The sequence below is a fragment of the Agelaius phoeniceus genome, chromosome 15, assembly GCF_051311805.1.
Source record: "Agelaius phoeniceus isolate bAgePho1 chromosome 15, bAgePho1.hap1, whole genome shotgun sequence".
Lineage (NCBI taxonomy): Eukaryota > Metazoa > Chordata > Aves > Passeriformes > Icteridae > Agelaius > Agelaius phoeniceus.
Window position 1 is genome coordinate 631,927 of NC_135279.1, and position 140,092 is coordinate 772,018.

Sequence of the window (140,092 nt, forward strand, 5' to 3'; positions counted from 1 at the left end):
CCTGAGGCTGTGATGGGCACCCTGGGGCTGTGATGGGCACCCTGAGGCTGTGATGGGCATTCTGGGGCTGTGATGGGCACCCTGAGGCTGCTCACAAACACCCTGGGGCTGTGATGGGCATTCTGGGGCTGTGATGGGCACCCTGGGGCTGCTCACAAACACCCTGAGGCTGTGATGGGCACCCTGGGGCTGTAATGGGCACCTTGGGGCTGTGATGGGCACCCTGGGGCTGTGATGGGCACCCTGGGCTGCTCACAAACACCCTGGGGCTGTGACCGGGCATTCTGGGGCTGTGATGGGCACCCTGAGGCTGTGATGGGCACCCTGGGGCTGTGATGGGCACCCTGAGGCTGTGATGGGCACCCTGGGGCTGTGATGGGCATTCTGGGGCTGTGATGGGCACTCTGGGGCTGTGATGGGCACCTTGGGGCTGTGACTAGGCACCTTGTCCCCAAGTGCCAGCCCTGCTCTGTTTGGGGAGGTGGCTCTGTCCCCTGGTCCCTGAGTGCCAGCCCTGCCCTGTTTGGGGAGGTGGCTCTGTCCCCTGGTCCCTGAGTGCCAGCCCTGCTCTGTTTGGGGAGGTGGCTCTGTCCCCTTGTCCCCAGAGTGCCAGCCCTGCCCTGTTTGCTGTTTGTCACTGTGCCAGCAGCCCCCTGCCCTCTGCTGTCCCTGTGCAGGACAGACCCCCTGGCCCAGAGCCCTGCCCGTGGCTGCTCTGCTGAAAGGGTTAATTTATTTAACCCAGCTCTGTTCTCCTGGCTCCTGGCAGCAGGGAGAGAATGCTCTGATTCCCCAGGCTGAGCGTGGCAGATGTGTGAGTGGGAGGGCTGTGAGGGAAGGGGGCTGTTGTTGTTTGTAAGGTGACCAAAATCTGCTCCACCAGATTGAATCTAACCCAGTTCCAGCCTGGGGGTGGTGACAGCTGACATGGCCCTGCTGCCACTGGGGTGACAGAGCATGGGGTCCCCTGGCCATGGGGGGGCTGGGGGCAGGGGCTGGGGGCAGAGGGGCAGGGATGGAATGGGAGCAGCTCCAGGGCAGGGATGGAGTGGGAGCAGCTCCAGGGCAGGTTTGGTGTGGAACAGCTCTAGGGTAGGGATGGAGTGGGAGCAGCTCCAGGGCAGGGATGGAGTGGGAGCAGCTCCAGGGTAGGGATGGAGTGGGAGCAGCTCCAGGGCAGGGATGGTGTGGAACAGCCCCAGGGCAGGGATGGTGTGGAACAGCTCCAGGGCAGGTTTGGTGTGGAACAGCTCCAGGGCAGGTTTGGTGTGGAACAGCCCCTGGGCAGGTTTGGTGTGGAACAGCCCCTGGGCAGGTTTGGTGTGGAACAGCTCCAGGGCAGGTTTGGTGTGGAACAGCCCCTGGGGCAGGGATGCTGTGGAACAGCTCCAGGGCAGGGATGGTGTGGAACAGCTCCAGGGCAGGGATGGTGTGGAACAGCCCCAGGGCAGGGATGGTGTGGAACAGCCCCAGGGGCAGGTTTGGTGTGGAACAGCTCCAGGGCAGGTTTGGTGTGGAACAGCCCCTGGGGCAGGTTTGGTGTGGAACAGCTCCAGGGCAGGTTTGGTGTGGAACAGCCCCTGGAGCAGGTTTGGTGTGGAACAGCCCCTGACAGGTTTGGTGTGGAACAGCCCCTGGGGCAGGTTTGGTGTGGAACAGCTCCAGGGCAGGTTTGGTGTGGAACAGCCCTTTACACCATCCCTAGATCAGGTCAGATGGATCAGCTCTGATCCCCAGCCCAGAGCTGCCTCGTGCCCTCCCTGGCACAGACTCTCCCTGTGCCTCCTGCTTGTGCTCCCCTGGGCTGGGGGGATTTGCAGGGATTTGCCTGGAAATGTGTTCTCACTTTAAGGTTCAGTCACATGCAGTGAAGGCCAGAGCCCTGCCTTGGGCTGGGCCTAACAGGTAAAAAGCTGTGCTAAAATACCCAGGTTTAAAAAGCTTTTCCACTTCCCTCTGTCAGTGCAGGGGACACTTGGCTGGTGCCTGGGCAGGAGCTGGAGGAAAGCTGGATTTTCTCCCTCATCCTTTTCCTTCTGTTCTCCTTTTAGAATAATATGTTATTAATAGATAATTTAACAGACAATAGTGATAGATAATAATCCTATTAGAAGAATTAGAATTATTCTGCACAAACCAATCTTTACAAACATCATCTTCCTTTACTCTCCACAATGAGTCTCTGCCTTGGAGTTGCTGGTGAGGGAACATGGAGCAGTGTTTGTGACTGACAGGGTTTTTCTGCCATGAACAAATGCAAGTTCCTCACCTTTGGGAGTCCCCTCTCAGCTCTCTGTGGGCTCGGGAGGTGGCTCTGGGTCTGTTTGCTGTTCTTTAAACCAGCACAGGAGCTGCTCTTGTACCACGGCTGTGTCCAAAACTGCCAGTCAGGGGTGTCAGGACCTTGTTTTTAGAGGTTGGTTTTGTTCTGTCCCTTTTAACCTTCTCTGGTTTTGCAAATTAAAAGAATCTTTCCCATCAGATTCAATTTCTACTTTAAATAAGTAGTGTTTAGGCTGGGAAAAAACTCTACAACTGCTCAGGAACTGAGCAGTGAATCAATGGCAGAACCAGTCAGTGATGCTGAGAGAATCAGGGGTTTATTGGAAGGGTTTTGGGAAGATGCACAAGAGCAGCTGATCCTTCCTGGATCCTTCTGGATCCTTCCAGACAATGGTGGGGTCTCCCCAAGAAGGCAGCAGGACCTCGTGCCTCAGACTCCCCGGTTCTTTAAGGTTCTTTGAGGTTCTTTAAGGTTATTTAAGGATCTTTAAGGTTCTTTTAGGTTCTTTAGGGTTCTTTAATGTTCTTTAAGGCCACTGCAGATCTTCAGCACCAGATAAACCCCTGGCCAGCTGGTCCCCACAGGAAACACCCATTACCAGGCAGGGTTGGGGACCTGCCTGGCTCAGGGGGTGCAAAGCCCTCCTGGTGCCTTTTCACGGGTAGTGGATGTCCCCAGCATTTGGTTTCTCGTTCATTGCCTCTGCTCATCCCCTGCTCCCCCTGCAGCTCCTCTGAGGGCTCACAGCCTCTGTAGGGCAGAGCAGGGGGAGATGTTCCCATCCATGGCCTGCAGCTCCTTGCAGACCCCAGGCACAGAGCACAGAGCTCAGAGCTGGGTTTTATGTGCTCAACGGTCTCAGGGCTGTCACATCCCGACCCTGCTGTACCTGTGGCTCGTGCTCAGCTCTGCTCTGTTCCCAGTCCCTCCCTCAGTTCATCCTCCTTCCCTCAGAGCCCTCAAATGTCATCTCCTGTGCTGGCTCAACGTGTCTGCTCTGTGATTAATCTGTCTCATGCCTGAGCTCTGAACCCATTTGAACAGCCTCAGCAGCCTGGGACTTCCTACAAGGTTTTCCATTTTCTTTTCTTATTTACTGTAGAAAATTGCTGATGGAAGAAAAAAAGAAGTTCCCCTTTGGCTCAGTGCCCACAGCTTGGAGGGATGAGGAGCTGAGGTCCATCTGGCTGAGATGGGGAGGCAGGAACAGAAAGGGAAAGATGAGAGTGAGAACATCTGGATTTTGGTCCCAAAGTGTCCCTGAAACAGCTTGAAGCCCTGAAATACCAAACCCATCTCATTAAGTTGTCCTGGTCCGTGTGGGCCCTGCTGAAAGCAAGGATGGAGAGAGGGGAAGGAGGACAGGCAGGGAGTCCATAGAACATTAACCAGTGCCAGGCTGGCACTCAGCAACTGGGTCCAGCAAGTTTGGGTCTCCTCTGCAGTCAGGGAATGTTTGCACCCTGTCCTGGTGACCTTGGCAAGGCTCCTGATGTGACCCTGCCCATGTCCTGAGCTCCTTAGGGTTGGAGAAGACCTCTAAGGTCACGGAGCCCAACGTCCCACGAGAGCCTGGCTGGTGCTCGGGAGGGCAGGAGCTCCCACAGCTCAGTGCAATGACCTTATCAAAAAGTTTCCAGCACTGGAATACTTGGAGGTGACTTAGAAAGCAAATCCATAAGGTTTTTATGGCTGGAAGTGTTTATCACCGTGTCTCAGCAGTATCTCATGATGTGAGTAACAGTTAGAAAAGCACTTTGAGCTTATTTGACAGTAAATGTTTTGTGGCCATTCTCTATTTCTTCCCCTTGTATTTTAGGCTGCTGAGCTGTGCCATCAGCGTTTATGGGCCCCCGAGCCCAGTGTGCAGGGCTGTGCTGAGGAGGAGCAGCAGGGGGGTGTGACAGTGCCTGAGCTTTGGTGTCTCTGAGACCTTTGCTGTTTCTCATTTGTGCAGCAGGGTGTGGGTGGCACGCAGGCCTGGCTGCAGTTCACCCCATGCCATGCTGCCAGGTGCCAGCACACACAGGGACAAGAACAGAGCCTGCAGAACAGTGCTTTGTTTGCAGAGGGTTGCTCAGGCATCTGAATAATGAGGTGTAGGAATTACAGCAGGGAACGACGTGCCAAGGATACTCAGAAGAGCTGGGCACAACATTTGTTATGAAAACAGGAACAATCTGCTGGTCTTGAGGAGGGAGGCCTCCCACAGCAGCCTCCTGCTTAAAGGCTTCCCTCAGAGCAGGAGGAGCTGCTGCTGCTGCTGGGGAGAGCTCAGGGCTGGGCTGCCCAGGAAAGGAGCCCTTTGGGCAAAGGGACAAACCTTGGAAAGCCAAGAGAAGGGAGAGCAAGTGAATGAAGGCAGCATTGAGCTAAACTGGCACTAAACCCTATTTCGACTCTCCTACATTGGACCAAGGCCCCTTTGGTTCAGGAATAATTTTAGATTTAATGATTCAGGTAGTTGTTTGGCCTGATTGATAATGCACAATTTATTGGGAATTCAGACTCCATGGAGATCAGGTATTTTTTTATGTGACTTTTCTTTCAGTTCTTTGTATGTTAGGAATGGATGCAGGATGTTGAGAGCCAGAGGGGAATCATCCTGCTGGGGTGAAAAGATTTCCAATCCATCTTGATTCAGTATTTTTTATTTTTTATTGCTCTGAGCAATGGGGAATTCCAGGGCTGGGCTGCAGGGGGGTCCCCCAGCCCTTTGGGGTGTCTGTGTCACCAAGCTTGGTGCCAGCCTGGCTTTGGGCCCTCTCTGGCCCTGTTGGGGTGTCTGTGTCACTGGGCTTGGTGCCAGCCTGGCTTTGGCCCCTCTGTGGCTCTGTTGGGGTGTCTGTGTCACTGAGCTCAGGGCCAGCCTGGCTTTGGCCCCTCTGTGGCTCTCTTGGTGTGTCTGTGTCACTGGGTTTGGTGTCAGCCTGGCTTTGGGCCCCTCTGTGGCTCTCTTGGGGTGTCTGTGTCACTGGGCTCAGGGCCAGCCTGGCTTTGGGCCCCTCTGTGGCCCTGTTGGGGTGTCTGTGTCACTGGGTTTGGTGTCAGCCTGGCTTTGGGCCCCTCTCTGGCTCTCTTGGTGTGTCTGTGTCACTGGCCTTGGTGCCAGCCTGGCTTTGGGCCCCTCTGTGGCCCTGTTGGGGTGTCTGTGTCACTGGGCTTGGTGCCAGCCTGGCTTTGGGCCCCTCTGTGGCCCTGTTGGGGTGTCTGTGTCACTGGGCTTGGTGCCAGCCTGGCTTTGGGCCCCTCTGTGGCTCTGGTGGGGTGTCTGTGTCACTGAGCTCAGGGCCAGCCTGGCTTTGGGCCCTCTCTGGCCCTGTTGGGGTGTCTGTGTCACTGAGCTCAGGGCCAGCCTGGCTTTGGGCCCTCTGTGGCTCTCTTGGTGTGTCTGTGTCACTGGGTTTGGTGTCAGCCTGGCTTTGGGCCCTCTGTGGCCCTGTTGGGGTGTCTGTGTCACTGAGCCTGGGGCCAGCCTGGCTTTGGGCCCTCTGTGGCCCTGTTGGGGTGTCTGTGTCACTGAGCCTGGGGCCAGCCTGGCTTTGGCCCCTCTGTGGCTCTGTTGGGGTGTCTGTGTCACTGGGCTCAGGGCCAGCCTGGCTTTGGGTCCCTCTATGGAGAGGCACTGGCTTCTCCTTGGGGGGTTGTGCTGAAGGGAGCAGGGGCTCTGTACATGGTTTGCTCTTCTTTCACCCCATCCTCGTCCTGCTGATGCTGCAGCAGCTCAGATCACCCATTCCAGAACGTTCCAGAACATTCCAGAACATTCCAGAACGTTCCAGAAGGTTCTCTGGGTGCAGTTCTCCTTTCTCCCCAGCTGCCCAGTCCAGCAGCAGGCAGGGTCTGTCCTTGGGGGGATTTGCTGGGGGGATCCCAGGGCAGCCCCAGCTCCACCCAGCCCTGCCCCAGCTCTCAGAGCAGCAATTAAATCATGGAGTGATTCAATCATCAAGGAGAAGCATCTGGAGAAAGGGAAGAAGGTCTGAGTACAGGGAATATATTTTTTTTCCCTTGTCTTTTTTAGTAAACTTTGTGAAAATCAAGGGAAGGTTTAGATGGCAGGCACTTAACCACTAAAGATTTTTGCAAGAGTCATTTCCACAAATGTCTTACAGCCCTTGTATGGATCGAGAGCCTGTGCTTTTAATGGACTGACAAATGCAGACCAGCCCCAGCTGAGTGCTGCTCCTTGCTTGGCTATCCAGATAAGAGGAATGCTTTCCTTTGATTGAGATCTTAAATCAATTGTTCCTTTACCCCGTGGCTGGTGGTTATTATCCAAGGAGAAGATAAAGTTCAGATGGTAAATTGTTAATATTGTAAGAAAAATGTCTGTTGTGTCCTGCTTAAAGTTCCCTGTCTGGATGAAATACGCTCTGCTGTAATATTTCCCATTGTGTGCCATCCATCAGAGCCTGGTGCAGCTCTGCAGGGCAGCTCTGGGCTCTGCCCGCTGCAGGGCACAGCAGGGGCTCCCTGCCAGGCCTGGGGCTCTCCTGGCACAGGGCAGGGGGGCAAGGGCAGAGTGTGCCCGGCCCCTGCCCCAGGGCACAGCAGGGCTGGGGAACCCCTGGCACCACCGAGCTGCTCCAGGTGGGAGCACAGCCCTGGCACCTGGGTACAGCCCTGGTACCCTGGGCACTGCCCTGGAACCTGGGTACAGCCCTGGCACCATGGGTACAGCCCTGGAACCTGGGCACTGCCCTGGCACCCTGGGTACAGCCCTGGTACCATGGGTACAGCCCTGGCACCTGGGTACAGCCCTGGAACCTGGGCACTGCCCTGGTACCATGGGTACAGCCCTGGTACCATGGGTACAGCCCTGGCACCCTGGGCACTGCCCTGGTACCATGGGTACAGCCCTGGTACCATGGGTACAGCCCTGGCACCTGGGTATAGCCCTGGTACCCTGGGCACTGCCCTGGCACCATGGGTACAGCCCTGGCACCTGGGTACAGCCCTGGCACCCTGGGCACTGCCCTGGTACCATGGGTACAGCCCTGGAACCCTGAGTACAGCCCTGGAACCTGGGTACAGCCCTGGCACCCTGGGCACTGCCCTGGAACCTGGGTACAGCCCTGGCACCTGGGTACAGCCCTGGCACCCTGGGCACTGCCCTGGTACCATGGGTACAGCCCTGGCACCTGGGCACTGCCCTGGCACCTGGGCACTGCCCTGGAACCTGGGTACAGCCCTGGCACCTGGGTACAGTCCTGGAATCCTGAGTACAGCCCTGGAACCTGGGTACAGCCCTGGTACCCTGGGCACTGCCCTGGTACCTGGGTACAGCCCTGGCACCTGGGTACAGCCCTGGAATCCTGAGTACAGCCCTGGAACCCTGAGTACAGTCCTGACACCCTGGGCACTGCCATCCCCTCCTGCAGCTCCTCTGCACTGCCAGACTCTTCCATGTGGTGCTGTCCCCATGTCCTGCTGTCCCGTGTCCTGCTGTCCCCATGTCCTGCTATCCCTGTGTCCTGCTGTTCCCATGTCCTGCTGTCCCCATGTCCTGCTGTCCCTGTGTCCTGCTGCCATGGGTTTTGCTGTCCCATATCTTGCTGTCCGTGGGTTTTGCTGTCCCCGTGTCCTGCTCTCCCATGTCCTGCTGTCCCGTGTCCTGCTGTCCCCGTGTCCTGCTGTCCCTGTGTCCTGCTGTCCCCATGTCCTGCTGTCCCATGTCCTGCTGTCCCCATGTCCTGCTGTCCCCATGTCCTGCTGTCCCTGTGTCCTGCTGTCCCGTGTCCTGCTGTCCCCATGATCTGCTGTCCCCATGTCCTGCTGTCCCCATGTCCTGCTGTCCATGGGTTCTGCTTTCCCATGTCCTGCTGTCCCCATGTCCTGCTGTCCCATGTCCTGCTGTCCCCATGTCCTGCTGTCCCCATGTCCTGCTGTCCCTGTGTCCTGCTGTCCCGTGTCCTGCTGTCCCCATGATCTGCTGTCCCCATGTCCTGCTGTCCCCATGTCCTGCTGTCCATGGGTTCTGCTTTCCCATGTCCTGCTGTCCCCATGTCCTGCTGTCCCCGTGTCCTGCTGTCCCCATGTCCTGCTGTCCCATGTCCTGCTGTCCTCATGTCCTGCTGTCCCCGTGTCCTGCTGTCCCCATGTCCTGCTGTCCCCATGTCCTGCTGTCCATGGGTTCTGCTTTCCCATGTCCTGCTGTCCTCATGTCCTGCTGTCCCCATGTCCTGCTGTCCCATGTCCTGCTGCCGAGGGCTCTGCTGGCCCCTGAGCCAGCAGCACGTGGAATGTGAGTCCTTAGATGCTTCCTGGGATTACTCATTCATTATTCATTGCCTTTTGGAGTTCCATGACTACAGTAAGAAACAAGAACTATTTGGAGGCTCTTCCTTTCTCGCTGTGTTACCAAAGATACCAAATTTTCTCTCAAGCACTCCAAACACATCGTCTCACATTTGCTTCCCAAATGAGCACCGACTGTAATCCCTCATCTACTCATCCCTGATTTACTTGGGGTCCTAATATTTCACCTCCCTCTGCTATTGAATTCTCACCCCTTGTCAATGAGAGGAATAGTTCTGTTATTTGCTAATGGTGACTCATGTTGTACCTTATGAACTTTAACTGCTCTCAGGGTCATTCTCCTGACAAATTGCTCCAGGCTGTTGCAGTAATTATTTGTCCTTGGGAAGATGCATGTCCTGTATCGAAGGTGACCTAAGAATAAAACAATCTTCAGTATTAAAATGTCTGCTCTGCCACTGGAAGATTAAATGCTCATCCTTTTGACCAGTTTGTGGCAGTCCTTGAGAAGCAGAGACCCAGCACTAAAGCTGACTCCGTGAAGGGCTGGGAGAGAAGGTGTATAATTAACATGAATGCATATAATTAGTTCTGATAGGTTCCTATTTTCATTGCAGTTTTGTGGTTCAGATCTGACAGTGATCACCAAGGAAACTGAGATCTGTTCACAGCCCAGCAAAGCAGAGGCTCCTGCCTGGGGAGCTGCTCCCAGCCTGGCACTGGCGTCTGCCTTCTCTCCTGGCTTTGCACCCCCCTGTGCTCTCTGCTGCCAAAAGGCTCCTGCCAGCACCTCCAGGCTGGCACTGAGGGACCCAGGGCAGGGGTTCCAGGTCCTTTCCTGGCCCAGCCTGGCACTGGTGTCTGCCTTCTCTCCTGCCTTGCAGCCCCCCCGTGCTCTCTGCTGCCAAAAGGCTCCTGCCAGCACCTCCAGGCTGGCACTGAGGGACCCAGGGCAGGGGTTCAGGTCCTTTCCTGGCCCAGTGACCTGCCCAGGGGCTGAGGGTGTCCAGCACAGGGACCAGCTCTGGCTGCTGCCTTTGGGGGCTGCACAAGGGCTCAGGGGGGAAGCAAACCCCACTTCCATCCAAAGCAAAGTCACAGCCTGGGATGTGGCCAAAGCTGGGCAAGGGAGCAGCAGAGGGAAGGAGCTGTGCCCTGGCAGATCCCAGCTCCTGCAGCCCCCCAGGGAAGGAGGCAGAGCCTTCCCCTCCCTCTGCTGGCTCAGGGCCTGGCCCCAGACAGCCCCAGTTCCCACAGTGACCCCAAACCCCTCTGCTTTCCCATCTCTTTAACCCACATTGGTGCCACTGCTGCTGCTGCTGCTCTGACAGATGCTGAGGGAGGCTGGCAGTATTTCTGTGTGAAAAGCAGGACTTCTCTGCTGACAAGCTGCTAAAGGAAAGATTTACTGTTATGAGGCTGGCTCCCCTCTGGGCCATTTTTGAGAGGGAATAACTGGCTCTGTTGGCTGGGGAGGCTCAGGGCTGTGTCCCTGCTCTGGGCACAGAGGGGATGGGGCAGGCTGGCACCAGTGCCCCCCATGGGAGCCAGGGTGGTGCCCTGGCCGTCCCCCCCATGCAGGCTGGTGGTTTGCTGCAGTGCCTGCCCTCAGGGTCTGTGCTTTTCCTGCTGTGGCACTAACAGGACAGCAGCTGTCAGTCCAGGCCACCTCCCCAGCGCTGGGTGAGAGGCTTTTTGTTCTTCACAGGCACTTTGGGGATTGAATGATCCTTTTGACTGTTAACAGAATTTACAGAGCTGTGCAGAGCCAGTTTCCAATACTCACCTCCAGTGTGGCTCCCTCCTGTACCACATTGCTGATGTTCTCCATTGGCAGGGATCAATAGAGCCTGTATGAGGAGACAGATAAATAAATGTATATCTGGATAACGAGGGGTAAATGCCTCTTCAGAGCAAGTTGGCCTCATAAATTTCTACTTGTCTCTGCATTTTTTTCATGTTTTGGCTGAATCTTTAGCTGTGCACATTGTCCCCCCACCCTGGCAGTATCTGGACTCTCCAAGCTGTCCTCCATGTGCTCTCAGCGTTTTGCAGCGTCAGATGTTGCTCACAGCTGTAGGAGCAATTACCTTTTATCCCTCTTTCAAGGCAGAGCCATGGAGAGCACTTCCCTCTGCAGGGGGAGGCTGTGCTGGGGGAGCTGCTCCTGGCCCTGGGGGTGCTGCAGGCCGGGAGCTGATGAGCCCCTCTCGGGCAGCCTCACATCCCCTGCAGCCGCGCTATTCACACCAATCTGCCTTTCACATCATCTTCCAGAGACACTCCAGATTAAATTCTCGTCATTATCATGATAGAACTGGATGAATAAGTGGCACATCTGTTCATGAAGTGCTTTATTATCTGTTCTGATGAGGTTTTGGATGAATAGCAGGATGACTTAAACACGGAGCAGAGAAACGCGCACAGGTTTATGCATCATCTTAAATTCATGGCCACCAGTGCCAACTCAAGGCATCTGATTTTATACAGGAGAGGTAATTATTAATTAGTGATTTGGGCCAATATATCATGAGGGCCAGCTTAATGAAGTGACAAGAGGAGACAGAGCAAACCTGCCTGTGGAACAGCACTAATGAAGCCCCACACATTGTTAAACTGGTTCTTGTTCCATCACTGCAAGGAAAACTCCATAAATATTTTATAAACACTCCATGCTGGCCATGTAAAACCAAATTGCACCGATAAATCTATTTATCCAGAAGTCATCTCCTAATCTCTTCCAGCTGCATCCCCTACAAAGGAGGACACTGATCATGGGTCTGTCAGAGACAGAGGGGCTGAGTGTTCCCCACCCCATGCTGGAGGGTGGTTCCAGGGGCACTCCTGAGCTCCAGAGCTCCACTCTGGGTGCTGCTCCAGGCTGGTCTCACAGGCAGGCAGAGCCTCAGCAGCCGAGGCTTCCCAGCTGCAGGTCAGGCTCCTTTGTGGAGGGGGATTTTTCTCTTCCACACAATAAATTTTGCTGGAAGTCCTGAGGAAATGCCCCAGTCCCAGTAAAGGAAGCCTGCTGCACAGCTTGATACCAAAATGCCAGAATCCCAGGCTGGTTGGGGCTGGAAGGACCTCAAAGTGCCACCACCCAGTGCCACCCTGCCATGGCAGGGACACCTCCCATGTCCCAGGGTGTGCCAGCCCCAGTGTCCAGCCTGGCCTGGGGCACTGCCAGGGATTCAGGGGCAGCCCCAGCTGTGCCAGGGCCTGCCCACTCTCCCAGGGAACAATTCCCAATTCCCAATGTCCCATCCAGCCCTGCCCCTGGCAGTGGAGCCATTCCCTGGGTCCTACATGCAGGAGTTAATAACCAGTGACTACAGAAATTGGCCCCTGCAGATGAAGCCAAACAAAGCCTCAGATTCCTGTACGATCTTCAAACCCTCATTTTGGGGATGTGAACTCTGAGCCCTGCTCCAAGTGAGAATTCCCTGGAGCTGTCAGGGCAGGGGCTGCAGGGACAGCCAGGGCAGCTGCAGCCCCAGGGCTCTGCAGCCACTCATGGAAATGAAGAACCAGCAGAGCTGCAGGGTTACAGGACCCCAAATCAGAGCTGCAGGGTTACAGGATCCCAAATCAAAGCTGCAGGGTTACAGGATCCCAAATCAGAGCTGCAGGGTCACAGGATCCCAAATCAAAGCTGCAGGGTCACAGGATCCCAAATCAGGGCTGCAGGGTTACAGGATCCCAAATCAGAGCTGCAGGGTCACAGGATCCCAAATCAGGGCTGCAGGGTCACAGGATCTCAAATCAGAACTGCAGGGTCACAGGATCCCAAATCAAAGCTGCAGGGTTACAGGATCCCAAATCAGAGCTGCAGGGTCACAGGATGCCCAGTCTGGGGATGTGACAGCAACTCTCAGTTGTGGCATTTTGACGGGTTCTGTTACAGAAATAAAAATCTCCAATGCCTCCTGTTGTTGCCTGGATAACAGCAGAAAAATAAAGGGTTTTTGTCAGCTTTTATGGAAGAACAAATCTGTGACCCTGCCCTCAGAAAGCTGAAATCTCCAGGGCAGCTAGAGAAGAGAAGAGAAGAGAAGAGAAGAGAAGAGAAGAGAAGAGAAGAGAAGAGAAGAGAAGAGAAGAGAAGAGAAGAGAAGAGAAGAGAAGAGAAGAGAAGAGAAGAGAAGAGAAGAGAAGAGAAGAGAAGAGAAGAGAAGAGAAGAGAGCGGGTGTGGGGTGGGCTCTGCTGCACAGATTTCTCATTTAATAGAGAATAAAATCTCATCTAATCCCTATTGATGGTCTTTTGCAGTCTAAAACTATGTGAAAATATTTAACTTCCATCTGAAAATACATAAGGAAAGTTAATTTAATATATCACTTAAGGAACAGGTCATTGTACACTCAACTCTCTGCCTTATTAAGGCATTAAGAGTTTAATTTTGGGCTTGAGCTGGGATCTGGGAGAGCAGAGCCATTCCCTGCCTCCAGGCTCAGCCCTGCAGAATCTCTCCATTAAAACATGTTAATATTTTATTTAAAAATATCAATTGAATATTGGCACTTCCAAAAACGGTGCAGAAAGTGCAGCTTGCCCTAGACTCTACTCAGGCTATGCTGTTGCCTACAGATTTTGAGTTGTCTTTCTTTCCTTATTATTTTCCCAGATTTAGAAAAGGTCTTTCCTGTGGCTTTCTGAAGGAGGAAGGATTCAAAACCGAACTGCTGTTGTGGGAATTTTGAATATTTTGGAAGTGCTCTGCACCGCTCGGTTCAGCCCATTGTTTTTGAGATCTGCCACAGTGGCAGATCCTGCACAGAAAGTTTTTGTCTCCTTCTGAAGATAGCATCAATCACGTCTGCTCCTGACAAGCCCTGAGGAGAGGAACATTTATCAGTATCTATTAGAGCAGTCTAAAAAAATTCTAGAAATGACATTTCATAGCGAGGCTACGATCTGGTTGGAAAATAGCAGAAGCTTGATGCTTTCCCTCAAGAATTCTGTGCTGCCTCCTTATATAGCTGCTGTCATCACACCCTCCCCACACCTCACTCCTCTTGCCTCAGCAGCTCCTTTTTATTTATCCCTTCCCACGTCAGTGCAGGAAGGCTCCAAATGGGATCCAGAGCCCCCAGCCCCGGGGCTGAGCCTGTGCCCAGGGGGCTGAGCAGGGCTGGGGGAGGATTTAGGGCTGGAGGAGGATTTGGGGCTGTGCCTGTGCCCAGCCCTGAGCGGGGCTGGAGGAGGATTTGGGGCTGGAGGAGGATTTGGGGCTGTGCCTGTGCCCAGTCCTGAGCGGGGCTGGAGGAGGATTTGGGGCTGGAGGAGGATTTGGGGCTGAGCCTGGCTGGGAAGGTGCAGGGCCCTTGTCGCAGACAACTTTTATGAGAAATCCTTTCCTTAGGATTTTTCCTCCTGAGAAGCTGAGAGGCCTCAGGAACAAAGTGTAACCAATGGTTATCTGCTGCTGTGGAATGCAACAGGTGCAGCTGGGATTGGGCTCATGTGGTTGTTTCTAATTAATGGCCAATCACAGCCCAGCTGGCTCAGACTCTCTGTCCAAGCCACAAACCTTTGTTATCATTCTTTGCTATTCTATTCTTAGCCAGCCTTCTGATGAAATCCTTTCTTCTATTCTTTTAGTATAGTTTTAATGTAATATATATCATAAAATAATAAATCAGCCTTGTGAAACCTGGCGTGAGATCCTGGTCTCTTCCCCAATCCAAGAACCCCTGTGAGCACGGTCACAGGCCCTGGCACAGGTGCCCAGAGCAGCTGGGGCTGTCCCTGGGTCCCTGGCAGTGCCCAGGCCAGGCTGGGCAGAATGGGAGCCCCTGGGACATGGGAGATGTCCCTGCCATGGCAGGGTGGCACTGGGTGGGATTTGGGGTCCATCCCCCAGAGCAGCTGGGGTTTGATGTTCTGAGCACAGTGAGGGACAGCAGTCCCTGCGTCCCTCTGGCTGCCCCAGGGCATTTTGCTGTCCCACAGCAGGGGAATTGTCCCCAGGAGCCAGCACAGCCATGGGCGCTGCTCTCCAGCACAGCCAGCGCTCCCCAGCACTGCCCAGGCCTGCATCTGCTCGAGTTTGACACCACATGTATTTATCTGTAACAGTAAAATCAGCGGGGCCATTAAAGCACATTATGTGCTAATAATTATGCAAATATTCCTTCAGTGAAACTATAAAAAATCTCATGAAGATTTAGCACATGGCTATTAGGGGAGAGGAATATGTGGCAAATGAAAATGAAGACTGTCGTGAACTTTAAGGAGTTCGGGGAATTTTTGGCTATAATTTAAATCCATGACTTGGGACATCTTTGGGTTTAACCTGGAGGAGATGATTACTCATGGCAGTGCTGAAATACAGCTGCAGGATGGAAACCTGCCCTTCCTGGAAGGGAGAGCTCACCAGCTTTGTCCTCTTAGGGCACGCGTTAGGGCATTTGTAAAAGCAGAATAACGTTTGTGTTCCCACCGGGCAGCCCTGCAGGGAATGCTCTCACTCCTGGCCCAGGGCAGGGCTGGGGCATCCCCAGGTGTGGCTGCTCCAGGGCCCTGGGCTGAGCTGGGGCTGCAGGTGCAGCGAGGAGCTGCCCAGGGGCCAGAGCATCCCTCTGGGGATGGAGGGGTGAGATGTGGGTGAGGAGCCCCCAAAGGAGAAAACCCTGCTTTGTTTATTGAACAAAGGGCTCCCCATCCCCAGAATGCTTTGTCCTTTATTAACTATGAACCCCCAGGGGCTCTGGAGGTGCAGCTGCCACGGAGACAGGAGGGGCTTCAGAGCTGATGGATCTATCCCAACAGAAAGTTTAAAAAGTCATTTTTTCATTCTGCTTGGCACAGTGATGGCAGAAACACAAAGAGCAACCCCAGCAAAGCCCCAGGGCTGCTGCCAGGGCTCACAGAGAAGCAGAGGGTGTCTCATGGTCAGCAGGAGGGGCCAGGTGTAATGGCTCTAATGAATGATTATCCATATTTTATATGATTAAACTTTATGTTGTTCAACTTCATATTAATAATGATACAGACCTAGATAGATATACAGATATAGATATAGATAGATATAGATATAGACTTGTTCTCTTGGCCTAATGATGAAAATAAAAGCTCACAGCTCCACGAGCAGAGCCCTTGGTTTTAGCACTGGTAATAGCACTGCACTACCATTCCCAACACATTATGTTAAAATTGCACATATCAGATGCCTTTATTGGATTTCAAAAATAATTGGGGCAGCTTAATGGCAACTTCAACAGCAGAGGCAGGCCCACAGAGAAAGCAGAACTCCCATTTTGGCTTCCAGGTGCCCAGCTGGGCCAGAGCAGGATGGAGCCCAGGGCGGGTGCCTGGAGAGGGAGCTGTGGGCTCCTGCTGGGCTCCAAGGGCACGGCTGCTGCCCCAGCCACGGGCAGCCCTGCCCTGGCACCGCCCTGGCAGCTGCTGCAAACCCTTCCCAGGCAGCTCAAGGGTTAAATCCCGAGCAGAGTCTGCCCAAATTCTCTCTGGCCACAGAGAGCAGCAGGCCCAGCTTTCCCAGGCCCTGGCCTGAGAAAAGAATGAAAAACAATTCTTACCTTCACCTGCTGCACCTGTTTTTGTGAGCTTGTGGAATGTGTTAGGGAGATTTGTTTACCCAAGGGTGATTTCTTGATTGGCCACTGGTGATGGTGTTTGGATCCAAGGACCAATTGGGTGCCCCTGTATTGGACTGTCTGTAAGGGTGATGGGTTTCTCATTGAGTACAGTATAATAAAGTGATTGATCAGCCCTCTGGAATCATGGAGTCAGTGCTAATTGCTGCTCCTTTGGGGATGCCTGCTTACAGCACCCACAGCTCCGTTCCACGGGCAGGTGGCCACTCACAGAGTCACAGGCATCACTCCCCCTTCAGTCAGCACCAGGTCCCCAAATCAGGAACCTTTTGCTCTGGTAACAACCAAATAGAGTTTGCTAAAGGGTTTGGATGTGGCAGCCTGGTGTGGCACGGGCACACCCGCCCAAGGATTTGGTAACAGGAGGTTTTTGTACCTCCTGGCATCCCCGGGACAAAACAACCCAAAGAGCTGTGCCTTGTTTTCTCCTCCCATAAACTGGGCATAATAATAAAAACACATCTGGAAAGATGCAAAATTTATGCCAGGGAGAGGATGTTTATAGTATTAATGGTTTTGGTGATTTTTTTTAATGAGTCTCTGATGAACCCATTTTTCTCAAGCTTTTCTTTGGGAGGCAGCTCATTAAGATGCAGTTTAATTGCTGCAAGTTTTGCTTTTCTTGCTGTGCTTTAAAAATCCTGAGCGTTTTGGGATTATTTTGGGGCCATTGGTGATGTTTGTGCCATCCCAGCCCTGCTGGGTGATTCAGTGTCACTCCCAGAGCTGGGGCAGTGCAGGGCACACCCAGGGCGGTGACAAGCTCAGGGCTCCTCTTGCCATGGAGCTCAGGGCAGCATTTCCTCCCATTTCCATGTCCATGCCCATTTCCATTTCCAATTCCATTTCCATTTCCATTTCCATTTCCATTTCCAATTCCATTTCCATTTCCAATTCCATTACAGTCTCTGGGAGGGGATTCCCAGAGTGGCAGGGACAGGCTGGGAGCCCGCAGCCCCTGTGCCAGGCCAGTCTCTATAAATGCCCACCCAGACCACGCCAAATGCCGGTTTTGTCTTTGGTTGATTTTTATTTATCAATAAAACAATACTACAAAACATGGGAAACATCTGCATTAAGTACAGACTCGCTGATACCGCGCCAGTTTTTAACCTGCTGTATTTACAGAGCTCTCCCTGCAGGGCACGGGCAGGGACAGGGGCAGGGACAGGGGCAGGGCAGCCCTGGGGGAGACCCGGGGTGAACAGGGGGGTCCTGTGCTGTCCTGTGCCCCCAGGAACCCAGGGGTGAGCAGGGTGCTCTGTGCTGCCCTGTGCCCCCAGGAACCCAGGGTGAGCAGGGAGTGCCCTGTGCTGCCCTGTGCCCCCAGGAACCCAGGGGTGAGCAGGGGGGTCCTGTGCTGCCCTGTGCCCCAGGAACCCGGGGATGAACAGGGGTGCTCTGTGCTGCCCTGTGCCCCCAGGAACCCATGGTGAGCAGGGGTGCCCTGTGCTGTCCTGTGCCCCCAGGAACCCAGGGGTGATCAGGGTGCCCTGTGCTGTTCTGTGCCCCAGGAACCCAGGGGTGAACAGGGGGGTCCTGTGCTGTCCTGTGCCCCCAGGAACCCAGGGGTGAGCAGGGAGTGCCCTGTGCTGTCCTGTGCCCCCAGGAACCCAGGGGTGAGCAGGGTGCCCTGTGCTGTCCTGTGCCCCCAGGAACCCAGGGGTGAGCAGGGGGGTCCTGTGCTGTTCTGTGCCCCCAGGAACCCAGGGGTGAACAGGGGGGTCCTGTGCTGCCCTGTGCCCCCAGGAACCCGGGGTGAACAGGGGGGTCCTGTGCTGCCCTGTGCCCCCGAGCCCAGCCCCAGCCCCAGCCCCAGCCCCTCTCCCTGCAGCAGGTTTGCTTTGGCCCTGGCACAGCACAGAGGGGCAGCTGGAGGAGGCTCTGCAGCCCAGCCTCGCCCTCCCGCCCCTCCTGCCCGAGGGAGCCACTGAGCTCCTCCTGTGCTTGGGTTTGGGGCATGGCAAGAGTTCAGTCCCACCCTGGCAAGCCCATTGTGACCTGCAGGGTCACCCCTCACCTGTCACCCCTGACTGTGACCTGCAGGGTCACCCCTCACCCCTCACCTGTCACTGAGATCTGCAGGGTCACCCCTCACCTGTCACTGTGACCTGCAGGGTCACCCCTCACCCCTCACCTGTCACTGTGACCTGCAGGGTCACCCCTCACCCCTGACTGTGACCTGCAGGGTCACCCCTCACCTGTCACCCCTGACTGTGACCTGCAGGGTCACCCCTCACCCCTCATTGTGACCTGCACGGTCACCCCTCACCTGTCACCCCTCTCCTGTCACCGTGACCTGCAGGGTCTCCCCTCCCTGCCTGCTCAGGAGCAGAAGGGGTGGCACAGAGTGGGCACAGCCTCCCCAGCCCCACCAGGTCCAGCTGCTGGCACAGTTCAGCATTTGGGGCTGGGGGCTGTCCCTGGGAGGGGCCCCCTCCCTCTGAAGAGGCTTTGGCCAAGCTTTGGGTTTGTCTCTTGTGGCAGCAGCGGGCAGAGAGCAGGGCCAGCCCAGGCCTAGTGCTGCCCACCCTGCTCCCAGCCAGAAATAAATACACTTGTGGGGAGATAGATGGATAAATAGATAGATGGATAAATAGATAGATATTTCTATATATAAGCTCTCTTAATTATATAGTTGTAAGGCAGATTAAAATCATTTTCTGGTATCACCTGGTATCAAAGGGAATCTCTCCTCCTTCCCATGCACATCACCCCGTGCTGCGTGGGGGAGGTAATTACATCCTCAGTAATTACTGTGCAGGTGTTCTACCTCAGCACCCCCTGCTCCTTCACATCTGCCCTGACACCAAAAGCAGCCAGCGCTCAGAATAACCAAAATCACTTTCCTGCCAGTGGGCAGCCAGGGAGGTGAGCCCTGCTCAGGACCGAGGGCTGTCCTGGCTGCAGCAGAGCTGTCAGCAGCCAGGGCCACAGCAGCCAGGGCTGTGCTCCTGCCCTGGGAGCTGGGATGGAGCCTGGCAGCCAGCCCGGCCAGGGGAGCAGGGAGGGAGCCCCACTGTGCCCAGGAACGGCAGCAGCAGCAGCAGGGAGGGAGCCCCACCCTGCCCAGGAACGGCAGCAGCAGCAGCAGCAGGGTCCTCAGCCCCTCTCTCTGCCCAGCAGCAGCAGCAGCAGCAGCAGCAGGGTCCCCTCAGCTCCCCCTGCACCGTCCCCAGCCCTGGGCTCCAGCCAGGGCTGCTTCATGGGGAGAAGCTCATCCCAGAGCTGGGGGGCACTCCAGGGACACAGGGCCCCCCTGCAGGTGCTGGCACAGGGCACAGGGCACAGGGCACAGGGCAGGGGCTGTGCAGGATGGGAATCCTGGCACCCCCTGGCTTGTGGCACTGCCAGCACCAGGCTGGGGAGCCCAGTGAGCATCCCCTCAGCACTGAGGGACACAGCTCCCAAAACCTGGGGAAGCAGCACACTGGGAAAATGCTGCATTCACCTCCTGCCAGGAAGGGGCCATTAGAAAGGGCTTCCTCCAGACCCCAGCCAAGTACTGCAGATTAAAAACAACAACAACCACCCAGAAATAAACTGGAGAAAACCCCACTGCTTTGCAGGGAGGACAATGCCCAGCCAGCAGGGAGGGAAGTGGTCACAGGAGCCAGTGCTAAACCCCTGTGGGCACAAAGGCCTGGATGTATCCATGGATGCACTTCTGTGAGTGTGTGTGTGTGACTGCTGAGGGGCACCAACACCTTTATTCTGGTCTGTGCCCTCCCTGTGTGCTCTTACTGTGAACTGGGATGGCAAAGAGCAGCTCCCAGTACAGAGCACCCACTGTGAACTGGGATGGCAAAGAGCAGCTCCCAGTACAGCACAATCACTGTGAACTGGGATGGCAAAGAGCAGCTCCCAGTACAGCCCATTCTCTGTGAACTGCAGTGGCAAAGAGCAGCTCCCAGTACAGCCCATTCTCTGTGAACTGGAATGGCAAAGAGCAGCTCCCAGCACAGCACAATCACTGGAACTGGGATGGCAAAGAGCAGCTCCCAGTACAGCCCATTCTCTGTGAACTGGGATGGCAAAGAGCAGCTCCCAGTACAGAGCACCCACTGTGAACTGGGATGGCAAAGAGCAGCTCCCAGTACAGCACAATCACTGGAACTGCAGTGGCAAAGAGCAGCTCCCAGCACAGCACAATCACTGTGAACTGGAATGGCAAAGAGCAGCTCCCAGTACAGCCCATTCTCTGTGAACTGGGATGGCAAAGAGCAGCTCCCAGCACAGCACAATCACTGGAACTGGGATGGCAAAGAGCAGCTCCCAGCACAGCACAATCACTGGAACTGGGATGGCAAAGAGCAGCTCCCAGTACAGCACAATCACTCTGAACTGCAGTGGCAGCACCAGCTTCTCCTCCAATGATCCAGGGCTGCCCTGGAGTGCCAAACTGGCTGCAGCTGTGAGCCCCAGCACCCCCAGAGCCCGGCTGAGCTCCCCCATGCAGGCTCCCAGAGCCCCTGCCCCAGGCTCTGCCTTCCCCAGCCCCAGCCCCTTCCCTTCAGCTGCCAGCCTCTGAAAATGGCATTTTTAGCACTTGTAGCTCAGCAGGGGCTGTCGCCACCCTGCTCAGGACACAGCTGTGACTTCACTTCTCCCAGACCTCTCTCTTTCCTGGCGCTCCTTGCACCAGGCAAATACAGCAGGCTAAAAGCTACAGATTTGTTTCACACACCACAGTAGAAACAGTTACCGAGTTATATTTGTCAGAGTCACAGTAGTTGATGCATATTTGCTATTCACAGACTGCAGAATATTGCCAATAACCTCACTGGTGGGACTGACGACACGGATACATGCATTCAGGTGAGACCATTAGCAAGGATGTCTATACTGTATTAAGCACATTCATTTTTTTAAACACCTTCCAGTAAAATCGATTCCTTTAAATTTGCAGTTAAAACTTTTTTTTTTTTCCACAATTACGCACAAAAGAACCTGTAAACAGTTTGACATTACACTTATGTACAAGTGAACCACGTTGGAAAGTCGAGAGGTAATTCAGTGGGTGCCACTTAACCTACATCAATGTGCAACAGACTGACTCAGCCTCAGCAAAGTCATTTAGTGCCGAATGAGGTCCGAAAATGTAACGTGAGCAAGGCCCCGAGAGCCCCCGTGCGTCCCTTCTGGGCCGGGAATATTGCACTGGCAGCACCTCGGGGCAGCCCCGGGGCTGGGGCAGCCGGGGACCCTGGGGGACAGCCCCGTGTCCCCATCCAGCAGCACCCGCGGGCCCTGGCCCTGCCTCAGCTCTCAGGGCGTCTGCTCTGCGGAACTCTGGATCCGTGTTTGCTCGAGCATTGCTATAGTTTAAAATCTGCAATATCCTATTTAGAAACGGATTTTTAGCTAAGTGACATCAATGCCAAGAAAAATAAAGAATGTCTTTTTAGAATATAAATAATTTAAAAGTGCTTTTTCTTTTTTTTTTTTTTTTTTTTTTGTTCTTTTACTATTAATCTACAAAACCCCGCTGGGGCATAAACTATCCATAAGACTGGACAATTATTTTGTACCATGGTACACATGGGGCCTTGTGCATAAAGTACTCTGAAAGTCGAGCCCGCACTCGCAGGGCTGGGAGAGCAGGGGGGACACACCTGAGGGGCTCGGGATGGCCATGGCCAGGAAAAGCCAACCCTGTCTTCTCCTTCAGCCCACAGCCTGCAAATTAAATCCAGAATGGACTCACCAAGTGAAGCCAGAGCATTCTCACTGTGCAGCTCTGTGCTGTGAGTGCAGATGGTTCAGGGGGAAAGCAAAGCGCTTGTTCCCCATGGGTCTGTGGAGATGACGCGTCCTCCGTGTGTCCCCAGTGCTCTGAGTGCTGCTCGGGGGGCCAAGGCCCTGGAAATGGGGAACTCTGCCCCTGGGAGCCGAGCAGGGGTGCCCGTGCAGCTGTGGGTGCATGGCACTAATGCTGGGAGGGGACTCAGGGTCATGGGGAGCTCCCCCTCCTGCCAAAACCATCCTGTTTGGGTGCCCCTTCCTGAGCCACCACTCCAGCCATGGCCACGGGGCCACCAGGAGTAGCCTTGGCACGTGTCCTGCCCTGTGCCAGCCTCGCAGGGCTCCTGTGCCCTGCCAGTGCCCCCAGCCCTGCCAGCAGGGCACAGGGAGGTGCCCAGGGGTGCCAGGGGTGCTGTGGGGCTCCTGTGCCCTGCCGGTGCCCCCAGCCCTGCCAGCAGGGCACAGGGAGGTGCCCAGGGGTGCTGTGGGGCCCTGGTGGAGCAGACAGAGCAGTGGGGGAGGAGGGAGAGAAGGGCAGCTCTGGGCAGAGCTGCTGACCCCTCCAGGGGTGTGAGAGCCCCAGCCCTGTCCAGGGCCCTGTGTTCCACCTGCAGCCCCCCAGGCCCTCTGAGCAGCACAGAACTGCCAGCACAGCCCCAGCTCTGCACAGAGCACTCCCAAAACTGCTGCTATGGGCTCACACCACAGGCAGGGCCTGCAGAGAGGCAGCAGAACCCACAAACACACACACACACACACACAGACACACACACAGACACACACACAAACACACACACACATACTAACACACACACACACACACACACACACACAGACAAACACACACACACACATACAAAAACACACACACACACACACACACACACACAGACACACACACAAACACACACACAAACACACACAGACACACACACACACACAAACAAACACACACACATACACATACAAAAACACACACACACACACAAACACACACACAAACACACACAGACACACACACACACACAAACAAACACACACACATACACATACAAAAACACACACACACACACAAACACACACACAAACACACACACACACACACACACAAACACACACACACAAACACACACACAGACACACACACACAAACACACACACACACACACACACACACACAGACACACACAGACACACACAAAAACACACACACACACACAGACACACACACACACACACACACACACATACAAAAACACACACACACACACAAACACACACAGACACACAGACACACACACACACACACACACACACATACAAAAACACACACACACACACACAAAAACACACACAAACACACACACAGACACACACACAGACACACACACACACACACACAAACACACACACACACACAGACACACACACAAACACACACACACACACACACACACACACACACACACACATACAAAAACACACACACAGACACACATGGGCAGAGCACCATGCCTGGCACTGCCCTGGCCCAGGCCAGGCTCCCCTGCAGGCTGGGCCTGCCTGTGATTACTGAGGTTTAAGACCTTTATTTCTGTAGCACTGGAGAGCAATAACCATTCCATCCCCAACTGCAGACGTGAAGGCCACATCAATCAAAGCCACTGGGGCGCTTTTCATTTGGTCTAATTTTCCCCCAGTGATTAATCATGGAGCAGGCCCGTGTCCCTGGGAACACACACACTCACTCACACACACTCACACACTCACACACTCACAGACACACTCACACACACAGAGACACAGACACTCACACAGAGACACAGACACTCACACACACTCACACAGAGACACAGACACTCACACACACACACAAACACACACACAGACACTCACACACACACACACACACACAGACACAGACACTCACACAGAGAGACACAGACACACACACTCACAGACACACATTCACACACAGACACTCACACACACACAGACACTCACACACACTCACACACACTCACACACTCTCACACTTTCACACTCACACTCACAAACTCACACTCACACCCCCAACACCTGCTTCTCCCCCCTGAAAAGAGCCAGGGGAAGGTCTGGGGTGCCAGCAGGAGTTTTAGCTGCAGTCTCCTGCAAGGAACAGAGCTGACCTGTCCTGAACCCCGTGCCCTGCTGAAATCCAGGGGACAGCTCTATCTGTTCCTGTTCCTGCTTGGTGCCAGAGCAAGAGGGCAGGGGTCCCAGGGGGACAAGGTGCAGGAAATGTTCAGTGGGGAGAGAAAAATGCTATAAACTAACCATGAAATAACTAGGCAGGGCCAAATCCGTGGAGCTTGTACAGACCAGTGATTTCCGTGGGAAGATGTGAGGGCCTGTGACTAGAGGGTGGCACCAGAGCCTTGATTCCAGAGGCAGGGAATGTCCTGAGCCCCGAGCTGGCTCTGCAGCACAGGCCCAGGGGGGCTGAGTCTGTTCGGGGAGCATCTGCCAGGAGGGGCCTCTGCTGCAGCACCCACAGAGGGGACAGCCCGGTCTGGGACAGCTCTGCCAGGGACAGCTCTGCCAGAGGGGACAGCCTGGTCTGGGACAGCTCTGCCAGAGGGGACAGCCCGGCCAGGGACAGCTCTGCCAGAGGGGACAGCTCTGCCAGGGACAGCTCTGCCAGAGGGGACAGCCCGGTCAGGGACAGCTCTGCCAGAGGGGACAGCCTGGTCTGGGACAGCTCTGCCAGAGGGGACAGCCCGGCCAGGGACAGCTCTGCCAGAGGGGACAGCCTGGTCTGGGACAGCTCTGCCAGAGGGGACAGCCCGGCCAGGGACAGCTCTGCCAGAGGGGACAGCTCTGCTAGAGGGGACAGCCTGGTCTGGGACAGCTTTGCCAGGGACAGCTCTGCTAGAGGGGACAGCCTGGTCTGGGACAGCTCTGCCAGAGGGGACAGCTCCGTCAGGGACAGCTCTGCCAGAGGGGACAGCCTGGTCTGGGACAGCTCTGCCAGAGGGGACAGCTCCGTCAGGGACAGCTCTGGTCAGGGACAGCTCTGGTCAGGGACAGCTCTGCCAGAGGGGACAGCTCTGCCAGAGGGGACAGCTCTGGTCAGGGACAGCTCTGCCAGAGGGGACAGCTCTGCCAGGGACAGCTCTGCCAGAGGGGACAGCTCTGGTCAGGGACAGCTCTGCCAGAGGGGACAGCTCTGCCAGGGACAGCTCTGCCAGAGGGGACAGCCCGGTCAGGGACAGCTCCTCCTGCACCCACAGCATCCCAGAGGTGGCCCCAGCTGCCCAAGGTGCCCTGCTCTGCAGCCCCCTGCAGGTGCATTGCTGTGAGGGTCCCCAGCTGCAGGTGCATTGCTGTGAGGGTTCCAGGGTCCCCAGCTGCAGGTGCATTGCTGTGAGGGTTCCAGGGTCCCCAGCTGCAGGTGCATTGCTGTGAGGGTTCCAGGGTCCCCAGCTGCAGGTGCATTGCTGTGAGGGTTCCCCAGCTGCAGGTGCATTGCTGTGAGGGTCCCCCAGCTGCAGCCAGCTCCTGTCTGCCCACCCCTCTGGACATGCATTGCTTCCTTTTTGAGCTGCTCTAAGGTGCACCCAACCCCAAACACGGCTGGGGGCCCCTGGACACCCCATGGTTCCCTGGAAGCCCTGCCCAGCCCCGCAGGCACCGAGGCTGCTCCTGGCTGGAGCTGCAGCAGGAGCACAGAAAGGACAGTGCAGGCAGGACTGCAGCTCCACAGCAGCGCCTGGGGTGTGGGAGGGGACCCTGGGACCTGCAGGACACTTACTGAGTCAGAACTGAGTGATCTGCGCTACCAGCACTGCCCACACCTTTATATTCATAGATATATATATATATATATAAAATCTTCTTCCTGTGCCTTTAGAAAAGAAATGATTGATCCCAAATCCCCCAGCTGGTTTGTTCCCAGCTGTGGCCTCCCCAGCTGGAGCACTGGAGTGTTCTGTCCCTCTCCATGGCTGCCCCAGCAGCCCAAGCCCCCTGCCCAGCCCTGGCAGTCCCTGTTCCTGTACCAGCCCAGCCCTGCCTGTGCCCTGCCAGTGCCAGCCCCAATCCTGGCTGTCCCTGTTCCAGTGCCAGCCCAGCCCTGGCTGTGCCCTGCCAGTGCCAGCCCAGCCCTGGCTGTGCCCTGCCAGTGCCAGCCCCAATCCTGGCTGTGCCTGTTCCTGTGCCAGCCCAGCCCTGGCTATCCCCTGTCAGTGCCAGCCCCAGCCCTGCCTGTGCCAGCCCCTCTCTGCCAGCCCGTGCCCCCTCCCTGGCCCTTCCCTGGGCTCGGGGCAGTGCAGGAGCACCCAGCCCTTCCCACAGCTCCGGGGCACATGGGCACAGGCCCTGCCTTACTGCAGGGGCACACGGGCACAGGCCCTGCCTTGCTGCAGGGGCACACGGGCACAGGGCCTGCCTTGCTGCAGGGGCACACGGGCCCAGGCCCTGCCTTGCTGCAGGGGCACACGGGCACAGGCCCTGCCTTGCTGCAGAGGCACACGGGCACAGGCCCTGCCTTGCTGCAGGGGCACACGGGCACAGGCCCTGCCTTGCTGCAGGGGCACACGGGCACAGGCCCTGCCTTGCTGCAGGGGCACACGGGCACAGGGCCTGCCTTGCTGCAGGGGCACACGGGCACAGGGCCTGCCTTGCTGCAGGGGCACACAGGCACAGGCCCTGCCTTGCTGCAGGGGCACACGGGCACAGGGCCTGCCTTGCTGCAGGGGCACACGGGCACAGGGCCTGCCTTGCTGCAGGGGCACACGGGCACAGGCCCTGCCTTGCTGCAGGGGCACACGGGCACAGGCCCTGCCTTGCTGCAGGGGCACACGGGCACAGGCCCTGCCTTGCTGCAGGGGCACACGGGCACAGGCCCTGCCTTGCTGCAGGGGCACACGGGCACAGGCCCTGCCTTGCTGCAGGGGCACACGGGCACAGGGCCTGCCTTGCTGCAGGGGCACACGGGCACAGGCCCTGCCTTGATGCAGGGGCACACGGGCACAGGGTCTGCCTTGCTGCAGGGGCACACGGGCCCAGGGCCTGCCTTGCTGCAGGGGCACACGGGCACAGGCCCTGCCTTGCTGCAGTGCCACCAGGGCCCGGGCAGGGCTGGCACCCGCAGGAGGGGCTGCGGTGCCCACTGTCCCTGCCAGCTGGGACAGCCCCTCCTGGCACACAGCCCTGGCACCTGCAGGACCCAGCATCCCCACAGCATCCCCACAGCATCCCCACACAGCCCAGAGCCATCCCTGCAGCTTTCCAGGGGGGTCAGCACTCCAGTAACAGCCGAGAGCCTCGGGGAACACAGGAGGGACACAGCATCCCAACAAATGGAGTATTTCACTGATGGTGACACAAACCCAGAGACTGCACCTGCTCTCCACTGGGACACATTTACAGTGCCCCAGGGAGGGGGAAGGACTGGCAGGGGGACAGGAGAGAGACAGGGAGATGGTTTTCTACTGTTCAGCCCTCAAAGGCCTGGAGAAGAAACAGGACATCCACAGACTAAAAAAATGCTCTTTTCTGAGCAAGTGCAGTTATAAGGAGAGAGCCAGAAAATCTTTAAGCAATATATATTGATATATATATACATATATATATATACAGAGAGATATATATACACACATATATATATGCACATATATAAATACACATGCTTAAACTGCGGGGCCGAGCCGGGGCTCCGTGCTGTGCTCCTCCCTGCAGGCACACGGCTCCGAGCGGGCTGCAGAGGGACCGAGCCCTCCCCAGCCCGCCCTGCCCGCTCCGGGCCGCCCCAGCGCCCCCCGGGGCCGGCCTGGCTGTGCCCTTAAGGTTCTCAATTGTGTAAGACTCGAGTTTACAAACAAAAGCGTTTGTCATTGTGCTTCCAGGACTGCAAAAGGATCGCTCCCCTACGACTAGAAATGTTAAGGTGAAATAGGCAAATTAGGCAGTACTAGAGATGGATTTTGGTTTTGGCGACCTAACAAACAGTTATTATTGGGAGCTGCTGTTGTGTCCCTCGGGACGTGGCTCTCAGGTGCCCAGGCCGTGCGCCCTGCCCGCCCTACAGGTGGTACTTCCGCAGCAGTTCCGATTGCCAGGGGTGCTTCCTCTCGGGAAACCTGTCTGGGATTTTGATCTTGAGGAAATCCTGGATACATTTCTCCAGCTCCTCCTCAATGGAGAGCTTCTCCTTCACGGCTTTCTTCTTGCTGGCGTTGGACTCGCGGGAGCCGGAGGTGAGAGTCCGCAGCAGGTCGCTCTTCCTGCGGCTCTCGGCCTGCTGCAGCAGCTGCACCGGGCCCTTCTTGGCCCTGTCCAGAGTCTGGATGTTGGGCTGGCGCGTCACGGGCCCGCAGATGACGGTCTCCTGGGGGGAGCTGGCCTCGGACTGGCTGTCGCAGCTGGACGTGGACAGCTCGTTGCAGGACGTGCCGCTCTCGCCCTCCTTGTCGCCCTTGCCGTTCTTGCAGCAGCAGTCGCAGTGGGACGAGGACCAGCGGGAGGGCTCGCCTGCAGGGCACAGAGAGAGAGAGAGAGGGTGAGGGCAGCTCCACAGCCCACACAGCCCAGCACAGGCTGCTGGGCCCCCCTGGGCCGGCAGGGCAGCCAGGGCACAGGGACCCTTGCAGGGACCTTCCCTGGGCACAGCACACAGTGCGGGCACAGCTCCCCCAGCAGCAGCAGCAGCAGCAGCAGATCCCCTTAGCCTGGAGCTGCCAGCACCAGCAGATCCCTGTTACCCTGAGCTCCCAGCACCAGCAGATCCCTGTTACCCTGGGGCTCCCAGAGCAGCAGATCCCTGTTACCCTGGGGCTCCCAGCTGCAGCAGCAGCAGATCCCTGTTACCCTGGGGCTGCCAGGACCTGCAGCAGATCCCTGTTACCCTGAGCTCCCAGGACCAGTAGATCCTTGTTACCCTGGGGCTCCCAGCACCAGCAGATCCCTGTTACCCTGGGGCTCCCAGCAGCAGCAGCAGATCCCTGTTACCCTGAGCTCCCAGGACCAGTAGATCCCCTTACCCTGAGCTCCCAGGACCAGTAGATCCCTGTTACCCTGAGCTCCCAGGACCAGTACATCCCCTTACCCTGGGGCTCCCAGCAGCAGCAGATCCCTGTTACCCTGGGGCTCCCAGCAGCAGCAGATCCCTGTTACCCTGAGCTCCCAGCACCAGCAGATCCCTGTTACCCTGGGGCTCCCAGGATCAGCAGATCCCTGTTACCCTGGGGCTGCCAGGACCAGCAGCAGATCCCTGTTACCCTGGAGTTCCAGGACCAGCAGATCCCTGTTACCCTGGGGCTCCCAGAGCAGCAGATCCCTGTTCCAGCAGGTCCTTCAGTGGCAGAGCCAGGAGGGAAGCCCAGGACAGTGACAATTCCCATCCTGCAGAGCAGGGCTGAGGCTGTTCTCCGGCTGGAGCCCTGCCCAGCTGCAGCAGTCTGTGACCAGGGCAGAGCTGGCAGCAGGCTCAGCTGTGGGACTCAGGTGATGTTTTTGCTGCCCCAGAGCCCCATCGAAAAATGGGGAAAAGGAGAGAAAAGTTGAAATAGATGTTGGCAGCAATTGAAAGCCCCTGGGGCTGGGAGCAGAGCCTGGGGAAGGGGCTGTGGGCACTGGGAGCCCCACTGGCACTGCCCTGCTCTCCTGTGCCTCCATCCTCACCCAGCCAGGAACACAGAGCACACAATTTACAGGAACAGCCAGAAAACCAGAAGCCAGGAAGCCTCCTCACCTCCTCCCTCGTCTCCCCTGTCAATGATGAAGGAGTCTCTCAGTCTGGGAGCTGCAGGGCTACTCTCATTTACAGACTCACTTCAAAGCTGCCCTGTGTCTCGTCTGAAAACAGTCAATAATGGCTAAACTGAACGTTTTTATCCATTTCTAGGCTTGGACAAAGGCATTATGAGCTGAGCCCCTGTAAAACCCTGACCCACGAGCTCTGAGAGCACTTCCAGGAGCTCCTCATTGCAGCTGGTACCCACACCCCACAGCAGTGGGACAGCTCTGAGACCAGAGGGCTTTGTCCCAGCCAAGGAACAGAGCTCAAACCGTGCCTTGAGCCCCCAAAGCAACCCCAGATCCCCCTGCAGGGGCCCAGAGCACTGCTGGGATCATCAGTGAGCTCTGCAAGCCTGCACACAGTGCCCAGGCCATGGACAGCCTTGTCCCAGCTGGGACTCACAGGCTGCCACTCGGTCCCACCATGGTGTGGCTGAAGGGATGTTTGTGTCATGGCACTGCCCCAGGCTCAGTGTGGGCAGGGACAGCTCCACGGGCAGGGGGACACCCCAGGAGAAGGGGGACATCCCCCACGGGCACGGACAGCCCCACAGACCAGGTTTGTCCAGGCTGGCTTTGAACACCCCCTGGGATGGGACAGGCACAGCTCCAGGGATGGGACAGGAACAGCTCCAGGGATGGGGCAGGGATGGGACAGGAATGGGACAGGAACAGCTCCCAGGGATGGGGCAGGGATGGGACAGGAACAGCTCCAGGGATGGGACAGGAACAGCTCCAGGGATGGGACAGGCACAGCTCCAGGGACTGTGGGGAAGCAGAAGGGATGGAGCCGAGGTGGCAGCCAGGGCGCAGGGACCCAGCAGCTGCCGTCAGGCACAGCTACAGTGCAGACTTCATTAGCACAAAACAAGGCTTTTATAAGTCAATTAAGCCCTATTAGATGCTAATTCCTCTTAATGAATATTCACCAACAGTGGGCACCCCACGGGTGTGGCAGGAGACAGGAAGGATTTGCCCCAGTGACCCGCTCTGTGGGTGCCCAGGTGCCATGGCACAGGTGCCCCAATAGCCAGGGTGTTGGTGCTGTGGCACAGGTGCCCCATAGCCAGGGTGTTGGTGCCAGGGCACAGGTGCCCCATAGCCAGGGTGTTGGTGCCAGGGCACAGGTGCCCCATAGCCAGCACGGTGGTGCCATGGCACAGGTGCCCCCATAGCCAGGGTGTTGGTGCCAGGGCACAGGTGCCCCATAGCCAGCACGGTGGTGCCAGGGCACGGGTGGGCGGGTGGGGGCTCCAGGGCTGGGCCGGGCCAGCAGCAGCCCCTGGGAACCGGGGGTGCCCAGAGTGCCAGGGCAGTGCCCGGCTGCAGCCGCACACACGCACCCGCCCTCGGGGCTCTCGGGGCTCTCGCTGGCAGCCAGGGCCGAGGGTGTTGAGGAGCGGTCCCGGAGCGCTCCCGGTGCCCGCAGGGCTGGGCAGGGAGGGGCTGAGCCCGAGGCAGCGAAGGAGCATCGGCTGCCTCAACCACAGCTCCCGTTAATTAATGTCTAAATGCTTTGAGATTCTTAGATAAAAGTGGCTAATTAATTCTGGCCTGGCTTTCCTGCTTTCCTCCCTGATCTCAGCACATTTCTCTCCCAGTGCCCTAATTATAATAATTATTATTAGAAGCTTCTGAAGCGGCAGCAGAGCCTCTGATGTATAATTGACACACAAGCCAGCAGCCACCCAGCTTTCCCCTTCTCCTCTCCCCCCTTCCCAGCCAGGCTGCAAGGAGGAAATGGGAAATCCCTGTGCAGGAGGATGGATGCTGTGAGAGAGCTGGGCAGGAGCTGGGGGCGAACCAGAGCGACAAAAGCCAGGGAAGGGTGTTCATGGTGAGGGATGGGCCAGGGAAGGGTGTTCATGGTGAGAGGTGGGCCAGGGAAGAGTGTTCATGGTGAGAGATGGGCCAGGGAAGGGTGTTCATGGTGAGAGATGGGCCAGGGAAGAGTGTTCATGGTGAGAGATGGGCCAGGGAAGAGTGTTCATGGTGAGGGATGGGCCAGGGAAGGGTGTTCATGGTGAGGGATGGGCCAGGGAAGGGTGTTCATGGTGAGAGATGGGCCAGGGAAGGGTGTTCATGGTGAGAGATGGGCCAGGGAAGAGTGTTCATGGTGAGAGATGGGCCAGGAAAGTGTTCATGGTGAGAGGTGGGGCAGGGAAGTGTTCATGGTGAGAGATGGGCCAGGGAAGGGTGTTCATGGTGAGGGATGGGCCAGGGAAGGGTGTTCATGGTGAGAGATGGGCCAGGGAGTGCCCCAGATGGGCCAGGGAGTGCCCCAGCCCACCCAGCTCTGATCAGGGCTGGGAGATGCTGAGCCTGGCATGAAGAGCCCAGGGCAGCCAGTGCTGGGGCACAGGGCAGGGCTGGGGCTGGTGTCACGGCTGGGAAGGGACAATGTCCCCAGGCAGCAGCTCAGGCACAGCTGGTGCCTGGGTTCGAGGCACACAGGGATATTTTCTGTTTCCAGATGCTCATTTACCTCTATGTGTGTGGCTGTACCAACCTCCCAGCCTGTGATCATCCCTTGAGACATTTCCCTACTGTTCTCAATCCACTCTGGTCCATTTATGTTGTCCTCTTACCTTTTATTCCTTCCCCTGCTCCTTCTGCTCCAGGGCTTTGTTGTTGGTTTGATTTATTTCTGTTTCTCGCTCCTTTTCTCCCTCCTGTCCCATGACTTTCACCTCTGCTCTGGGTTGTGCTGCCTCCTCCTCCTCCCTGTCTGTGCTCTGCAGGGGCTGATGGCAGCAGCTGATCCCCATGGAGCAGTGAATGCCCAGGTGGGCAGGGCTGGCAGGGGGAGCAGCCCCCTGGGACCCCCATGGCACAGGAGCCCTGTCACTGCTGTGCCTGCAGCCTGGCACCCCCTGTGCCCTCTCACAGCCAGGAGTGCAGCCCTGGCACCCTCTGTGCCCCCTCTGTGCCCTCTCACAGCCAGGAGTGCAGCCCTGGCACCCTCTGTGCCCCCTTTGTGCCCCTCTCACAGCCAGGAGTGCAGTGCTGGGCTCTCAGACCCATCCCTGCAGCCCTGGCACCCCCTGTGCCCCCTCTGTGCCCTCTCAGACCCATCCCTGCAGCCCTGGCACCCCCTGTGCCCTCTCAGACCCATCCCTGCAGCCCTGGCACCCCCTGTGCCCCCTCTGTGCCCTCTCACAGCCAGGGATGCAGGCTGGGGCTCTCAGACCCATCCCCATTGTCCAGGGGCTCGGTCCAAGCTGGGTTTGCCCCGGGGCTGAGCACAGGGTGGCACTGGTGCGGTGCCAGTTTGGTGTGGGGCTGGCACTGGGGCGTGCCCAGCGCCTCTGGGGCTGCATCCAGGCGGGAATTGAGGGGTTGGGATTGGTGAGAGACCAAGCTCTAACTGGGGTTGCAATAAATACAATCTGACTTGTAACAGGGCCGGGTTTCTCAGCAGAAAATGCCCCTGTCTAAATAAAACTGCCCAGGAAAAGTGAGGAACACTGACAAACTGCAGGCACTGGCGGTTCCAGGAGCTGTCCTGACTCCAGGAGCTGTCCTGGCAGCAGGACAGACGCCCTGGGATTTATTTTGCTTTTATTTGCTTTTAGGATCAAGCATCTGCAGTAAAATCTCAGTGGGAGACAATGCTGGGAAGGACTTGGCAGTGGCACCACTGGTCTGAGCCCTCCCAGATGCTCAAAGGCAGCAGGGAAGGGGAGAGGGATGGGGGAGAGGAGGGAGCTGGGGAGGGAGGAACCAAGGAGGGAAGGGAACGGGCAGAGCCTGTGGCTGTCCCAGCCCCCTTAGGAAGCTCACACACATTTTACCCTTCTGGGGGCAGCTGGGGACACCTGGATGCTGCCATCTGCTTTGAATTCAACTGAAACTGAGATTAAAATTTAAAATTTCTAGTTCAAAGTGTTTTCCATTTAAATATTCTGAACTTGCCAACCCAATATAAGGGCCAGAATTGCTCCCTGGTCTGCCTTGCCCATGCACAGGGATTTCCAGCCAGTGCCCAGCAGCACACACACTTCCATCAGGAGTCCCCCAGCACATTGCCAGCTCACCAGCACTCCTGCAATCTTCCCTAAAACACTTGGTTCTGGAAGTGAACTGCTGTGAGAGTATCAGATTTGTTTGAAAATAAAAATAATTTCCCCAAATGGTGAAGAAAAAAGAGACCTGGTGTTAAAATACCAGAAGGCATATCAAATGAGCCAAAATATTTATGTAGGGATCTTCTCAAAGTACCATGTGATGGAGCTCAGATTTGGAGAGGAGGAGCAGCCTGGAGTGTGAGCAGCAGGACGGGAGGGGAGCAGCTGCTGCTCATCCCTGGGAGCTGGGGGCAGCCCAGGCCTCCCTGACAGCTCCTCCATGGCCCCTCACGCCCTGGGCTGTGCAGGGAACATTCTGGACTCTGCTGCTGCCCCGAGCCGGCCGCGCCTGCACAGCCAAGCCCTGCCTGTGAGCAAGGAACACCCCAGTGCTGCTGGCTGCCCTGCCTGGGGCTCCCCTTTCCCAGCACGTGACCAGAAACAGTATTTGGCCATCAGGACTGAGGCATTTCAGTGTATTTTCCTCTGGGAAAATGCTGTTATATGAAAACCTGGCACTCCAGCTTCCTTCTGCCCACAGCCTGTGCTCTTTCTGTTCTGCCAAGCAGCTCCAGCCTGGGTGGGTTTGGAGCACAGAGAACTCACAGCTGCCACTATTTGCATCTTTCATCTTCCAGTTCTGCCTTGCCTCCTCAGATTTAAGACTTTTCTGGGTATTTCTTGATTCATCAATGCCATATTAACCCAGCACCTCAGCACAGCCTTTCCTTTTGCTCTCCGTTTCTTTCAATTTATGCTCCAGACCTTGAAAGTGAAGTTTGATGGAAAGACAGCAGTCAGGGCTAAGGAGCAGGGGTTTTCCTTGTCCTCCCTGGAGTGACCCTGGGGCTACAGGGGCACACACAGAGCCACAGCCCAGGGAGGGATCACAGCCCTGGGGCTGCAGGGGCACTCACAGAGCCACAGCCCAGGGAGGGATCACAGCCCTGGGCCTGCAGGGGCACTCACAGAGCCACAGCCCAGGGAGGGATCACAGCCCTGGAGTGACCCTGGGGCTGCAGGGGCACTCACAGAGCCACAGCCCAGGGAGGGATCACAGCCCTGGGTGAGCCCTGGGCCTGCAGGGGCACTCACAGAGCCACAGCCCAGGGAGGGATCACAGCCCTGGCCCTGCAGGGGCACACACAGAGCCACAGCCCAGGGAGGGATCACAGCCCTGGCCCTGCAGGGGCACACACAGAGCCACAGCCCAGGGAGGGATCACAGCCCTGGGCCTGCAGGGGCACACACAGAGCCCCTGCTCAGCCAGCAGAGCAGCAGACACAGCCCAGGGCATGATCAGGATCATGGGTTGAAGCTCTTATTAAGGGAGATACTCCACCCATGCATTAATTCAAGCACAGGTAGGAGCACATTGCTCTGGATGATCACAAAACAGGTCCCCTGAGGCTGCCCCAGCTCTGGAGCTGCTGCAGGAGCTTTGCAGCAATGCAGGGTGAGGGCACTTCCAGGGCTGGGAGCCCACAGCCTCCCTGGCAATGCAGGGATATTTCCATACCTGGATGGACCCCCCAGCTCACATTAAATGAGCCCCACTTTGGACCCCTGCTTTAATTAGCAAAGCCAGCGAGTTTATTGCTCCTGCTTCTCAAAGACCTGTGTGAGAAACTGCTGACAGATGGCTGTGGTGATGTGGGAGCCAGAATTCTTGAATTTTTGGAAATTAGAGCTCATGAACTCAAAAATGCTCTGGAGATCCGAAGCTATCATGTCAGCCTATGTTGTTCCAATTAATTGCAATCAATCGCTAATTGAGAGCTATTTTAAGACTTGTCATTACTCTGAACATAATGGAGAATAAATTGCATGTTCCCCTTTACCCCACCACAAATGACAGCAGTGCAAGGAAAGCTCAGCAAACAGAGGGAGAAGAGGAGCAGGAGCCCTGCTTTCCTCCTGTCCCCTGGCAGGAGCAGTGGCACAGCAGCTCTGGGCTCACAGGGAGGGGATCAGGGCTGGGACAAGGGGCACAGGCACTGCCTGGGGCTCCCCCAGCACTCACTGAGATGGCAGCTCTGATCTCTGACACTGCTCTGTTTAATGAGCTGCAGCTCAGTTTTCTCTGAGATCCCTCCCAAGCCAAGCTGTGATTCCACGCCAGCCCTGGGGATGGGTTTGCTGGGGGCTGCACTTTGGTTGGGCTTTCCAGGGCCCCAAATCCTGGCAGAGCTGTGGTGGTGTGAGAGTGCGATGGCCCCAGGAGGTGCTCAGCAGCAGGCTGGGGTGTGCTGCAGAGCTGGGCAGGCAGCCCTGCAGGGACAGGGCTCAGGGACAGCCAGGCTGTCACTCACTGTCACCCTGGCATGGCCACCAGCCTGACAGGCCCGTCCCTGATGGCACGGAGGGAAACCCTCAGCCTGAGAGACAACCAGCTCTTAAATGAGGAGTCTCTGCCAGCAGCCAGCCAGTAAGGTGGTTTTTAATCCAGCTACAGTTCTGCTGTCTTTTCATGACATTTTATTCTGGATACAGCTGGAACAAACCCAGCTCCCCTTTTAAAAGGCTCAAGTTTCACTCTTCCCCCCCGATGATTTAATGCCATACTCTCTTCCCTTTCATCTCCCACCTGGTCCTCATCCCCTCTACAGCTAAATCTGTGGCTCCTTGGCTCCTGGTCCTCATCTCCACTACAGATAAATCTGTGTCCCCTTGGCTCCTGGTCCTCATCCCCTCTACAGATAAATCTGTGCCTCCTTGGTCCTGCTGGTGGCCTCTGTGTGCCACCATCACATGGAGAAATTCACCCCGTTCACCTCTCGTCTGTTCTGTTCTTGCAGTCGCTCCAGTTTCTCCTCTCTCATCTCTTACTCTCAGTATCAAGTGATCTGCTATTCTTGGAGCATCCTCCCGTTGTCCCTTTGTCTCTGCTCCCAAAAGTCACCCTTGCCAGGAGCTGCTCTCAGGGCTCCTGGCCAGCCCTCCTGGGCTCTGCAGTCCCCTTCTCCTCAGGGCTGCACCTTCCCTTCCCTTCCCTTCCCTTCCCTTCCCTTCCCTTCCCTTCCCTTCCCTTCCCTTCCCTTCCCTTCCCTTCCCTTCCCTTCCCTTCCCTTCCCTTCCCTTCCCTTCCCTTCCCTTCCCTTCCCTTCCCTTCCCTTCCCTTCCCTTCCCTTCCCTTCCCTTCCCTTCCCTCAGCAGGGCTCACCATGCTATCAATCAATAATTGAGCTGTACAACAGGGCTAGCAATCAATAATTAAGCTTTATAGCAGGCAGCAAGCTGTTAAACACACAACTGAAGTGACTCTGCTGAAAAAGGCTGCTGGTGGGAGGAGTTTGGTTGAATTTGAAGCAAATATTGCTAAAGGTGAGTGAATGCAGCCCTGCTGCTCCCCCTGGCACTCAGGGGTGGCTGGGCAGCACCTGGGAGGAGGGGATCCAGTGCCAGGCTGGGCTGAACCCCCATGAGGGGTCTGGGGTCTGCAGGGCGAGGAGCCCCAGAGGGGTCTGGGGTCTGCAGGGACAGGAGCCCCCCATGAGGGGTCTGGGGTCTGCAGGGACAGGAGCCCCCCATGAGGGGTCTGGGGTCTGTGTGAAGCATGGGGAGCACGGGGCACAGAGCAGCTCCAGCCCACCATGAGCTGCTGTTCCTGCCCTGCCCCGTTCAGCCCCGTGCTGGCACTGCCCCGGGGCTGGCAGGGCAGCAGGAGCAGCTGCTCCTGCCTGGGCACAGGGACATGATGGATGTCCCTATTACAGAGGGACACGGACCGTGGCTGCTGCACCTGGGCACAGGGACGGGGGCAAGGGCGGCAGAGCAGCCAGAAGGGCTCTGCTGAGACACCCAGCTGAAAAAGATGCTCATGGAAACAATTACTTTGGAAATTACTTCCCTCTTCCCTGCTCAAAGCCATTACTGATCTCCTAATTGGAGGTTGCTGTGAGGGGAGCATCAGCTCCTCCCCAGACAATGAGGGATGGGACAAGGGAAAATGGCCCCAGGGTGCCCCAGGGGAGGCTCAGATTGCATTGCTGGGAGAATTTCCTTACTGAAAGCCTGGCTAAGCATTGGAGCAGGCTGTCCGGGGAAGTGGTGGGGTGCCCATCCCTGGAAGTGTCCCAGGCCAGGTGGGATGGGGCTTGGAGCAACCTGGAATAGTGGAAGGTGTCCCTGCCCACAGCAGGAGTGGGAACAAATCGATATTCAGGACCCTTCCAACCCAAACCGGGCTGGGTCCTGTGGTTCCACAGGCAGGGCTGGCCCAGCAGTGCCCAGCAGTGCCCCAGGGCAGTTTGTCCCCTGGGATGACAGTGGCATTTCCCCTGGCCACGGCACTGACAGACACCTGGGGCCTGGCTGCCCTTCCCTCAGCCTAAAGCAGCTGTGTTTGCTGAGCAGCCCCTGGGGATGAGGCTGTGCCCTGGCAGGGGCAGCAGAGGCTCCTGCAGTGGGGCAGCGGTGCCAGCTTGGGCAGCAGGGACATGGGGACAGTGCCTGGTGCCCCTGCCCGGGCGGCCTGTGCCCAGCTGCCCCTGCCCCTGTCCCTGCCCCTGTCCCTGTCCCTTCCCCTGCCCCTGTCCCTGCCCCTGCCCCTGTCCCTTCCCCTGCCCGGGCTGCCTGTGCCCAGCTGCCCCTGCCCCTGTCCCTGCCCCTGCCCCTGTCCCTGCCCCTGTCCCTGCCCCTATCCCTGTCCCTGCCCCTGCTCCTGCCATAGAACCAGAGAGGCTGAGGGCCAGAGGAGCTGCTGGTGATGGATTCCCTGGAGCACGATGCCAGGCAGAGCTGCTGCTGCTGGCAGAGGAAGGGAGGGACGCTCTGAGCCCTTGGAGCTCCACAGGTGGAGCTGAACTCTGTGTTGGGAAGGGACGGATGCTCCTGGAAGAGGAAGGGGGGGATGCTCCGAGCCTTGGAGCTCTGCAGATGGGGCTGAACTCTGTGTTGGGAAGGGAGGGATGCTCTGAGCCCCCTGTGAGCACAGGTGGAGCTGGGCTCTGCCTCGGGAAGGGAGGGATGCTCCGAGCCTTCTCTGTGAGCACAGGTGGAGCTGAGCTCTCTGTTGGGAAGGGAGGGATGCTCTGAGCCCTTGGAGCTCCACAGGTGGAGCTGACTTCTGTGTTGGGAAGGGAGGGATGCTCTGAGCCCCCTGTGAGCACAAGTGGAGCTGGGCTCTGTGCAGGCTGGCACTTTTCTGGGACTATCAGATATCCCTTTCCATAGGGGCACAGGCTCCATTTTTATGAGCTATTTAAGACACCCTCTCTGGAAGTTTTCTTATTTTTTCCCTGTCTGAAGCTCATAAACTGGGCTTCTGCTCTACAGAGATAAATTTGATTTATGTGAGAAACATTCCCAGGCACAGTGGGCTTTGCCTTAAACCCTGTATCTCGCTGTTCAGTGGTGCTGTGGCTTAGCTTGGTTTATTTTCTATCCTCTAAGTGGCGAATTGAACTTTCAGAAATGAATGGTTTGGTTTATCTGATTTAGCATCTTGAGCAAAGCACTTTTGCATCAAATAAACGCAGGCAGTGGGAGACCCTCCAGACACTACTTCATTCCAAACATTTTCAGCACCGCTTTCAAGACCAATTAAGTTTCCCATGCCTGGGCAATCCCAAATGCTCTGGGATCAGAAGCTTTTCCCTCCTGTGGGGGGTTTGAGGGGATGAAGTGGGGCAGGGGCAGCACCAGGGTGCTGGGCAGGGACCTGAGAGCCCAAAACCTCCCAGCTCCATCTGAGAGCCCAACACCACCCAGCTCCATCTGAGAGCCCAAAACACCCAGCTCCATCTGAGAGCCCAAAACCACCCAGCTCCATCTGAGAGCCCAAAACACCACCCAGCTCCATCTGAGAGCTCAAAACACCCAGCTCCATCTGAGAGCCCAAAACACCACCCAGCTCCATCTGAGAGCTCAAAACACCCAGCTCCGAGAGCCCAGCACCACCCAGCTCCATCTGAGAGCTCAAAACACCCAGCTCCATCTGAGAGCTCAACACCACCCAGCTCCATCTGAGAGCCCAAAACACCCAGCTCCATCTGAGAGCCCAAAACACCCAGCTCCATCTGAGAGCCCAGCACCACCCAGCTCCATCTGAGAGCCCAAAACACCCAGCTCCATCTGAGAGCCCAAAACACCCAGCTCCATCTGAGAGCCCAACACCACCCAGCTCCATCTGAGAGCCCAAAACACCCAGCTCCATCTGAGAGCCCAAAACACCCAGCTCCATCTGAGAGCCCAAAACACCCAGCTCCATCTGAGAGCCCAAAACACCACCCAGCTCCATCTGAGAGCCCAGCACCACCCAGCTCCATCTGAGAGCCCAAAACACCACCCAGCTCCATCTGAGAGCCCAGCACCACCCAGCTCCATCTGAGAGCTCAAAACCTCCCAGCTCCATCTGAGAGCTCAAAACACCCAGCTCCATCTGAGAGCTCAAAACACCACCCAGCTCCATCTGAGAGCCCAAAACACCCAGCTCCATCTGAGAGCTCAAAGCACCCAGCTCCATCTGAGAGCTCAAAACACCCAGCTCCATCTGAGAGCCCAAAACACCCAGCTCCATCTGAGAGCCCAGCAGCACCCAGCTCCATCTGAGAGCTCAAAACACCACCCAGCTCCATCTGAGAGCACAAAACACCACCCAGCTCCATCTGAGAGCACAAAACACCACCCAGCTCCATCTGAGAGCCCAACACCACCCAGCTCCATCTGAGAGCCCAAAACACCCAGCTCCATCTGAGAGCCCAAAACACCCAGCTCCATCTGAGAGCCCAAAACACCCAGCTCCATCTGCCTGTGCAAGCTCTGGAAAGGATGAAAGAAGAGGGCAGGTTAGGCTGAGGGGCCCCTTTGCTCTGAATAAAAGCAGAGGCAGGTTAGGCTGAGGTGCCCCTTTGCTCTGAATAAAAGCAGAGGCAGGTTAGGCTGAGGTGCCCCTTTGCTCTGAATTCACCCAGGGATGCAGGGAGGGGATGGGCAATTCCTGAACGTGGAACAGGGCTGGACATTTCCAAGCTCAGGGATTCTGGGATTTGACTGGAAAATGAAGGTAATTACAGCAGGTGGATCCACGGGTGGCATCCAGCAGCACCCCAGAAATGAGCTGAGCTTAGCAAGGCCTGGCAGGGCAGTGCTGGGCCCCATCCCTCACCCAGACAGGTCCATGGGAGCTGTGCTGCTTTAGGGAAGCAGAGCATTCAGCTGCTCTAATCACACCAATTGCTCCAGACATTTCCTTCCCCCCTTCCCTCCCGCACCCTCCTGGGCCCGTTTGCCATCACATCAGCCACAGAAACGAAGTCATTTGGCCAGGGAAGGAGCTTGTTAAGGAGAGAGGCAGCTCAAGAAGGCACAGAGCCCAGGCAGGTCCTGCCAGCCCAGTCCTGACACACAGACTGAGCCCAGCAGGGCAGAGGGGCTTCACTGCTGGGGCAGGGTGCAAACCCCAGCAGCCCATGGTTCAAAAGCCCTCCCTGAAGCCAGCCCCAGCCAGAAGGAGATGGTCCAGAGCTCGTTTGTGGGAGGCATCTCTGGATGCTGACACGGGGAGCAGCTGCTCAGGTCTCACCCATTGCTTTATTTCAGCTTTATCTGGTGAACACCAAATGCTGCAGCCTAGTTCCTTTGCTGGGGAAAGATAAATTGCACTGTAAATGCATGTGTGACCTGCTGGTCAAGAGGCTCATTGTGGTGTTTTATGGTCATTATTTATTGACCAGCTGTGAGGTCTGAGTCTGGTGCTTGGAGCTCTCAGAACCAGGCTGGAGCTTCAGGGGGTGCAGGGTCTGGGCCCCAAGGGCTGCACCAGCCCCATCCCAGCCTCCCTGCTTGGCCAAAACCACATCCAGCCAGCAGAGAGCCCACGTGTGAGCACAGAGCTGGGGAGACTGGCTTTTGGCAAATGTTCAAATGAATATTCTATGTGTTGGGTTAGAAAATTGTATATCTAGATATACAATTGTACTAATTTTCTTAAGTAGTGTGTTAAATGTAGTTTTAGGTTATAGCAAAATGTTAAAATAGAAACTGTGCTATGTAAGATACTTTTTTAAAGAAAGGACTTGCAGTGAGATAGCAGCCACAGGACACCTGAATGTTTCAGAGAAAGGGAATTCATTGCTCCATTATCAGGACAAATGAACTTCTGCCTGCCTTGTTCAGCCCTGAAGAGCTGCCAGGATTCAGAGGAAGAAGCTGACACTGCCCAGCCAGAATCCTGTGTTTGAATGGAATTTATGCATCATGGATGAGGTGTGTGAATATGCAACAGGCTGTTGCTTTTAAGGGTTAATCCTCTGTTAACGTGGGTCCTTTTTCGGGTTTATGCTGCCCAGAAAAAGGTACCCAGACTGTCTGTAACTCTTTGTTTCTGTTGTCTCATATTGTCCTAATTCAAATTGTCCAAATTTTTATTACTCTAATTATATTGCTATTTTTATAACCATTTTATTACTAATAAACTTTTAAAATGTTAAAAACGGGTGATTGGTGTTTTTCACAGGGCAGCTGAGCAGCTTTGTGCCAGGAGGAAGCACCTTTAGTACCAGGTTAGGGTCTGGGGTGCTCCTGGAGGTGCTGGGTTCATCTGCTCTCTGGGGCTTGGTATTGTATTCCTCTCTCAAATTTAACCTATTGCCTTCAAAAAATGGAACAAACTCTTACTCGACGTGGGAGATTAATCTGTAACACAAAATATTTAATTAATGGAGTGAAATTTCATTTCATGGGTACTTGCATTTGTGCTGTGATAAGCAGTGCCCAGAGGTCGGGGATTCACCAGCGACAAAGGAATCGTTCGTCTGCATCGCAGTCAGGCACAGCAAATACCCAAGGAGCATTTTGGCATGGGCTGTAGTGTTTGCTGTATTAGTCCTGTACATGAATAATTTACAGCTAAAGGTCTGTCTCGTTGCCATCACCAAATCAAAAGCCATTTGCTCCAGTTATGATATCACAGTGACAGCTTGGCTCCGGCGGTTCCCATCCTGCCAGCTGATGGATTTCACTGAGTTTAGGAGATTTCTCTTACATATTAAGCAGCAATGAAATTAAAAGCAGCATTAGCAGTATCTGGGGCAGAGGCTCCTGTTTGGCTGGGATCAGTCACACTTTGGTGAGCAGGAGCTGAGCTGGGCTGGCACCTGGGCACTGCCAGAGCAGCTCTGGGCTGCCCCGTGCCCCCAGCACAGCACTGGGCTCAGCCCGAGGTGGCCAGGGGTGCCAGGGGCTGGGACAGGGCAGGGCTGGGACAGGGCAGGGCAGGGCAGGGCAGGGGTGCCAGGGGCTGGGACAAGGCAGGGCAGGGCAGGGGTGCCAGGGGCTGGGACAGAGCAGGGCAGGGGTGCCAGGGGGCTGGGACAGAGCAGGGGGTGCCAGGGGGCTGGGACAGGGGTGCCAGGGGCTGGGACAGGGCAGGGCAGGGGAGGGCAGGGGTGCCAGGGGCTGGGACAAGGCAGGGCAGGGGTGCCAGGGGCTGGGACAGGGCAGGGGTGCCAGGGGCTGGGACAGGGCAGGGCTGGGACAGGGCAGGGGTGCCAGGGGCTGGGACAGGGCAGGGGGCTGGGACAGGGCAGGGCAGGGCAGGGCAGGGCAGGGCAGGGCAGGGGTGCCAGGGGCTGGGACAGGACAGAACAGGGCCCCAGGACCCTGCCAGCCCATGGGACAGGCCAGGGAGCTGCTCCACCTCAGCGTGTGCTGCCTCTGGCCACGCTCCCCCTTCCCGCAGGGAGTTTGGTGTTGGGAAAGCATCACAGGTCCCAAAGCAGCAGAATCAGAGCCTCATTTACACATTAAGCCTTTTTATATCTCTCTTGCTGCACACAAGGGCCATAAACCAAGCAGCAAAGTGATTTACTTGTGTTTCAAGGCCCCTTTACAGAGACAAAATGATTTATGGGGCCCCCATGCACATGACCAAGAGGCCCTTAATATTTAACAGCTGTAAAAATCCTGCACAACGCTGTGCATTACCCAGGCCTCCAAACAGATTAAGGTAACTTTGCATACACTGTGCCTGGTCAAATATTAATCACTGAATAATTTATCCTGTGAATTTATTTTGTTTTAAATCATTCCACAGATAAATTTGCCCGCTCCAGTGCAAATACATATTTATGATATGGTTATTGGTCTAATGTATGTTTTCTGGTATCCTCCTTTCAGGGCATCCATAACAACAGTCAAATGCATCCCTGGGAAAGGAAGGCTGGGGAGCCCAGCAGAAGTTCCCTACACAGGGCTGCACTTGGCTGGAGCTGCTGCCTGCAGCAGGGAGCTCTGGAAATGAGCACTTGGAGCCTCCTTAAATATTGATGGCATGGCTGGAACGGTTATGAAAGCACTGGGGGAGCACAGGCAGGGATGGAAAAGCCCCAACACGTGGAGAGGAGTGCACAGGAATCCCAGCAGGGCTGGCTGGGACTTGATGCCACTGGCACCCACTGCCCACCCTGAATGGGCCCCGTGCCCTGAACAAGCCCCAGAGGAGCCCCCAGGCTAAAGGAGCCTCCAGGACAAAGGAGCCCCCAGGCCACAGGAGCCCCCCAGGCCAAAGGAGCCCCCAGGCCACAGGAGCCCCCAGGCCAAAGGAGCCCCCAGGCTAAAGGAGCCCCCAGGCTAAAGGAGCCCCCAGGCCACAGGAGCCCCCAGGCCAAAGGAGCCCCCAGGCTAAAGGAGCCCCCAGGCCAAAGGAGCCTCCAGGCCACAGGAGCCCCCTGACCACAGGAGCCCCCCAGGCCACAGGAGCCCCCAGGCCACAGGAGCCCCCCAGGCTAAAGGAGCCCCCCAGGCCACAGGAGCCCCCAGGCCACAGCAGCCCCCAGGCCACAGGAGCCCTGGCCCCCTTCAGCTGCACCCCGGGGCGAGGGGAATGTGCCGTGGCACTCAGGACAGGCACACCAGGGGTAGCAGAAGCCATTTGTGTGCAGCACCCTGCAGCTGTGCACAGGGACAGGTCCCAGCAGCACAAGGCACAGCCAGCCCTGGCCTGGGCAGCCCCTCAGGCTGGGCTCAAGGCTGGCTGGGGCCAGGTGTCACCCAGAGATCCAGCAGCAGCTCTCACCACACAGGCTCATGGCACCGGCTGCTCAGGGGAGCAGGGCTCACACCAAGGGCAGGGCTTTGGGAGCAGGGCTTACACCCAAAGGGCACCCCTGCCTTCCCAGCCCTCATCGGGGAGCCCCTGCTTGAAACCTTGGGGTATGAGATGAAGGGAAAGCTGTGAGAGTCCAGAGCTCACTGACATCCTGGGGTCTGATTTATCCTGGGTCTGATGAAACTGCAATTTGTGTCAAGGCCCAAACCTGCATTAGAGGCAGCCTGGTGAGCTCAGCAGTCCAGCAGCTGACACTGGGAGCCATTGTGAGAGCAAGAAGGGTCAGTCTCCAGTTGGGCCAGTGTGGGGATGGCCACGCTCAGGAGGCCACAAACAGCTCCAAAGGCAAGGCCAGGTGAGCAGGACAAGAACATTCTGCTCGTTTGCTGTGCTGGGTTTCCTGGGCTTGAAAAAGGGATGGATGGAGGAGGCAAGGAAGAGGAAATGCTGTGGTGGATGGGGTTTATTTATCTTCTGAAAGGAAACAGAGACTTCCCAGGACTGAGAGCTCAATTAGGCGCTCGCTGGAGTGACAGATTTACTGCTTGCCCAGCAAATGCATCTCAAACCAGAGGCACAAATGGGATGAGAGGATGAGCAGAGGGATCAGGGGAGCCTCAGATAAGGCAGGAGAGGACCCCCACCCTGCCCAGGCAGCAGGGCTCCTGCAGAGTCTGATCAGAGGGATTGTTCTGCTGCTCTGCCCAGGAAAGGCTGCCCAGGGTGCCCAGCTGGGCAGTGCCCGCTGAGCTGCCCAGCCCCACTGTGGGATTCCAGCTGAGGTCTGCCCTGCCAGGCTCCTCCCCAGCTGCTCTGCTGGACATGGGTTTTGTCCTGAAAGGATTTACAGAGAGGTCCTTACAGCTTTCCCTTTCCTTGGTGCCTGCTCAGCCCGGCATGGGGCTGCCCTTAACACTGGGGCTGGTGCCATGCTCATGCCACAGACGATGGGACCTCGTCCCATGGCACCCAGGGCAGTGCCAGCCCTGGCAGCCTCTGTGGCTGCAGCTCCCTGGGCTCTCAGGCCGTGTGTGACCCTGTTAAACAGAGGAGCAATGGCAGTTCCACAGCAGCCCTGCATGCCCAGGGAGCAGTGCAGCTCCAGCCCTGCATGCCCAGTGCCTGCAGTGAACAGTGCAGCTCCAGCCCTGCATGCCCAGTGATAAATGCAGCTCCCAGCCCTGCATGCCCAGTGCCTGCAGTGAACAATGCAGCTCCAGCCCTGCATGCCCAGTGCCTGCAGTGAACAGTGCAGCTCCAGCCCTGCATGCCCAGTGATAAATGCAGCTCCCAGCCCTGCATGCCCAGTGCCTGCAGTGAACAATGCAGCTCCAGCCCTGCATGCCCAGTGCCTGCAGTGAACAGTGCAGCTCCAGCCCTGCATGCCCAGGGAACAGGGAACAGTGCAGCTCCAGCCCTGCATGCCCAGGGAACAGGGAACAGTGCAGCTCCAGCCCTGCATGCCCAGGGAACAGGGAACAATGCAGCTCCAGCCCTGCATGCCCAGGGAACAGGGAACAGTGCAGCTCCAGCCCTGCATGCCCAGTGCCTGCAGTGAACAGTGCAGCTCCAGCCCTGCATGCCCAGTGAACAATGCAGCTCCAGCCCTGCATGCCCAGTGCCTGCAGTGATAAATGCAGCTCCAGCCCTGCATGCCCAGTGCCTGCAGTGAACAATGCAGCTCCCAGCCCTGCATGCCCAGTGCCTGCAGTGATAAATGCAGCTCCAGCCCTGCATGCCCAGTGCCTGCAGTGATAAATGCAGCTCCAGCCCCGCATGCCCAGTGATAAATGCAGCTCCAGCCCTGCATGCCCAGTGCCTGCAGTGATAAATGCAGCTCCAGCCCTACATGCCCAGTGCCTGCAGTGAACAATGCAGCTCCAGCCCTGCATGCCCAGTGCCTGCAGTGATAAATGCAGCTCCAGCCCTGCATGCCCAGTGAACAATGCAGCTCCAGCCCTGCATGCCCAGTGAACAATGCAGCTCCAGCCCCGCATGCCCAGTGAACAATGCAGCTCCAGCCCTGCATGCCCAGTGCCCGCAGTGAACAATGCAGCTCCAGCCCTGCATGCCCAGTGCCTGCAGTGAGCAGGGAGGGCAGTTCCAGCCCAGGGGCTCCCCTGGGCAGTGCCAGCTGCCCCGGGCAGGGCTGTGGTGGGCCCAGCCCCAGCCTCCCTGCACTGAGGCTGCTCCCAGCCAGGCTCTGGCAGCCAGGTTTGCTCCAGCAATCCGGGGCAGTGGCAGGCATCCAAGATCTGCAGGTGCCCAGGTGGAAGCTCAGCCCCTGCGGGTTCCCAGCTCCTCCAATCCCCAGCCCTCCTCAGGGCCCACCCCAGGAGGAGCTGGGGGTTTCTGTTCCAGGCAGACTCTGGAAGGCACAAAAGGCCGTGGTGTGTGAAACTCCTGGGATAATCAATGGCAGTTGGGTCCTTACCAATCATTATGTGGTTAGAAATCTTCACTTTTGTGATTAATGCATTGTTTCTTTGGCTCTCTTCTTGATTAACAGGAATCACAGAGAAACACTCACACATCCTATCATTACTGGCTCAGGAGCTCTGCAATTACAGATTTTAATTAATATCCTGGTTCATTTCAGGGGAACTCTGGCTTTGAGTCTACTTTTTTGGAGACCCAATAGCAGCCCTGGCATAGATGGAGAGTTTTCCTCTGGCAGCCTGGGGAAAGGCAAATGAGAAAGGGCATTGCTCAGGGTGACTTTGTTCTTTTCCCCTGAAAAGTTCTTTTCCAAACAAAGCCTCTGGATGTGACCCAAGCCCAGTGGTGATCTATTTCCTGTCCCCTCATGCAAAGGCTCCTTTCTGCGGTGTCACAAATGTCCCTGTGCAGTTTTTGGGAGGTCACCATGACAGCTCTCTGAGCCACCCTTCCAAGGCACCTTGGGGAGATGCCAGCCCTGCACTGAGGGCACTGAGGGTGTTCTCAGCTGCTTTCCAGTTATGGGGCATGTGGGGCACAGAATCCCAGCACCCCTGGGGCTGGAAATGCCCTCCCAGCCAGGGAGTCCCAGCTGTGCCCAGTGCCCACCCTGTCCCCAGCCCAGAGCCCCAAGTGCCACCTCCAGCCCTTCCTGGGACACTCAGGGATGGGCACCCCACCAAACCCTGGACCAAAGTGAATCCCTGTGGCTCTGGGACCCGGCCTGGGCTGGCCTAGCGTGCTGTGGCATTGCCCTGGCCACAGGAGAGTCTCTCTGAGCAGGAATTCAAGCAGAGCCTGGCTGGGAGCTGGGTGAGGCTGCAGCTCCCACTCCTGCAGGGGACTCCGTCATTTCCCACCTGGATCATTCCCTGTTTTCCTCATCCCTTCTCTTCCCGTCTCCTCTCCAGAGCTGCCTTTTCCCCTGGGGCTGTTCCCTTCCCTGTGGGGAGGCAGGAGCTGGGAATGTTCCCTGCAGTTCCAATCCAGTGCTGGAAGGTGCCCTGGAGGAGGCTGTGCAGGCACAAGGGGGGCAAGGGGGGAACTGTTGTGTTTTTAAAATAGGGGAACATTTCTGTGGGGAAATAGAAATTGCTTTCAGTCTTGCAATGTCTTTTTTTTTGGCCAAGCCTGCCCGTGTTAAAAATGATGGATAGTCCTATCTGTGCACAATCTGCTGGCTGTGCTGGGGAAAATGAGCCAGTGCCCATTGCTGAGCTCCAGAGTGAGAGCTGTCAGGGCTGGGGATCCAATTTGTCCTGCTGCAAAGGGGCACTCAGGGGAGCTGCATTTTAGGCATTCCTGAGCTTCGGAGAGGGATTTTTATCCTCAATGAGAATGAGCCGAGCAGACACTGAAGCTGCAAGTGCCTTGAGACCAGCACCCACTTTGCCCCCAGCCCTTGCCTGGCACACGGGGGCTGAGGGCAGCCCCCACCCCTCCCTGGGGCTGTGCTGCTCCTCCTGCCCTCCCCAAGGGCACAGGGGTGCCCATTGCCCTGAGCCCTCCCTGGTGCCAGGGCTGCTCCCTGCAGTGCCAGCCACAGCCACTGGCACCCTACAAACCCTGCATGTGCCCCCCGAGCCACAGGAAAACAGCCAAGAGCAGTTACTCACTTAATGGCTTTGATCTGTGCTCTGGTGAGAGCCATGGAGCATAATTATATTCTTGCTTTAAAAAGAGGGAAGAGAAAAAAAGGCTTTATTTTGATGTTTTAGTGTTTGCTTCCCAGCAATATGTGCTTAAAGGGAACTATGGTAATTTATCTTTCCAATTCCTGCTTTATACAGCTGAAAAAAGCAGGAATAGCTCCTGTACATTTGCATTTCATTTTTAGCTCAAGCGCCTCGACGAGGATTCAGCCAAACAAATCAGTGCAGTTTGCAGGAGAGCAGCTCAAGGAAATAAAACCTCCAGGGATGCTGACAGAACCAGGCATCAAAATCGGGACCTGCTCCTCCATGGGGAAAGGAAGCAGCACTTGGAGCAGGCTCCAGAGTTTACCGAGCTCCTCCCATCAGCCCTGCAGGTTCTGCAGGGCCCCGAAGGTTTGGGTGGAAGGGAGTCCAGAGCTCATCCAGTGCCACCCCTGCCACGGGCAGGGACATGGGCAGGGACACCTTCCCCTGCCCCGGGGTGCTCCAGGCCAGCCCAGCCCTGTCCCAGTCTGAGTGTGAAGCTTGCCCTGCTTCCCTGCAAACCCTGGCACTCAGAGAACCTCCTCCATCCGAGGCTGTTGTACAGCATCACACCCGGAGCACATTCCAGAGGTGTTTGGGAGGCTCACGGCATCCCCAGGTAACCACGCAGGAGCTGAGTGTCAGCAGCACCCCCAGTTCACCCTCCTGCAGCTGGAATTGTGCCATTTCCTAAACAGAAAGGTAAAGCAACCCGAGCGTTTCATTTTACTAAAAAAAGCTTCGTAGAAAAAATAAATCAGCCTTGCTTGGAAGCAGGGTGTTGTTTCTCCGGAGCAGCATGAGGTAGGTGACACAAATAGCTGTGAATGGTTCTTTTCCGAGAGCACCTGCGTGGCCGTTTTTATCCCAGCCAGGAGGCAGCAGCAGCCTCAGACACGGGGTATTTTTGGTGAAATATCTCAGGAGCACTCCGAGCTAGAAATGACTACAGCAGCTCCCCTTCAGCAACAGATTGCTTTCTAATTCACAGAATGCAAATGCAGATGCTGTTCCTGGCGCTCAACCAAATGAGTGCACAACACATTTGGTTCTAGAAGAGCAGCATTTAATACAGCAGGAATGAAAGGGAACACAATACCTGACATCACCTGTGTTTGCCTGGCTTTGTGGTTCCTGCACATGGCACCTCAAAGATGCTGCAGTGACAGCAAACAGCAGCCCTGAGGCACCTCGGGCTGCCTGTCCCGGCTGGAATGAGCAGGGAGGAGCTGAGCAAGGATTGCCACGAGGAAATCCAGGCTCTGGCACTGCACTCATCTTGGGGCCACGCTGTAGGACGGGGTCACCAGCACAGGCCCTGGCCACTCCTGTGCCTCAGCTCAGGGAAAATGGGGAAATCAAAAATCAGAGCCAGGCACTCAGAGTCTCCCTCATCCCTGACATTTCACACCTCATGAGTGGATCCCGTTTAATTGCAAGGCTCACCTTAACTTCAGCTGCAACATTTCCCCCTTGAAAGGAGCCTGTCTCTCCCCCAGAATTCATGGACGGATTTTCTCATCCACAGCCCTGTTCCCTTGGAAAACCAGGGATTACCGACTTGCCAACTCTTCACACAAATCACTCCTAATCAAAGAGGCATTGAGGTACGTAATACAATCATTCAAAGAACGATTTTCTGGTGCCAGAGCCTGTATTTTACATCTGCCACTGTACCTACAGTCGGGGACTGACGCTGCCTGTGAGCACTGGTGTGACACTGGTCCCTCCTTGGGGCTTTTCCTCTCTCCTGCTCCATGTTCAGAGCCCCAGACTGAGCAGGGGCTGCAGGTGAGGGCAGCAGCCCTGGCAGCGATCTCCTGGTGCAGCAGGGATGTTTAATAGGTGCATGTTTAATAGATCATATTAACAGTACAGGGCATGCAGGTGTTCTGCATTGCTGGAGGTTGAAGACCCTTTGGTGCTTGAGTTCACCAAATTGACCTGATTTTTTAGGGGCCTTGGGAACTGGATCCACCTCATTTCAGGTGACAGTGACACAGCTCCCAGGCCTGAGGGTGTGCTGGCAGCTCAGTCCAATCACAGCTCTCCTCAGGCAGCCTCACCTTGGTTAATTATAAACATAGTATCCAGATTTTTATCTATTTATCAGATTTCTGTACATACAGTAACCTTATTTACCTGGGAGGGATGGTGGGGGCACTAGTAAGTAAATACTTGATGAGTATTATCTGAACTTTAAATGTTATTCCTAGTAAAAATGTCAGCTTGAAAATCACTTAAGTCCCGTGGAAGCAGATCCACAGTGGAGAAGAATTGGTTCATTTCTGGTGAAGTCAATGAAGTTAAACCAATTTCCACAGCTGCTACCACCACCCAGGCTGCTGAACACCAGCAAATCATCTGTGCTCCCTTCCCTGGCGTTCAGCAGGGACACATTCCCTGTTTGAACAGAGAGAGCCCTGCTGAAACAGCCCCCGAGCTTCGGGCCTGAAAGGGGCCCCACCTTTTCTGCTTTCACCCAGAACAAAGCTGGGCTGGGAGGCTGTGCCTGGTCTGAGATCAGCTGCACTCCCAGAGCCATCGTAGGTGCAAGGACCCTGAGACCCTGACTCACCCCTACCCCACAGCCCTGGGGCTGCTCCCCTGCCCTGAGCATGTGAGCAGTGAGGGATGGATGGATGGAGGCTCCTCACAGCACCCAAACCTCCCTGGGGCTGCTCCCCTGCCCTGAGCACACTGCAGGGCTCTCCAGCAGAGATGGATGGATGGATGGATGGATGGATGGATGGATGGATGGATGGATGGATGGATGGATGGATGGATGGATGGATGCTCCTCACAGCACCCAAACCTCCCTGTGTCTGTTCCCCTGCCCTGAGCACACTGCAGGGCTCTCCAGCAGGGATGGAGGCTCCTCACAGCACCCAAAGCTCCCCAGGGCAGCCCGAGGACATTTCCCCTCCTCTGGCAAGGTGCCCCTTTTTAAACAAACGTGTGGAGCCTGAGTGAGGAGCTGAGCTCCAGGAGTCTCTCCCCAAGGCCCGAGGGGGCTTTGCCAGCAGGGGCTCTGTGAGGAAAGAGTCTGGCAAAACCACTTTTTGTCACTAATTAAATCTAACTAAAGCTCCCAATTTGATGGCCCCCGAGGTCTCCCGCAGCAGTAATTCCTGCCAGTTTTGTCAGCCCAAGCTGCAAACACTGCCAAGGTGATTTAGGAGGACTGGTGGATTCTCCCTGCCCTGATGAGCTGTGCAGAGCCTGAGAGGAGGCACCCGTGGAGAGAAATCTCTGCTCTCCCAGCCGGGCCCTTCCCACGCAGCTGCTGCAGGGCTCGGAGCCCCAGGCTGGGCACAGAGCTCGGATGGAGCAGAGCAGAGGCTGCCAAAGCCAGCCCAGCCCCTGCCCAGCCCCTCTCCTGTCCCTGAGCCCCATTTCCTCTGTTCTCAGTGCTGTGCAGGAGCGTGGATGTACTGTACCATAAATATTTAATTACAGGTAACCAATGGAAACACTGAAGTTAATCAAAACCTCAAGGTAACGTGCACAAACCCAGCAAGGGACCTTTTTACACAGAAATGAAAAAATGAGACAGCAAATACTCTGGGCAAAACTTTTAATGCCGCTTAACTGAATTCGTTCAGGTTAATTAAATCCTTCCCAAATCGTAATTTGTTTCCTGTTTGCCACAGAACACAGCACAAAGCCTGTCCCCCCAGCACTGCAGTTGCCCAGCCTCGCCTCCTGTGTCAGAGCTGAGCTTCCCAGGCTCCTGCCCAACACAGGAGAGTGGAAGTGTCACCCTCCTGTCCCCAGCAGGGAGACACTGATCTCGGCTTAAAGGAAAAAGAGCAAAAGTCGAACGAGCAGATTAAAGTTCACTGAGAGACTGGGGCAGATTTCCAGGGAAAGCTGGATTTTTAAATTTCACACTTAGGAAATTCAGAACGGGCCTGATTGTGGGAAAGAATAATTCAGCACTTGCTGGAGAGTATGGGGGGTGGAGATGAGGGTTTGTCACACTCCTCACACCGAGACATCACCTCTGCTCAGGAAATGGGAGATTTAAACCCGGTTAAATCCTTCAGTGGGCTTCAGCACAGGTTAATGATGGCTCCTGAGATGACTGCACATATTATTCATGAACTTCAAACTCCTTTTAACTACTAAAAGTAATTCCTTGAACTTTATTCAATGCTAGACACACTCTGGTCTGGGTGACAAGGTGAAGATTGGTCACAGGTTGGGCTTGATGATCTTGGAGGTCATTTCCAACCTTAATGGTTCTGTACTCTCAAAATCTGAAGCAATTATCGACAGACACAGAACCAGAATCATTAGCACATCATTACTAATACATGGGAGTCAGCAGCTCGAAGACACGAGACAGCTGGAAAGCAGAAACACCGACTGGAAAGCAGAAACACCGAATGGAAAGCAGAAACACCGACTGGATAGCAGAAACACCGACTGGAAAGCAGAAACACCGACTGGAAAGCAGAAACACCGACTGGATAGCAGGAACATCGACTGGAAAGCAGAAACACTGACTGGATAGGAGAAACACCGAGTGGATAGCAGAAACACCGACTGGATAGGAGAAACACCGAGCTGGATGGCAGAAACACCGACTGGAAAGCAGAAACACCGACTGGATAGCAGAAACACCGACTAGAAAGCAGAAACACTGACTGGAAAGCAGAAACACCGACTGGATTGCAGAAACACCGACTGGATAGCAGAAACACTGACTGGATAGCACAAACACCGACTGGATAGCAGGAACACCGACTGGATAGCAGAAACACCGAGCTGGAAAGCAGAAACACCGACTGGATAGCAGGAACACCGACTGGATTGCAGAAACACCGAGCTGCAAAGCACAGCGAGCCCAGGGGCTGCACTGCGAGCCCAGGGGCACCAGCCCGAGGAACACCAGGCTGCCCGGCCCGGGATGATGTAAAACAAACGCAGGGATGGTGTAAAACAGTGAAACACTGCGGGAAAGCAGGGCCGGGATCCCGCGGGAAGGAGCAGCCGCAGCCCCGCGCTCCCTCCCGGCCCGTGCGCACCAAACGCGCGTGGAGCACCAACTGATGGGGAAATTAATAATTACCAGCTTCCAAGCACATTCCCCGAACATGCAATTATTTCACCCCAAATCGCTCCTGAGCAATCAAAGGCAAGATGGAGAGCAAAGCAGTTAGCGAAGAATTGTGTAATGAAATAATTATTTCCGGAGTAATTGGCACGGAAAGCGCCGCGTGCGGGGCGGGCGAGGCGGAGCGGCGCCGGTGCTGCAGAGAGCGGCCCCAGAGCCCCGCAGGTTCACCCTGATCCCACCGCTCCTGCAGCCCTGACCCTGATCCCACCGCTCCCCGCTCCCACCGCCCCTGCAGCCCTGACCCCAGCCCTGCCTGGCTGCCTGGGCACCCCTCACCAGCCGCAGGCTCCTCCTCAGACAGGGCACCCACAGCACACGTGCCCTGACACACGCTGACCTCTGCTGCTGACTCTTTCCTTCCCCTTTACTCCAAGTCAGGCCACAGCCGCTGCCACCGGAGCTCCCGGCTGGATTACAGCAGTTCTGCCAGTGTGTGTTTTAAAAGCCTCTCCTTCAATATCCAAACAGGAAGATCCCTGATGCAGTGGCAAAAGTCTATCGAGCACAGGAGCAAGTGAAGGTGTTCACAGGGTCGAGACCGGGGTTACAGTGGCACCCGATCCCACCGCTCCCGCAATCCTGACCCGACCCCACCGCTCCCGCAACCCTGACCCGATCCCACCGCTCCCGCTCGGCTCCCGCAGCTCCGATCCCACCGCTCCCGCAACCCTGACCCGATCTCACTGCTCCCCGATGCCACCGCTCCCCGATCCCACCGCTCCCTCAACCCTGACCCGATCCCACCGCTCCCGCAATCCTGACCCGACCCCACCGCTCCCTCAACCCTGACCCGACCCCACCGCTCCCGCTCGGCTCCCGCAGCTCCGATCCCACCGCTCCCGCAACCCTGACCCGATCCCACCGCTCCCCGATCCCACGGCCCCCGCTCCCGCTCCCGCCCCTCTCTGCCGGTGCCTCAGCGCCTGCGTTCGCTCGCTGGGGAGCAGCGGAGCGGAGCCAGCGGCAGCTGAAGGATGGATGGCCATGGCCGCTGTCTGGGGCTGTGCTGCACCGCAGCCTCCTCACACGGGAATTGGGCAAACAGGAGATAAACCAATAAATCAATCAATCAATAAATCAATCAATCACTGCCGAGCGCGGGGCAGGGGTCCCCGCAGGGGGACAGGATGGATCCCCGCACCCAGAGCAGCCCGGGGCCCACCGGAGCTCAGCCAGTTCACGGAGCTGACCCAGGAGAGGGGGAACCAGAGCCTAAAACTGCCCCGAACGACGGGGAGCACCCAAAAGCATCGACTTTGTGATGTGCCAAAAGCATCGACTTTGTGATGTGCCAAAAGCATCGAATTTGTGATGGGCATTGAACCACAAACACCGAACCTGTGCGGCTCCCAAGGCGGCCCTGCCGTGACAGCCGCCTTGGAATGCAGGGGAAAAGGAGCTGACAATTCGCCTTCAGCGATCAGGTTTGTTTGACCTGCTTGCTGAGCGTCCGCATCCCCGCCCCACGCTGGGTGTGGTCACTGTCGCTGTCACCTCCGGCCACCTCAGCGCCCAGCGCTCCCGGAGAACGCACGGACCTGCAGCAGTGACCGGGCTCAGAGCACAGGGACAGGGGCTCAGAGCACAGGCACAGGGGCTCAGGGCCACAGCCCTCCCCACACAGGGACAGGGGCTCAGAGCACAGGGATAGGGGCTCAGAGCACAGGCACAGGGGCTCAGGGCCACAGCCCTCCCCAGCGCAGGGACAGGGTCCCACACAGCCCCCAGTGCCAGCTCCTCACATCCTCAGCTCCTCAGCTCAGTTCTGGGTGCTGCCCTATTTGCAGATGGACTCTCTCAGTTCCTCTCCAAAGAGAACAGGGAGGCAAAGCCAGCAGGGGCTTGGGGGGCCTTGGGCAGTGCTGGTGGGCAGGGAGCAGGGCCTGAGGGGCTCTGATCACCCAGGCACAGCTTGATGCAGCTCAGACAGTTCGTGGGGTTTTCCCTGCACTTGGGTAACTCCACATCAACACTTCTGTGGCTTCAAGCACACCCCTGCTCTCTGCAATAAAACGGGGTGAACACAGTGAATGACTGCAGACCACAAATGCACCACCAGCTCTTCCTAAAAGGCAGCTTTTGTTAGGTTTTGTTGGCCTGTGGAGCCACTCGTGCTAATGCTTCTTTCCCCAGCTCCCCCATCCAAGCTCTCCCCTGCTCACAAAATGCTCTCAGCAGCAGCAGCAGCCTCGGGCTCTGCTCCTCATTCCCTGTCATGCAGCTCCTCTCACATGTTCTTTCTTGTGGTGAAAAGGGAAATAAAGAGGAGGCACTGAATGCAGAGCAATGCTCCAGACTCCCTGCTTCCCCCATAAAGATCTTTTCTTCCCCTCTGAGCAGGAAGGTACCAGCGCCCATAAAACCACAGCACTAAAGACTGCTGGAAATCAGGAGAAATACAATTGCAGATGTGCTGGGAATGTCTGCACGGGCAGAGCTGCAGAGCTGCAGCTTCCAGAGCACCTGCCCCAGAGACCAGGCAAACCCCAGCTTGGGATGGGAGCTCAGGGAAGGGACAGGCACGGGGATGGCCCATGGAGGGCACAGGGATGGTTGGGCACAGGGATGGTCCATGGAGGGCACAGGGATGGTTGGGCACAGGGATGGCCCATGGAGGGCACAGGGATGGCCCATGGAGGGCACAGGGAATGTAGCCAGTGTGGGAAGAGCAGCCCAACATCCCATCCTTCACAGTGCAGTGAAGGAGCAGAGCCCAGGACCCCATTCCAGGCCCAGCTCAGCACCTCCCCTTGGTGTGGTCACTGCTTCCAGCCAGAGACACCATTGCTACAGCCTGGAGGTTCCTGGAGCCCACACATTCCCCACCTGGACACTCCCTGTCCCACAGACAGTGGGAGTTAGCAGCTGCTGGCTGATGCTGCAGGTCCTGTTCCAGGCACAGAGCCACAGGAGCTGAGGCAAAGGGAAGACACAAATGCTGTAATGGGAAGGTGCCTGGGAGTTGTCAGTGCTATCAACAGAAAGGCAATTACTGTTTGAAAATTAATCTTTTTTTTTTTTTTTGTTATCCTATTGTTATTCCTTTTTAATGTCAGAATGAGCAAAACAGGAGATTACCTGGTGTGCTCTCCCTGGAGGGAAAATGCAGTTAAAATGGAAATGAGCAGCAGGCTGGCAGCACCTGCTGCTGCCAGGGACAGGTATCCCATACCAACTGCATGGCCAGGCTGAGCCCCTGCCCCCGAATTCCTGTGCCCCCTCTTTTCCCACCCCAGCTGCACTCCTCCATTGCCACCAGCAACTCCCCATGGCCCAGGAGAGCCCCGTCCCTGCCACCCCACACCTGGACTGCTGCTGCACTGCCCCTGTTCTCTCCAGCAGAGGCAGAGGGGCTCTCAGCTCTGACATGTCCTTTCTTCCCTCCCACCCAAGCTCTCAGTGCCAGTCCTGGCCAGCTGGAGCCTCTCCTGGCCCTGCTGTGCCCACAGAAGAGGAGGCACCTCTGGCACTGCTCCAGCACGGGGCTCCAGACAGCTCCTCTCCTCCAAACTCCACACCCTGGCACGAAATCCCTGCTGAATCCATCCTTTGGAGACCCCTCTCCCACAGCTTCCTCAGCTTTCTGTGCAGTTCTCACACTGGCTTGTTTGCCTCTGCTCCTCATTCGTTTCTGCATAATTTCATCCCTCAACACATCTTTAATAAACAGTTCAGTGCTGGTGACTCACAGATCATCTCCCAGCTCCAGCCACCTCTCCTTCAGCCCTAGCCCCAAGGCCAGGGGCCCTCCCAGCCCTGGGGAGGTCGGTCCTGCAGGGCTGGGGACGCTGCCCCCCTCTCTCCTTGCAGCTTCCTGCAGTTCCTCTCCATTGGGGTCACACCCTGATCACACAATAACTCAGTCCTGTGGTTGGGATCACCCTCAGCCGGGATGGCCTGGCCTGGCTGCACCCACACCGAGCCAGCTCTTTGGCCCAAGGGTTGAAGGTGCCCTCTCTGCTGTTTGCTGGTAAACAAATCCCATCTCCATCATGATTGAATCCTTCTCTTTGGCTGCTCCTCCTTCCTGACATTCACACACTGCCAGAAGATCCTGGGAAAGGTCACAGCCCCAGGTGTCACCTCAGTGTCCTCCTGCAAACCCTTTCTCTGCCTCCTCTTCCTCACAACCATAGCTGCTTCAGCTCCTGCCTCTCCTGAAATGAGGTTATCACAGAATGCCAGCCTGGCTGGGGTTGGAAGGGACCTCAACCCCCATTCCATTCCAGCCCTGCCATGGCAGGGACACCTCCCACTGTCCCAGGCTGCTCCAGCCTGGCCTTGGACACTTGCAGGGCTGGGGCACCCCTGGTTGTTGGGGCATCCCTGGTTGTTGGGACATCTCTGGGTTATTTGGGCATCCCTGGGTTGTTGAGCATCCCTGGTTATTGGGGCATCCCTGATTGTTGGAGCATCCCTGGGTTATTGGAGCATCCCTGGTTGTTGGAGCATCCCTGGGTTGTTGAGCATCCCTGGTTGTTGGGACATCCCTGGTTGTTGGGGTATCCCTGGCTGTTGGAGCATCCCTGGGTTATTGGGGCATCCCTGGGTTGTTGAGCATCCCTGGGTTATTGGAGCATCCCTGGTTGTTGGAGTATCCCTGGGTTGTTCAGCATCCCTGGCTGTTGGAGCATCCCTGGTTGTTGAGCATCCCTGGGTTGTTGAGCATCCCTGGTTGTTGAGCATCCCTGGGTTGTTGAGCATCCCTGGTTGTTGGGACATCCCTGGTTGTTGGGGCATCCCTGGTTATTGGGGCATCCCTGGTTGTTGGGACATCCCTGGTTGTTGAGCATCCCTGGTTGTTGGAGCATCCCTTGTTGTTGGGACATCCCTGGTTGTTGAGCATCCCTGGTTGTTGAGCATCCCTGGGTTGTTGAGCATCCCTGGTTGTTGAGCATCCCTGGGTTGTTGAGCATCCCTGGTTGTTGGGGCATCCCTGGCTGTTGGAGCATCCCTGGGTTGTTGAGCATCCCTGGTTGTTGGGACATCCCTGGCTGTTGGAGCATCCCTGGTTGTTGGAACATCCCTGGTTGTTGAGCATCCCTGGTTGTTGGAGCATCCCTGGTTGTTGGAGCATCCCTGGGTTGTTGGAGCATCCCTGAGTTTTTGGAGCATCCCTGGTTGTTGGGGCATCCCTGGTTGTTGGGGCATCCCTGGTTGTTGAAGCATTCCTGGCTGTTGGAGCATCCCTGGTTATTGGGACATCCCTGGTTGTTGAAGCATCCCTGGTTATTGGGGCATCCCTGGTTGTTGGAACATTCCTGGTTATTGGGACATCCCTGGCTGTTGGAGCATCCCTGGTTGTTGGAGCATCCCTGGTTGTTGGAGCATTCCTGGTTATTGGGACATCCCTGGTTGTTGGGACATCCCTGGTTATTGGGACATCCCTGGCTGTTGCCCTGGAGAGCCCTGTGGGCAGTGTGGTCCCCCTGGGCTGCTGGGACGAGCCCATCCCGACCCCGGCAGTGACTGGGTGGGGAAGGAGCTGCAGCCCCTCCATCCCTGCAGCACCAGCCCTGCCAGCCCTGGGGGTGGCTCTGGGCACCAGCAGCCGAGGCATCCCACAATCCTGGCTGTCACTACTACGGGGAGCAACGAGAGAAGTCACAGGCTCCAAGGCAACTCACTCATGACTCAAAAAACCGTGTGGGGGTGGTGGGGGTGGGTGGAATTCACATGGATGCCGTGCAAGTAAAAGAAAAACTAAACTTTGGCTCCTTTAGCAAATCATGCAGTTGGGGACCAGCACCCAAAACCAAATAGAATAAAAAATGATGTTCTTGGTGCAGCAGAGGAGGCTGACACGGAATGAAGAGATGCCAGAAAACACGGGAGATGAAAAGCTGCACTGGCTGGCTGAGGAGGCTGGGAGGGAGAAGCAAGGGAAACTGAGAACGGCAAAAGGGAATCATGAATGATGCCTGTTTCTTGTAAAAACAAATTAAAAAAAAATTCCTCGCTTCCAAGCCATAGAGATGTTGGGCTCGGTGCTGTAAACAGCTCGGGAACACAGCAGATGCCTTTTCCTGCAGTGCCCCCCGGCAGGAACCTGCAGCCCCCCGGGAGCAGCAGTGCCGCGAGCGAACGGTGGCAGCACAGATTGCCTGGTGCCAGCCTTCACCTTCCTCCGAGCCGGGAACAATCGGGGACGTTCGATTGTTAGAGTGAGAAAGCCGTTAACGATGTGTTGATGAACACAAAGTTAATTTTCCGATACATTTCCTACAAACTGTTTCTTTAGGAATTCTCCTCGGAGCGCAGGAAGCAGCTTGCAGCAGCTCCTGGTGGATATTGACTGCTGCTCGGGGATCATTAAGGGAAATGTGCTTGGGCTGCGTTTGTGGGCAGTGGCTGGGGCACAGCGAGCCGGGTCCGTGCGGCCAGGGTGCCTTCTCCTCCCCCAGGAACCCCAGTGCAGCCCCAGGGAGCGGCTTCCTAAGCTGGGTCAAGCGGAGAGTGGAAATTCAATGGGAAAATGGAAATATCTTTCACTGCACCGCAGGGCAGAGCGAGAGCGGGGCCATGGGGAGAGGTGGCTTTGGGACGAGCGGGCACAGGGAGCAGGGGCTGAGAGCCCGGGGCAGGGAGAGCGGCGGGCACAGCCCGGGAAGGGTCGGGAGCGGCGCCCGGAGGGGCGGCTGGGCCCCGGCAGCAAACGCTGCACAGCTCCCATAGAGGAGCACTTCTGAAAGGAGCCCACGGGAATGACCTCCGGGACGGGAGGAACCGAACCCCGAGCCCCCGGCACCGTCCGGGCCGCCGGAACCCCGGAACCCCGGAACCGCTCCCGCTGCCGGGCGGCCGAGCCGGGCGGGGCTGAGCTGGGACAGGGCCCGCAGCCCTAAGGGGGCAAGGGAGCCCTGAGGCGGGTAAGGGAGCCCTAAGGGGGCTAAGGGAGCCCTAAGGGGGGTAAGGGAGCCCTAAGGGGGCTAAGGGAGCCCTGAGGGGGCTAAGGGAGCCCTGAGGGGGATAAGGGAGCCCTGAGGGGGATAAGGAGCCCTAAGGGAGCAAAGGGAGCCCTAAGGGGGATAAGAGAGCCCTAAAGGGGGGTAAGGGAGCCCTGAGGGGCTCTTCCCGGGATTGCTGCACATCCCCAGTGCTCAAAACCCCTCGCAGCGCTGGCGCAGAGCGTGGGGGCCGAGCAGGGAGAGGAGCAGAGCTGAGGAACAGAGCAGAGCTGGGGCGAGCGCTCGTGGTGGGGAGCAGATGAGCAGATGTTCTGCACACGGATCCCAGCTCCCACGGAAAACGGGCACTTTGCATTTCTGTCTCCTTCTGAATGAGAAAGCACCAACTTAGCAACAAAGCCACGGACAAATAGCTCAGGAATAACGCGGTTTTCCAGTCGAATTCGCACTGTAGGCTGCGGGAACGTGCATTGTGCTGAGGGATTGCCGAGGCACGGGTTTTGCAGCCTTCTCAAGCCCATAATAACGAGCACATGTCGGGGATTTCAGCGCCCGCGGGCAGTGGCAGAGGCGATTCCCCGTCCTGCTGAGGCTGTAAAAGCCAGAGCCGTGTCCCTGTGCCCAGGTCCCGCATACAGAGCCCTGCAGGGATGATGGCCACAGGGACAGGAGCAGCCCGGTGCCCTCGGGCTCCTGGGGCCACCGGGGCAGGACAGGAGGGACCGTCCCCATCATCCCAAACCTGCCAGCACCGCCGGCCTGTGGGGGAATGAGGGGCAGGACAGGAGGGACCGTCCCCACCATCCCGAGCCTTCCCCCAGCACCGCCGGCCTGTGGGGGACCAGGGGCAGGACAGGAGGGACCGTCCCCACCATCCCGAGCCTTCCCCCAGCCCGTGGGGGATGAGGGGCAGGAGCTCTGCCTGGCTGCTTCCCATGGGAGCAAAACCCTCGGAGCGGGATGGAGCCAGCCCGGCCCCAGCCCCAGCCCCAGCCCCAGCCCCAGCCCCAGCCCCAGCCCCAGCCCGGCCCCAGCCCCAGCCCCAGCCCCAGCCCCAGCCCGAGGGGCTGCAGGAGCACCCAGAGCCCCTCCTGGGGCCGGCCTGCCTCCCCCAGCGCTGCTCCTCCTCCTCCTCCTCCTCCTCGTCCTGCCGGGGATCCCCCGGCCCGGCTCGGCCCAGGCCCAGCCCGGACTGTGCCGCCCCCGGGGCAGCCCTGGGCTCCTCTGCACACCCTGCCCCTCTTCCCGGCCGTGCAGAGGCCGCTCGGGCAGGGTCGGATCCCCAGCCCTGGGTGCCCAAGGAGCTCCTGGAGGTGGCGCCCGGGGCTCTGGGCTGGGCGCAGGGTGGGGATGGGGCACAGCTGGGACTGGGTGACCTTGGAGGGCTTCTCCAGCCCCAGGGATCCCGGGATTCTTCCCCGTTTTCCCAAGACCCCCGCCTGCTCACATATACAATTCATTTTCATTTACAGTTCATGACCTGATCTTCCATCTTCCCCAACGCTGGAATATTTGCAATCAAGGGTGGGGCAGAGACAAGGAACCCATGAGCATCACCAGCTGAAACACTTGCCATTCTTTCCATTCTTCAAACACTGATGGATCCCAGCTACAGGACACCTTGTCCTTGTGCATCACTCACATCTACTCAGGTATGACATTTGTTTTCATGTAATAAATGGCGTGTGGAGCAAAGGAAACGACCAGATCCATTTTGTACTTTGGAATCCATTTTACTTAGAAGATTAACTAAAACCACTATGAGTCCTTTTTAAAATAGTCATACTTTTAAAAATGGAAAAATTCTCACTTTTTCCTTTAAAATTAAAATTCACTGATGATACACACTCAGCAGTGAAACAGCTTAATTTTGCTCATCATCATCAAGAAGCTTTTGAGTGACAGAGTCAAGTTAAAAAGCCCTGATTAGCACATGAAATGACATAAAAGATCCCAACAAAAGCAGAGCTTCAGATCCCTCAAACACCCCAAATAAATAAAATGTTGGTGTTGGCAAAGCTTCTTTGTGGGATCTCCAATTCAGGAGAGAAAAGAATCCCCTTTTTCTCTTGGAGAAGCCTCAGGTGTGGCCACACACCAGCCAGCAATAAAACCTGATCTGGCCAAGTGAGAGCAGTGACCCTGCAGTGTCCCTGTCCCCTCAGCCTGCTCAAGATGATAACAGCAAATAATCCCAACCACTGTGAAGAGCCTGAGAGTCACCAGGGGCTGCTCCTCTAAGCCCTCCCTGTGCCAGTGCTTTTCCCAAATACAGGGGTCCCATATTCCTGGAGCACCTCAACACCTTCCCTGCCCTCCCAACAACATTGGCTGAGATGTAAGACATGATATTTTCACACAAAGCAGCCATATTCCAGAAGGAAAGTCTGAGAGAAACAGGAGAAAAGCACAGAAATGCTTCAGTCACACCCTGAGCGTCACCCACTGACCTCTGAGAGCCAGCCTGAGTGAAAACAGCCCAATAAATTCAGAGAGGGGAACAAGGAGTGGTGGAAAAGCACCTTCTGCTGCTCTTGAGGAGCGTCAGGAGCACTGCAGAGCAAGAGCAGAAGGGCCTCATTCACATTTAAAGATAGATAAAGCCTGATGTTCCTAATGGATGATCACACTTTAAAATAAAGCAGATCTGATGTGCTCAGCTGAGCTGCCTCCCCTGACACCCCGAGCTTTTAGAACTGGCCTCCGCCCATGCCCACTAAAGCTCCATCAAATAATTACCAGCACTTTGGCTGGGGCAGAGCTTTAACCTCACACTGCATCATCTGAGGGAAAATTCAAAATCCAGTAACAGCTCCTTGCTTCTGGAGGGGATGGGGATGGTCTGTGCTGCTGCCTCCCACGCTCCCACTGTGCCTCCTGGCTATTGATGAGCCCACACCTGCCCAGAGCTCTGCCCTGGCTGCCCCCGGGGCATTGGCACTTGGGTGGCATCCAAAGCAGGCAGAGAGGAGCTCAGAAATGCCAGCTGGGCACTGCAGCAGTCCTGGAGCTGTGTGTCACAGGGACAGCTCTGAGCTGAGCATCCCCGGGGCGGGACAGGAGAGCCCAGTGACCCTTGGAAAGCCAGGGCAGCCTCACCCAGAGCTCCCTCCCGTGCTGCTGGAAAGGCCACTGCTTTTCTGGAGACATGCAATGTGCTCCCACTTTCATTTCAGCATGTGGATCAAGTAATTGTTTGGATTTTAATATTGAGTCTACGTTTCACTGATTTGCATTTAAATGTGTTGTCAGAGAACTTCCAGAAGTCTTTAATAAGAAGGGCGATTTGCATTTTAATGTGCACTTAAAGAATTTGAAGAAGTCTTTTCATGTGAGCTGTGTTATCTGAGGAACGTTCACACTGGAGGGGAATGAGAGATGCAAGTCCCAGTCTAACAAAGCCGGTTCTGAGAGACAGCCCAGCCTGGCTGGGCCTCGTGAGCAAAGAAATGATCCCGGTGCAGGTGGGGCTTGGAGGGAGAGCTGGGGAGGGCTGGGGATGCCTGGGGAGCAGCTCGGGGGCTGAGCACTCCTGCCAGGGCTCTGAGGGACCTCGGGCTTGGGCAGAGACCCTCGGGGGCCAGGGGCTCTGCAGGGCTCAGCTGGAGCTGCCCAGCACCCAGCGGGGTGACAGTGGCTCATGGGCATGGGATGGTGACAATGGGCATGGGATGGTGACAATGGGTCATGGGCATGGGATGGTGACAATGGGCATGGAATGGTGACAATGGCTCACAGGCATGGGATGGTGACAATGGGCATGGGATGGTGACAATGGCTCACTGGCCAGGAATGGTGACAATGGCTCACTGGCATGGGATGGTGACAATGGGCATGGGATGGTGACAATGGCTCATTGTTCAGGAATGGTGACAATGGGCATGGAATGGTGACAATGGCTCACGGGCATGGGATGGTGACAGTGGCTCACGGGCATGGGATGGTGACAATGGCTCATTGTTCAGGAATGGTGACAATGGGCATGGAATGGTGACAATGGCTCACAGGCATGGGATGGTGACAATGGCTCATTGGCCAGGAATGGTGACAATGGCTCACGGGCATGGGATGGTGACAGTGGCTGTACCCAGTGGCTCTGGCTGTGACCTCCTGGGGATGCTGGCACTGCTGCCTCCCTGCTCTGGCACTGCTGCCACCCCCACCCTGGCACTGCTGCCACCCTGCCCTGGCACTGCTGCCACCCTGCTCTGGCACTGCTGCCACCCCACCCTGGCACTGCTGCCACCCTGCCCTGGCTCTGCTGTCACCTTGTTCTGGCACTGCTGCCACCCCACCCTGGCACTGCCATGGAGCCGGGCAGGCACTGGGGTGGCCTCTGCACCCTCCGTGCCCCTGCCTGGGCCTGGGTAAGGGAGCTCACCCTGCCCTGTGCTCCCCAGGGGTGGTTGGTGGTTCAATCACACAACCAGTAAGGCTGGAAGGACCCTCAAGGCCAAGCTTTGGTCAATCCCAGAATGCCAGAATATTCTGTTGGAAGTGAGCCACAAGGACCATGGCTCCAGCCCTTGAGTGGGTGGCTCACCCAGGGACTGAGCCCACAGCCTTGGCATCGTTAGCACCACGCTCTGCCCGCCTCAGCCAATGCCAGGGCGAAATGCAGATCTATAAATACATATAAATACACTGAAATATGTACCCACATGTCCAGCTGCTGCCCTCCCACAGAGCTCTGACCAGCCCATATCCCACAGCGCAATCCAAAGTTTAAAAACTGCAATTAACCAAGAGGAGACATATGCAGGGAGGCAGCACAATAATTGGAGCAAGGCAAAGTGGGTATTCAGAGTTTCCATTCCATAACACATAATTGGTCCATAAGTGAGAGTGTTTGTTTGTTTACTCAGAGCAGGGTCACCCACTGCTGTCACTGAACAAAGCTGTCACGGGGTTTACATGCAATAGGCTTCTGCTGCTTAAGCCAATTATTTTCTCACCAGAGATCAGAGCATCAATAAAGACCGACAAATAAACCAGTTCTGATCAGCTGAAATATTGGTTTTGTGGGGGTTTTGTTGTATTTTTACTGCAGTAAACAAAGGAAGTGTCACATCCACACTGCCAGCTCCTGGGCTGCTTCTGAGCCTGGCCTGAGCTGAGCTTTGGCCCCATCCAGCTGACAAAGCCAAGGGCATGGAGGAGAAACCACAGTGACAAGACAGGTTTGTGCCACCCTGATTTAACCAGCACTTCCAAAACCAAGGAGACCTTCCCCTGTTCCAGAAAGCAGAAGTGTTTCTGGTGGCTTTGGGTGGTCACAGTGACACAGGTGTCACTGCATCATTTGGCACATTGTTCTCAGGGTGTACAACACACACCAACCCAAAGCTCCAAAGGCTGAGAACCCAATAAAGGCCTCACAGAAATGATCTGAGCCCCACTGGTGGATGGGCTCAGCAGTCCTGCTCCTGCAGGCACCGACAGGTTCATCCATTTCTGCTCAGGACCTCGTGGCTGGAGCGCATCAGCCCCAAGGGCTGTGGGAGAGGGCTCATCACGTGGAGCCAGCTCCTCTGGGGACATATGGGACATGTCCCTGTCCTGCAGAAGGAGCCTGCTCTGGGTGAGGATGGATCCAGGTGGACGTGTTCAGAACAGCTCAGTAAAGATGTGACTCCTGTACATCCAAACAGCTTCTGGCAAACGGTGTCGCTCTGGATTTACCAGCTGGATGGCTCTGGAGTGGCTGTGTCCCTGTGCTGGCTGGCACAGAGCAGGACAGAGCAGGACAGAGCTGGCTGTGCCAGCCCAGCCACCCAGAGCACAGCAGCACACACAGCCCAGCCCAGGGCAGGGCACAGCACACACAGCCCAGGGCACAGCACACACAGCCCAGGGCAGGGCACAGCACACACAGCCCAGGGCACAGCACACACAGCCCAGGGCACAGCACACACAGCCCAGGGCAGGGCACAGCACACACAGCCCAGGGCACAGCACACTCAGCCCAGGGCAGGGCACAGCCCAGGGCACAGCACACTCAGCCCAGGGCACACTCAGCCCAGGGCAGGGCACACTCAGCCCAGCCCAGAGCACAGCACACACAGCCCAGAGCAGGGCACAGCACACACAACCCAGGGCACAGCCCAGAGCAGGGCACAGCACACTCAGCCCAGGGCACAGCACACACAGCCCAGAGCAGGGCACAGCACACTCAGCCCAGGGCAGGGCACAGCCCAGGGCACAGCACACACAGCCCAGGGCACAGCACACTCAGCCCAGGGCACAGCACACTCAGCTCAGCCCAGGGCACAGCACACACAGCCCAGGGCACAGCACACACAGCCCAGGGCACAGCACACTCAGCCCAGAGCAGGGCACAGCACACTCAGCTCAGCCCAGGGCACAGCACACTCAGCCCAGCCCAGGGCAGGGCACACTCAGCCCAGGCCTCCCCATTTGCATTCCCAGCCGGGAGGGGAAGGTTTGGGTGGGAGCTGCAGCCCCAGGGCCCTGCTGAATTCAGGGACACAGCAATGTGGGGGCACACAGGGATCCCAGCCCCAGGGATCCCCCTTTTTGGAAAGGCTCTTGGCACACCCCTGGCTTGGGCCTTCTCCCTGCTCTGGGGCTCAGAGCGGGGCAGGCAGGGATCTGGCCCTGCCCCCTGCTCACAGCAGCACCAACAGATACAAGCCAAGGCCTTACGCAAAGCTCAAAGGAAATACAATTTTCCCCCACAGAACATTCTTTAAGGTTTATCTTAATCTCTTCTTTTCAGTCACTGCATCCCTTGGGAATAAGCACATTAAACCACTGATGATCTGTACAAGCAAGGAAAGGCATTACAGCACCATTATCAATAAAAACCAATTTAAAATCCTCCCAATATTTGGAGAAGAGCTACAGCACAGTTGCAAACAAAATCTCTGATCACTTTTTCAAACAATATTTAATCTGTCCTATAGCCATGGTTTGTAAAAGCTGCATCTGCAAACAAAAAATAGTATGGGAGTGAGGCTGTCACTCCAGCTGAGCAAACACTTCCCAGTGTCTCTGATATCCCACTTATTATTCCATTGACTTGACTCACCAAAACATACTGGTGATTATTCCTTGCAGTGGAGAAAGCTGGCAGGGTCAGGTGCAGGAAATTTGGGCGCAGGAAATTTGGGCACAGGAAATTTGGGCACAGGAAATTTGGGTGCAGGAAATTTGGGTGCAGGAAATTTGGGCACAGGAAATTTGGGCGCAGGAAATTTGGGTGCAGGAAATTTGGGCACAGGAAATTTGGGTGCAGGAAATTTGGGCGCAGGAAATTTGGGTACAGGAAATTTGGGTACAGGAAATTCTCCCTGGCCCCACTGGCCTGGGGGTCCCTGGGATGGAGAGACAGGATCAGCTCTGGGGGCAGAGGGAGACCCCTCCCATCCCACAGCCCAGAGGGGCTCAGGGTTTGAACACAAGGTTTCAAACACGGTGTAGAGGGCAAGAAGTTGATATTTCAGAGCTCTCTAAATTCAGAAGCAGCAACAGGAGCTTCCCAGCATTTCTGCTGCAGCCGAGGAAGGTGTGGGTGGCGGGCCCGGGAGAGGCGGTGCTGGGACACCGAGCCCAGCCCCGTGCTGGGGCAGGGCAGCTGCAGGTGGCACAGCAGCCAGGGTCTGTCCTTCAGGGCACTGCAATGCTCACCACGAGGTGCTCCGTGCTCACCCCAGCTCCCAGGGTACTGCAGCCCCGGGCAGAGCAGCGCTGGGGCTGCCCTCGCCCCCAGCCCTTCCCCTCAGCCCTGCCCTGCTCCGAGGGATCCCAAATTAGCTCCAGCACCTCTGGCTATGGCACGGCCTGCTCAGTCAATGTCATCTTACCCGGGATAATTATGGCAAATGCTCATTATCAGCAATAGGAGGGAGGGTGATTTTGTGTGCTCCAGGGGATCCCCAAAGCCCAGCCCAGCAGCTTGGCTGGCCCAGCAAGAGGGGACGTGCCAGCCCTGGGGGGACAAGGCATCTCACAGCTTTGGAGATGTGGTCAGGCATCCCTGAGCCTCATCCCTGCAGCTCTCAGCCAGCTCCTGCACCCTGCCAAGGCCTGCACATCCCCACCAGTGAAACAGCAAGGCAGGGCCCTGAGCAGGGTGGCATCAGGGGCTCCCGGGTGCCTCTGTCCCCCCAGTGCTGCATTCCCAGAGCTGCTGTGTTTGGAGGGTGGGAACAGAGCCACCAAAGCTCCGTGGGCTTTAGCAGGGAGAGCTGTGATTGCACATTTGCATGCGGGAGAGAGGATGAGTAATGGCAGCAGGCACGAGGGAGGAATAACTGAGCCTGATTAGCCCACACCTGCACTGCTGCTCTGCCCTTGCCCATATGTTTGTGGGGTTTGGGGGGTTTGGGGGACCCTTCCCTGCTCCAGGCTGGGCACGGGAACTGCACCAAGGACAGGGAACAGACAAAGATTTATTTTTGCTGGCCTGGGCACTTGATCACAGTCAGAACTCAGCAATGCATTCCTTGTTAGGAGTAAGCTGGGCAGACACTTCCTCGGTGCTTTAACCTTTGGGAAATGTTGTTTTCCCCAATCTACAGATCTCAAACACCTCCAGCTTGTTCCAACCACAGGGAGCTCTGGGACTCCCCTGCTCTCTGCACTGGGCTCTAAATCAAACGCCAGCAGCAGCTCCCGTGCCCAGCTGCACACAGCAAAGCTCCTGCAGGAGCAGCTCTGTGCCAGGGCACACCTCACCCTCCCAGGAGGTGCCACCAACTGCAGCCCAGCAGGGACAGAGCCCAAGCCCAGCCCAGGCTGGCACAGAGGGGGGAAAGGGAGCTGAAAGGGAGCTCCTGGGTCCTCCCTGAGTGTGTGACACAGCACCAGGCTGGAAAATGTACACAGGTGCTGTGTGCCAAACACTGGGGCCTTCACATGAATATGTGTGCTGTGTGGTGGGTGTTAAATATTCAGGTGGCCATTAATAATTTGTAGCAGTACATGTATTTTCTTTCTATAAAAAATGAAACGAGCTCATAAATTATGACGAAAATACAACCCCGTGTTTCATGACAGGGTTAGAAAAGTAGGGTCAGCCTGGGGTTATTCCAGAAGCCTGCCCTGCCATCCCCCCAGGTGTGCAAGCCCTGCCTCAGGTGTGGAGTCAGGGCAGGGCTGGGACCAGGGCTGAGCCTGGGCCAGGCCGAGCTGCCCTTGGGCACAGGGACAGCTCTTCCAGAGGAGGCCAGGCTGAGCACATGGGAACCGTAAATAAAATATAGAGAGAGCAGTTTTAGGCAGAAATTGGGCTATTCCAGTCTGTCATTCCATGGAAAAGAGATTCTGAGACTTGTACATGTGCGCAGACACAAATGCACTCGGGGAAAGAAGAAATGACGAGCAGAGCAGTAACAACAATAGTCAGAGAGTAATTTGTTCTTAACCTGCTCAAAATAAAAATAACTAGTGAACAAGTTCACTCCTTGGACCATCTGCATCTCATAAACATAAGTTAGAATCCTGGCACCATCTGTTCCATTGGAATTTTAATGCCTCACCAACATGCCAGCTCCCAGTCCTGCAGCAGGGACAGCAGCCCCCTCAGCACCAGCACCAACCCTGGGCTTCACTGCGAGGAGAGCAGCCTGGAGCCAGCTCAGGCAAGGCAAACCAGGGCCTTCTCCTGCCTGGGCTGGGGGAAGCAGCCCCAGGACAGCAGCAGCACCCCAGGAGCCCCCAGAGCCCCGAGGGAAATCTGGGCATGTGAGCAGTAAAATGTGATCAGAAAAACTCTCTGGGTTCTCATGGAATATATTCTATTCTCCACAGCAGCACCCATTTGCCATCCCGCAGAGTCAGCAGCATGTGCAGCCCTTCCAGAGGAGGGATCTGCCCTTCCAGAGGAGGGATCTGCCCTTCCAGAGGGGATTCAGCCCTTCCAGAGGGGATTCAGCCCTTCCAGAGGAGGGATCAGCCCTTCCAGAGCAGGGATCAGCCCTTCCAGAGAGGATTCAGCCCTTCCAGAGGGGATTCAGCCCTTCCAGAGAGGATTCAGCCTTTCCAAAGGGAATCAGCCCTTCCAGAGGGGATCAGCCCTTCCAGAGCAGGGATCAGCCCTTCCAGAGGAGGGATCAGCCCTTCCAGACAGGATTCAGCCTTTCCAAAGGAGGGATCAGCCCTTCCAAAGGGGATCAGCCCTTCCAGAGGGGAATCAGCCCTTCCAGAGGAGGGATCAGCCCTTCCAGAGGGGATCAGCCCTTCCAAAGGAGGGATCAGCCCTTCCAGAGGCATTTCAGCCCTTCCAGGAGGGATCAGCCCTTCCAGAGGCATTTCAGCCTTTCCAGAGGGGAATCAGCCCTTCCAGAGGGGTTTCAGCCCTTCCAGAGGGGTTTCAGCCCTTCCAGGAGAGCTCAGCCCTGCAAAGAGCTCCCATCACTGCCATGGAGCAGGTCCAGTCCCCTGTGCCACTCTCACCTCCCTCACTCTGCTTGTGGTGACAAACAGATCTGAGATCCCAGCCAGAGCCAGAGTGGCTGCTGAGTGAAATCAGGTATAACTTTGGATTCAATGGCAAAAAATGTCCTGTGAAGTGTCTAAAAACCCTACTTTGCTAAATTAGCCTAGCAAGACTTATCCCATCTCTTAATTAATCATCACTAGAGAGGTTGTTGAAAGTCTTTGCATATTTTTTACTGGTCCTAGTGGAAAGAAATCTATTTTAAAATGGAAATTAATATAATATCTGCATGGCCTTCTTCAGTGATTTTTTTTTTGCTTAGCAATATTGTAGAGTTACAAACCATACATCATGTCCTGTGCTGCTCAGAATCAATTTCTTCACAGAGGAAAACCAGAAATGTGCTCCCTCACCACTGCAGGATATAAAGTGAATGAAGCTGAGGGAGGGAAGAAAGGCAAAACACAACCAAGCAAGTAAATCTTACAGACGTAGCCCATATCCATTTTTTCCTGATCAATGGAACTCTGTAGGCATGTTCACAAAATTTAATTAAGTTCTGTTCCCCAAGAAATCTATGTGCAATGTTTCCCTGCAATTATTTATTTACTGTCTGCCATGTAGCTTTTAGCTTTCCTCAGGAGAGTGCAGGATTTCTGCTGCATTTCCATCAGCACAGGCTGCTTCCAAAGGCTTTGGGGGAGGGTTTGCTCTTCCCTCTCTGTCTGTGGCTTGATTGTCTTTTTGCAGAGAGAATCTGTGAATGTTTTTAGACATTCTAAAATTCTATTTCAGTACCAGAGAGTCACAGAGCCATGGATGGTTTGGGCTGGAAGGGACCTTAAAGCCCACCCAGTGTCACCCCTGCCGTGGGCAGGCTCTGGAAGGGCCCAGTTGGGCAGCCCTGAAGGTTCTCAGCTCCAGGCTGGAATTCTGATGGTGTTTGTACCACCAGGGGCACGAGCAGAGGCAGGACAGGCAGTGTCCAGCTGGAGGCCAGGCTGCTGTGGGGCTGTGCCTGTGCCAGGGATGCTGTGGGGCTGTGCCTGTGCCAGGGATGCTGTGGGGCTGTGCCTGTGCTGCCAGGGATGCTGTGGGGCTGTGCCTGTGCCAGGGACGCTGTGGGGCTGTGCCTGTGCCAGGGATGCTGTGGGGCTGTGCCTGTGCCTGTGCCAGGGACGCTGTGGGGCTGTGCCTGTGCCAGGGATGCTGTGGGGCTGTGCCTGTGCCAGGGATGCTGTGGGGCTGTGCCTGTGCCAGGGACGCTGTGGGGCTGTTCCTGTGCCAGCCAGGGATGCTGTGGGGCTGTGCCTGTGCCAGGGATGCTGTGGGGCTGTGCCTGTGCTGCCAGGGACGCTGTGGGGCTGTGCCTGTGCCAGGGACGCTGTGGGGCTGTGCCTGTGCCAGGGATGCTGTGGGGCTGTGCCTGTGCTGCCAGGGACGCTGTGGGGCTGTGCCTGTGCCAGGGACGCTGTGGGGCTGTGCCTGTGCCAGGGATGCTGTGGGGCTGTGCCTGTGCCAGGGATGCTGTGGGGCTGTGCCTGTGCTGCCAGGGATGCTGTGGGGCTGTGCCTGTGCCAGGGATGCCGTGGGGCTGTTCCTGTGCTGCCAGGGATGCTGTGGGGCTGTGCCTGTGCCAGGGACGCCGTGGGGCTGTGCCTGTGCTGCCAGGGACGCTGTGGGGCTGTTCCTGTGCTGCCAGGGACGCTGTGGGGCTGTGCCTGTGCCAGGGATGCTGTGGGGCTGTGCCTGTGCCAGCCAGGGACGCTGTGGGGCTGTGCCTGTGCCAGCCAGGGACGCTGTGGGGCTGTGTCTGTGCCAGGGACGCCGTGGGGCTGTTCCTGTGCTGCCAGGGATGCTGTGGGGCTGTGCCTGTGCCAGGGACGCTGTGGGGCTGTTCCTGTGCTGCCAGGGATGCTGTGGGGCTGTGCCTGTGCCAGGGATGCTGTGGGGCTGTGCCTGTGCCTGTGCCAGGGACGCTGTGGGGCTGTTCCTGTGCTGCCAGGGATGCCGTGGGGCTGTGCCTGTGCCAGGCAGGGATGCCCGGGCTGACCCCAGGCTGGTGCTGCTGGGCTCCAGGCCCTGTGCTGCTGCAGTGGCTCTGTCTGGGCCTGGCACAGCAGGCTCTCACTCCCAGGGATGGGAACATCCCACCATGGGAACTGAGCAGCCTCGGGCAGCCCTGAGTCCCTGCCTTATGTGCAGGAACCTGAGAGGCTGTGGAGCTCTCGGGGAGAGGTGGGCAAATCTGTCATCCTCCCACACGTGCCACCTGCCTGTTCCAGCCTGCTGGGGACTCGTGGGCTGCTGCTGGAGGGGAGGGAGGCAATTATTGACAGCTTCCAGTGGATCAGCTCCAGTCCTTCGAGTCTCAGCACAGCAAAGATTATCTGGGCTTGGTAAACCCAGAAAACTTGTATGAAGGGAACACTGCTGCTTCCTGGGTACAAGTCAAGTATTTTGAAGATTTAGAAATGGGAATAAGATAGAGTAGGGTTTGATCCTCCCCACCAGTGACCCCCACTGGATCTGGGACCTGGGATCTCTCCAGCCCTGGAGATGTCACTGAGTTGTGAAAATTCTTCCCACACACCAAACTTAAACAAACTTTTCACTCCCCCTGCACAAAATGGCACCTCTTGACTTCTGCCTTCACCTACAGGACTAAAGCAGCAGATCCTTTAATCAAGTCTTTACCAGTGAAAGCATTTTTATCAGCATCCTTATTTAAATATTCTTTGTCTGGGCATGGGAAGGCATAGAAGGTTTCTGTCTGCAGCCTCTGCTCTGAGGGAAGGGAATGATTTAATCCTCACGTAATACAAGTGCATTGACTTGAGAGAATAGAGGGTTTGTTCTCCTGAATGCTCACAAATTAATGAAATCAAGAATACCTGGAAACTGCTCTTCTCCCAGCTAGAAAGGAGAGGTTTTGCATCCTGGTAATTGTGGCTCTGCCAGGGAGAGTGGAGCCACCCATGGGCTGCCCTGGGCTGGGTTAAACAGTGCCCAGGGGACTCCTCAGGGCCTGGGTACAGCACCTGGGTACAGCACCTGTCCCTCCAGGAGGCTGTGGCTCAGGAGGAGATGGCAGCATTGAGACAAAGTCACCATGGGCAGGGCTGGCACGAGGGGTCAGACAGAGCCCTGGGGTTAAAGCAGGGCTGGGGCAGTGCCCATCCCTGTGCTGGCACTGCTGGGGCACTGCTGGGGCACTGCTGGGGCACTGCTGGGGCACTTCCAGAGCTGGGGCAACTCTGGGGAGCCCTCGAGGGGCTGGAGCATGGCCAGGGACAGAGCTGGGCAGGGGCTGGAGAATCCCTGAGGGAGCTGGGCAGGGGCTGAGCCTGGAGCAAAGGAGGCTCAGGGGGCCCTTGTGGCTCTGCACAGCTCCTGACAGGAGGGGACAGGGACAGGAGCAGAGGGAACAGCCTCAGGCTGGGCCAGGCAGGCTCAGGGTGGGCACAGCAGGAATTTCCCCATGGAAAGGGGGCTCAGGGCAGGCTCAGGGTGGGCACAGCAGGAATTTCCCCATGGAAAGGGGGCTCAGGCACTGGAACTGCCCAGGGAGGGTTTGATCCCCATCCCTGGAGGTGTCCCAGGAAGGGCTGGGGGTGGCACTGGGGGCTCTGGGCTGGGGACAGGGTGGGTGTCAGACACAGCCTGGACTCAGTGACCCTGGAGGGCGTTTCCAGCCTCAGGGATGCTGGGATTCTGGACTCTGTGACGCTGTGTCATGGCCAAACTCCTGGGACAGAAGGAGCCCAACTTCCCAGAAGTTGTCAGCAATATTTTCCCAACAGTGGCCTCTCAGGGAAGCCCAGCTGCTCTTAAGCAAAGCACATTAAATATATTCCCTGTGTGACAGTGAGAGATTCACCATGGCAGCCTTTCCAATTAGGCAGCCCCCACGGGAGCACGCAGGGCCAGGGCAGAGCTGCACAAACGCTGGGCCAGCTCTGCACTGGGGGAGCTGCTGCAGCTCTGCTGGGCTCAGCACAGCTCCTGCCATCCACCCCAGCTCCTCAGAGCTGCTCTTCTCACTCTAAAATACATCAACAAGAAAGGGCATCAATAATATGATAAATGGCATTATTTATGCATAAAAATTCTGTTACCACTGACCACCGCTGGACCATTAATTCAGAAAAAGAATTCCCTCTGCAATTCCACAGGAGGACAATGGTCATTTTTTCCCCCACAATTAGGCTGCAACATCAAACCAAAGGAAAAAGCACCAGGCAGCCTCTGGAGGCCCAGTTCCCTGCCCTGACTGATGGTCAGGAGAGAAAACCAAAGGAAACCAAAGCCAAGATACTTTTAGAACAAGCAGTAACTCCTCAAATTCCTTGTTATTGATTTTGGCACGTTTGAATGAGGGGGTTTGAGATCTGCAGTGTTTCCCCAACGCACTGAGGCGACAGCACTGTGAGAGAAAATTCTGTTCCAGATGTCTATGAAGGCCCCATCACGGGTCCTGAGGGTGGATTTAGCCTAAGTGGTGGTCAAAAATCCCATTTTTACAGGAACATCAAAGAGCAGATTTACAAAAAGCCATGTTCACCTCCAGCCTGGGGATCAGCCCCTGAGACCCTTCTGGGACCAGTGCTGGACTGGCCACAGCAGTGAAAGCTCTGGGCTGAGAGAAATCCAGTGCCATTCCCTTTGCAGGAGCACACACACTCTCCCAAGCTCTCTGGTGGTGTGATCAGTCCTCACTCAAGCTTTGCTTGGAGTTTTTTGCTTTGGAAATATTTAAAGTGCAAAATTCAGTCAAAATCAGCATGTTCCACTGGGTTCTATTTCAGCCTGATTTAATTCCACTGTAAAAATACACTCGGATTCAGATTGATGGAAATTCAATCTGAAGTCCTGAAATGAGTCTCCTCCAAAATATGCAGAGAGGATTTTTCTCTCTAAACTCGACTGTGAGGCCCTGGCCAGGCCTGAGGCCAGGAGGGCAGGGCTGGGTCTGTTCCAGCTGCAGCCCCTGCTCAGCTCCAGGGTGGGAGCATCCCTCAGGCTGCTGCTGCCTCCACACCGCTCCAGGAACCCTCCCAGAGCCCAGGATCGTTCTCCTCCTTGCAATTTAGTGTTTGGGGATGTTGTGCTCACTTTCCAACACCACAGCAGCAGGATTTCCAGGATGGATTGCAAACCAGGATGGCCCCAGCTCCCCTCACTTTGTTTCTGGTAGAGGAATTTTTCAGCTGCCCTAACAGCTAATCAATGAGCTCCTGGAAATCATTAATCACGTCGTTAGGAGAGTCAGAGGCAGCGCAGGGCAATCTGTAACACAAGTGATGTGTGAGCAGCTCCTGGATGGGGAGGACATGAGTGAGAGTCGATGGAGGGGTCACCAGGGCACTCTCCAATTGACCAATTTACATTTGTGGGCATTTCAGCTCAGCTTGGAGCAGCTCAGCTACTGAAATGCAAAAGAATTCCAACTGCCCCAGACTCCTCTCTCTCCCTCAAACACTATTGGACAGCTGACTTAGCAAGCTGCTTTGGGAAACTCAGGCCAACAGCCCAGCCAGGGCTCTGCTGGGCATCCTCTACTTCATTTACCCAGGCCCTGCTAGCAGAGATAAAGCCAAGGGACAATCACTCCAAGGGACATTTGCTCCAGGAGCCATAGACCACAGAAGCATGGAATGGTGTGGGTTGGAAGCCTGTCACCCCACACCTGGTACAAAGTCCCTCTGTGTAAGCCCAGAGTGGCTGGGAAGGCTCAGTCAGGTCCACGAGCCTGGGAGGGACACATCCCCTCAGCACTGGGCTCTTGTTCCACACCTGAGTGCTCAGAGCAGCCCTGGATGAAGCCAGGTGCATTGCAGGTGTTCAGCACCTGCCAAACCATCCCCACAGCACATCTGCAGCTCCAGCTCCTCTGATCCTTGGGCACTGGGAGCAGCACTAGGAGCCCTGACAATGGCAGCAATGTTTGAGTGTACTCCAGAATTAACTTAAGTGCATCTGAGAGTAGCAGGGGAATCGCTGCCACAGGATCCCTGGGTCTGGCCAGCTCAGGCAGCATTACACCTCAGTGACAATTGAAGTGACTCCACCAAGCCTAAAGCACTTTACTCTGTTTTCTTCCTTCATAAAAAATACAATTTTGAGCAAAGAAGCTCAAAGAAAAAAGGGTTCTTCTTTCTGCAAAGATGTAATTTAGATTTTGCTTAGTGTCTCCATATTTATTGTATGTGAGCCTTGAACTTAAAAAGCCGAAAAAAAAAAGAGGAGAAACTGAGAAAATATTGTGGTGACAAAATTAAACAAATCCAGGATGGCTGGACAGAAAAAACCCAACCTGCTGCAAGGAAGTGTTTGTGTGTGTGCACAATATGTTGCTGGTATTTATTGAACGGCGAACGTCGGGTGGTGTTTTCTCATTTGCACTCCTTCACTCTCGCTGATTCTGCTTTCCTCAGACCCACAGCTACTCTTGAGCAGGCTCTGGGGGAGGCCAGAGCTCAGCAGGCTGGAGGAGCTGCAGAAAGGGCAGCTGAGAGCCATTCTCAGCCCTGCCCAGGGTGATGGGGCTGCCCCACCCAGGAGTGCCCTCCCTGGCACAGGGCAGACATTCCCTGTGTCTGCAGGCATTCCCTGTGCCCACAGCCCTCCCTGGCACCCAGGAGTGCCCTCCCTGGCACAGGGCAGGCATTCCCTGTGTCTGCAGGCATTCCCTGGCACAGGGCAGGCATTCCCCGTGCCCACAGGCATTCCCCGTGCCCACAGCCCTCCCTGGCACCCAGCTGCTTCCAGCTCTGCAAACCCTGCCCAGGTCCCCAATGGGGCTGGGGACCTCGTCTGCTGCTCCTGGCCCACGGGCAGCTCAAGGCTGCTCTTTCAAATACATGGAGTTTTCTTTTTTCCCCCCTAAATGCCAGCTCTCCGTGGTTAATCTGTTCGTCATTATGGTCTTTTTCTGGATCACAGAGCAGCAGCAGCAGCAGCAGCACTGCAAGTGCCAGGGGAGGCTGTGCCTCCATCCCTCCCCGCTGCCCTGTGGCAGCCCTGGTGGCTGGGGACAGCGAGGATGTGCCCACAGCCAGGCCCTGGCTCTGCGGGGTGTTTGCAGTGCCCCTGGCACACTGCCCTCCTGGCAGCTCCAGAACAGAGGGAAAACACAAACTGCAGGCCACAACCTGCTCAACACGGCTGTGGGCAGCGCTGATTGACCTCACCAGCCACAAAGCCCCTTCCTTCACCAGTCATGGGAGAGAGGGACTGAGGGACAGAGGGACTGAGGGACTGAGGGACAGAGGGACAGAGGGACTGAGGGACTGAGGGACTGAGGGACTGAGGGACTGAGGGACAGAGGGACAGAGGGACAGAGGAACAGAGGGACTGAGGGACTGAGGGACTGAGGGACACAGGGACAGAGGGACTGAGGGACTGAGGGACAGAGGGACAGAGGGACAGAGGGACAGAGGGACTGAGGGACAGAGGGACTGAGGGACAGAGGGACAGAGGGACTGAGGGACTGAGGGAGAGAGGGACAGAGGGACTGAGGGACAGAGGGACTGAGGGACTGAGGGACTGAGGGACTGAGGGACTGAGGGACTGAGGGACACAGGGACAGAGGGACAGAGGGACAGAGGGACTGAGGGACAGAGGGACTGAGGGACTGAGGGACTGAGGGACAGAGGGACAGAGGGACTGAGGGATTGAGGGACTGAGGGACACAGGGACAGAGGGACTGAGGGACAGAGGGACAGAGGGACTGAGGGACAGAAGGACTGAGGGACTGAGGGACAGAGGGACTGAGGGACTGAGGGACAGACAGGCAGAGGGACAGAGGGACAGAGGGACAGAGGGACTGAGGGACTGAGGGACTGAGGGACAGAGGGACACAGGGACACAGGGACACAGGGACAAGGCTCCTCCTTGGCAGCAGCCTGCCTTCCTGCCTGGCTGCTGTGCAGCTGCTGGCACAGGGGGCTGCTGCCATGCCCAGGAGGTGCCAGGAGCAGGGCACAGGTGTGGGCAGAAGCAGGGCAGCCCACAGGGGTCACACACAAGGAGTGGGTCAGGGGTAACCCGAGTTACCAGTGAGCAGAGCCAAAGCCATCCTTGCTGCCTCCTCAACATCACTGTCTGTGGATTGTTAGAACAAGCTCTGAGCCCTAAATCCAACTGACTCTTTTGTCAAGTTCTGCTTTGCTTACTCACTGAGCAGCAGATTCTTGGCCTAATCTGACAATCAGATTTGACACAACTGGTTTCCAATAAATAACAGCATTTCTCATCTATGCAATAACTCTAATCAACAACTCTGCAGGTTTTTCAGTCTGCCCTGACAAACTGGGAGAGCAAAAAAGCTTGGAGCAAGGTCCTTCAGCATGAACAGACTGACAGACCTGGCTGGCTGCAGCCCCACCACCTGCAGATGATCATCCTGGTGAGAGGGTGTGCTTTGGCAAGAGGAACCAGAGGCATCAATGATGACAATAATTACCTGGAAACAGAAACATCTCCTGTCAGCGGGGAAGAAGCTTGCATTATTCATTGGATTAGACTTCATTTTGCTCACTTTGGGGTCATTTTGATCTTCACTGATTTTAAACCAGACAGAAGCAGCTCCTGGATCATGTGACAGTATTGGTTTAAAGAGAACTGGGTGATGTTCCTCTCCCACATCTTGCCCATTTGACAGCACAGCTGTGGGTGTCACTGTGCAAAGGCTGCTCCTTTTTGTGAGTCAAATTTCTGCCACACAATGAATTTCTGAGTCAGTGGTAGGCACATCAGTATGGGATCCTTTAGCTCAGTCACACATGCACAGTGACAGGCCCCAGCTGGCTGCAGCAATCCCAAATGGATCCTCTTGTAAAGCAGACACCGAGATTATCCCAGGGAAGGGTGCCCAAAGGACAGGCCTTGGGAATGTCACCTGACATTTCTCCTTCCTCCTGCAGCTCCCCAGCCAAGAGGATTCATCTGTTTATCCCAGGACACTCTGCAGCCTGCTCCACAAACATCTCTGCCCATCAGCAAGGCACACCTGGCCAGCTCCTGCCCAGAGCAAGGGGGCCCCAGCATCCCCAGGGTCCTGGAGCAAGCGGAGCCTGCAGGAGCATCCTTCATCCATTCTTGGCTTTCAGAGCTCCAGCACCAGCAAGGTCTCACCTTTTCCTCTGCACATCTGCAGCTGCCTGGGCTGCTCCCTGTGTGCAGCTGGGAAGGGCCAGTCCAAGGAAAGGTTCCACCAACTCAGACCAACCGTCCTGTCAGCCCTTCTCAGAGAGAGAGGGACATGGCTCCAGGGTGCTGGGGCAATGGCCATGTGAGATGGGGCAGTTTTGTGCCAGGCCCTGCCAGGCCGTGTCCCTGAGGTCCCAGCTGCCCCCAGGCACACACATCCCGCTGTGTCACAGCACTGCTGGCAGCAGCCCTGGCCTTGTCCTCCCCACCCCGCTGTGCTGCTCTCCAGCAGTGCCAGCAGCCCCAGGCAGGCTGTCACCCCCAGGCTGTCACCCCAGGGCTGGCAGAGCTGTGGGGCTGCAGGAGCACAGTGCTGGCTTGTGGCTTATGGTGGAGAGGAGCACGGTGCTGCCTTGGCCCAGGAATGGGGCCAGGCTGTGGAGGGCTGAGCCAGCCCGCTGCTGTCACTGCCCCAGCCCCAACACCACTGCCACAGAACAGATGTTCGAGTGCACACTTTCAGTACATCACATTATAAAGGCTGAAAATGCGAAAACAAAGACCCAGGCAGAGGCTGTTCACCCTCTTCAAAAATGAGGGAGTTTGGAGATGAGGTTTTACTTTGAGATCATTAAAGCAATAGTGGGGGGGAGCCCACAAAATGGTTCTGGTCAGAAATCCAGCCATAGCCAGTAGAGAATTTAAGAAATGTCTTTGCTATAGGAGAAACCGAAGGGAAGGGAAATGCATGAGCAGCCCCCAGCTCTCAGTCCCTCCCCTCCTGTGAGCAGGAGCCTGGCAGTGCCCCATGCCCACCCTGTGCCACCCCACAGTGTGTGACAGACCTGCCCAGGGGTGGCCCTGCTGGCCCATCCCAGCCTGTCTACAAGCCCTGCAGTGCCTCAGCCCATTTGGGGCTGGCAGGAGCCTGGCAGTGCCCCCGTTGTGCCCATGCCCCAGGCTCTCTCAGCAAACAGCTCAGGGCTGGCAGTGCCAGGCTCACCCTGCAGGGCTGGTTTGGGAAAGCCTCTCCCAAGGGGAGCTCTCTCCCCTGGGACAAAGGGCCCTGCAATGTTGGGGGTGCATTTCTCCCCAGCACACACTGTACCCGTGTGAGAGCTGCTCAGCTCACACCCCCTCCACTCCATCTCAGCCACTTTCAGATGGATTTGAACACGAAAAATGCTCTTTATCTTTGTGCCAACCACAGGCATTTTCCTTCCCAGTGCTATTTGGAGCATACAATGTGTTTGGTGTATTGAAACACCATTCCTCCCTGAATTCTTGCTCCTGTGCAACTAATCATCCATTTCCAGCTGAGAATATTTCCTCCAACAGGCCTTTCACAGGAGTTGCTGAGCAGCCCTGCAAAGACCACCTCTGCCTGTGCCTCCCCAGTTGTGTTAGACACCTCCAGGTTCAGGCCCATTAAGCTGCTCACAGCAGCCTGATGATTAATGCTTACATAGACACAGCTGGCAGCATCTAAAGAAGTAATTATGGCTAAGCAGCTGCAGAGGAGATGCCATGCTCCACTGCAAAGCCAGATGTCATTTTTATTGCTCCTCAAAGTTTCAGATGAAAGGGCTTTGGGACAATGGGAATGGAATCATTTCAGGAGATGTGGAGAGGGAGCTCCTTTGCTCCAGGTGGAGCCTCTGTCAGGGGCATCAGCTGCAGCCAGCCCTGAGTGTGGGCCTAGGGAAAATCCACAGCCAGAGCTCCATGGCAGCAGCAGCAGCACCAGCACTAGCACCAGCACCAGGCAGAACTGAACCACTCAGGCTGGGACAAGAAAGGGTCACCTGGCACCACAGCCATGGCCTTGGCTTTTACCTGGGGAAGGACACTGAAAAATCCACCTCTGAAACTGTATCAGCATCAAAACCCCACAAACCCCATCAGAGCCAAATCCAAAGCCTGCTGAACTGAACAGGGATCTTTCCAGGAACTTCAATCGGATTTAACTGATGAGAGAAGATTTTGTGACACCTGCTATGGACTTTCAATCTCCAAAATTTCTATGGTACCTCTCCTCTTGGTCCCTACCCTGGCTAAAGTGATGTGGGAGCAGTGTGCAATCCTTTAAGGTAAAAATTTCAGAAATATGAAAATCAGGAGTCTGTTCTGCTAATTCAGAGAAAGCCTATGTTCATCCTCTGTTCAATTAGCAGAGATCGTTGTGCCTGTAAAGAACTTATATTTTTTCCTTATTTTAAATATAAATGCCCAGCACAATTTTTCTAATTCATTCCTTTACCTACATTAATTCTCCTCCTAGAACTTGTACAAGACACTGTAATTTCAAGCAGAAGCTTCTTAATAACACAAATCATCTATCCCTGTTGGAATATAAGCGGATCCATGACCTTAGAACTATTTTGCTAAGAAATCCAGCTAGAAAACTAATTTTAAGTAAATCTACAGATGTCAAAAACCCAGATGGCTTTTCAGGATGCTAACTTAAGCTTCATTGCATAAGCAGATTAGGGCTGCCTGTTGAGCCCCACACAGGAGTAGATGGCACTGAATCCATGGAATTACACCCAAACTGTTCACTTCCTGATGCATCTTCCATCGAAAACTTTTGTCAGCTCCCCACGCCAGGAGCCTGCTCACTGTGAGCACCACACCCAGGGTGGCAGCTCTGCGTTCTCCCTCTATCTCTCTGTCTGTCTGTCCCTCTACCCCTGTGTCCCTGTGTCCCTCTATCCCTGTATCCCTCTGTCCCTGTACTCCTGTGTTCTTGTATCCCTGTATCCTTCTGTCCCTCAATGCCTCAATCCCTCTGTCCCTCAATGCCTCTATCCCTCTGTCCCTCTGTTCCAAGGCCACTGGCCAAAGCAGCAGCTGGCTACACTGATGGATGGGACAGTTGTTCCATCCTTCATGCTCCTCAAATGAAAATGGAGGCAAAGAGCCTCATGAACCTCTCAAAGGTTTTGGCACGGCAGATGTGGAATGACTTTGTGGTACAGCCTCACGGGATCCAGATTAGGCCGCTGTTACCATGGGTAACCAGCTGTACCTGGCTATCAGCTGAAGTTAATGAGCCCTTGAGCGCTCCAGCCCAGGGCAGGGGCAGCGTGGCTCCGGGGTGGCTGCGGGGAGCAGGGCACACCACGCTGCTCCTGGAGAGGACACCCGCCTTTCCACGGCCGTGTTGTGTAACAAGGCCCAGCCCCTGCCCCTCTCTGCTCCGAGCCCTCATTCCAGAGCGCAGCAGCTGAAATGCGGCCAGAGGGAAGGAATTGTGTTTTCCCCTCCCTGTGTGGAAGCGTGTCAGGGCTGCTGACAGATGGCTCGGCTGCCTGTGCCTGATGATTATCAAGCCTCTATTACCTTTGCAAAGTGAATCCCGGTCAAAGGTTTTCTGTAATGAATTTCGCAGTATTTGCACACTCGCTTTGTGTCCCACACGTCCCGGGAAGCGTGCGAGGCACTCGGGCGCTGATTTACAATGCCAGAGGCGCCGCGTCCTCCGGGCACAGGCACGGCACTTTCGGCAGTCTGTGCTGCCACCTAGCCAGGCCCGGCCCGCCGAGCTGAGCCCCGCTCCACCTGCACAGCCCGCACGGGAAGGTGTCCCCGGATCCGAGCCCAGCCAGAGCCTGGGCACGGCGCTGCCCGGCTGCGGGAACGCTCGCTCAGTGAACGGCACAGAACAGCCCGAGCTCGGCGCTGCTCTCCCCCTCCCCGTGCGGCCGGTACTTACGGTAGAAGACATATTCGGTGTAGCTGGACCAGACCTTGTCGTCTGTGTACTGGTTGACGAAGGAAGCCGTCACCGAGGAGTTACAGGCCACCATGTGGAATCCACACTCGGACAACATGTCAAAAGCCCTCTCCAGGTGCTTGAACTTGAGATAAAACCTGGAGGTGTACCTTTCTGGAGCCCTGTCCGGGTCTCTGCTTTCATTCAAACTTTCTCCAAAAACCTCTTTGACCAAAGAAATCCTTCCACAAACCAAAATCCTTGGGACCCTCCTGAATTTGGCATCTGCTTGGCTCTCCCTGCCAATGGTGCACGAGCCACGGTAGCCGATGGTGATGAATCCCCACTTGCGGTCGGGCGGCAGGAGCGACGAGGGGGGGCAGATTCTGGTGTCACTGCCCTGGGACACCTCTTCGTAGTCGCTGTGGCAATAATCATCAGGGCTTTGCTTGCTGTCATCGGGAGTCAGGAGCTTGACCAAGTCCGGGAGCTGGAAGTACTCAGCCTCCCTCCTGAGCCTTCCCTTCTCTGGGAAGTGGTCGGGCAGAACCACTTGCTTGTCCCTGAGATAGTCCAGAATGTAGCGGAACAGGAAACCATCTCTGTCGATGAAGAATCTTCCCTTGGAGTCCTTGGCCAGATCGTTGGCTGTGTCTCTCTTTGGGGTGAACATTTTCCAGAGCAGGGAGTGAGGGGTGCCAACCAAGGTGGAGTGGCGAGTGAAGTAAACCTGGCCGCCCACGTTGAGCTCCACCACCTCGGGGAAGGAGTGCAGCCCCGGCCCCTGCTCCCGGGCAGGAAGGTAAGTCCTGCAGTTGCCACTTAGAGCCATTGTAGTTTAAACTGAAATCAGCAGCACGGAGAAGCAGGACTATCAATCACATCAGAGGGTAGAATAAAGCTCCCAACGTTAAGAAGAAACAAGGGGGAAACAAGAATTGAGAAAATAAAAATAGCCAATAGGACTGTTTAAATGAAAAATCTGAATTGTCCATGAGTGACAGTGTGGCAGAAGTGGTTTATACACTGAGCCACAGAGGCTGGAGGCTGGAGAGCAATCACCTCATGACATGCAATCACATCATCAGATCTTCCAACAAAGCCATCAAAATCAAGGTCAAGCCAAGCCTATGGTCATTCACAGGTCTGTGAAAAGGGAAAACAAAACAAGGCACAAATTACTCTTTAAGCATCACAGCTGCTGCAACAGAGAAAAGCAGAACAGTTTGTAGAGCCAGGCTAAATCTGCTAAATAGGTCTCTTTATTTTGGCAAGTTCTATGCTTCTATTTCACAAGTATTCATCAATGGAAGGGCTACATATGACTCCACTATTTAAAAGAAACTGCAGACTTCATCTTTAAAGAAACATCTAAATCAGACATGCACATGAGGGAACAAGAACGGGGAGTCTTACCTTGGTAACAATTAATGCATAGCTCTTGTAAAGAAAACCAAAATGTCAAGACACTCAGAACACACATACAGGCACACAGGGTCCGGGTAGTGTGAATCCGATCCCAACAAGGGACAGCAAAGGCAAGAGAAGTGCTCTTAGCAGCATCCACGGAGGTCTCAAGTGTTAAACCGAGTCACAGGGAAGTTAACCGTGGCGGGTGACGAGGAAACCAGTACATACAGCACGGTGGAAGAAAATAAATAAATAAATAAACAAACAAACAAATAAATAAAATAATTCCCGAGTGGATGCGCTGGGCTGGGGGAGCGGGAGGGCAGCGGGGGCCGGCCCCGATGACTTGCAGAAAGCCCGCAGCCTGCGCTAGGCACTGCCGGGCTCCGGCGGCTCCCGCGGCGGCAGCGCGGCCGGCGGCTCCCCCATGGCCCGCCGGGACCGCGGGCACCGCGGGGCCGCCCCGCGCCGGCTCCGCTCCGCCCCGCTGCGCGCTCCGGGCTCCGCTCAGCGGCGCGGGGCCGGCAGCGCGGAGGGCGATGCCGATTGCATCATCTTAAAGGAGTCGGGCCGGGATGGGCGCCGCGTCCCGCGCCGGCACCGGGCAGCGCCGGGCACGGGCACAGGCACAGGCGGGCAGCGCCGGGCACGGCAGGGCGCGCACAGCCCGGGCAGCACCGCGGACAGCGGCAGCACCGCGGACAGCGGCAGCACCGCGGACAGCGGCAGCACCGCGGACAGCGGCAGCACCGCGGACAGCGGCAGCGGCAGCACCGCGGACAGCGCCGGTCCCCGCCGGGCCGGGCCGGGCCGGCAGCGCTGCCGCCCGCCGCTCACCGCTCGAGCTCCGGTGCAGTCCCTCCCGCTCCGTCCCCTCGGCCGGCAGCGCCCGACCCCTGCCCGCCCCCAACGTGCCTGTCCCGGCTCCGCGGGGGCTCCCGGTGCGCGGCCGCGGCTGCCGCGCAGGAGCGGGACTCGCTCCCGCTGCCGCCGCTCCTCATCTCCCGGAGCCGGCAGGGAGGGGACCGGCCGCGGGGCGCGGGAGGGAGGAGGAGGGACCGGGGGCGGCTCCGGCGGTGCGGAGGACCCGCTGTACTTGTGGGTCTCTCACGGGGAGAGCCGCGGACGCGCCGGCACCGCCACCTCGTGTCCGTCCCCGCTGCTCGGCCCGGGCGCTGCGGGCACCGAGAGAGGAGCCGGCAGCCCGGTGCAGCCGAAACCCAGCGGAGGCGCTGCGGGAGCGGCTCCCCGGGCACCCCACACTGCCGGGCACCCGCGGGAACGGGACAGCACAGCCCCGTGACAGCTCACACCACTCCTCTCGGAATGATAACACTCACACCACTCTTCTCGGAATGATAACACATGAGAAAAGAAAGCCTTTTACTCAAAGGTGGCTAAAAGCTTTAGAGTGAAGTCTCTGTGTGATGGAGTCACCATGCAGGGGTAGATTTTGCTGACTGCACTTAAGTTCACAGATTCACGGAATATTTTGAGTTGGAAGAGTCAAGGATCATGGAGTCCAGCTCTTAAGTTAATCCACACGGGGATTGAATCCACAACCTTGGTGTATTAGCACCAGCTGAGGCTGCAAATAAACATGGCCATAATTTAAAAACATGGCCGTAATTTAAAAGAAAATAGCCAAAAGAATAATTTTCAAGGCTAAGACAGAAAATCATTACTTGTGTACCTACAGACTTTTCAAATTAAATCTGAAAGCTGAACAGTTAATCAATTAACTGTTGATTTTTTACCTTAATTCATTAATTCTGAAGCAACTGCTGCACTCCTGAACAAAATCTGTCTCTCATTTCAGGATCTTTATTTTCAAACCAGCAGAATCTGGTGCCACTACAGGGTGTGCCGGCTGTGCCTCAGAAAAGCCCAAGTCCTGTGTCCTGCCCTCGTGGCTCTGCAGAGCAGCTGAAGCAGTGCAGGTCAAGGGCTCCATAACCCCTGCACAGAGGATTTAAAGGTGGGATGTGAGATCATGTTCACTTAAATGTCTTCATTACTTTTTTAAGAGCCTGGTGCAGTCGGTGCAGACAGGATTTAACACCTGCATGACCAGCCACGGGGATCGACAGCTGCCTCTGGGAGTGCCAGTGCTGTCCCTGTTCAGAGCAGGGAGAATTGCATCAGCTTTTGCAAACATGTCAGTTGTCTGTGCTAGTTCATATGCTGCAATCTAATTAAAATCCATTTTCATCCTGGCAGGGCTTGAAGAATCCATTCCCCATCCCCAGTAAGAGCTGGCGGTGCTCAAAGCGGCACGGAAGCGTTTGTGATGTCCCCGTGACAAGAAGCCAAGGCCCGAGGCTGGGGTGGAGCTCAGCCCGCGCTGCCCGGGGCCAGGACAGCACAGCGAGTGGGATGTGCAGGGGCTCCGTGAGCAGGGACAGGAGCTACCCACACCTGGGACTCCTGACAAGCTCAAACGAGCAGCAGGCATGGACTCCCTGTGATTAGCCAGTAGAGACAGCTCTAAGCTCGGAGTCTTTTTGAAACATTATCATCAAAATTGCCCTTTGAAAAGAACAAAACCCATAGAATTTTAATCACAACAGCTTTAGAAATGCAACTGCACTTTTCAAATAGTAATGAAAGCAATTCAGCACCTGCTTTTATTTCTTCACATGGGACGTTCCAATCATTTCACTGTAACACAATTTCCTTTGATGAAATGACTTCAGGAGTAAAAGCATCACGTAATGCTCCCCAGCTAAATACAAGCCATGGGCCAAATCCATCAAAATGCAGCTTGACAGAGTGAAACTTTGAAATCTGGGCCAAATGCACGGTGACCTAAATGTAAAATATGTGTCAGGACCACACCAAGGAGCAACTACAGTTCTGATGGAAGAGAAAAGCAGTAACCATCAAAGGGAGGAGGATGAAGCGCTTCTCACTTCTGACAGATGCCTTCATAACCTTCAGCACAGGCAAGGGAAAATTTAGCCTGAGCTTAAAGTGTATGTTCCAAAAGCCCCAGCATAGCTGTGCTGGAAGCCAATCCATGAACACTGTGACATCATTCACAGGTTTGAGGTCATTCCCTATGACAAAGTGCTAAATTGGCATTTCAGAAAATCATGGAACAGGTGACTTTATTGAATTTGGTGGGTGTTAGAAATAGGTGTCTGAAAAGCAGCAGCAATGAGTGCTAGAAAGGAAGGGCAGTGTTACCTGGGCTGGAGTAGCAGGGTGTGTGTGTGTGTGTATCACCTCCCATCTCCAGAGGAAACCTACAGGCTGGAAATTCCAATCAAGTCGCCCACACATAGTGAGAAACATGGAAGCTGTTTATCAGCAACAACACAAGAGCTTTGAGGTGCCTGGAGAAGGAGCAACTGAAAGAAGCAGAAACTGAAGTAGTAATTCTGAGGAAAAAATACATTCAAGTTGGATTTTGGATAGAAGATTCCACCTAAAAAGCCACATGAGAACTTTCATCGCTCTGTGTGGTCTTTACACACAATAGTTCAAGTAAAAAAGGAAGAAAGAAGAACAGCACTTCCAGTTCCAGGCTTGCACTTTGATTCAGGAACAACTTCAAGGTGCCACCTCAGGATCCTTCAGTCCTGTTCCCCGTAACATTCTGTGCTTCTCAGCAGGCTCATGTCTGAGTACTGAGCCCAGGCAATGTTTCCCAGGGCAGCGAGAAGAGGGCAGTTTCTGAGAGGGTGGCATGGCAGAGGAACAAGGAATGTCTGCCCTGGGCCTATCATGGGGCCAGTGAGGCAGAAACCGTGTCCTGCACCGGTGCTCCCAGGCAGGACTGCCACTCCAGCCTCAACCACGGCAAAGAACAGAGCCTGAGGGGAACCAGTCCCCGACTCCTGCGAGTTCCAGCCCCCTAACCCAGACACCCCTCCAGCAGGGGCGGATCCTTCCCATCAGCCAGCTCCAGAGCTCCCTGCAAGGCAAGCCAGGCAAGAACAAGTGATACCGAGCTAAATCAGAGATTATCCCCTGATCCAGCAGTGTGAATTACACACAGTGCAATTCTCATCTGCTCAAATCCAGCGGTACGTGCGAACGGGAAGCCCTAACAAATCTTTCCCTTTGAAGAAAAAGCATAAAGCAACACTAAATGGCTGAGTGTCCCTGAGAAAGGATCTTCCAGCAAAGAGCGTGAGTGCCATGCAGGCGGGTTTATTCACAGAGTAAAGCATTACACAGATTTGCCCTTGATCTTTTATTCATAACACAAGTGCAGAACGTATTTCCATCCCAAACAAGCAAAGGGGAAGAGCAGCTTTCCCAGCTGCTCAGGATGAGAGCAAGGCTCAAACGGAGACACGACATCGCTCTCTGCCATGGTGTATCACACAGAGAGGGCTCACAGCTCCTGCCCAGAGACCCTTTACTCCTTCTGGCAAACACCAGACCCGCAGCACACGCACAGCACAAGGTCTGAGCCTTCCAGAAGGTGACAGTATGAGGGAATCATGTTCCAGTGAGCTCCATATCAATCACTGCACATCGGGGAACATTCTGGAGAATAATTGATAGATGTGTGCTGACAGCTCCTCTGGAATTCCATGGCCACTGTTCAACAAAGCAATCTGCTACACAAACAGCCCTGACCCTGCAAGAGAGCTGGCACAGGCAGGGACCTCATGGAGACATCAGCAACCAAGGATTAAAATCAAACAAAAATTGCTGTTTTCTGTCTCCCCTCTGCAAGGTGCTTCCTTCCTCCCCTTCAAGTTCTGCCATAAGAAGGCCTATTTCAGCAGACATCTTCCTCCTCTCCCTTTCCCCATCCTCCCATTCCTCCAGAGTTCTTTGAATAATACTTTTATTCTCAGTCTGATTCAAACTATTCTGTTATTAACACTGGTGTAATTAAAGTGTTTTTTTTAACATTACAGCTAAAACAAAGCTTTGGTAGCATTATCATGACACCAGCACTGTGTAACCTGTGTACTGAGTACTTTTATGAGTACTTTTCCCAGGTTGGAGCCATTTCAAGGTCTCTTGCAAATCCAAATTCCCTATCCAGGTGGTGTTCAAGGCCAGGTGGGGCCTGGAGCAATCTGGGCTATGGATGGGATGAGTTTTAAGGTCCTTTCCACCCCAAAGCAGTGTGGGATTCTGGCATTGTGTGGTAGCCCCCAGTGCAGCTGGAGCTGGTGCCTTGGCAAAGGGACGGTGCCTGGCATTTGGTGTTTGGTGCTTCCCCAGGCTGCAGCTCCAGGCAGTCCATGGGCTGTCCTCCCCAAACCACTGGGAAAGAGCAGCTGTGCAGCAGCAGTGTCTGTCCTCCCCAAAGCATTGGGAAGAGGCAGCTGTGCAGCTGCAGTGCCTGCCCTCCCCAAACCACTGGGAAAGAGCAGCTGTGCAGCAGCAGTGTCTGTCCTCCCCAAACCACTGGGAAAGAGCAGCTGTGCAGCTGCAGTGCCTGCCCTCCCCAAACCATTGGGAAAGAGCAGCTGTGCAGCTGCAGTGCCTGCCCTCCCCAGAGCATCGGGAAGAGGCAGCTGTGCAGCTGCAGTGCCTGCCCTCCCCAAAGCATTGGGAAAGAGCAGCTGTGCAGCAGCAGTGCCTGCCCTCCCCAGAGCATCGGGAAGAGGCAGCTGTGCAGCTGCAGTGTCTGTCCTCCCCAGAGCATTGGGAAAGAGCAGCTGTGCAGCTGCAGTGCCTGCCCTCCCCAAAGCATCGGGAAGAGGCAGCTGTGCAGCTGCAGTGCCTGCCCTCCCCAAAGCATTGGGAAAGAGCAGCTGTGCAGCTGCAGTGCCTGCCCTCCCCAGAGCATGGGGAAAGAGCAGCTGTGCAGCTGCAGTGCCTGCCCTCCCCAAACCATTGGGAAAGAGCAGCTGTGCAGCTGCAGTGCCTGCCCTCCCCTTGACCCCACGGGCTGTGTCAGAGCACCCGCTGTCCCAGAGGGCTGGGAGTCCATCCTGTGACTCCCTTCAGCAGTGCTGAGATGCCTGGTGCAAGGAAAGCTCATCAACGAAAGCTCGACCTAAGCTGTCAGGAAATTCTAATAATCTAAGCAAACCCAAAGAGGTTTCTCAGCAGAGAGCGTTTCCCCAGCAGGTCCCAATTGCACAGCCCAGTGCCTGGGGTTTGGGTCTCATTTGCCTGCCCAGTGAGCTGCAGTGAGGCACACAGCTCAGCCCAGGGGCACTAAGCCGCAGCCCGCACACTGTGCAGCTCTTGCATGAACGCTGGCATCTTCTCAGCCTGCAAACACTCATTCTCCTAAAGTGTAAATTTGCATGAAGCGGCTTACGGCACAGTTACTGATCTCTGTTTTCCGTGGCTGTAATTCTCCACCGTACTCCATTCAGCTCTACAAAGTGACACATTTCCTGGGAGCCTGTTCTTGCCAGTGCCATGGACTCTGCACTGTCAGATCTGCTTTGCAGGTGAGGCTTGGAACAGGGCTGCGATTTAAATACAGCCATTTCACCGGCAGAATATTACATACACAGGTTTGTAACAAAATGACTGTAACTGTGTCCTGAGCCAAAATGAATTTAAAAATCCAAAGGAAAAACCTACACATACTTATACCAGGAACATGGCCTGTGTAATGTTGTGTGCCCCATGGCTGGTGCCAGGCTTGGCTCCAGGAGGCTGCCAGAGCGCAGAGCACATCGTGCATGGGGTGGAAATGGTTCTGGTGTAGTTCTGAGCCTCATCAGCGAGGTGTGAAACAAGGATAAAGCAGCAGCCCTGACTCAGCTCATTGGGAAGTTTCAGCTGCCCTTCCCCAGCCAGGGTTTTCCCTGACTACCACCTCAAAGCCCACCCAAGCCACAAAGCAGGGCCGCTCCTCCCTGTGCTCAGCTCTGGGACATGAGAGACTTAATAAAAACGAATTCTAGTTAACAGGCCTCTAAAGACTGCTGAAATCATTTTCCCCAGCCTTGGGGATAAACACTGAGTGACCCTAAAATGAGCTTCTCCACATGAGAGTGTGTTCACAGTGCCAGTCGTGCCACTTTTCTCAGTGGCCCCGTATTCCCAGGTCCGCCAGCTCATTTGGGAGGGGTGGGCCAACAGCCGGGCTGTGATACAAGAAGATTCACAGCTCTAGCAAAGCTATTTTCGTGTGGCACAGGAAAATATTTCTTGTGGACTTATGAAAGGGAGTGAAGCCGCTGCACCGGAGCCACACCGACCCCGTGTGGCTGAGCCTGGGCTCCAGGGAGGGCCGGGCTGAGGGAAGGCTGGGCTGAGGGAGGGCTGGGCTGGGCTGGGCTGGGCTGGGCTGAGGCGGGGCCGGGGCTGAGGAGGGGCTGAGGGAGGGCTGGGCTGGGCTGAGGGAGGGCCGGACTGAGGGAGGGCCGGACTGAGGGAGGGCCGGGCAGGGCCGAGCTGAGCTGAGGCGGGGCCGTCCCGTCCCGTCGCGCGCGTGCGCGGAGCGGCGCGCGGTGTCCCGGAAGTGGAGGCGCGGCCGTGACACGTCGCAGGGGCCGCGGCGGCGGGAGCGGGGCCGGGCCGTGGCCGCAGGTGAGGCCGGGACCCGGGCAGGGAGCGGCCCGGGGCCCACGGAGCGGGGTACGGGGCGGAGCGGCGGGCGGGCGCGGGGCGCAGCGCGAGGTCCCGGGCCCGCGGCGGGGCCGAGCGGCGGGAGCGGAGCGGGAAGCGCCGCGCGGAGCCGCTCGGGCCGGCCGCAACCCGCCTCGCTGGTCTCTTGCAGAGGGGGCGATGTCCGGGTTCGACGGCTTCAACACCGAATTCTTCCAGAGCAGTTACAGCATCGAGGACCAGGCGCAGCCCTACGACTACACCGGGCGGCCGTACAGCAAGTAACTCGTGTGCCCTGCCGGGGCACGGCATCCGGGGCTCGGCTCGGGGCACCCCAGATCTTAGCCCGTCCCGCCCTGCCATGGCAGGGACACCTTCTGCTGTCCCAGGGGCTCCCAGCCCTGTCCAGCCTGGCCTGGGGCACTGCCAGGGATGCAGGGGCAGCCCCAGCTGCTCTGGGCACCTGTGCCAGGGCCTGACACCCTCCCAGGGAGCAGTTCTTTCCCAATATCCCATCCAGCTCTGCCCTCTGGCATTGGGGAGCCATTCCCCTTGTCCTGGCACTCCAAGCCCTTGTTCAAAGTCCCTCTCCAGCTCTCCTCTAGGTTTCCTTAGGATACTTCTGGGACAGTCTGTGTCTCCAGGAAGGTTTGGCACTTCAGCCAGCTGCTGGTTTCTGGAAATGAGCCCCAGTTGTTCTGTTGGATGGAGAGCTGAATTCACTGTCTGTAAATGGAGCTCTGAAGGAATTCTGTGTTCAATTCTCTGCCTGGTAGATTTTAGAGCAAGTGTTAGGAGATTAAAGGACAAGTTATATGAACAATCTTAATTATATGAGTGATCTGCATGTCCTTGGGAGAAGAAATACTGTTTTTCTGCAGCTCCATCTCCTGTCACTCACTTGGGAACTAGGAATTAGTGCCACCTAAGCGAGCCTGCAGTGTCCTGTTGACTCCCAGGCTGCAGCAGGGAGGTGTGGAGGATGTTCCTGGGGCAGGGGGATCCTGGCAGCCCCGTGTGAACATCCAGCCTCTGGCTGAGGGCTGTGCTCCCTCTGTGTGATCCCTGAGATGGATGGAGCAGGTCAGTGCCATTTGTGACCTGAGCAAATGTGTCCCCTGTGCTGGACTCTGCTAACCTGAGGAGTTCTGCATTTTCCTTCTGTTTCCACAGTTAAAGATTTTGGAAACGTTTATGGAAATCTCTGTGGTGAGACTTGGGATAGATAATGGCAGGAATACCTGAAGAGTTGTTTAGGGCAGAGGGTGGCTTTGGTTGGCTTGTTTTGTATGGGATCACATCACGGAACTTTTTAAGGCAGAAGGAAGGGGTGTCTGTGACACGCTGACTGGGAGAAGCTTTGCCTTGCAGGAGGTGTCTCAGCAGCAGCTCTGGGTGTGCCCTAACGTGGGGTTGTGCTTTGCAGGCCCTATGGAGGCTACGAGTACCCCCAGCAGGCTGGCTTTGTGCCCCATGACATGATGCAGCAGCAGCAGCCCTACACGGGGCAGATCTACCAGCCCACGCAGGGCTACACCCCAGCCTCAGCACAGTCTTTCTATGGGAGCAACTTTGAGGATGAGCCTCCGCTACTAGAAGGTATAACTTTGCTGTGGCCTAAGGCCAGAACTCCTCCTAGTTTGGGGGTAAGTTGGTAGCAGTGTGTGGATTCCCTGCTGCTGCTGCTGGGAGTGCTCAGTGCGTTCGAAATTCCCATTGAATTTTTTTAACCTGTATTTTGGCATGTAAGATCCTTGTTCTTGTGTGATCTTCTGCAGCTGGGAATTTGTGCTTTCTTGTTTCACTCCAGCTGCTCTGTGGCAGATTAAATCAGTTAACTGGGAGACCTGACTTTGTGGCAAAACACTTAATGTTCCTCATGTTGCAAATAATAATTGTAACTGCCCGCTTTGTGAATTAAGTGCCTGCAGGTGCTGTGAGTTGATCTTGGTTAGAATGGGAATGTTTCATTGCTAACAAGGAATGCTAAACACTGCAGAAATGCCTTTGTGGAGTACAGCCTGTGCAGAGTGCCAGGCTGGATATTCAGCTAAGTCTGGCTTGCTGGGATCAGTTTCCAGCTTATTTCTGTTATTTTTCAGTTCCCAACAACTGAATAAACTGTCCCTGTTAGAGGGTGGAGAGACAGGCATCTGTCACACCTGTCCCCAGGCATGATACCTTCCACCCCCTGGGCTTTTTTATTCATTTATTTACATAAATAAAACAGGATCAGGGAACTGGGCTGAAAGCACCTCTGTAAATGCAGAACTCTGTGCTTGGCCTCTTCCCTGGTCCTTCAGAAACCACCTGGGCACTTCCCAGCACCTGAGACTGGGCATGTGTGGAGGCAGCAGGAGGAAAGAAGGGAGGGCTCAGTTCCCTGGTGCCCACCATGGATCTGGGGGAGATGGGAACTGGAGAGGCCGGGAAGACAAAGAGAGGAGCAAGCGGGGCAGCCAGGAAGGGAAGAATGAAATCCATCTTGTGTTCACTTGCAGAATTGGGGATCAATTTCGACCACATCTGGCAGAAAACACTAACGGTGCTGCACCCCCTGAAGGTGGCTGACGGCACCATCATGAACGAGACGGACCTGGCCGGGCCCATGGTGTTCTGCCTGGCCTTTGGGGCCACCCTGCTGCTGGTGAGGCACTGCCCCGGGGCTGCTGGGCACAGCTCTGCTGGGAAACGTGCCAGGGGAAGCCTGCATTGCCTCAGGGCTCCTGGGGAAAGCTCATCCTTCCCATGGAGTGTCCTGAGTGGGAAGGGACCCCCAGACATCACCAGAGTCAGCTCCTCACCCTGCACAGCACAGAAATTGTGTGTGCATGGCAGAGGCACAGGGGCCTCTCACACTGCTGGGATGGGGGAGCTCTGTCACTCCAGCTGGGATTTCAGTGCCAGCTCCCTCTGGAGCAAACCTGTTCTCACACTGCTTGTGTTGCTCAGTGGGCCTGACACTGCTCGAGCCTGGTCACTTCTTCTAACTGAGCTTAATTGGGGTAATTGTGCTTTAATGGCTCACAGATGACAGCAAACAGTGTTCCTTGGCATTGAAAGCTTCAGGGGCTTTAATCTGTTCTAGCTTTAAATGCTTCAGGCACTGCTTGTCATTTCTGCCTAAAATTTCACGTTGCTGTGACAGTTAAAACACACTGTGGTACCAAGGGGCCTTCAAGCCTACTTTAATAAGTAACTTCTATTTATGGAAAGTAGGCCAGTCAAATTAATGAACGTGTTTATAATAGATACATCTGAGTTTTCTTTTCCTAAAAATTTATTTCTCCTGTGTGCTTTTAAAAAAATCCATGGAATGTGGTGAAAGGAAGTGGGCAGAGCCTGGCACAGAGGTTTCAGCAGTTGTGGTTGTTTCCTGTGCTGCTTGGGAAGGAGAGCTGGGTCTAAGCACATCCAGTTTGGAAGTTGTTGGAGTGGGACCCCTGGAAGCTGCACAGCCCCGTGTCCTGCAGGGTGCCTTGGGCAAGTGCTGGAGGGGAAGCAGCAGTGTCAGCCTGGGAAAACCAGGAGATGACCTGAGTACATGGACATAACCCACATGTGCTTCCCCTGTGCTTGTGAACAAGCAAATGTGGGTTTGGCTTTTTAGAATCTCCCTCAGCTAATCCCAAGTTCACACCCAGTGCTTGGCAGCTCAGCCTCAGCTGTTCCTGGGATTTTTAAAAATAATTTTCTTTGTGCCATAACTTTGTGCATTCTACCACAAAGTAAAGGGCTTCAGCTCTGGATTTGTCAAGAAGTTCCAGTTCTGTAAAGATCATTATTGCAAGTAATCAATCAGCATGAGAAGTTCTTGATTAAACCCTAAACAGTTCCTGGGCTGAGATCAGAGAACAACCAGATCAGAACCTGTTCATTAAGATCCAGAGTCAGGAGGAATTCCAGGCTCCTGGAGCATGAGGTGTCCTGGGACTCTGGGGGGGAAACACTCCTGTGGGATGGGAGTGAGGGAGCTGGGGCTGGGGGACAGTGCCTGTGCCCACCCCTGCTGTGTTCCAGGGTGGGTGGATCTGCTCCCTGGGCTGGGTCCATCCTGACCCCATCCTGGTTCCATCCCGACCCTATCCTAACTCCAGTCCTGTGCTGGTCCCATTCTGACCCCATCCTGTGCTGGTTCCATCCTGATTTCATCCTGTGCTGGTTCCAACCTGTGCTGGTTCCATCCTGATCTCATCCTGTGCTGGTTCCATCCTGATCTCATCCTGTGCTGGTCCCATTCTGACCCCATCCTGACTCCAATCCTGTGCTGGTTCCATCCTGATCTCATCCTCTGCTGGGCCCATGCTGACCCCATCCTGTGCTGGTCCCATCCTGACCCCATCCTGTGCTGGTTCCATCCTGACCCCATCCTGACTCCATCCTGGTTCCATCCTGACCCCAACCTTGTGCTGACCCCATCCTGTGCTGACCCCATCCTGTGCTGGTTCCATCCTGACCCCATCCTGTGCTGGTTCCATCCTGACCCCATCCTGACTCCATCCTGGTTCCATCCTGACCCCATCCTGTGCTGGTTCCATCCTGACCCCATCCTGTGCTGGTTCCATCCTGTGCTGGTCCCATCCTGACCCCATCCTGACTCCATCCTGGTTCCATCCTGACCCCATCCTGTGCTGACCCGGTGCTGTCCCGGTGCTGTGCCCGCTGCAGGCTGGCAAGATCCAGTTTGGTTACGTGTACGGGATCAGCGCCATCGGCTGCCTGGGCATGTTCTGCCTGCTGAACCTGATGAGCATCACCGGGGTGTCCTTCGGCTGCGTGGCCAGCGTGCTGGGCTACTGCCTGCTGCCCATGATCCTGCTCTCCTCCTTCGCCATCGTCTTCTCGCTGCAGTAAGTGCTGCTGTGTGCCCCTGGGGCACAGGGCCCTCCTGCCATGGGATGGAATCACTGGGAGGAGTCTGCACGTCCAGTGCTGGAGCTCTGGATCGTTTGAATGTGACAGGAATCTTCAGTAAGGGCAAGAATTAATTATCAATGGCTTCGGGTATTTACTGGGGGAAGGGGGTGAATCCTGGCTTGACCTCCAAGTCATTAAACAGCTTTTGAATACCTAGGCTCCAAGAGCAAGCTCAGGTTTGTTTTCAGCCAGCTCTGAATCTGACAGGTCTCAGCACCTGTAAAGTCTGAAAGTAATTATTATTGAAGACACAAACTAGGATTTTACAAATACAAGAAAATGCAAATGATTTGTCTTGGCTCTGCGAATTTAGGCACTGAAAAGAAACAGCTTGGCAGAGAATTTATACTCACTGCTTTGAAATTTTCATATGCATAGAGTTAATTTTGAGGGGGCTTTCTACCATCATAATTGACTGATACTGTTCTAAAATTCTAGAATCCAAGAATGGTTTGGGTTGGAAAAGCCCATCCAGTGCCGCCCCTGCCATGGCAGGGACACCTCTCACTGTCCCAGTTTGCTCCAAGCCCCAGTGTCCAGCCTGGCCTTGGGCACTGCCAGGGATGCAGGGGCAGCCACAGCTGCTCTGGGCACCCTGTGCCAGGGCTTTCCCAGTGCTTTCAGTGGGAATATTTCATTTAATGCCAAGTGCTGAAATTGATCCCAGAACCTGCACAAGGTGTTGATGAGTGCAGGTGGGACTCGTGCCGGTGGACAGGCACAGGGGTCACGGGAATTCTGGTCTTTCTGCCTTTGCAGGGGGATGATGGGGATTATTCTCACGGCTGGAATTATTGGCTGGTGCAGCTTTTCTGCTTCCAAGATCTTTATCTCTGCCTTAGCCATGGAGGGCCAGCAGCTGCTCGTGGCCTACCCCTGCGCGTTGCTGTACGGAGTCTTCGCCCTCATCTCCGTCTTCTGAACAGACTCTGGGGGCCAAAAGGAAAATCCCAGCGTGGAACATGGACTTGGACCAGAAACAGCTGCAAACAACTGTCTCGTGTTGCTATCATGAAACCTAGACCTGTTTGAATCACCTGGAACAATGGAAAATGTCTCGTGTTCACTTTTTTAGGACCTTGAATACTGTTTTCAATGACCTGGGGAGTCCAGAGCTTTAATACGTGTTCATGCTTATCAAGTTCCTGTGATTTCTTTCCCATTCCTAGATATTTAGAAAAAGTAACTTTCAGTTGTTTATTTGAGGGTTGTGATTTTTGTTCATTTTGTTTTGTTTTGTTTTCTAGGGGAGGGCGAAGGGTTGCAGTTACAAATTGGTAGATTTTTATCTAAAACAGTGAAAGGAGCTGCCGTGGATTTGGGGGACTCTGGATAAATCTGCAGGAAAGAGGAACCTGTTTCCTGACCCCTCTCACCAAAAATGCACAAATGAACAAAAGTAATTAGAGTATTTCCTGTATTTTAACCAATATCCTCCTAAGCTCTCCAGTCTCAATTATTTGTTCATTTTCTGTGAGAGTATTTCAGGATTTAAGATACTTAAATTATGAAGTAGAAAACAGATGCTTAAAAGTGAAAGGGATCTGTGATTCTGTCACACTTGAAACATGACCACATTGGGGTGTCTGTAGCTTTATGTTAACTGGGATTTCTGAAGGACGTGGGCAGAGGTTCCTTCCCTCATGGTGCACATTCTGCTGGATGGATGAAGAGGAATCTCTCTCACAGTGCTTCCAAGGAAAACACCATTTGGAAAACGTTATGCTTGTCAGTATTGTAGTTATTGTAAAATAATTTAAGGCATATTGATTAAATTTTCCTTAAATTTTGAAAAAGGTGTTTGATTTTCCTAACCTTTATTTTTGATGTTCAGTTACTAAAATATAAATTTTCATGTTGAAACAAAATCACATTTATAATTGAATTCATTGGGTGGATTTGGTGTTTGCTACAGTGAGTGAAGAGCAGGAGGGAGCTCCTGTCCTGTGTCTCTGCAGATCAATAGCACTGATTTTCAGTGAGCCTAATGAACCACAGTCCTAGGACATAGAAGAGCTCCCTCAGCTGCTTGAGCAAGTCAGGTTCTAACACTCTAATATTGTACTTTGAGAACTGCTAATTCAGCTTATCCTGCACATTCCAGAGGGAAAGTTCTTAAAGCCTTGCAGTGATTCCATAGGTGCCTTCCAGGGTGATCACCTGGATATTAAAATACTATGAATAATGTTTTCTTTCACCACAGCATGAGCAAACTTCAGTGCACAGGAACAACAACTCAGCAGCTCTATTGCCAGGGCAACACTGAGTTTGGAGAAGCCATAGGAAAAGGGATTTATTTAGATTTAAATGCTCACAAAGTCAGCTGTGGAGGACACTGCACGTTCCACTCCAGCAGTGAGGGCTGACCCAGGAGTTTCCTCTGCACAGAATTGAGCAGTTTGTAACTGAATTTCTGAGTGGTCTCTGGGGAGCAGAGAGAAGCAGATGAGAGCAGGAGGTCAAGCACTTGACTTCATGGAGGACTTGATAAAAACCAGTTATGTCTAGAGTGGTTGTCTTAAAGATCCCAAACTTCTGCTTGAGTAATTAATGTGATTGCCTCGGCTCTTTATTGCCTTTCCAAAATCAATCCCATCGATTTTCTGTAATGAAGTTTTGTCCTAGTTCTTGGTTCAATTTTAGTTACATTTCAGATGATTCAATCTCCCAATCCCATAGAATGTCAGGATTGGAGGCTGGAGTTCTGCACTCCCACATTTGCCTTTCTCAGTTAGGACTTTTCTTTCCACGTCTGAACTCCCCCACAGTCTGTCCCCCACCCTTCTCACCTGGGTTTGAGATGCAGTGCCAGCACCGCTTCATCCTGCTTTGGCTCCCTTTCTGTCGCTCAGCTTGAAGCACCCAAACAAATGCTGCAGTTGCCTTTTCAAACCCCCTTTTGTTATTCCCCCAGTCTTGAAACCATGTCCTGCCCTGCAGGAGCTGCGAGTTGCCTGTCCCAGTTTGTCCGTGGTCACCCCGGGCTGTTGGTGGCAGTGGCAGTGGCAGTGGCTGTGTTTTCAGGTGCCTTGTGCTGTGGGGCAGCTGCTGCACCGGTTCCGTTCGGTTCCGTTCGGTTCCGTTCGGTTCCGTTCGGTTCCGTTTGGTTCCATTTGGTTCCGTTTGGCTCTGTTTGGTTCCGTTCGGTTCTGTCTGGTTCTGTTTGGTTCCATTCGGTTCCGTTCCGTTCCGTTCGGTTCCATTTGGTTCCATTCGGTTCCGTTCCGTTCCGTTCGGTTCCGTTCGGTTCCGTTCGGTTCCGTTCGGTTCCATTTGGTTCCGTTCGGTTCCGTTCCTGTACCAAATTCCCGGGCACATTCCCTGCCACCCCCTGTTTGTGTTTGTACCGTGCTGCTGTGTCTGTCCCCGCTGTGAGTGCGGAGCATGGCAGTCCTGGCTGCGGGGACAGCGCTGGGGCTCCCCGGGGCTCTCCGTGCTGGGGCCGTGCCCCGGGGGCTCGGGCTGGGCCGGCACAGCCGGGAGGGGTCACCTGCTGCTGTCACCCGGGGCCCTGCGGAGTGAAAGAGCTGCCCCAGCCTTGGTCCCACGCCCCGGCTGCTGCCAGACACGGGGACAAAGCCAGAGCGGCTGTCCCGGGCCGCTGCAGGGCCGGGCCGTGCGGAGCCGGGCGCTGCTGTTTGCAGCCTCTCCACTGGGTGGGTCTGCAGCACTCCCGATGTGCTCCGGAGCCGGCACTGAGCCCTGGCATCGCCGGAAAGCCCTCCCAGCCCATGGGGCCCAGCTGTGCCTGACCCCGGCACAGAACCCTGGCACAGAACCCTGGCACAGAAACCTGGTACAGAACCCTGGTACAGAACCCTGGTACAGAGCCCTGGCACAGAACCCCAGCACAGAACCCCGGCACAGAACCCCAGCACAGAACCCTGGTACAGAGCCCTGGCACAGAGCCCTGGTACAGAACCCTGGTACAGAACCCCAGCACAGAACCCTGGTACAGAGCCCCTGGCATCGCTGGGAAAGCCCTCCCAGCCCATGGAACCCCAGCTGTGCCTGACCCCAGCACAGAACCTTGGCACAGAGCCCTTGGCATCGTTGGGAAAGCCCTCCCAGCCCATGGAGCCCCAGCTGTGCCTGACCCCAGCACAGAACCTTGGCACAGAGCCCTTGGCATCGCTGGGAAAGCCCTCCCAGCCCATGGAGCCCCAGCTGTGCCTGACCCCAGCACAGAACCTTGGCACAGAGCCCTTGGCATCGTTGGGAAAGCCCTCCCAGCCCATGGAGCCCCAGCTGTGCCTGACCCCCGCCTTGTCCCGGCCCAGAGCACCGGGTGCCATGGCCAGGAATTCCTTGGGCACCCCAGGGATGGGGATCCAAAGCTCCCCCACAAGAAGGTGTTTAACACCTTCTCCCTGCAGAAATCCCTGCTGGATCAGGTCCCTGCAGTGCTGTGCCAACCCCTCAGCACCACCATCTCCCTGCTGCCCTCAAAGCTGCTGCTGGGCTGCTGCAGGACCTGGGGAGCCCTTCCCTCCTCCTGCCCTCCCTGCTGGTGTCCCACATCAGCAGCAGTGACGTTCCCTGTGATCCCAGCCCTGATCCAGCTGCTCTCTGTCCCTGGCAGGGGAAGGGATCCATTCCAGCCATGATGGGGATGCTGCAGGGCCCAGGATCCCTCCCCATTCAGCAATGGGGAACCCTTGCTGTGCCTCACTCCTTGGGTAACAGGGAATTTCAGCATCTTCAGTCAGAATGCATTGATGCATTCACATGTCTGCACAGCCACGATGACAATTCTATCACCATGGGGTAGTTTATTTCCATTCATTTATTTAATTATCTGCTTTAAATATCAGAGTCTGTGTGGGGGTTTTGTTGGTTTTTAATTGCATGGGCCTCTCCTCATTTCACTTCTTCATCCCTGGTGATTTCCCTGTCATTGCTGGATACACCATCAGAATTAAGTTTCCAGTGTGCATATTGACAAAAGAGAAGGTAATAATTACAACTGATTGATCACTGCAAGCTCACATCATTGGATTAATTCTTCCCTCCTTCCCACCACTGTTAATTCAGAATAAATTTGTAGCAATCAAGAGATCTCCACTTGTGTGCTCATGATCTTCATGTTCTGCCTGAGCTTTAATTGAGCTTAAAAGGCCTAATTCTGCCTCAAATCTATTCTTAGTATTGTTTCAGACCTGAATGTAGAGTCTGAATTTGAAGATGATCCTCCTGCCTACACCCAGCTGGGGTTAGTTCCCCAGTCAGTGCTTCCACTAAGGGGCCCCATTCTTGGGCAGGGTGGGAGGATGTGGGGTGGCTGTGCTGGGATGGAGCCCATGGATGGAATGGGATTGGATCCCCCCACTCCTCAGACCCACTGCAGGACACAGGGGCTTGGCTGGAGGGTGCCAGGGGGAGATAAAGCCCCAGGGCTGGCACAGGGGCTTGGCTGGAGGGTGCCAGGGGAAATAAAGCCCCAGGGCTGGCACAGGGGCCTGGGGGAGTCCTCAGTGAGCACAGGGAGCTCTGGGGGTCACCCAGAACACAGAGCCAGTCTCCTGTTGGGGAGCAGCAGGGTTTGCCTTCAGCTCTCTCCCTGCTTCTGCCTCTGCACATTCCTTGTTTGCTCCCTGGATTGCTGAGCAGGTGATGGAATAACCACGGGCTCCCTTTCTTGGGCCTTCATTATTTCAAAGCAAACACAGGCACGATTCTGGACCCTGGAGGAAAGGCAGCGAAGCTGAGTTTTGGACCTGTAAAGTGCTGGCAGCAGCAAGATAACACCCATTAAAACCATCAGGCTGGAGCTCTGAAACCTCTGCAGTTTACCCAGTAATTTGTCTGGAAGGCTGTTCTAAGGGAGCTTTTTCCATGGAAACCTGCAGTGTGATCCCCCAAACAACCCCGAGCGCTCTGCCGGCGCCGGGCTCGTGTTCAGATCCCACCCAGCTCTGTTGGCCTGGTTGCCATGGCCCCGTTGTCTCTCCAGACCCCGCTGGACGGAGCCCAGCAGGGCCCAGGGCTGGGCTGTGCCCGTTCTGGGGGATTGAGCTGGCCAGGGATGGGCTGGAGGTGCTGCAGGTGCAGGAACGCTGCCAGTCCCTGCCCAGCCTGTGCCAGCCTGTGCCAGTCCCTGCCCAGCCTGTGCCAGTCCATGCCCAGCCTGTTCCAGCCCCTGCCCAGCCTGTGCCAGCCCCTGCCCAGCCCATGCCCAGCCTGTGCCAGTCCCTGCCCAGCCTGTGCCAGTCCATGCCCAGCCTGTTCCAGCCCCTGCCCAGCCTGTGCCAGCCCCTGCCCAGCCCATGCCCAGCCTGTGCCAGTCCATGCCCAGCCCCTGCCCAGTCCCTGCCCAGCCCATGCCCAGCCCCTGCCCAGCCTGTGCCAGCCCCTGCCCAGTCCCTGCCCAGCCCCTGCCCAGCCCATGCCCAGCCCATGCCCAGCCCCTGCCCAGCCTGTGCCAGCCCTGCCCAGCCTGTGCCAGCCCTGCCCAGCCCCTGCCCAGTCTGTGCCAGCCCCTGCCCAGCCCATGCCGAGTCCCTGCCCAGCCCCTGCCCAGCCCATGCCCAGTCCCTGCCCAGCCCATGCCCAGCCCCTGCCCAGCCCCTGTAGCCCCTCGGGCACTGCCCCCTCTCCCTGCAGAGCAGCTTACAGAGGTGTTGGTTAATTATTGTTATAATTTCTGCATGCCAGGGGCACAGGGAAGGGGAATGTTCATTAGGAGGTCACAGAGCAGCACCCTGGCCCAGGCCCCCAGTCTGCTGGGAAACAACCCCAGCACAACCAGAGGGTCTTTACCTTCTGCTCATCAACCCCATTATCAGCAATTTACCTGCATCATCCTCTGAAGCAGGAGTTTCTCACCACTTTTTTATTGCTGTGCTTCTCAATACTTCTCAGTGTTTTCAGGCTTTGTTTCAGCACCTCTCCAGAGGGATTCCCTGCTCAGGCACAGATCCCTAGGGCAGATGTCCATTTGTGAGTAACTCACCCTGGGCTTTACAGACGGGCTCTTTCCTCACCCTAGAGCCACGATGCCAGCCTGGGCACCCCTGTGCCCGAGGAGGGGAGCCCTGGGAGCCCCTGCGGGCAGGAGGGGACACGGGCTGGCAACAGGGACAGCCCGGGCCGTGGATGGCAGTGGCGGGGTCACAGCTCCGGGGGCAGCCCGGGGCCAGCTCAGAGCAGCCCTGCGAGGCACGGCTGGGGCCGCCAAAGCAGGGGACAGAGCTGGGAGGGCAGCTCGGGGTGCCACTAGATGGCAACCGGCTCATTCCGATGGGTCAGGCCAGCCGAGCGTGCCCGGAGCGCCCGGGATGCTGCGGGGGATGCGGGGGGGTGAGGGGGATGAGGGGGATTCGGGGGATTCGGGGGATGCGGGGGATGCGGGGGGATGCGGGGGGATGCGGGGGATGCGGGGGGATGCGGGGGATGCGGGGGGGATGCGGGGGATGCGGGGGATGAGGGGGATGAGGGGGATGCGGGGGATGCGGGGGATGCGGGGGATGCGGGGGGGATGAGGGGGGATGAGGGGGATGAGGGGGATGCGGGGGATGCGGGGGATGCGGGGGATGCCGGGGATGCGGGGGGGATGCGGGGAATGAGGGGGATGCGGGGGGATGCGGGGGGATGCGGGGGATGCGGGGGGGGTGCGGGGGATGAGGGGGATGCGGGGGATGCGGGGGGATGCGGGGGATGCGGGGGATGCTGCGGGGGATGCCGGGGATGAGGGGATGCGGGTGCCCTCGCCCCCGGCTGCGGGACTGTGCGGGCACTGCCCGCGGTGCCAGCGGTGCCCAGAGCCAGGCAGGACCTGGCACCAGCCCGGCAAACAGAACCAGGGTTGGGGACAGCCCGGCAAACACAGCCAGGGTTGGGGACAGCCCGGCAAACAGAACCAGGGTTGGGGACAGCCCGGCAAACACAGCCGGGGCTGGGGCTGCTTTTGGGTGCTCCCTGGTGATGTGCTTGAGACATTTAAGGTGTCAGAGCATAAGAGGGAAACCTTGCCTTTGATCTGAGAATTACCCAGAGCTTCCCCCTGATCCACAGAATTCTCAGAATGACCAGGGTGCAAGAGACCTTCAAGATCATCCAGTCCAGCCCACGCCCCAACACCTCAGCTGGTGCAGGGGCTCATTGTGGAGAGAAGGAAGGGAAGGTCAGTGTTTTCTGTCCCCAGGCTCTGCGCCTGCTGAGCAAGCCCAGGATGAATCTGGGTCCCCGGCAGCCACCCCGGGGCACAGGACATGGACATGTGTGCACCCCGGGGCACAGGACATGGACATGTGTGCACCCCGGGGCACAGGACATGGACATGTGTGCAGCCCGGGGCACAGGACATGTGTGCACCCTAGGGCACAGGACATGTGTGCACCCCGCTCCTCCTCGTCCTCCCCACAGAAGCTCCAAATCCTCTGCAGCCACGCTAAAAATCCAGAAAGGGGTGGGGAGGATAATGGGTTCTGGCCAAGTGCCACCTCCCTTAGCAGGGAAAAGTTACTGGCTGTTCTAGTGACCTCCACAGTCATTTAACCAGCTACACTTAATTATGCTGAGTAATATAAAAAATTCCTTATATTCTGCAAGCAAATTCCTCCTTGGTCGATGGAAAACAGAAATCCAGTGGAGCAGGAAAATGCCTCTGCCCGACAGCACTGCCTTATAATCTATTTTTAACTGAATTTCTCCATCTCCTTTGTAAAGAAATAACACTTCTTCATTGCCTCGGGCCATAATTAATGTGCCGTAACTCAAGTCCAAGAGACATATAAAACCAGACTTTAAACAGAGCATTAGCTTTCAAGCAGAGCAAATAATTTTGGAGAAAACAGTGTTTTCTATACTTAAAAGTTTTCCCCCTGGTTTTCATTAAAGCCCTTCAGCTGCTCAAACACGGAACGTGCCTCCCCCAGCCCTGCGCTGGTCTGAGCACGTCCCTGCCCAGGGCTGAGGGCTCCCAGCTGCAGGGGCAGCCAGGGGGGCTCACCTGCTGCCCGGCCCCTGGGCTGCAAGAGAGCTCTGCCATTCCCGCTGCAGAACGGGACTTCGGGAGGGAATTAACCCCTGGAGGTGTTTAAGGGCCCTGTTCAGTAACCACCGGGCTGAGCTGGACCCAGCACCCCCAGCTCTCAGTGACCGGCGGCTCCTGGAGCCGAGTGCTGCTGGAGCAGGAGAAAAGGAGCGGGAGCCTCAGATCCAGCACATTGTGAAGGAGCCCTTCAGATCCAGCACATTGTGAAGGAGCCCCTCAGATCCAGCACATTGTGAAGGAGCCCCTCAGATCCAGCGCATTTTGAAGGAGCCCCCCAGCTCCAGCACATTGTGAAGGAGCCCCCAGCTCCAGCACATTGTGAGGGAGCCCCCCCAGCTCCAGCACATTGTGAAGGAGCCCCCAGCTCCAGCACATTGTGAAGGAGCCCCTCAGATCCAGCACATTGTGAAGGAGCCCCCCAGCTCCAGCACATTGTGAAGGAGCCCCCCAGATCCAGCACATTTTGAGGGAGCTCCCCAGCCCCAGCACATTGTGAAGGAGCCCCCCAGCTCCAGCACATTGTGAAGGAGCCCCCCAGATCCAGCGCATTTTGAAGCAGGGACAGCTCCTGTACAGGACCCAGCAGATCTCAGGGGTGCTGGCAGCAGCAGCCCCCAGCCAGTGCCATCCCTGCAGGCAGCCTCAGCCCTGGCTCAGGGTGCCACGGCAGCACCACGTTCACTGCCAAGGTTTGCATCCTAAAGGTGCCAGGGCATGGGGGTGAGCCTGCAGCCAGGGCAGGTGGCACAGAGAGCCCTCCCTGCCCGCTGCTGTCCCCCTGCCCAGCTGGGCCCAGGGCAGCACAGAGCATCCTGCTCCTGCCAGCCTGCTGGGCACAGCGACACAGGGCCCAGGGGGGCTGCAGGTGTGCCCTGCCCACGGGGGAATGCCACAGCATGGCACAGAATATTGGAGCTGGGAGGGGCCTACAACAATCACTTGGGTGATCTGATGAGCCACATGTGCCCCATCCCCACAGCTGCTCCCCATGGGCTTGATTTGCCCATCACCACAGGTGTGCCCAATGTGCCCAACGTGCCACTGCCCACAGGTGTTCCCAATGTGCCCAAAGTGCGCACAGGTGTTCCCAATGTGCTTGATTTGCCCATCACCACAGGTGTTCCCAATGTGCCCAGTGTGCCACTGCCCACAGGTGTGCCCAATGTGCTTGATTTCCCCTACTCACAAATGTTCCCAATGTGCCCAAAGTGCCACTGCCCACAGGTGTTTCCAATGTGCCCACAGGTGTTCCCAATGTGCCCATAGGTGTTCCCAATGTGCCCAAAGTGCCCACAGGTGTTCCCAATGTGCTTGATTTGCCCATCACCATAGGTGTGCCCAATGTGCCCAAAGTGCCCACAGTTGTTCCCAATGTGCCCAAATTGCCCACAGGTGTTCCCAATGTGCTTGATTTGCACATGCCCACAGGTGTTCCCAATGTGCCCAACGTGCCCCTGCCCACAGGTGTGCCCTGCCCCGTGCCCCCCTCTCCCTTTCCTGTTCATCAGTGCACCCAGAGGGGCCGTGGCTGTTTCTCTGAGGGTCCTTTGCTGGCAGGGAGGGCGCTGGCTGCAGGTAAGGCTGTGCTGGGGTGTGAGGGGGGCTCCTGGGGGCTCTGCAGCAGTGGCTGCAGCAGGACAGAGCTGCTGGGGCTGTTCCTGTTCCTGTGGCTAGGTCCCCTGTGAGTCTGGGACCCTGGGGCTGGGAGGGCCCAGTGCTGGTGCTGGGGGTGCCTGGGATGGGGGAGCCCCCTCCCCTGGGGCTGTGCAGGTGGTCAGGGCTCTGCTGCACACCATGAGGGAGCCCAGGCTCCTTTCAGCATGTGCTATATGGTAAAATATGTTGTTATGGCAACTCGAATCCTAAAAATAGACCAGGGAGAAAAAGAGGATGTACATAAAAATGACCACATTTTATTTTAATTATGAGGGGTTTTAAATGCTTTCTGTGTGAAGAATTCTGAAGTTGCCATGTGAGTTTTGCTGCGCCTGTAACTGAGCCTGGAAGGGTCGGGCACTGCAGGGATGCTCCAGAGCCCCTGGGCAGCAGCTCCGGCCAGGCTGGGGCTGAGCAGCTGGGAGAGAGCAGAGAGGAGCTCAGACTGTGGGGGTCCTGCTCAGAGACTGAATGTCCCAGTCCCAAAACTCCCTCTGGGGGAAAAACTTCATCTTGGGCTAAGTTAAAAATCTTCCTGAGCAAACCCTGCTGTTGGAAGCTGGGACCAACTGGAGCAGCAGAAGCTGCTCCGTGGCTTGGATTCTGTTACTCAGAGCAGCTGGGGCTGCCCCTGGATCCCTGGCAGTGCCCCAGGCCAGGCTGGACATTGGGGCACCCTGGGACAGTGGGAGGTGTCCCTGCCATGGCAGGGGTGGCACTGGAGGGGCTTTGAGGTCCCTTCCCACCCAAGGCAGTCTGGATTCTCTGAGCTGCAACTGCTGGGGCAGGACTTGGCTGTGGGCTGGTGGCTGTGTAGGCAAAGGGTAACAATTAATCATCTTTTAAAGGGTAACAATTAATCATCTTTTAAAGGGTAACAATTAATCGTCTTTGGCATGGTGGCCAGTGGCTTTGCAGGGAGCCTGCTCTGATGTGCAGACCTGGCTGCCCTCCCTGTCCCTCATCACCCAGCTCAGGAACTTCGACCCCTTTGCTTTTCCCACTTGTTCTGTGCTGTGAAAGGCAATGCTTGAGCCTGAGTCTGTTCTCTTAGATTAAAACAACAGCACTGGCACCCAGTGCCGCCCTGGGGGGCTCACCCAGGGGTGCTCACCCAGTGCCACCCAGGGGTGCTCACCCAGTGCCACCCTGGGGTGCTCACCCAGTGCCACCCTGGTGCTCACCCAGTCCTGTTCTGGGCTCACCCAGTGCTGCTGTCACTGCAGAGCCCCCAGGGGCTGCCCAGGGCCAGCCTTGGGGTGCAGGGAGCAGTGAACTGCAGGCACCCCTGGAAGCACTGCAGGGAGGAGAGCTTTGGTTCAAAGCCCAAGCTGCAGCTGCAGCCCTGCCATGAATTACAGCTGGACTGCCCTGGGGCTGGCAGGGCTGGCAGGGAGGGCTCTGGGCTGCGTCTGGCAGTGCCAGCCCTGCCAGCTCCAGGGCAGGAGGGGCTCCTGTGCTCAGCCAGGAGGGCAGGATGGGCTCCCATGGGCTCCCCTGCTCACCCAGGAGGGCAGGATGGGCTCCCATGCTCACCCAGGACAGGCTCCCATGGGCTCCCATCCTCACCCAGGGGCAGGACGGGCTCCTGTCCTCACCCAGGATGGGCTCCCATGGGCTCCCATGCTCACCCAGGGGCAGGATGGGCTCCCATGGGCTCCCCTGCTCACCCAGGAGGGCAGGATGGGCTCCCATGCTCACCCAGGACAGGCTCCTATGGGCTCCCATCCTCACCCAGGAGGGCAGGATGGGCTCTCATCCTCACCCAGGATGGGCTCCCATGGGCTCCCATGCTCACCCAGGAGGGCAGGACGGGCTCCCATGCTCACCCAGGAGGGCAGGATGGGCTCCCATGCTCACCCAGGATGGGCTCCCATGGGCTCCCATGCTCACCCAGGAGGGCAGGGCTGGGTCGGTGCCGTCCCTGCTGCCCCCTCCCTGCCCTGCACAGCTGGGGCAGCCCTGCAGCCTCTGAAACACGAACATCTGCAGAGGGGCCGCCGAGAGGAAACCTCCCTGGGCACGGAGGGGAGCTGTGGGTGTCAGCTGCACGGCTGTGTGTGTACAGAAAGCACTTTAATTAAATAAAGGTAATGTAAACAGAGATCTGCATCGGCCGCTGTGTGCCACAGCTGGAAGGAGCTGCCAAGGAGCAGGAGCTCCCTGCCCGGGCTGGGCCCTCCCTGAGTGTACAGACACAGAAATAGGGGTGGGTGTGTGTGTGTGTGTGCTCACCATGCACTGCAGTTCCTCAGGTGCTGTAAACTTCGGGCCTCTTCCAAATATTTGAGCGCTCCCGTGACCTTCTAAGCAAAACAGGCAGAGTAAACTGTATGCAATCTATATGTGCAGGGGCTGTCAGAGAGAGCTAACATTTACCCAGAGCCGGGGCTGTTTATAGTGCAGCTGCATGAAAAATGGCAAACCCAGAGAGAGAGAGAGAGAGAGAGAGAGGCTGCTCTGCCAGGAGGCCCGGGGAGATTGGGGGGATGGCCCAGGATATTGGGGACGGGGCCGTGCCCCCCTGGAACGGGGCTGTGCCCCCTGGAACGGGGCCGTGCCCCCCTGGAACGGGGCCGTGCCCCCTGGAACGGGGCCGTGCCCCCCTGGAAACGGGGCCGTGCCCCCCCTGGGACGGGGCTGTGCCCCCCCTGGGATGGGGCTGTGCCCCCCCTGGAACGGGGCCGTGCCCCCCTGGAAACGGGGCCGTGCCCCCCTGGAACGGGGCCGTGCCCCCTGGAACGGGGCTGTGCCCCCCCTGGAACGGGGCTGTGCCCCCCCTGGGACGGGGCTGTGCCTCCCTGGAACGGGGCCGTGCCCCCCTGGAACTGGGCCGTGCCCCCCTGGGACGGGGCTGTGCCCCCCTGGAACGGGGCTGTGCCCCCCTGGAACGGGGCTGTGCCCCCTGGGACGGGGCTGTGCCCCCTGGAACGGGGCTGTGCCCATCTCCAAGGTCCCCTCCCGTGTCCTGTCCCTCAGGAGCCCCCAGGGCTGATGCTGTGGCCAGCAAAGCCCCCAGGGCTCCCAGTGCTGCTTACTGGGGCAGCTCAGGCAAGGCCAGCGTGGCTTCCCGGGGTGAGCACCTGGGAATCATCCACTGCTGAGGTAAAAGGAAAAGTGTGAAATTGGAGTTTGATGTCCCAAATCAAACTGCCTGAGGGGCATTCTGGGTGCCCCTGACCCCGGGGCAGAGGTGGCTCTGTGGGAGCCCCCAGGAGCCCTGGGGCTCTCCCTGAGCTGGGTTTGATGTGGCTCTGCCCCTGTGCAGTGCAAGGGGTGATGCCTGATCCAGAACACTTCATAGGCATTAAATGAGATGTTAGATGTGTAAAAAGGACAGGATGTGTACATTGACAGCTGTGAGAGGGAAAGGGATCAGTTCTCCTGCTGAGGGGGAGCAGATTCCAGAGAGCCCAGCACTACCACGGCCTGCACTGAGACCAGGGCCTGGAAAGCTGCAGCCATTCCTACCCATTCCCTGTTTTCCTTGGCCGTTTTCTTGGCTGAATCCCTGCTAACTATGGGAAAAAACCCTGGCTCTACACTAATGGAAGTTTGCATGTGCTTAGGTGCTGGGTTTGCCCTTTTCTGTTGCCAGTTTGTTTTTAACCATTTGTCTGCACTGTTACAACTCTCCAGGCTGGTGCTCCTAACCCTGGATTTCTGTGCTAGGAATGGGTAAAGCAATCAGTGGGAGCTTTGTAGGAACCCTTCCTAAGCCAGAACACATCACCCTCCCTTCCTCCCAGGCCAGGGAGAGCAGGGGCCACCTGAGCCAGGCTCTGGGCTGGCAGGGGACTGCAGGCAGGAGAACAGCCCTGCCTCTGCTGTGCCACCTTTCCAAGGGGTCACGGGGAAGGCAGAGCAGGGCTGGGCCCTTGGGGGCAGTGGGGCAGAGCTGGGCTGCTGAGATGGGCTCCAGGGCAGGGCAGGCTCTCTCTGCACAGAGGATGAGGTTTTCCTGTGGGGATCAGAGGATGAGCCAGGGGCAGAGCTGGGGTCACACAACAGCACCTGAGCAAAGGCACAGACTCCATGTGACAAACCAGAGATCTGGCAGGAATACACAGAATAACCACAATTCTCCCCTCTGCAGGGAGAACCAGGCCATGCAGGACTTTCTTGCCCTCCTTGTGCCCCAGGCCCCCTTTGGGCTGCAGTCCCCGTGCAGCTGGAGGTGCAGGTGCTGTGAGGAGCTGTGCCCTGGTGCCCTGTGCATGCCAGGGGCAGGAGCCTGCCTGGCCTGGCAGGGCAGCTGCCAGCAGTGCTGGCCAGCACGGCGCTGAAATTAAGGACAAATAGGCAGGAGTACATTTTGTGCATGTAGTGTCTGCTGTTGACTCAATATTTCAGCTAAACATATTTACCTGAATATTCATAGTCACTTAGAGGTGCCTGCATCTCCTGAGCTCAGCTAATCATTTAAATTCTGGCAATGGCACTGCTTTGCTCCAGCCCCAGCGCTGCTCACGGGGTCCCTTTGGCTTCCAAAGCCCCAGGCAGCAGCAGCCCCACACCTGCCCCAGCCCCAGCAGCCTGGCTGAGGCTCCCCCTTCCCAGCGCAGGTCCCAAACCCCACTTGGAGCCTGGAGGTGCTGTGGGGCCAGATCAGGCCCCCTGGCAGTGGGAGCTTGGAGAGAAGCACCAGGGGCAGGGCTGGGCACTGGGCTCCCCTCTGGGAGGGCTCATCAGGAGCTGGTGGTGCTGCTGACCCTCAGTGCCCCTCGGCTCTGGGGTTCTCGGGGGGCTGTGCAGCCCAGCCTGCTCTGGGAGCACAGAGCCAGGGGGCTCTGCAGGGACACACACAGCCCAGGGCTGCCTGCGGTGCCTGGTGTTGGGCAGGGAGCTGGGCTGCTTCACAAAGCAAGAAGGAAAGTTGGAAATGAAAAACAAAGATAAAAGCCACTCCCCCCAAACTGAGCTTTTGCATTTTCTGGGTTAAGGAACTCGAGGAGGAGGAGGATGAGGATGTAGTCAGGTGGGTCTTGGCCTCTTCCCCGGGGCCAGCAGGGACAGGAGCAGAGGGAACGGCCTCAGGCTGGGCCAGGCAGGCTCAGGGTGGGCACTGCAGGAATTTCCCCATGGAAAGGGGGCTCAGGGCAGGCTCAGGATGGGCACAGCAGGAATTTCCCCATGGAAAGGGGGCTCAGGGTGGGCACAGCAGGAATTCCCCCATGGAGAGGGGGCTCAGGCACTGGCACTGCCCAGGGAAGTTTGGATCCCCATCCCTGGAGTGCCCAAGGAGGGCTGGAGGTGGCACTGGGGGCTGGGACAGGGTGGGCATCAGGCACAGGTTGGGGGGATGGCCCTGGAGCTGCTCCCCAGGCTCAGGGGTCCTGGGACCCTGCTGGGTGCCCCGGGCACAGCTTGAGGGGATTCCTGCCCTGGCAGCCCCTGTGTGTGCCCACCTCTGGCAGGGTGGCACAGGCAGCCCCGGGTCCCTGCTCTGTGTCCTGAGCACTGTGCAGCTACAGAAAGTCCACGAGAAACCCACAGCAAGGCTGGGCTTGGGCTTCTCCTGCCATGAGACTGGGAAATAACTGGAGGTGCTGGATGAGGGGAGGGGCAAAGGGAGCATCACCTCATCTCCATTTGCATCAATCCCCTGTGTACCAGGGCTGGATTCTTCCTGCCCAGGCTGTGCCACAAGGGCAGATTGCCTTGCCTCAGGACAGGGCTTCCAGGTGTGTGCCCAGCATTTCCTAGAATTTAAACCCAAGGCTGATGAGCTGTCAAATAAACAATAATGCTGCTGTTTTAAACCTCTGTTCAGTGCTTGAATAGGGGCTGATTTCCACGGGTGCTGCTGACTCCAATCATCCCAGCTGGACCTCAGGCCCTCCCAAACCTCAAAATTCGAGATAAAATTTTCATTCTTCCACCTATAGTTAAAAGCTGTGAAAATCTTTGTGATTTCTATCCCTAATGACACTTTAACTATTGGATTTTTTTACTTTTTTTTAATAGCTGGGGAGTTCATTTTTAAATCCTTGCCTTTTCAATAGCTTCACTGCAGTAATTGCCCAGGAAAATCGTGTTGTAGTCGATACCAAAGTGCTCCAGAGCAGAGTGGGAACAGAGTGTCTGTGCCCTGGCTCTCAGCAGCTCCCCAGGGCAGCCCAGCCCTGGCTGTGCCCCAGCGGGTGCTGCTGGTGCCCTGGCTGTGCCCAGAGTGCCAGGCTGGGCTCAGGTCAGGGCGTCCCTCTGTCTGTCCTGAGCCACCAGGACCTCTGCCAGGGCTCTCAGGGACCCTGGGTTCTCGGGTGGCTGCTGATAATTGCAGCCCCCAGGTGTGCAGGGTGTCTCTGCTTCGGCCCCACAACTGAACAATGAGTCTGGACTCTTCACTGTTTGGTCTTGAGGTTGTTTATTAATTCTGATCTATAAAATTTTCTTTCTGCCCAGCCCAGATCTGCTCAGCGGGGTGGCCACAGGAACTGTGACCACCCCCAGGGTGGTGTTGTCTTTTTATACTACAAACTACATAAAACATATTTACACTGAATTCCCAATACCCATCACCTGTGTTAGACAGTGAGCTTCTACTCTAAATATAACATATTGACACTTAATTCCAATACCTATCACCTGTGTTAGACAGTGCACTTCTACTCTAAATATAATATATTTACATTTAATTCCAATACCTATCACCCATGTTAGACAGTGAGCTTCTATTCTACATATAACATATTGACACTTAATTCCAATACCTATCACCTGTGTTAGACAGTGCACCTCTACTCTAAATATAACATATTGACACTTAATTCCAATACCTATCACCCATGTTAGACAGTGCACCTCTACTCTAAATATAACATATTGACACTTAATTCCAATACCTATCACCCATGTTAGACAGTGCACCTCTACTCTAAATATAACATATTTACACTTAATTCCAATACCTGTCACCTGTGTTAGACAGTGAGCTTCTATTCTAAATATAACATATTGACACTTAATTCCCAATACCCATCACCCATGTTAGACAGTGCACTTCTACTCTAAACCACTCCCAAAGTGCCAACATCACTGCAGAAAATGGAGAACAAGAAGAAGAAAGAAGAAAGGCCGGACACGCCCAAGTTCCTCCATCTTGTCCCCATAACCCCCACACCAAAAATCCTAAAATCTCCATTTTCACCCTGTGATTATTTGTTATTAAACCATTCAAACCTGTGTGGCTTTCATGTCCTCATACAAAGCTGGTAACTTGCTCCAAGGGTCACAATCCAACCCCCAGGTGCTCTGGGCTGTGCCAGGGTCTCTGAGCCCCCTGGCAGCTCTGGACACCCAGAGGGATGCGCTGAGTTCCAACACTGGCTCAGAGCCCAAAACGCCCCTGTGGCGTTGATTATCACCCATGGAGCAAGTCACCAACCTTAGCTGAAGATCTGCAAGCCATGACAAGCAGAATGACAGTGAATTTATCACAGGGTGGAAAAGTAGATTTTGGGGCTTTTAGAATGGGGGTTCAGGGGGCAAGATGGAGGAATCTGGGTGTGTCCAGCCTTTTTCCTTCTTGGCCTCCATCTTCTGGGTGATGGTGGCACTCACAGATTGGTTTAGAGTAGAAGCTCACTGTCTAACACAGGTGATAGGTGTTGGGAAGGGATTGTAAACATTGTATTTGTAGTTTTTAGTATAAAAAGATAACACAGCCCTGGGGCAGGCAGAGTGCCTGGAACTGTCCTGCTGGATGGACCTGGGCAGGAGAGGAGAAAGAATTTTATAGATAAGGAGCAATAAACAACCTTGAGCCCGAGAAATGAAGAGCCCTGACTCCTTCCTCAAGGGCTGGGCTGGGAAAAGAGACTTTCCAGCTTTTCTTGGGGTCACTGTGAGCAGCAGAGATCCCGAAGGGCAGAGCCCCCACCCCTCTGGGCAGGTCCCAGCCCAGGGAGGCAAAGCCCTGAGCCCAGGGCTGGCTCTGGGACTGGCAGATAAAACATCTTCCCCTCCTGTGCACTCTGAGAGCTGTGATGAGCTCCTGTTAAACCGTGGCCACTCTGGGGAGGCCCTGGATTGATCTCCGTGTACAACCCATTCCCCAGCTCTGCTCTGAATGAGCTTAAACATTTGGTAAGGTCTTCAACTGCAAATATCTAATTTCTTATTCAATATTCAGAATTCCAAATGAAATAAATGATCTGTTTACATGCATCAGTCAGACCATCTGGTTCCATAGGAGAATTCAACAAAGAATCCATTAATTGTCACACATGTTTATTCATCATTCTTAATTCATAATTCTTATAAATAATTAAATCAGAAAATCTTCTGCAAATAAACAAGCCAAGTGATTATTTTGAAGCTCCAACTTCCATACCTAAAAGAAAACAAAATTAATAGCTCATGTGAACATCCAAGAAAAGGAAAACATTCAATTTGGTGAGTACATAAAGCGCTAGGATTTTCTGCAACCAACTCATCCCTTTCATCTTGCATTTAAAACCATAATTACTACTGCCAGCAGCACATGGAGAAAGCAGCAGAGGGAGAAAACAAAGTATGGAGAGAAAGTGGGAAGGGAAATTATGTGAAAGCACCAAGAAAAGACAATTTGTGTTCCTCTGCCTGGGCTCTCTCCCTCTCTGCCCAGCACCACCTCTGGGTATTTATAGCCCAGTGCTGGGTTGGGCAACGAATGAGCACAAATGTCCTTTGGTAAAGAGCCTGGGGCATTAAAAATACAGGGATGATGGTGGTCTTTGGAGGAAATGTTGAGGCACATCTGCATGGTGTCCCTGCATCCCTACAGCCACTGCATCTGGGGCTTTTCCAGGCATTATTTCTGGAAATCAAGAGTCCTTGGGCACATAGTGCCTTCACTGTGAGTGACTTCAAGCTGGAAAATGTGATTCATTGGAGCTAAAATGTAATTTTCAGAATAGTCATCTCTCTCAGCTTATCTTTGGGGGAAAGAGACATCCTGGTGTGTCAGGGTGAAAGGCTGGGACCTGCTCTGCTGTACACAGAGTGTTTTATTACTTTCACATCTCTTATTTTAACTCCATTGTCTGACACAGCCATTACCTCTTCAAGGACAGGGTTTTTAAAGGTATTGGGAGTCTTGTACCTGGAGAATGCTGTAATGTCAGGCACAAAGGTACCTAATGCATCTCTGGCTCTCCTGCCAGTGACACGGCCAGGGCCATTGTGGCCTCGTGGTCTGGCTCAAATTCTGCCAGCCTGCTGCAGTTCCACAAACTGGTGTCTATTCCCACAGCAAAGAGGGGCACAGAACTGGCAATGGTTTATGGCTGTGCTGCTGTGCTTTAATAACCACCTGAATTAGCACAGTGCCACAGGGGTGTGAAGGAGGGGTCTGCGTGGGCTGGGGAGCTGGAATTTCTGGAATTCCATGAAAAACCAGAGCGGTGCAAGGCTCTGGCTGCAGTGCTGGCCCTCGGGTGGATGGGCTTGGTGGGGGTGTCTGTGCTGCTGCTGCTGCTCCAGGGGTGGCTGCTCCCAGCTCAGGCCCTGGAACAGCTGGAACAGCTGGAGCAGCTGGCTCAGGGCTGGCACCCGTGCCACACCACGGGCAGGGCTGCTCTCCTGGGCAGGAAAACCCCTGAGCCAGGGTAGGAGAGCAGGGGTGGGATGGTGGGGATGGATGGAGAGCAGGGATCTCTGCAGCCAGGGCTGGAACCTGGGCTTCATTGCAAAGGGCCTGGGGCAGGGCCCTGCTGGAGCTGCCAGGCACAGCTGGAGCAGGACTGAGAGAAGAGAGGGGAGAGGGGAGAGAGGGTGAGAGGGTAAAAGGGTGAGAGAGCGAGGTTCCCATTACAATACCATAAATCATCTTCTGTGCTGAATATTCTGATTCTCACTAACCAATCCAGTACAATACACAAATCCTAATACAATACACAAATCCTAATACAATACACAATACAATCCTAGTACAATACACAAATCCTACAGCATTTCCATACAGCCTATAAGAATCATTACATCACCATCCTGTGCTACATTTTAAACCCTAAAAACTCCTCTTTGGGCCCTTCTGCCAAGCTGTAGGGTCTGCTCTGAGCCTTGGGCCTGTCTGCAAGCAGAGGGTGTTGTTCCATCAAAAGGGGATCACCTTCAGTGGCCACACCATTGTTTTCCTGTTGTTCAGTAACTGAGGGATCTCAAAGCTTGCTTTCATTGCAATCTCACTTACAGTTTCCATATTCTCAACATCTTTTGCCAGACAATCATATTGATCAGGCTTTCCTGGTTCATCTTCCCCAGCTCCCCAGGAGCCGGCAGCGATGGCTGCCTGCCGAGCATCCTCATCCTCCTCTTCCTCCTCTTCCTCCTCTTCCTCCTCTTCCTCCTCTTCCTCCTCCTCCTCCTCCTCCTCCTCCTCCTCCTCCTCCTCCTCCTGCTCCTGCCCGTCTGTGGCTGCCCCACTCGGGGCTCCTGTGTTATCATCACTGCTCTCGGGGTGACTCATCCCAGGGCCATGTGGGCTCTTTAGTCACCCTGGTGTTACTGGAAAGTTCTTTCTGCAGAGGCCTGGAATATAAAACTGAAAACATTCTGGTTGTAAAGTGCCTCAGATAACACAGAGCCCCCTGTCATAGCAGGGCCTGCCTGAGCAGCAGTAATTCCACAACTGCAGAGAGTGCTGGACTCCTTCTGCTCCCATGCCAGTGCTCTTGGTACTGCCAAAATTGAGATTCCCACCACAGAGGAGTGGGGAGGCTGCCTTCTCCTCACGTCTAATTCTTTTCCAGTTGAAAAACAGTCTCTTAATGTGCTACTGCTGGGAGGTTTGGGGACTTTCTCCAAGCTTATGACAATCCCAGAATTTCAGGGATGTGGGTGGTTATAAACTCTCCCTTGAAATGTGCCATAAAGCAGCAAAGGAAGCCAGAATTCACATTATTTCCTTGTTACACCCTACAGGAGCTGTCATCCAAGGGCTATGTGGCTGTTGAATTAAAATTTAGCTGAAGAGATTTCAGCAGTGCTGGGGGTTTCTTTTTGTGGCTTTTACATTGATTTCTCTCTTTTCCCCCCGTTATGTTTCTGGGTTTTCCATCTTTGGCTGGCTGCACCCTCCTCCTCAGGGATCCAGCTCCAAATGGGACATTTTTCCTTTAAGAAGGATTTCCCTGAGGAGCAGGTTTCTCTCTCAGGATTTCCAGACTGTAGTTTTAATGTCTGGAGTGTTTTCCTTCTCCCTGCGAGCTCCTGGCAGAGCGAGGAGCTTTAAAACACAAATATTTATGGACGAGGCAATGTTTGGATTAGGGAATGAAGAGTCTGGATCAGCTGCTTTGCTTATCTGGTTCAGAGCAAGGCTCTGAGGAGCCCTGGGTGTGCTCTGGGACACCAGCCCAGCCTTGGTCCCTTAAAGAGCAGCCCAGAGGAGGAGAGGCTCATTTTTCAGGAGAATTTCTCCATGGCAGGGAATGCCAGGCCCTGGGGCTGCCCAGGGAGGGGTGGATCCCCATCCCTGGAGGTGGCACTCAGGGCTCAGGGCTGGGGATTGGGCACAGCTGGGGCTGGCAGGGCCTCTGGGATTCAGGGATTTCACAGTTCCTGCAGAGATGCAGCTTTTGGCACCATTTCCCAGCTGCCTGGCAACGTGGGCCTGCCTGGGAGACAAGGTCATTAACACAGAGCCTGGGGAGGGAGGGATGGATTCAGGAGCTCCTGGGCACAGCAGGGAAATGGTTCTGGGCCCCACATCCCACCAGAGCCCAGCCACAGCCCCTGGGCTCCAGCAAGTGATTTCTGGCTTTTCCCTGGGTAAACAGAGAACCCAGCCTGGCCCTGCCAGTCCAGCACCTCTCAGGCACAGTTAAATTAACTTTTAGAGAAATAATAAAAATAATGGCCCAGCCTAATGAATGCCTGAGGAATTCTATAGAAGGCCTTGTGACACCTGCATTAATACCAAATGAGTTCATTATGATTAATGTTATTAAAATAAATGTCATGGCGGTGAATAATGGCCTGGCCATTATTTTAAAGTGTTGCCACTGGATCTCTAAAAGCTCATGAGTCAACCCTGGAGAAGGAATTCTGCACTTTCATGTCTAAAGCTGTAGGGAATTCAAACTTTTCTGCAAAAACGGCCCCAGAAGCACCTGGGAGGCTGTGAGAAGGACAGGGTGCCCTGGCTGGGGCAGGGCTGCTTCTCCCGGGCCTCTGAGGTGGGGTGGGAGCGCTCCTCACATGGGAATTTCTTGGTGCTCGAGGGTGATGCTGGAATTCTCTGTGCTGGGTTGTGTTTGGGCTTTTATCAGGCCGGATTTGTTTAATTCTGCTGCTTTCAGAGGGGGATTTGTCTTCTTGGCTTTCAAAGCACAGCACAACAGTTTTACAAACATCACAAACTTGTCCTTTCAAAAAAGAAAAGGCTAAGAATGAGAATATTTATAATAGTGACAGGTGCAAGTAACTATTTTCAGTGGGTTTTGCCTATGGAAATCTTCTCAGCAACTTGTGAAGCCTTTGGAGAGATGTTCTTTAGACTCTTGATTAAAATCTCAGCTGGAATAAAATATTTAGCAAAAAGATGTTTTTCTACTCCTCAACTGATCCTTAATTAATCATCTTTGTTAACTGGCTAGAGGACATCCTGCTTCATTTTGCCTTTTTGGCTTAGGATAATGTATGTAAATTAATTTGGAGTTGTATAATCCAATCATAAAATGACCAAAAGAACCTTGCTGCCACTGGTGTGTGCTGTCAGCAGGACAGAAGGGAGCAGTGCTGGTCCTGGTGGGGGGGGACAGTCACAGGCAGGGTGGTGGGGCCTTAAATTGTGCAATAAAATCAAGAGGAACCTGAGGAAAGAGGCGGATGGATGGATGGATGGATGGATGGATGGATGGATGGATGGACGGATGGATGATGGATGGATGGATGGATGGATGGATGGATGGATGGATGATGGATGGATGGATGGATGATGGATGGATGATGGATGGATGGATGGATGGATGGATGGATGGATGGATGGATGATGGATGGATGGATGGATGGATGATGATGGATGGATGGATGATGGATGGATGGATGGATGATGGATGGATGATGGATGGATGATGGATGGATGGATGGATGATGGATGGATGGATGGATGGATGGATGGATGGATGGATGATGGATGGATGATGGATGGATGATGGATGGATGATGGATGGATGGATGGATGGATGGATGGATGGATGGATGGATGGATGATGGATGATGGATGGATGGATGGTGGATGGATGGATGGATGGATGATGGATGGATGGATGGATGATGGATGGATGGATGGATGGATGGATGGATGGATGGATGGATGATGGATGGATGGATGGATGATGGATGGATGATGGATGGATGGATGATGGATGGATGATGGATGATGGATGGATGATGGATGGATGGATGGATGATGGATGGATGGATGGATGGATGGATGGATGGATGGATGATGGATGGATGGATGGATGATGGATGATGGATGGATGGATGGATGGATGGATGGATGGATGGATGGATGGATGGATGATGGATGGATGGATGATGGATGGATGGATGAATGATGGATGATGGATGGATGGATGGATGATGGATGGATGGATGGATGGATGGATGATGGATGGATGGATGGATGGATGATGGATGATGGATGGATGATGGATGATGGATGGATGATGGATGGATGATGGATGGATGGATGATGGATGGATGGATGGATGGATGGATGGATGGATGGATGGATGGATGGATGATGGATGGATGGATGGATGGATGGATGGATATCTGACTCCAGGCACTGCAAAGCAGCACAGCAAAGTTTCTGAGGTGTGTTTTGCCAGGGAGTTAAAATCACCGGGGTGTGAGGAAGGTGATGGGGGGAAAATCTCTGTAATTCCTATAATTGTTTTTGAAGCAATGCATGTGCCCAGTCACAGAACTATTTTAGGAGCGGTGATGTAAGGTCCAATTAGCAGAATGACATTGGGGAAGAGGTGTAAATCTGCAGGGTTTACATTTTATTGCTGCTGCTGCTGTGGGCCAGAGGCAGAGCTGGGTTTGGGCTTTGTTCACTGCAGGACCTCGGGTGGACGTGGCAGGGCTGAGCTGACAATTGGACTGGATGATCTTCAAGGACTTTTCCAATCCTGGGATTCTGTCTCAGGGCTACACAAGGTCATTTCCCAGAAATTCCAGCTCAAAGGCGCCCACAAACCCTGCAGAGGCTGGGAGTAGGAAAACCAGGAAAGGATGAGGATGGAGCCCAGCGTTGTTTTAACATCAGCACACACGTGTGCACATTGTTGTTGCTAGGGCCTCAAACCTCCTAATTTCTGAGGAGGTGTTTAATTTATTTTCCTTTTAAATGAAGGCTGTAATGGGAATGAGTCATGCAGCCCTGTTTACCACGGGGCTTTGCTCCTGGGCCGTGTTCCTGGGGATGTCTGAGCCCTCCCTGGCAGGGGGGGAGATGCTGCTGCTGCTCTTGGGGGCGAGGCGCTGTGAGGCAGCCTGAGAAAACCGACTGATTTCTGTGCACAGCCCAGAGAGGAGTCCCAGGCTGTGCTGCTGTGCTGCTGTGTGTGAGCAGCAGGATGAGCCCAGGCGGGCCCTGGGGCTGCAGATGCAGGGATGTGTTTGCTGTACACGGGTGCAGCTGCTGCTGCTGCTGCTGCCAGGTCTGGGTCTCAGCTCCTTTCTCCCTGCTTTCTTGACTCCGCAGAAATGTTAAGCACAGCTCGAGGATGTGGCAGCCCCGCTGATCTTCCTGTTGTGGGTGTCCTGGTGCTGCAGAGGGGCCGTGCAGATGCAGCCAGCTGTGTGCGTGCCGTGCCCCGGCCGCGCCGGGAGCCGGGACAGCCCAGGAACAAAGCCTCACGTTTCTGGGGCAGGGCCAGCAGGAGAGCTTGGGAATTTAATCTGTGGGCTCACGGCTGGAGAGTCTACACAAACATCCCCCTCTTCCCCCACAGCATGGATCACGCTGCCATGGGTGCTGGGAGAGCCCAGGGAATAAATGGGCTCCCTGCAGTTATTAAATGGGATGGTTGGCATTCAAAGCCAGGTCAAACACCTCATTCCTCAGCTTCAGCATTGTAGTAAATATCTCCAGTTATTTCTGATTTATACAGCTGCCATAAGCACTCCTGCCCATGGAAACGTGCAGGAGTCACACTGAGCCCTTGGGAGAGCCATGGACATTGCTCCGAGCTGGAGCTTTGATGGAACACCAGGCCCCTTTATGTGCCTCCTCTGGGAGCCATTGGTCACCAAACCTGCTGTAAGAGTGCCCAGCCAGGCTGGCAGGGCTGGTGGCAGGGGGTGACACCCTGGTGACCCCCAGTGTCCCCTGCCTGCCCTGTGTGTGCCTGGGACACCCGGGCTGCAGAGCCAAGGGCACAGCGGGCAAAGGAAAGGGCTCCTTTCACCCAAACACAGCAGGGACAGAGCTGCACCTTGCAGGGGACACAGCTGCACCTTGTACAGGGACAGAGCTGCACCTTGCAGGGACAGAGCTGCACCTTGCACAGGGACAGAGCTGCACCTTGTACAGGGACAGAGCTGCACCTTGCAGGGACAGAGCTGCACCTTGCAGGGGACACAGCTGCACCTTGTACAGGGACAGAGCTGCACCTTGTACAGGGACACAGCTGCACCTTGTACAGGGACAGAGCTGCACCTTGCACAGGGACACAGCTGCACCTTGCACAGGGACACAGCTGCACCTTGTACAGGGGACAGAGCTGCACCTTGCAGGGGACACAGCTGCACCTTGTACAGGGACAGAGCTGCACCTTGCAGGGACAGAGCTGCACCTTGCACAGGGACAGAGCTGCACCTTGTACAGGGACAGAGCTGCACCTTGTACAGGGACACAGCTGCACCTTGCAGTGACAGAGCTGCACCTTGCACAGGGACAGAGCTGCACCTTGCAGGGACAGAGCTGCACCTTGTACAGGGACACAGCTGCACCTTGTACAGGGACACAGCTGCACCTTGTACAGGGACAGAGCTGCACCTTGCAGGGGACAGAGCTGCACCTTGTACAGGGACACAGCTGCACCTTGCAGGGACAGAGCTGCACCTTGCAGGGACAGAGCTGCACCTTGTACAGGGACAGAGCTGCACCTTGTACAGGGACAGAGCTGCACCTTGCAGGGGACAGAGCTGCACCTTGTACAGGGACACAGCTGCACCTTGCAGGGACAGAGCTGCACCTTGCAGGGACAGAGCTGCACCTTGTACAGGGACAGAGCTGCACCTTGCAGGGACAGAGCTGCACCTTGCAGGGACAGAGCTGCACCTTGCAGGGGACAGAGCTGCACCTTGTACAGGGACAGAGCTGCACCTTGCACAGGGACAGAGCTGCACCTTGCACAGGGACAGAGCTGCACCTTGCAGGGACAGAGCTGCACCTTGTACAGGGACAGAGCTGCACCTTGCACAGGGACACAGCTGCACCTTGCACAGGGACAGAGCTGCACCTTGCAGGGACAGAGCTGCACCTTATACAGGGCCAGAGCTGCACCTTGTACAGGGACACAGCTGCACCTTGCACAGGGACAGAGCTGCACCTTGTACAGGGACACAGCTGCACCTTGTACAGGGACACAGCTGCACCTTGCAGGGACAGAGCTGCACCTTGCACAGGGACAGAGCTGCACCTTGCAGGGACACAGCTGCACCTTGTACAGGGACAGAGCTGCACCTTGTACAGGGACAGAGCTGCACCTTGCAGGGACACAGCTGCACCTTGTACAGGGACAGAGCTGCACCTTGCACAGGGACAGAGCTGCACCTTGCACAGGGACACAGCTGCACCTTGCAGGGCCAGAGCTTCCAGGGCCAGAGCTGCACCTTGCAGGGGCAGCAGGAGGTGCCTGCAGGGCTGTGCCAGGGCCAGCTCCTGCCCTGAGTCCTCTGCTGGAGTCAGAGCAAACAAAGTTTTCCTGCCTTAACCCGGGGTATGAAATCTGGGGCTCCTTTTGTGCATTCAGAGCTGCCTGCCTGCCCTTACATGGGTTTCTTTACAGTTTCTGGTCACGCAAGGAGCTGCATCATTTCCAGGCAGGATTGGCAGGAATGCAGCCCCGCCGCTGCCGAGCAGCTGGAGGACACCATTAAATACAACAGGATCCTCCCCACGAGCTGCTTCATCTTCTCATGAGGCCTGGGAGACAGACAGAAATCCTTTCTGACCTCTGTGACCCTGCTGGCAAGCAGTGACAGGGCCCTGCTGGCCTGGACAGGTTCTTTCAATGTCTCTGGACCTCGGGGAGCATCCCTCCCTCCTGTGCACATGACTGAGTGCAGAGGGAGTTCACTGCCCCTCACGGCTCCATCTCCAGGCTCTGACTTTCACCTTCTCTTCACAGGCTGCTCCTGCAGCCCCCTGCAAGGGGCAGAGTGCTCTGCACCCCCAGAGTCCCCCAGAGCCTCCCCCAGCCCTGCCTGGGGCTGGCCATGCCTGGAGCTGTGGCACAGGGTGACACACGCTGGGGCTTTACCTGGAGGGCTGTGGGGGCTGAGCAGCTGAGTCTGTGCTGCCACCCCCACCTTCCAGGTGTCCCCAAAAAGGGCATTTTCCATGGCTCAGGGCAGTGCCCTGCACGAGTGCTGTGCCAGGCCTGCTCTGGGGCAGCTCTGAGCCCAAGAGCCTCCCCTCACCTGGGGTTCCCTCAGCCCCAGCTGTGCATGCAGGGGAGATGATGGGGAACACTGAGAGCAGCTCTGGGGAGGCTTTGGTTGCTCCAGCCCTGACGTGTCCTCCTGGTTCCTCAGTGTTGGCTGTAGTGCTGCACTTGCAGGGAACAAAGGCATTTCCTCAGCAGCCTGGGCAGCACACAGAGCACAGGCCCTGGGATCTCTTCATCTGCTCAGAGCTGCCTTAAGATGGTTTTTCAGAGGTAGTTTTGGGATTTTATTTCCCTTTTCAGGGCCCCCAAACCAGATGTGTCCAACATCATATTCCAGTTATTGGACGTTTAAAGGGTGCACAAAGACACTTTACAGGGGCAGAATGAGAGGAGACGTTAACAAATCTATCACCCAGCGTTCTCCAAAGTGTGTCAAACTGTGGAAGCAGCTCTGCACGGGTTCAGCTCTCAGCTCTGCCACTGACAGGAGATAATGAAGAAATCATTGAGCTCCAGGTGGAGACTGAGGAAGGGGAATATTCTGCTGTAAGAGCTGGAAGTTAAAGATAAGCAAAACAAACTTTGAAATTAAGGTGTCCAGGCAGAATTAAGGCAAAAGCAGAGTGCAAAAAGGCTCCCACTCCAACAGCATGTGCAGCTTTGGGGCTGGTTTGACTAAATTGAGTTGAACAGGCTCTTTCAGACTCAGTAATTCAACACAGGCTGCTGCTGGTGCTGGGTAAAAATCCTGCCCAGAGCTCGATAGGATGGGGATGCAGGGAAGGTGTGGAATGAATCACTCTGCATGTTGCCTGTGGATAAGCAAAGAAAAGCAGGGCTGGGAGGGCCTGGGTGAGGCTCACCTGCTCATCCCCCTGCTCCTGCCGTGCCACAGCAGCCCCTGGCTGGGAGCAGGGACAGCAGCAGGGCTGGCTCTGGGGACAGGCAGCTCCTGCAGCAGGGACAGCAGCAGGGACAGCAGCGGGGCTGGTTCTGGGGACAGGCAGCTCCTGCAGCAGGGACAGCAGCAGGGCTGGCTCTGGGGACAGGCAGCTCCTGCTGCCTCCTTCCTAAAACACTTCTCCTCCCAGAGCAGCCAGAGGCTTTCCTCACGCCTCATCTTTACCAAATTCAGTCAAGGATGGACAGCAAGTGTTCTGCTGCTTGCAAGCCCTTTCACACACCTCTCCTTTTAGCTGTGCAGGGCTCTTAATGAAGTGCAATAACAGAGTTCAAGCTTTTTGGAGAAGGTTTTGAGGTGCTGCTGCCAGCGCGCAGCGCTCACAGTGTGTGAGCTCAGCAATGCTGGGATCACATCTCTGAGAAGCTGCCCCAGCTGCTGGGGCACAGGGAGCTCTGCTCCCCCCAGCACAGCTGCTCAGGGGCTGGGGATCAGGAAAGGTTCTGCTTCCCCAGAGGGTGCTGGCCCTGCCCAGGCTCCCCAGGGATGGGCACAGCCCGAGGCTGCCAGAGCTCCAGGAGGGCTTGGACAATGCTCCAGGGATCCCAGGGTGGGATTTGGGGGTCTGGGCAGGGCAGGGGCTGCGCTGGAGGATCCTGGGGGTCCCTTGCAGCCCCTGTGATCCCCAGGGCTGAGCAGGGCAGAGCCCAGGAGGGCTGGGACAGCCCTGCAGCTGCCACGGCCCCGCTGTGGTTTGGCCGCTGCTGGGCTGTCTAGACAAGCCTTGGAGAGAGCCCTGCTCTGGTTCCTATTTGATTGAGACAGGCGTTTTCATCTCTAATGTAAACATGCCCCAATAACAGAACTCTGCCGTGGCATTTCTTGTACAAAAGCCCCTTTTTTGGAAGGAGCCATTGGATTAATGCAGTTCCATTCCCCACTCCGGATATAATTTCATCTTTCCCATTTAGGCATTAGGTTTCCTGAAAAAAAAAAAAGGGCGAGGTGGAAATGCTGAGCCCCTCAGAAAGTGCTGGTGTTTAGCAGAGAGCTGCAGCTGTGCAAACATAGGGCTGTGCCTGGAGCAAGGGAACTGAGATCCACCTGGTGCCATGCACAGAGCCAGGCCTGGGTCTGCCCTCGGGGCACCAGAGAGCCCTGCAGGAGGGAGGGAGGGACGGACGGTTGGATGGATGGATGGATGATGGATGGATGGATGGATGGATGGATGGATGGATGGATGGATGGATGGATGATGGATGGATGATGGATGGATGGATGATGGATGGATGATGGATGGATGGATGATGGATGGATGATGGATGGATGGATGGATGGATGGATGGATGGATGGATGGATGATGGATGGATGATGGATGGATGGATGGATGGATGGATGGATGGATGGATGGATGATGGATGGATGGATGATGGATGGATGATGGATGGATGGATGGATGATGGATGGATGATGGATGGATGGATGGATGGATGGATGGATGGATGGATGGATGATGGATGGATGGATGATGGATGGATGATGGATGGATGGATGGATGGATGGATGGATGGATGGATGGATGGATGGATGATGGATGATGGATGGATGGATGATGGATGGATGATGGATGGATGGATGGATGATGGATGGATGGATGGATGGATGGAGGGATGATGGATGGATGATGGATGGATGGATGATGGATGGATGATGGATGGATGATGGATGGATGGATGGATGATGGATGGATGATGGATGGATGGATGGATGGATGGAGGGATGGATGGATGGATGGATGATGGATGGATGATGGATGGATGATGGATGGATGGATGATGGATGATGGATGGATGGATGGATGGATGGATGATGGATGGATGGATGATGGATGGATGGATGGATGGATGATGGATGGATGGATGATGGATGGATGGATGATGGATGGATGATGGATGGATGGATGGATGGATGATGGATGGATGGATGGATGGATGGATGGATGGATGGATGATGGATGGATGGATGATGGATGGATGGATGGATGGATGGATGGATGATGGATGGATGATGGATGGATGGATGGATGATGGATGGATGGATGGATGGATGGATGGATGGATGGATGGATGGATGGATGATGGATGGATGATGGATGGATGGATGGATGATGGATGGATGATGGATGGATGGATGGATGGATGGATGGATGGATGGATGGATGGATGATGGATGGATGGATGGATGGATGATGGATGGATGGATGATGGATGATGGATGGATGGATGGATGGATGATGGATGGATGATGGATGGATGATGGATGGATGGATGGATGGATGATGGATGGATGGATGATGGATGGATGATGGATGGATGGATGATGGATGATGGATGGATAGATGGATGGATGATGGATGGATGATGGATGGATGATGGATGGATGGATGGATGGATGATGGATGGATGGATGATGGATGGATGATGGATGGATGGATGATGGATGATGGATGGATGGATGGATGGATGGATGGATGGATGGATGGATGGATGGATGGATGATGGATGGATGGATGATGGATGGATGGATGCTGGGAGCACCTGGGACAGTGGAACGAGTGAAAGTGGAGGATTTTTAAGATCTTTTCCAACCCAAGCCACTCTGGGATTCTGTGGAACAGGACAAGTGAGCAGCACAGGACCCTGCGTGCCCTCAGGATGGTCTCTGAGTGCCTCCAGGCCAGGGACAGGGACCAGAGCCCTGAACAGACCCAGCAGCTTCTCCCCACAAGGCGTTTGAGATGGGGGAACTGGGCTGCATCATTGGGAGTTAAAGAAATGAGAGATTTTTCATTTTGAAATGGGCTCTTTGCCAAGCATTCCGGTTGGGGGAAAATCTGCTCTCTGCAGTTTTTCTGAAGACTTTCTCTGCTCCTCTGTTGCCCATCCTGCTCTTGTTCATGCAATTTGAATGGTGTTGAATGTCATGCGTTATTGAATCGTTCTGAGCATGCCTTGGCCCTAAGTGAACATACAGTACAAACCAAGACCAGTCAAGGAGATCACAGGAATTCTGTTTGTCAGGAGGGAGCAGCCCTCACCTTGCTGTCAGTGGGAGACAGGGACATCTCCAGCCTCTCCCAGCCCCGTCCTGCCCTGGATGGGATCAGCTGTACAGGACATACACACTTCTTGAGCTTCCCTTCCTTTATCCAACCTAGAATACAGAAAGGATTCTGTGGGATAGCTATAAATCCAAACAGAAAGACTTTTGTTGAGCAAGAAAGAGGAATTAAGGTTATGAAAGATCAGAATTAAAATTTTAAAAGGTCTGTGGCATCACTGAAGGACAAGGAGCTGCTTCTCAGCTTCCTCACTCACAACTCAGAAATTGGTTTGAGGATTGAGGAGCAGCACAACAGCAAATCTGCTGCAGGTGCTGTTCATAAAAGCAACATTTAGTTACAGAATTATTGGATCTTACCCGAAAGGGCTTTTACAGTATTTGTTACCCAGTCCTACCTGTAACAGTGTTGTCAATGTGCTTAAATATGTTTTTCCATTAGATTATCCATGTTCATGTCAACAAACCCCAGAAACTCAAATTACTCATTGCACAGAATCCCAGCATGGTTTGGGTGGGGAGGGAGCTCAAAGCCCACCCAGTGCCACCCCTGCCATGGCAGGGACAGCTCCCACTGTGCCAGGGGCCCCAGCCTGGCCTTGGGCACTGCCAGGGATCCAGGGGCAGCCCCAGCTGGACACAGTGCAAGTTCAGTTTATCTATTTCTGGCCACAATAAAGGATTTCAAGTAAAAATAATGACGATAATAATGACAATAATGATGATGATGATGCAAAGCATTTCTCATCAGCAGGGCAGGAAATGGAGCCGTGTTCTGTCAACAGCAGCGATGCTCCGAGTGAGGAAATAACTCCCCAAGTGCCCTTGGGCTCTGAGCTTAATCCCTGTATTTGTATCAGGTTTAATAAGGAGATTTATATTGGACACCAAATGTTAAAATTACCTAAACTTGAAAGGCCTGCCTATGAAATGAGTCGGAACAGATTCTCCGTGGAAGTTACTGCAGTGCCAATAAGGATTAATTAAAACTCAAATGTTCTTCATTGTGTGTTAATTGAGGAATTGTTATTCAGTCAACCTTCTTGATTTTTCTCTGTGTTAAATAATCATGGCAGTATTTCACCTAGTCTCACTGTTTATTTAACCAATTAATTAAGGGAGGGGATATTCTGCATTTATTAGTATTTTAATTGGAGAATTTTATTCCCGGTGGCCTAAACATCTACATATGCTCAGGTTTGGTGTTTAGCTTTTTTATCTTTTAAATGACCAGCGTTCCTGGTTGTACACACTGCAGACTGCAGGAAAAAAGCTTTCAAGTGCTCTGCACAATTGAACTTCATTAGAGCAGGCAAACCAGGGGCCAGGTTTCCATCTCAGCTGTGCTCATGTCTGACAGAGTAATTCCCCACTAAATAATGGATTTGCTTTGAGCTGGTGCTGGTACGGAGAGGAGAGTTTGGCCTCTGTCACTTCAATAATTAGAGTGCACGCTGTGTAATGCTGTTTAGCAGTTCAAAGCATTTTATTTAATGATTATTAATTTATACAAGGTCACTTCATAATGTATTCACAGTTTAGTTGGGGCTACAAAATTCAGAGCTCCACAGAGAGCTCTCTTGTAGGCAAAAGTGAGAGAATCCTTGCCTTAGAGGGATAAAATTCCAGGTTTGTGGGGTTTTTTCCTGTGTGACCCCACTCTAGGTGGCATCACCACTTGCCCAAGGCCAGGCTGGACACTGGGGCTGGGACCCTGGGAGAGTGGGAGGTGTCCCTGCCACGGCAGGGCTGGCACTGGGTGGGATTTGGGGTCCTTCCAGCCCAAACCAGTCTGGGATTCTGGGATATTCTTAAAAAACAAAAAATCCCAGCCTGTGGGGTCCTGCAAAATCACAGATATTTGCAAATCTGAAATGAATCCAAGTCCTTCAACATTCCTGTCTCCTTCCTTCCCCGCTTCTGCTGGGAGCCAGAAGGCAGCAGAGCCCAGCCCAGCTCCTGCTGACACTCCTTGTTCTTTGTGCTCTTTCTTCAAGTTCCAGCTGCACTCCCCCTACAAACGCATTTGTCCTCCTGACTTCACCGAGCCTCTTTATTTCATTGGGGAGATCAAGGCAGAGATATTCCAAATAGAGTAAGACCTTATCTTGCACAGAATAATATGAAAAACACAAAAGAATGTCCAGTATCTCTTTGTTTCTCCACACCAATGCTGAGTGATTTATAGCCACAATTCTTATTTCCCTGACATGTAACGTGGCTTTAGATTAAATTTTTGGCAAAATAAATGTATTTTTTCTGTAAAGTTAAGGATTGATGTAGATTTTTTAAAGCCCATGTTCCACTCGTAGTGCCTGATTTAACAATTGGGATTAACAATGCAGCTCCATTAGAAAATCTGAGCCAGCCCCTCAGTGAGGGAACCCTGAGGTGAGTGCTCAGCTCCCACTGGATTCACTGGCTTGGGAGTATTTGGTAGGAGCCAGGTCAGTGGGATAAATACAAAAATTCAGATTAGAGGCACTGCCCTGGTGGCTTTCCAGGGCAGAGGAGAGGATGGCCCTGACTCTGGGATTCTGCTGCCCTCAGCAGAGGGGCCAGGGCAGCCTTTCCCAGCTGCATCTCCATGGGGAGCTTGTCCTTCTCACCCCTGGCTGATGGGTGCCCAGCCAGCAGCTCTGCAGTGTGGAAAATGCTCTGCAATGACCCCAAGGGGGTGCACCGAGCACCCAGAGAGGGAGGAGGATCCGTGCCAGGCAGGGGAAGCCAAGGGCAGAACAGACCTGGTGACCAAAAAGAGCAGAGAACAATTCCTGACAAAATCTGGGAGGACTTGGCTCTGCTCTGCTGCTCATGGCACCGTGGGGAGTAAAGAGCTGACACTGAGTCCTGGCAAGGAACAGAACTGAGCATCAGGGTGGGGCAGAATTGGAGGTTTCAAAAGAAAAGGAAAAAATAAATCCTGCTCTATCCATCTCCCAGTGCCCATCCATCCAGGTCTGCTCCCTGGAGACCACTCTCACTGCCTGGGTAATGGCTTTCCCTAAAAAACCCTCTTCCATGGAAACACTGCCAAAACAAGGACAAGCTTTGGGTCCATCAACCTTGACAATGTCCTCTGACATTATTAGCTGGATTCATCAGCTATTAATGACAACAAGATATAGAGATTATACTCTGGTAGCACTGGGGAAGACTCAATTCACTCCCAGCTCTATTTATTCACTTAGGCTAAATGGAGTTATTAAAGGTCGTGACTTCATTTCCAAAGTATCAGGTGAAAATACTTCCCAGTGTGACAAATAGAGGACGCCACTTGCAATGAAAATTAACTACTATCTATCAACTTTAGTTTTAAAATATCCTTCCTCAAAGTTTTACTTTTATGAACTCAGTGCAGGTGGGACCTGGAGAAGTGAATTATGGTGCTTAGTGCCCAGAGGAGAGGAGTGGATGCCAGTAATGAATTCGGGGACTTTGGGTTTTCAGCAAAGGGCAACAAGATTTCCTCAGCCTTGAGTGGCAGGGAAAACCTGGAACACAAAACCCCTGTGCACAGGGCTTTCACAGGAGGCTGTGATTTCATTTCTGATCTCAGATTGACCTGGGAGACATCACTGGGGAAAGCCCTGTGCCCTTCAGCTCCCTCAGGAGGGTCTGCCCTGACCGCCTTTCCCTGTGGTGTCCCTGCCAGGGCTGGGGATGGGGCACTGCAGGGCAGGGCACACACACAGGGTGATGCTAAAATTGATCCAGGCTATTCAGGGCACACACACAGTGATGTTAACATCTAATCCACCCTGTTCAGGGCACACACACACACAGGGTGATGCTAAAATTGATCCACCCTGTTCAGGGCACACACACACACACACAGGGTGATGTTAACATCTGATCCAGGCTGTTCAGGGCACACACACAGTGATGTTAAAGTTGATCCAGGCTGTTCAGGTCATACACACACACACACAGGGTGATGTTAAAGTTGATCCAGGCTGTTCAGGGCACACACAGAGTGATGTTAAAGTCTGATCCAGGCTGTTTTCCCTCAGCAGGAGCCTGGGAAGCCATCTGCAGCCCTGACTGCTGCCAGAGCAGGGGTCACCTCTGCTGGCCTCAACGGAGCTCCCAGCACCTGAATGAATCCTTAAACCCAGACAGGGTGGTGCTGCTGCCCTTGTGAAGATCCCAGCACCTGAATGAAGCCCTAAACCCAGCCAGGGTGGTGCTGCTGCCCTGGGGAAGATCCCAGCACCTGAATGAAGCCCTAAACCCAGCCAGGGTGGTGCTGCTGCCCTGGGGAAGATCCCAGCCTCCCTTCCATGGCACAGGAGGGTCCTGCCTGCTGCCAGGACTCCCAAAAAGAGATGGAGCAAGAACAGAGGGGTTGGTGTGCTGACCTTGCCAGGAGAGGCCTGGCCCAGGTGAGGATCATCTGCACAGGAGGAAACAAAGCCCTGTGGCCAGGAGGAGATGGAACAGCTGCAGCAGGATCCTGGCAGGACTGAGCTCATGGATTTTACAGGATCCCTGAGGGATGACAGACAATGTGCTCCAGGTGTGATCAGACATTCAGGTAGGATTGATCTTAGTCCTGTTTTCTGTGCTGAAAAGTGGATGATAAGAACAGAAAATGCTCCTGGGTCGCAGCTGGGTGAGGGTCACTCCTCACAGGCACCTTGGAGGGCTGGGTGAGCAGCCCAGGCTGGCAGGAGCAGCATTCCAGGGTGCCCACGTGCTGCACTGCCCACAGGCTCCCAAGGGCATCACTGGGATAAATCCCTGCCAGCCTGACCCAGCACAGCTCCAGGACCCCCCTTTGCTGCTGGGAAAGCTCCAAACGTTCCCTGAAGGGTTTTGCTCAGGTTGTAAGAGAAACTTTGGGTCTCCCAAAGGGAACGTGGAAGAATTGTGGTTTAACTCCAGTTCCTGCCCCGCTCAGGCAGGGTGCAGGGAGGTGCAGCTTGGACTGCAGGGTCCCCATCCCCAGGCAGGCTCCTCCAGGGAGCACAGGGCTCACCCACTGCCCTCGAAGCTGCCCAGCAAGAGCTGCTGTGACAAACTGCTCTGGGAACACCCAGGCATGTGGGCAAAGCCAGGTGTTGTGTGTGCTGCAGCAGATTGGGATAAAAGGTGCTTTGGACACAAAATAGGGCTGAGATGAGCAGAATGCCAGAATAACACAAAGGGCCCTTTGTGAGCCTTTATGCAGCAGGCTGGGGCTCTGTGCACCTTCCCTCTGTTGGAGCTGTGTGTTCTGTTCTCCAAACACTGCAATACAGAAATCAAGCTGTAATCCACCAGATCATCCTCCTGTAGCTGCTGTTCCCCATGGGGCATCCCCACAGTTATTGCAGCAAGGATTCAATTTGGGAAGGAGGCTGAGGTCTGGGGCTGTGCCTGGGCACCACGGGCACCTCATTGGGCAAAGCTGGTGGAAACCAAAAGCCTTGCAAGGGTGTCCTAACAGTGTCCTACCCACTGCTGGCAAAACCAGGCTCCCTCTGCTAGGAATGATGAGTTCAAATCCAGTAATATCCAGATGTTTACCTGGAAATAAAGATGAAAGTGAAAAGGGAGGAGTAATAAATATGTGGGGGTTTTCAATAATTTCTCTGGAGGCAGTAACATGGCAGTAAAGTTGAGCTGAAAAGAAAATCCAGGGTAATTGATTTTTACCCCAGAAAAAGTAGGAGCTGCTATTTCTAGAGAACACCCCAAAAGTTCAGGCTGAACTTGGCATTTTGAGATTTTTTGTTCCGTGTGAGACTTTGATGAGTAATTATTGCAAAGGCAGTGGTGGCATTACTGCACCCACTGCTCCCAGGTCAAAATGCTTCATCAGATTAAGGGATTACAGGACTTCCAGAAGATTGGTTAGGGTCAGGTCCGAGTTTTAGTGATTGGCTTTGATTTCAGGGATCGCCAAAAGGAACCAAGAGGTGCTTGTGCCCCTGCACGGGGCAGCGCTGGAGCAGGGGCTGTGGGGCTGCACAGATCCCACCCTGGGTGTCCCACAGAGGCCTGGAGCCAGGGGGGCACGGCTGGGATGGCAGGGATGGGGCACACCTGGGATGGATGGGGCTGGCAGGGACGGGGCACGGCTGGGATGGATGGGGCTGGCAGGGACAGGGCACAGCTGGGATGGATGGGGCTGGCAGGGATGGGGCACAGCTGGGATGGATGGGACGGGGCACAGCCAGGGATGGCAGGGGCTGGCAGGGACGGGGCACAGCTGGGATGGCAGGGACGGGGCACAGCTGGGATGGATGGGGCTGGCAGGGACGGGGCACAGCTGGGATGGATGGGGCTGGCAGGGACAGGGCACGGCTGGGATGGATGGGGCTGGCAGGGACAGGGCACGGCTGGGATGGATGGGGCTGGCAGGGACAGGGCACGGCTGGGATGGCAGGGACGGGGCACGGCTGGGCTGGCAGGGGCTGGCAGGGACGGGGCACAGCTGGGGCCCCTCTGCCATCCCTGATCTATCCAAGGACAAGGGGGTGGCACAAACCCGAGTGGGTGAGAGGGGAGAGCCCCGGGGGGAATTGACTTCTCCTCATTCGGGGATTACGCTCCAATTCCCGCTTTCACATTCGGCCACGTAGTCCCTAATTAAAGTCAATAAATGCATGAAAGACGTGTTGAAAAGTGTCTGAGTGGCTGCCAAGGGGATGTGTGAGATCAGGGCAGTGTGAGTGCGCTGGGCTGCAGTTCCCCGGCCCTGGGACTTCTGCGAGCTCCCTGAGAACGAACGGACCGGTTCGGGCACTCGGGAGAGGAAACGGCCCGAGAGGGGCCGGGAGTGTGGGAAATTCCCCCCGGCGGGGCCACGGGCTGGGCTGAGCTGGGCCGGGCTGGGCTGGGCCGGGCTGGGCTGGGCCGGGCTGGGCTGAGCCGGGCCGGGCTGGGCAGAGCCAGGCTGGGCCGGGCTGAGCTGCTGTGCCCCCGGGAGAGCCCGGACTGCGGGCAGGGAGCTGCAGGGCAGTGCGGCAAAGGTGCAGTGAGGTTCAGAGCAGGCAGAGGTGCAGTGAGGTTCAGAGCAGGCAGAGGTGCAGAGCAATGCAGCAGAGGTGCAGTGAGGTGCAGTGCAGTGCCAGCATTGGCGCTGGCTGTGCCCAGCTGTGCCCAGCTGTGCAGGGGCAGGTCTGCACCGCTGGGGCTGCAGGAATGCTGCCTGCCCTGCAGCACTGTGCCACACGGTCATTTACCTGTCATTTACGGGTTTTGGACAAAACCCAGAGAGGAAGAAAACGGCCCTTGGGACTGAAATGGCAGAGCAATAGGAAGGAGCGGATGTCTGGGACTGAAAGCTCCGTGACCGATCTGCAGAGAAATGAGCACTGACCCGTGTCAGTAAAGCACGGCCAGCCGAAGGGAGCTGAGCCGAGCCCAGCCCTGTAAGGGGAACTCTGAGCCGAGCCTAGAGCCCGGCAGGCTGAACTCTGAGCCCAGCTCAGTCCCAGCCCTGTAAGGAGAACCCTGAGCCCGGCTCAGTCCCAGCTCTGTAAGGAGAACCCTGAGCCCGGCTCAGTCCCAGCTCTGTAAGGAGAGCCCTGAGCCCAGCTCAGTCCCAGCTCTGTAAGGAGAGCCCTGAGCTGAGCCCGGCTCAGTCCCAGCTCTGTAAGGAGAGCCCTGAGCTGAGCTCAGTCCCAGCCCTGTAAGGAGAGCCCTGAGCTGAGCTCAGTCCCAGCTCTGTAAGGAGAGCCCTGAGCCCGGCTCAGTCCCAGCTCTGTAAGGAGAGCCCTGAGCTGAGCCCGGCTCAGTCCCAGCCCTGTAAGGAGAGCCCTGAGCCCGGCTCAGTCCCAGCTCTGTAAGGAGAGCCCTGAGCTCGGCTCAGTCCCAGCTCTGTAAGGAGAACCCTGAGCCCGGCTCAGTCCCAGCTCTGTAAGGAGAACCCTGAGCTGAGCTCAGTCCCAGCTCTGTAAGGAGAGCCCTGAGCCCGGCTCAGTCCCAGCCCTGTAAGGAGAGCCCTGAGCTGAGCTCAGTCCCAGCACTGTAAGGAGAGCCCTGAGCCCGGCTCAGTCCCAGCTCTGTAAGGGGAACCCTGAGCCCGGCTCAGTCCCAGCTCTGTAAGGAGAGCCCTGAGCCCAGCTCAGTCCCAGCACTGTAAGGAGAGCCCTGAGCCCGGCTCAGTCCCAGCTCTGTAAGGAGAGCCCTGAGCCCGGCTCAGTCCCAGCTCTGTAAGGAGAGCCCTGAGCTCAGCTCAGTCCCAGCTCTGTAAGGAGAGCCCTGAGCTCGGCTCAGTCCCAGCTCTGTAAGGAGAGCCCTGAGCTGAGCCTGGCTCAGTCCCAGCTCTGTAAGGAGAGCCCTGAGCTCAGCTCAGTCCCAGCTCTGTAAGGAGAGCCCTGAGCTGAGCCTGGCTCAGTCCCAGCTCTGTAAGGAGAGCCCTGAGCCCGGCTCAGTCCCAGCTCTGTAAGGAGAGCCCTGAGCTCAGCTCAGTCCCAGCTCTGTAAGGAGAGCCCTGAGCTGAGCCTGGCTCAGTCCCAGCTCTGTAAGGAGAGCCCTGAGCTCAGCTCAGTCCCAGCTCTGTAAGGAGAGCCCTGAGCTGAGCCTGGCTCAGTCCCAGCTCTGTAAGGAGAGCCCTGAGCTGAGCTCAGTCCCAGCTCTGTAAGGAGAACCCTGAGCTCAGCTCAGTCCCAGCTCTGTAAGGAGAGCCCTGAGCCCAGCTCAGTCCCAGCACTGTAAGGAGAGCCCTGAGCTGAGCTCAGTCCCAGCTCTGTAAGGAGAGCCCTGAGCTCAGCTCTGTAAGGAGAACCCTGAGCCCAGCTCAGTCCCAGCCCTGTAAGGGGAACCCTGAGCCCGGCTCAGTCCCAGCTCTGTAAGGAGAGCCCTGAGCCCGGCTCAGTCCCAGCTCTGTAAGGAAAGCCCTGAGCTCGGCTCAGTCCCAGCTCTGTAAGGAGAGCCCTGAGCCCGGCTCAGTCCCAGCCCTGTAAGGAGAGCCCTGAGCTCGGCTCAGTCCCAGCTCTGTAAGGAGAGCCCTGAGCTGAGCTCAGTCCCAGCTCTGTAAGGAGAGCCCTGAGCTCGGCTCAGTCCCAGCTCTGTAAGGAGAGCCCTGAGCTGAGCTCAGTCCCAGCTCTGTAAGGAGAACCCTGAGCTGAGCTCAGTCCCAGCTCAGTCCCAGCTCTGTAAGGAGAACCCTGAGCCCGGCTCAGTCCCAGCTCTGTAAGGAGAGCCCTGAGCCCAGCCCAGCCCGGCAGGAGGCAGAGAGGGGCCGTGACACGAGACAGGGACCAGGATCTGTGTCTGCAGTGCCAGAATTCCCAGAACTTTCTGCCCAGTGGTTTCTGCTGTGCTCCGTGGCTGCTGGGCTGGGGAGCAGCTCAGCTTGGCAGATCACAGGAGCTGTCATCTCACTTTCAAGTGCTTCAGTGCTTTGTAATCTTGGCAGAAGGAAGGTGCTGAAGGGGGGTCTGTTCTTAAGTTTCCAATTCCTGCCTTTCCAGTGTCAATTAAACAAGAAAATCTCCTGCAAGCCTCTTCTTGTTGGATTCTTCAGTCCTATTTCGAGATCAAATAGGCTTTAAAACAGGTCTGGATAAGCTCACAGACTTAATCTGCTCGGGAGGAACAGATTGGGCAAGAGCCTGACGTGACAGTGGCTCCTGCAGATCACAGGGGCCTCTGCCTGCAAGGGCCTCCTGCTCCTCCTCCTCATCCTCCTGGGCATCCTGGGGCTGGCCTGGGACAGCCCTGCTCCTCCTGATCCTCCTGGACATCCTGATCCTCCTTCTCCTGCTCCTCCTGGGCTTTCTGGGCATTCTGGACATCCTGGGGCTGGCCTGGGACAGCCCTGCT

The 140,092-nt window shown here is 55.5% G+C and overlaps 4 protein-coding genes and 1 long non-coding RNA gene across 7 annotated transcripts; 2 read left to right on the forward strand and 3 right to left on the reverse strand.

Annotated features, from left to right (window-relative positions):
- Positions 1 to 17,169: 17,169 nt before the first annotated feature.
- Positions 17,170 to 18,418, reverse strand: LOC143695296 (uncharacterized). Its single transcript, XR_013184406.1, has 2 exons — positions 18,387 to 18,418; positions 17,170 to 18,166 (listed from the first exon to the last, which is right to left on the reverse strand). It is a non-coding gene; the product is annotated as an uncharacterized LOC143695296 (long non-coding RNA).
- A 2,443-nt stretch (positions 18,419 to 20,861) lies between these two features.
- LOC143695294 (uncharacterized) lies at positions 20,862 to 27,169 on the reverse strand. Of its 2 annotated transcripts, none has more exons than XM_077186569.1 (2): positions 26,161 to 27,169; positions 20,862 to 26,113 (listed from the first exon to the last, which is right to left on the reverse strand). In XM_077186569.1, the coding sequence occupies exons 1-2, from the start codon at positions 27,167 to 27,169 to the stop codon at positions 25,755 to 25,757; spliced, it is 1,368 nt and encodes a 455-aa protein (XP_077042684.1). In that variant the 3' UTR covers positions 20,862 to 25,754. The 2 variants fall into 2 exon arrangements, with proteins under 2 accessions (XP_077042684.1, XP_077042685.1); XM_077186570.1 differs by having other exon boundaries at positions 20,862 to 26,097; positions 26,151 to 27,169.
- Positions 20,862 to 86,680, reverse strand: KCTD16 (potassium channel tetramerization domain containing 16). Of its 2 annotated transcripts, none has more exons than XM_077186572.1 (3): positions 86,553 to 86,680; positions 84,228 to 85,373; positions 20,862 to 28,423 (listed from the first exon to the last, which is right to left on the reverse strand). In XM_077186572.1, exons 2-3 carry the CDS (start codon positions 85,057 to 85,059, stop codon positions 27,975 to 27,977), a joined length of 1,281 nt encoding a protein of 426 aa, XP_077042687.1. In that variant the 5' UTR covers positions 85,060 to 85,373; positions 86,553 to 86,680; the 3' UTR covers positions 20,862 to 27,974. The 2 variants fall into 2 exon arrangements, with proteins under 2 accessions (XP_077042687.1, XP_077042686.1); XM_077186571.1 differs by lacking the exon at positions 86,553 to 86,680 and adding an exon at positions 85,644 to 86,107.
- Positions 86,065 to 90,514, forward strand: LOC143695295 (uncharacterized). Its single transcript, XM_077186573.1, has 2 exons — positions 86,065 to 87,615; positions 87,858 to 90,514. Exon 1 carries the CDS (start codon positions 86,065 to 86,067, stop codon positions 86,938 to 86,940), a length of 876 nt encoding a protein of 291 aa, XP_077042688.1. The 3' UTR covers positions 86,941 to 87,615; positions 87,858 to 90,514.
- Positions 90,515 to 92,964: 2,450 nt separating this feature from the next.
- Positions 92,965 to 99,838, forward strand: YIPF5 (Yip1 domain family member 5). The gene is made up of 6 exons (XM_054642900.2): positions 92,965 to 93,107; positions 93,298 to 93,406; positions 94,552 to 94,724; positions 95,627 to 95,772; positions 97,794 to 97,975; positions 98,802 to 99,838. The coding sequence occupies exons 2-6, from the start codon at positions 93,306 to 93,308 to the stop codon at positions 98,962 to 98,964; spliced, it is 765 nt and encodes a 254-aa protein (XP_054498875.1). The 5' UTR covers positions 92,965 to 93,107; positions 93,298 to 93,305; the 3' UTR covers positions 98,965 to 99,838.
- The last annotated feature ends 40,254 nt before the right edge of the window (positions 99,839 to 140,092 follow it).

Bases quoted from the DNA above. Each gene is read 5' to 3' on its own strand.
- LOC143695294 (XM_077186569.1), bottom strand. From the start codon at position 27,169: ATGGCTCTGGGCTGTGTGGGGATGCTGTGGGGATGCTGTGGGGATGCT. The intron at 26,114-26,160 runs CACAGGCAGGGC...AGCCAGGGCTGG, and splicing joins GGCTGGCAGAGAGGGGCTGG to GCTGGCACAGGAACAGGCAC.
- KCTD16 (XM_077186572.1), bottom strand. From the start codon at position 85,059: ATGGCTCTAAGTGGCAACTGCAGGACTTACCTTCCTGCCCGGGAGCAG. The intron at 28,424-84,227 runs GTAAGTACCGGC...TGTGCCCTGCAG, and splicing joins CACCGAATATGTCTTCTACC to GCGAGCCCTCCCGCTGGTCC.
- LOC143695295 (XM_077186573.1), top strand. From the start codon at position 86,065: ATGGCCCGCCGGGACCGCGGGCACCGCGGGGCCGCCCCGCGCCGGCTC.
- YIPF5 (XM_054642900.2), top strand. From the start codon at position 93,306: ATGTCCGGGTTCGACGGCTTCAACACCGAATTCTTCCAGAGCAGTTAC. The intron at 93,407-94,551 runs GTAACTCGTGTG...TGTGCTTTGCAG, and splicing joins ACCGGGCGGCCGTACAGCAA to GCCCTATGGAGGCTACGAGT. The intron at 95,773-97,793 runs GTGAGGCACTGC...TGCCCGCTGCAG, and splicing joins TTGGGGCCACCCTGCTGCTG to GCTGGCAAGATCCAGTTTGG.